The sequence below is a fragment of the Talpa europaea genome (genome assembly GCF_964194135.1).
Source record: "Talpa europaea genome assembly, chromosome: 4".
Classification (NCBI taxonomy): domain Eukaryota; kingdom Metazoa; phylum Chordata; class Mammalia; order Eulipotyphla; family Talpidae; genus Talpa; species Talpa europaea.
In genome coordinates, this window is record NC_140070.1 from 93,607,469 (window position 1) to 93,751,647 (window position 144,179).

Here is a 144,179-nt window from a genome sequence, read left to right on the forward strand (position 1 = left end):
ATCAATGAAAGAGGAGAAATCACAACGGACACAGCAGAAATCAAAAGAATAATCAGTAACTACTATGAACAGTTATATGGAAACAAGTTTAACAATCTAGAGGAGATGGACAAATTCCTACAACTCTACAATCACCCAAAGCTAGATAAAGAAGAAATAGAACACCTAAACAGACCAATTACAATTAGCGAAATTGAAATGGTAATAAAAAACCTCCCCAAAAACAAAAGCCCAGGACCTGATGGATTTACAAATGAATTCTACCAAACATTCAGAGACGAATTAGTGCCTATCCTTCACAAACTCTTCCAAAAAATTGAGAAGGAAGGGACAATACCAAACACGTTTTATGAAGCCAACATTACACTAATACCAAAACCGAACAAGGACAACACAAAAAAGGAAAACTACAGGCCAATCTCCTTAATGAACACTGATGCAAAAATCCTCAATAAAATTTTAGCCATCAGAATCCAACAATGTATCCATAAGATAATTCACCACGACCAAGTTGGATTCATTCCAGGGGCACAAGGATGGTTTAACATCCGAAAATCAATCAACGTTATCCAACACATCAACAAAAAGAAATATAAAAACCATATGATAATATCAATAGATGCTGAGAAAGCTTTCGACAAAGTGCAACACCCATTCATGATAAAAGCCCTTGAAATTCTTGGGATACAAGGAACATACCTCAACATCATAAAGGCCATCTATGACAAGCCAACAGCCAGTATCATTCTCAATGGTGAAAAGCTGAAAGCAATTCCATTAAGATCTGGAACAAGACAAGGATGTCCACTCTCACCATTGCTTTTCAATATAATACTGGAAGTCCTAGCCAGGGCAATAAGACAAGAGAAAGACATCCAAGGAATCCAAATAGGAAAAGAAGAAGTCAAACTATCACTATTTGCAGACGATATGATATTATACATAGAGAACCCCAAAAACTCCACAGAAAAGCTAATTCAACTCATCAATCAGTTCAGTAAAGTGGCAGGATACAAAATCAACACGCAAAAGTCAGTAGCCTTCCTATACACAAACAATAAATCTGAAGAAGAAGAAATCAAAAAGACCATCCCTTTTGTTATTGAAACAAAAAAAATCAAATATTTGGGAATAAATCTAACAAAAGAGGTAAAGGGCCTATACAAAGAAAACTATAAAACACTGTTAAAAGAAATAGAAGAAGACACAAAGAAATGGAGAGACATCCCCTGCTCATGGATTGGAAGAATAAACATTATTAAAATGGCCATCCTTCCAAAAGCAATATATAGATTCAATGCTATTCCAATAAAAATTTCAATGTCATTCTTCAAAGAAATAGAACAATTATTGATGAAATTCATATGGAATCACAAAAAACCCCGAATAGCCAAAGCTCTCCTGAAAAAAAAAGAAGGGAATGGAGGCATCACACTCCCAGACTTCAAACTATACTACAAAGCCATAATCATCAAAACTGCATGGTATTGGAACAAGAACAGACATACAGACCAATGGAATCGAATAGAAAATCCAGAAATAAACCCACAGATTTATGGTCAACTAATCTTTGACAAAGGAGCAAAGAATATGCATTGGAGCAAAGAAAGTTTGTTCAATAAATGGTGCTGGGAAAACTGGGCCGCTACATGCAAAAGAATGAAGCTTGACCACCACCTCACACCATACACAAAAATCAACTCAAAATGGATTAAAGAACTAGACATAAGACCTGAAACCATAAAATATATAGAAGGAAATATAGGTGAAACACTACGTGATTTGCACATCAAAGACATCTTTACAGACACATCACCCAAAGCAGTGATAGTGAAGGCAAAGATAAACAGCTGGGACTACATCAAATTAAAGAGCTTTTGCACAGCAAAAGAGACAATAACAAAAACAAAGAGAAACCCCACCAACTGGGAGAACATTTTTGCACCCAACACTAATAATAAAGGACTGATCACAAAAATCTGCAAAGAGCTGATGAGACTCAACAACAACAAAGAAAATAATCCAGTCAAAAAATGGGCAGAAGAGCTTAAAAGAAACTTCTCTGAAGAGGAAATACAAATGGCCAACAGGCATATGAAAAAATGTTCAACATCACTTGTCATCAGGGAAATGCAAATCAAAACTACCATGAGATACCATCTTACACCAGTGAGAATGGCACATATTAAAAAAGCTAGCAACAACAAATGTTGGCGAGGGTGTGGAGAAAAAGGAACTCTTCTGCACTGTTGGTGGGAGTGCAAACTGGTCCAACCACTATGGAGAGCTGTGTGGAGATTTCTGGACCTACTAAACATAGAGCTTCCATATGATCCAGCAATTCCACTCCTAGGTATTTACCCAAAGGACACAGAAACATCAATTCCAAAGAACACCTGCACCCCTATGTTTATAGCAGCACTGTTTACAATAGCTAAGCTTTGGAAACAACCCAAATGCCCAAAAATAGATGACTGGATCAAGAAGATATGGTACATATATACCATGGAATATTACTCAGCATTCAAAAAAGATAAACACATGCCATTTGCAGCAACATGGATGGCGCTGGAAGGGATCATGCTCAGCGAAATAAGCCAAAAAGAAAAAGAAAAATACCAGATGGTCTCACTCATAGCAGGAATCTAGAAAACTTAAATAAGGGACCAGGAAAATGAATAACTATAAGAAAGTGAAAATCAAAATCAACAAAAAACTATGAACCAGAGACACTTTTAGGGGGGCGGGGGTGGGAGGGGAGGGATTGGGGTCAGAATGGGGGGGCTGCAATTGTATGGGGAATATAACAATAAAATTTATAAAAAAAAAAATTTTAATCAAATTGTCATCTGACCTGTGTTTTGAGAGTTAACTCCTGATTTAATAATGAGTAGATTGATGGCATCTGATCATTTACAAAAATTCAAAGGATTTATGTAGTCAGAACAGTGGTTGCATAGGAGGATAAATCTTGGATAAATCTATGAAGTCAAAGTCAGTGGCTTTTACAAATTATAGAATTTATGGACAGAATCCCTAAAATAATGAAATTTTCATAACATCTCTATAAATTTTCATATATCTCCATAGTTTTTAGAGCATTCCCATTTTACAGATAAATTTTCTTTTTCTCAAACTATCAGATAGTAAATCAATATCTGAGATTTTTGGCAGGAAAGATGCATACCTGATTTATTTACTGAACAGGTATGTTAGAAATGCAAAACCAGGAATCTATCTTACAACTGTGGCTCTTAACCACTGTGTTTATGGTTCATTTAACCAATTAACCAATACTGGATTATCTCTATGCATTTTAGAAAAAGCATATTTCATAAACACAAAGTAAGCAATTTAAATTAACAAACATTTTGACTGAAATGTACTTCCTTTGGCAGTGATTTAAGCTGCATCTATACTTTTTGCAATTTACTCAAGGAGATCAAACTCCTTTACTCTGGGATAGCTATACTTATTGCAATATATTGCTTCTCACTTGAAAGCTGAACAAGTTAGAGTCACAGAAAAAAAAAATCCTTAGATTTTATGTCTAGCAGAAGAGATAGGGGAAATGAAAAAGAAAGGATAAAAACTCAAGGAGGTACTGGATTCTAAGGAAAATTACTGCTGGTTAGCTTTCCTTTTGCTGCTTCTTCTTTTTTTTTTTTTTTTTTTTTGTGAGAGACTCCAGTACTCATCGTTTTCTGTTGCCACTCATGAGAAATTTGATGTTTAGGTAAGAGGCTGGCCCAAGGCTAATTAGAAATCTACCTAGAAATTTTCTTTTAAAATTGGCAAACTGAAGAAGTTTTTCTTTCTCCTCCTATAAATCAATTTCCTCTCTCTGTCTCTCTCTCTCTCTCTCTCTCTCTCTCTCTCTGTCGCTCTCCCCCCTCACCTTCTCTCCCCCTTCCTTTCTCACATGCACACACACACATTCAACATACATGAAGAATAATAAACAAAATCTCAATCTCCATCTTTTTTTTTTTTTAAAGACTTATTTATTTATACAAGCACTGGGTACAGCCAGAAGCGCGGGAGGATGAGAGAATTCACCAGAGCCAGAGCAGGGAGCAGAGCAGGCAGAAGGACCGAAGTACACTGCTGAGGGGAGCAGCGGGCGGCAGGAGAGGTCTGCGCGCCATGTGGGACCCTCCTCCGGTGGCCGGGGAGCAGCCGGGGATCGAACCGGCGCTGCAGAGGCTGCAGGCAGCTTTGCAACCGAGCACTCAACCGCTGCGCCACCGGGGAGGCCCTCAATCTCCATCTTTAATACAACTTTAGGTCCTGTAACTAGGAAGAATAATATTATAAGCATCTATCATAATATATATGAAATAGGAAAGCAGAAAGGATGGTCCTTGATAGAGATATAATGGAGACAACAAAAAGATATTATTTGCCATAGCACAATGGGAAAATCTTGGTAATTAGAGGTCATAAGGAACAGTTACATGATCCCCAGTTATAAGAGAAATTACATGAGAAGACACGGGAATACCAGGAAAAGAGATAACAGTAGGGACTGTATCATCTTAAACAAGAAATTGGAAGAAGCTCTATATATTGATAGAATATTCTTTTTTCTTTACTCCCTCCAGTTATTCAAAGAGCCAGAAAGCAAACTTAAAATCACACAAGCAGGAGAGGAAAACATTTTTATTTCTGTACAACTACCTAAAATGTTCTAGAGTATGACATAATACAATTTGAAGCCCTCCAAATATAAAACATATTTCACTGCCAGATTGATCACTCTACAGTGAGCTCTGGCTTTGATAAGCTATGCCTATTAAAAAAGATTTTCAAAGAAATATTTTAATGTCTTATTCCTAAGTATAAATATATAGCCAATAATCAGGTATTTACAGAAAACTGTTAAGAGCAGGCTAGAGAGAAAATTATAAGCTCCCAAATGGAAACTTAACTAGAGACAATGTAGAAAGAAAACCTGTACATAGGAATCACAAGTCATGTTCTCAGTGACATAAGATAATGTATTTCAACCTTGAAATGAAAGCATGTTCTTAGAATAAAGGAACAATCATGGAACAATGAAAGCTTTTGGAAATTAAAAATGTGAGAGCTAAAATATAAAAGGTTGAAAGTTACAATTAGATAAATTTCATAGGAAACAGGCAGATGAACAAAGAAGAAAATGGCAGATCAACATGGTGGGTCCGGTATCTGAATAGTGGGTATTCCAGAAAGAAGGAAACAGTAAGAAGAAAAATTCAAAGGTATTACTAGAAAATGTATCAGAAATATATGTAATATATTTCCATTTGATATATACTGGAGAGTACAATGAATAACAAATTTTGTTAGCTTTGTGGTTAAATTTCAGGGTACACAGGATTAAAAAGGCCCTAAAAGCATCAGTGAGAAAAAGAAACATATAAGAGGAATAGGAATCATAATGCAATCAGACTTCTAAAATAGCAGAGATATTTTACATTCTAGACAGTAAAGCAATATCTTGAAAGTTTTCTAAATAGAATTTGAAATCTCCTTAACCCACCAATACATGAAGAGTACAATAACGGCATTTTAGGAAAGAAAAGAACTTATCTTTTGTATACCTTCTCAGAAAGGTGCTTGAGACACAGCCTTACAAAAGCAAAAGTATAGACCAAGAAAAAGTAAGAAATACAATCTATGGTATGGTGTAGTGAACACAAGACAAAAGAGAGAATACATATTATGACAACTGTTTTGAAAGTAGTGTATGTGTATATAGGTGTCAGTCTAAACCCCTAAATTATATACGGTGTTATAAACTGTTACCTCAATAAACATTTTTTAAAAATTATGACTAAAAATATAGAAAGTAAAGGTCCTTATTGATTCACGAGAAAATTCCCCAGGAAGCAAATTGAATATATACAATAGAGTTAGTTCAGGTGGAAAATCATGTGGCAGTGGAATGACATAGATAAACAAATGAAAATATAAGCTATTATCAATATAGGGATAATGGAAAGGTACAAGGTAAAGAAATGTAATCACAGACAGTACTGGGTTATAAGTTACATACCTTGAGTTTTAGCAACTTTATTGAGACAATGGAAGAGGAGAGGTGTGTAAGAGAGCTAAATGTGTGTCTTATAAACTGCACGTATTTATGACTTAAGATCATTCCACAAACTTCAATTATGAAATGAACTTCAGTGTAGAGAGATAATATCCAATTATAGTGAATGATAAGGAAGAATGAGGAGAAAATTGCAGTGGCATATTTTCTGTCACACTTGAGAACCTCACTTATACTCAGTAGTAGAGGAAGGAAAATGAATTGTGGATGCCACAGAGACCAACAGGGTGAACCATGGAGGATAAATACTATTGAAAAATCTATAGTTAAAGGAATTTAGGGGCATCTTTCCCTAGAATATTCATTCTGATTACTACTATTAGTATTAGGCAAGATTGAGACGGAAATAGGATATAAAAGAGCTCCTGGAGTGGGAGCTGGGAATCTAAATGTGAATTCAACACTGATCAATGAAGTAGCTTTAGCTGATAATATTGCTTCCCTATGTCTATATATTCCCCTCTATAAATAATTGAGAGCACTATATAGAAGGTGTTTGGAATGAATATATAACTGTACTCAAAATTTTTCCTCAGTAATATCTTTCTTTGTAAAATAATTATCACATTATTTTGAAGAATGTTTGAAGAAATAATTTTGTGGGTCTTACACATTGCTTTCATTTAAACCAATTCTTCTCTATATTGAATGCTTTCATTTCAAACTAGGTTTCCAAGAGATTTAGTAATCAAAACTCAGTCCATTCTATTTCATTATTTTAAAGAATTCCATTTTGGAATAAAGGATGATAAATATAAAGTATTTCAAGATTCAGCAAATCTCTTCATGTAATCCTGAATAAAACAAGAGTCACCTTTAGACAATATATTATTGATGGCATACCAAATATTAGCAATAATAAAACCTTTAAAAATCTATGATTTTGTAAAGAGTGACTCATATAATAAAGAGAGTGGAGTTGAAATAAATAAAATAAAATGTCTCATCTTGCCACATTCCCAAACTTTCTTCTTCTCATCTTCTCCCTAAAGCTTTAATGATTCTTCTTTTGTTCTTAATAATATTAGGCAAACTTCAAATCTTTAAAATTTTAGTTGAGGTAATCCAACACTTTTTTCCCAACTTAACTGTGTTAATAAATTTTAATAAATATCTATGTACATATATGTATGGGTGAAGATCAACATCGTTTATGTATCTAGAAAATAGGATTCGTCCTGCATTATAGAAGGAAATGTGGATAAGTCATATCTGCTTGTTAATAATATTAACTTATTGTTTGATCATTTAATATGTAGTAGCCACTTTACCAAGAACTTTACCTTCATTTTCTCCTTTGATCTTTATAGCAAATCAATGGGATATTATGAACCTATATAATGGAGCATAGAGCGGGAAGAATCTTACTTTGATTGCACTCCATATTAAATGTTATAGCTATTGAAGCCAATCTGACTTAAAAATGACTTCTTAAGCACACATATATATATATATATATGTATATAGCTTAGTTCATTGTGAAGCTACAATAAATCAAGTTAATATCAAGTCTTTAAACAGGCAAATTTATTTGTATATAAAAGAAAAATGGAAAAGGATGTAGCATATATTAAGCATTGATCTTATAAGAGTTAGATTACTTGAAAAAACATTTGGATTAATTTCAAGAAGAGAATAATTTGTTATGAAAAATTAAAATATATCAGTATTACAGTGACTTCCTTTGAATATAACAAAAGTCATCTACTTTTGGGCATTTGGGTTGTTTCCAAAGCTTAGCTATTGTAAATAGGGGTGCAGGTGCTCTTTGGAATTGATGTTTCTGTGTCCTTTGGGTAAATACCTAGGAGTGGAATTGCTAGATATGGAAGCTCTATGTTTAGTAGGTCAAGAAATCACCACACAGCTCTCCATAGTGGTGGGACCAGTTTGCACTCCCATCAACAGTGCAGGAGAGTTCCTTTTTCTCCACAACCTCACCAACATTTGTTGTTGCTAGTTTTTTTTAATATGTGCCATTCTCACTGGTGTAAGATGGTATCTCATTGTAGTTTTGATTTGCATTTCTCTGATTACAAGTGATGCTGAACATTTTTTCATATGCCTGTTGGCCATGTGCATTTCCTCTTCAGAGAAGTTTCTTTCTAGCTCTTCTGCCCATTTTTTGACTGGATTATTTTCTGTTTTTGTTGAGTTTCATCAGCTCTATGTAGATTTTTGTGATCAGTCCTTTATCATTAGTGTTGTGTGCAAAAATGTTCTCCCAGTTGGTGGGGTTTCTCTTCGTTTTTGTTATTGTCTCTTTTGCTGTGCAGAAGCTCTTTAGTTTGATGTAGTCCCAGCTGTTTATCTTTGCCTTCACTATCACTGCTTTGGGTGATGTGTCTGTAAAGATGTCTTTGATATGCATATCATGTAGTGTTTCACCTATATTTCCTTCTATGTATTTTATGATTTCAGGTTTTATGTCCAGTTCTTTAATCCATTTTGAGTTGGTTTTTGTGCATGGTGTTAGGTAGTAGTCAAGCTTCATTCTTTTGCATGTAGTGACCCAGTTTTCCCAGCACCATTTATTGAACAAACTTTCTTTGCTCCAATGCATATTCTTTGCTCCTTTGTCAAAGATTAGTTGACCATAAATCTGTGGGTTTATTTCTGGATTTTCTATTTGATTCCATTGGTCTGTGTGTCTGTTCTTGTTCCAGTACCATGCAGTTTTGATGATTATGGCTTTGTAGTATAGTTTGAAGTCTGGGAGTGTGATGCCTCCATTCCCTTCTTTTTTTTTCAGGAGAGCTTTGGCTATTTGGGGTTTTTGGTGATTCCATATGAATTTCATGAATAATTGTTCTATTTCTTTGAAGAATGACATTGAAATTTTTATTGGAATAGCATTGAATCTGTATATTGCTTTGGTAGGAGGGCCATTTTAATAATGTTTATTCTTCCAATCCATGAGCAGCGGATGTCTTTCCATTTCTTTGTGTCTTCTATTTCCTTTAACAGTGTTTTATAGTTTTCTTTGTATGGGTCCTTTACCTCTTTTGTTAGATTTATTCCCAAGTATTTTTGTTTTGATAATAAAAGGGATTTTTTTTTAATTTCTTCTTCTTCAGATTTATTGTATGTGTATAGGAAGGCTACTGACTTTTGCGTGTTGATTTTGTATCCTGCCACTTTACTGAACTGATTGATGAGTTGAATTACTTTTTCTGTGGAGTTTTTGGGAAGATGTGGTACATATACACCATGGAATATTACCCAGCATTCAAAAAAGATAAACACATGCCGTTTGCAGCAACATGGATGGAGCTGGAAGGGATCATACTCAGTGAAATAAGCCAGAAAGAAAAAGAAAAATACCGGATGGTCTCACTCATAGCAGGAATCTAGAAAACTTAAATAAGGGACCAGGAAAAGGAATAACTATAAGAAAGAAAATATCAAAATCAACAAACAACTATGAACCAGAGACACTCTATGGGGTGTGAGGGGTGGGGAAAGGAGGGCTTGGGGTCATAATAAGGGGGTTGTAATTGTATGGGGAATATAAAAATAAAATTTAAACAAAATTAAAAAAATAAAATCACTTGATGTGTTTTCTCTAGGCAAAAAAAAAATGAATATAACAAAAGTACCATACTGACAATAAAACTAGAAAAAATAAGTAAAAAGGTGGATTAAATTGTTCTATAACTTTACTCTCTTCCTTTTTTGTGCCTCTCATATTTTTAATTCTGCATGTGCTTTCAATTAATCTGGATGATATCAACTTGTTGGATACAAGTTATGATCATTTATATGTACCCATACATTTACACTTTTTGTTGCTCTTCATTCTTTTGTTTTTCTGTCATTTTTGTGAAAAAATTGTTATCAAATAATTTTCTTCTCTAGAAAGAATTCCTTTAGCATATTTAGTATATGTCTTATGAAATTTGTTTTTGGTTTTCATTTTAGTTTTTTATTTGTAAATAATTTCAGTCTTGAAAAATTGCAAAAATCAGTATAGTAAAAAATAGCCATTTATCCTTTGCCCAGATTCACCTATTGTTCTTCTTTCTTTCTTTCTTTATGTGTTATCTTATACTGTCTTTTTCCCTTACACATACACAGCACTTTTCCCTGAACAATTTGAGATTAAATTACATTTATTATGGCTGCTTAAGTACTTCAATCGGTATTTTCTAGCGGTTATACTATTTTATTAAGCAAGAGTACACTTATCAACTCTAGTGTTTTTTTTTTTTTTTGAAGATCTATTTATTTATGCATACAAGAACTGGGCTATAGGGGCCAAAGGTGTGTGTGTGGGGGGGGGGCGGTTTGAGAGGACTCACCAGAGACAGAGTGGGGAACAGAACAGGCAGACTGACTGATGGTCTGAGGGGAGCAGCGGGAGAGTCAGTAGAGGTCTACTGCACCATGTGGTAGTCCTGGCCGGGGATCGAACTCATGCTGCAGTGGCCGCGGATTGCTTCATAGGTTGCATCTTAACTCCTTGTGCCACCAGGGAGGCCTAACTCTAATGTATTAACTGATGCTATGTTACCATAAGCTACTGTATCATCTGTCTTCCAGTTGAACAATAGTATCATTCATAGGATTTTTTTCACCTCTAGGACAAGACTTGGTCTAGTGTCATGTATACTTTGATGTCATGTCTTTTAGCCTCTTTTAATTTGGCATATTTCCATATTTGTCTTTTATGATATATATATATATATATAGAGAGAGAGAGAGAGAGAGATGGATATAATGAGAACTATTCTCAAATTTTTAATCTACTCATCCCTTTGGTTAACTTTTGCTTTTTCTTTAGGCCAGATGTATGGGTCTTAGAATTGCAGGTGATGATGAGCAGAACAAATCCATTGTATTTCACTTACCATCTTGCTAATATAATAACTCTTATAATCACCACAACAATCCTAAGAAATAGGTATTTTATCTCCAGATATCCCAGGGAGTAAATGCTAGACATAGGGATCCAACAATTTGTAACTAGTAAAAAGTTACCTCAGCTACTGCTGAAGTAAGTCTTCTTGGAAAGCTGTTCACTCAGAAAACAGGAGCAATATGAGTGCTTTGATTACACTTATATGGTATCCAATCAATTGTCAAACCATGTGTTACAAGCAGATCAGGGTTGATTCCTTCTCAACTAGAATAGTTAACACTGTTTTCCAGTATACTAAAGTATCACCTCTCCATATTTGTATGAGAAGAAATTCCTAAGTGTTTCTTATTATATATATATATATATATGTCTCATGTTCTAGTACTTTTGTAATATTATAAATTGGGCTTTTGTGCTAACTTTATTGAGATATAATTTATGTTTTCAATCTTCTCTTTTGTTGCTGATTATTTGAATTTTTCCTCATTTTCTTTTATTTTTCCCTAAGAGAAAAAAGAAGCAAACAATATTATTTGATAAAAAGAAAGAAAAAGCAATCTGCCTAAATCCTTCCAGGTTTATTTGGAAACCATGATACAGATTCATCAAATACTAAAATCTATAATTTCAGCTTTATAGCAGAAATTTTTCAGCGACAACACATTTATGTGTTTTGTCAGAAGTATAGGACTTTGTAAAGAAGTCTGAAGTACTTTGTTTCAATAACTTAAATTGTTAAATAAATGTATCAGAAATACATTAGGTACTCAAAATATATAGGCCAAATAGATTAATGAATGAGTAGCAGTACATTATAATATTTGTCATTTGTTTAGAATAAATGATATTCTAAAACATGCTATAAATGGGAAAAGAGGCAAAAGCCCCAAAAGAAAAAAGTAGGAAAGGATAATTTTCCAAGACTATGCAGTTAGTCCATTTTAGGTCTAAATTAAGAGAAGAGCTTCCTGCAGTTTCAAAAATTCACTTTCAGTTTATAGCAACAAGGATTTACTTATTAATCTGCACATTCTGAATAGGACTGTTAGCTAACATTTCTCACCCTGTGCATTGTTCTCCAGTTTGCTGTTGTGCCTGTTTTTCTCTGAGAGTATCATTCCTGTTAGCAGCTTTAAGAATCCAGAGCTCACTAAGTACCAGATTCCAATGCCCTACACTTAAACCATACCCACCAACAGCCAAACTAAAATACAACTTCACCAAGAAACTTTTCTTGATCTTACCAACTATAGCTGGTTTCCCCATCTGGATCCCCCAGCACTTGGTTCATCTGTTGATATGTTGAATGAATCCAATGCTATTTCCTCCACCCCCCCTTTCTTTTTCAACATTAGAAAGAACCACTATTTCATATATATTTAATATATATATAACTTTTCTATATCAGAGTTGCTAATAAAAAATTATTAGTAAAGGAGATTTTAATGTTATTTTTGATTATAGAGCTGTGCATATAAACAAAGAATTGCAAAAGACTGGAATGTGTATTTGTTTCTCAATGGAAAGTGAATGGCAAAGTGAATTAATTTGTCAGTTTGGTGCACCAGCCTCAAGAGTTCACAAGAGGGAACAAGATAAAAATCATGTCTAGGAAGGGATACACAAAGGATATGTGCAAAAGTTAAAGAAATAATAGAGAAATTTGGGAAATTGTGGTAATGGTACTGAAGGTAAAGATGTTGGAGAATAGATCAGTCAGTGATGAGAATAACTACGTTTATGGAACAGAAAACATGTGATAAGAAGACTACATTTTACCGTAGTAGATTCAAAGAAGATGACATTCAAAAAAATATCAAAGTTGAATCAACCATGGTAAAAGAATTTTATATTCTAGAATCAATTATTGATATTCTTAAAAGCAAGGGCTACTAAAAAAAGCAAGTATTAGAAAGGAAAGGCAAAACATAATAACCAATACAAATTTTAAAGGGGGAAATATGACTGTTTCTTAGGAAAGTCTCACAAATTTTAATTTCTTTAGTTTTAGTTCTTTGCTCTGTCAAAGGTATTTTTATGGGTCAGGACAAGGTGGATAAGAAGCATGGACTTTGAAGAGTCTAGAAGATGGGTTTTTTGGACCCCAATTTGATATTATCCTACATATTACAGGGCTTTATCACTCTGTGAGCAGAGGTGTTCTGAATTTGAAGTCCTAAAAAGTGCAGCATTTATGATAGACAATGAATGTTGATTCATCTTTTGCCTAGAAATTCAGAACACATCTGTGCTATTTTTAATATAAATTAGATTAATCAGGGATTCATTTATTCCAAGTAAACTGTTTTGCAGTACTGTGAAGTAGCAACTGCTTAGGGAACTGAAGTTCTTTAGTTCAAATCCCAGTAGGGCAAGATCTGTTTCCTCTCAGAAAGTGAAAAATGTTTCTAGAAAAGAGAATTCTTAGTCTCTGATGTTAATATTTGTGGACTGATATTTGAATATTTTCACTTTTTCCCCCAAATGAAGAATACTTTCAGTAAATGGTTCTGAAAATAATCATCATAGAGAATATCTCATAAGCATAGTTAAAAACAAAATTAAAAATAAACCAAACATAAAGAGATGTCTTACTGACATTATTTAAAAATAAACACTATATTGAATTTGTTTAGGGATTTCTCTCACTCGTTTCACTTCCTAACTCTACTCTCACACATTTGTTAGCATGTGAGCTGTTTCATGTTTCTTAGATACCAGAGTGGAAAGAATGTTTTTAGGCAGGTCACCACCTTGACCCTTTCATGCATCCTTCCCCTCTACTCTAGTATGCTATAAACACATTTCTGCTTCACTTTCCCTTCTGGAAACCTAGGAGACATGCTGAAATGCTCAGTGAGGACCTAGATCTTGAATCTTTGCATATAGATCACACCCAGCCATGTGAATGGCTCTATTCCAGCCATTGGTTTCCTCTGAGAGTACTTAAGTCCCCTCCATTTGCCGTTTTTTGGGGCCATCACTGGTACCAGGAGACGCAATATCAGAGATCACTTGCTTTGGTCAGACTTCCTGCTGATTTTGTGTTAGGGATGTGGGTAGAGTTGTCTCTGATTCATTAAGTGAGGATGTTAAGGGATGTGTGGCTGCCCTCCCCAGGCATGTTCTACTGCTGACAGATAATCAGGAGGGCCAAGCCCAGAAGTTTGTTTTCGAAGTTCAGGAAGATGTTATTGGAAGAAAGTCTCTTATTCCATCAATACAGTTGGAAATCACAGCACTTTTAAAAGAATTTTCACAGCTCTGAGGGTGCAGCACACATTGTCAGAGGAAGCTGAGAGAAATAACAAAATTGAGGCCCAGCGTCTGCTCTCAGTTAGTTTCCCACAGCCAAGGCATCAGTAGGGCTACTTTAAACTTACACAAATAAATTATTCCCAGGAAAATTTTGCAGTATTTAGAACATCCTTTCATGTGCTTCTTATTGTCTTTCAGAGAAATCAGCTATTTCTAATCAAAAACATAAACCACCTGTCAAAACCTGCTTTTCTGTAAAAGGTGGAAAAAGACTGGCACGCAGATGCAGCAACAAATATTTTACCAACACATCCATATGTGAACTAGTTTGGAATTATTCTTGTTCGGTGTTAAAAATGTTTCATGTTGGAAAAGAACATGCAATGAAACTGACTGAGAGTCTTACAGTTTTGTTGAAAGGGACACAATGTGAGGAGATATGGATTAGAAAGTAACACGGCATTGTGGTTGAGTACTATTTGTGAGAAAAATAAGAACCCCTGGCATTTCTTTTATCTTTTCTTCAGCCATAGCTCAGTCATGATGGCTGCTGGGTACTTGGCTTTGTTTTTTGTGCAATAGAAAAAAGCACAACGTATAAACAAACTGACAAAATACACACAGGGAAATAACTAAAATAGCAATGGAACTTGGAAAATTGCTTTTCATTACTGCTTAGCATAGAGGCCAGTGGTGGTATTTTTTGCAGCCAAAGATTTCAACTGCATATCCCCGTGTCTTCAGCCATGTTGTTCCCTCTTCTGAAAAATGTTCTGTGTCTCTCTGTACCATCATCCATTTTTCAGATTTCCTTAAAGAGAGAACTTGAGGTACAGACTGAAGGCAGCCTTCAGTTGTCACCTTTCTGGGATCTAGCACAGTTTTTACACTAAGGCCAGACTGTTCCTGGACTGTTCCCGAAGACCAATGACAGCTTCCCTGCAATAAACAATTTTTGTTCTGAGGCTTCTCTGTCAGCCTGATTAAGACTTTGAGACTTCATTTCAGTTTGAGGTTTTACCTACTCACTCCTCTCTCTTTCATGAGTATCAGATCTGCATCATTTTCTGAAGGGTCTCTCTACCCATTGTTGCTACTTTTCTTCTCTTCTTCATAGGCATTTTGCCAAATAAATCTATCCCACATTAATTTCCTCTTGGTGCTGCTTCAGGGCACTTGAACCAGCATACAATCCAAAACTGATCACATTCACTTACAGAAAATCAAGGCCAAACTTAAATGCTACAATCTTCATGAAGACTTTTCAGTTCTTCCAACAGTTATCATATCTTATTCCTTGAACATTCTCCTACAAGAAAATTGTTAATATTTTTGATAAGTTTTATAAAACATAAATTCTTTTGTTTCAAATTTTCCTTGCTTTATTTTGTGTTATCTAAACTGTACACTCTTATGCTACTTTTAGAAATTTTTATTCTTCCACTTTGCTCTATTACCTGTCACATAGGAGACATTCATCAGTTCTCTGCTTAATTTAGTTAATGTTGGCAGATTCAGAATTTTTTGTTGCAATTTGTCCACTCATCATTTTATTTTTATTTTTTATTTTTATTTATATTTATACAAGAACTGGGGTACGGGTCAGAGGCGCAAGAGGGTGAGAGAATTTGCCAGAGACAGAGCTAGGAGCTGAACAGGCAGACGGACCAAAGATACTTCTGAGGGGAACAGCGGGCAAGGCAGGAGAGGTCTGTCACGCCATGTGAGTTTCTTTCCAGCCAGCTGGGAATTGAACCTGCGCTGCAGAGGCTGCAGACAGCTTCACAATGCAGCACTCAACCTGCTGCGCCATCGGGGAGACCCCCACCTTTTTTTTAAAAAAAGCATATTCCATATGCTTGGTCCTTTGTTAGGCAATAAAAAACACAAAGATGAAAAAGTATGGTTCTTTTCTTCAAACAGCTGAGCGTATAGTACAAAAGACCAATATGCAAAAGTATGCGATAATGAAACTTTGGAATGACTGCATGTCTTAATTTGTGTCTGCAAAAGATTAAGTAGTGATATAAACAGGGAATGGCCAAATTATATGTGAAAAGTCAAGGAAGTTTTCATAGATATGATAATGGTTTACATGAGTCAGGCAAACTGTGGAAAATCACATTGTAGAAAATAAGATATAACTTTGTGAATGCTATGAATCATTCCCTCTCCTAATATATCTTTGAGCATGATAGGACTTACTTATTCCACTGCCAAGACGAGACTTCAATAAGACCATCTGATATCCTGTTTGAGATAACCACTAAATAACAGTGTAAACAAAAATCAAACCGCATTGCCTAAGGTAGTGCCTCCTTCTAGAAGTAACCCACAGCTTATGTTTAATCAATAGGATGTTTAAAAGCCTAGACTTCTGACTCTTAACTTGGAGAAATGCTAATGATACATTTCAACTAAAGACTCCCTGTGGGGTTGATTCACAACTTTTCTGGGACTGAATCACAAAGTTTTATTTTTTAAATGGTAGTAGGCATCTGAAGTTCTTGAGCTTTTTTATTTCATTTTTAATTGAATGGATAATTTATTTTTATTTTTAATAATTATTTTAATTGTACTATAATTATTGAGGTAATGTTGATTTACAGCACTGTCTATGACTGAGAAGTGTAGATTCAGGCCTTTTCAGATGTATCTTACCACTCTACACCCACCATCAAAACACTCATATCCACTGCATAGCCCATTGAGTTGTCTCCCCAAGTTGCTTCCTATCTTTACCCTGTACTTCTAGCAGCCCCAACTGTAGAGTTATACAGATTTCTAGGGTTTATTTCCATTTAGGTTTGACTGTTCCATTGTTTTGTTCCTCTATATTCACATATAAATTAAAATGAAGCAAATCTTCTTTCCTTAACTTTAGTAACATCCTGATAGATTTCCAAATTTACTCCATCAGTTTTCAATATCAGTGATTCATTCAAAAAAAAAAAAAAGGTTTCTGTAATTCAATGGACTTAAAATTAACTAGAGTTTCCCAGCTAGACACATTCCCAGTAATCTGTTAAGCCCAAAAGCTCAAAAATTATAACCTCAAAGTAATTTTGTACTTGCAAAAATACTATAGTTTGTTCACCTTTACTTTGTGTTTATTTTATCACCAATTTTAGCAAAACTACACTACTAAAAATATCACACATCAAACATGTGTGCCATTGCTGGTATGGCAGTGCCAGTCCAACCTGGGCCAATGCTGATATAAAATTCCTGAGTAGAAGAGGCTCATGGGTCACTGGGCAACATAACATGACTTAGCATTTCCTATCCTCTTCTGCTGACATTCTTACTTGAAGTTACAACTACTAAAACAGGAAGGTTAGTGCTTTTTAAAATAAGGTAAAAATTGAGCAAGTGTGTATTCTAGAAGGATGGCATGAAGCTCATTATGGCTGAGATGGGAGAAATTGGAGGATTAGTCAGCCACTTTATGGGTCTCCAAAAAGTTACAAAGATGTCCTTAAATAACCTTATATTAATTTTTGGTTACCTTTTTATTCTCATTTTTCTTTTTCCTGGTCTCAACTACATATTTAGAGATCTTTAAATCAACAACAGTCCTGATTTTGTTCATTACCTATAGTTGGGATTTGACTCTTGAAAATCAAACTGATTGCAAGCTCTGCCCTAGAGATGCATTATGGCATCATCTTTAACATAATGTTAGAGACATGTGGGAAAGATAGATATGCATTTTGGGGGTGATATGTACACAAAAATGCAAATGAAGATGATCCAAGCAAAGCTAAACAGGATGATTCTAATTTAGAGCTCAAATTAGTTTTACAGATAGCTAGACACTTGTCTTTCATTTTCAATCACTCCTCTGTTTGTAGAGCACTTTGATGGGCTGTCTTGATAGCAAAATTATAGGCAATTAAATTTAGAGGACTAATCTTTCCAATGATTTCAACTTTAGAAAAAAAATAGGAGATATCTTAAATACAACTTACAAAGTGAAACAGTATTGTTTCAGAAATTAAAGACTTGGTCTTTTAGAAAATCAAAGGGCCTCCCTAGCCGTTGGCATCAATCACATTTTTCATGAGAAACAGAACTTTTCAGCTCTTGAGACTTCATGACAGAGAAAATTATTTAACCTATCTGGTATAAGACTTGCTCTAAGATGTGAGGATGGAGAGGTATTTGGCAGCAGCTGTTAACCCACCTGCAGAGAAAACTTCTGTCTCATTTCATCTGTTGAATTGTTCACATGATCCAGACTAATGTTTACTTGTTCACAATTAAAGATACCGCCTAGTCTTTAGAAATTGTTCCAAAGAGACTGTCAGAGAAGCTACAGGGTCTGAATGTTAAGGTGCTCTCCTTGATTAAATGCTAGCTCACCATATACATGATGCCTCTCCAAGAATGTTCAGTTGGCTAAAAGGACAAAACTGCAGTTAAGAAAAAGTTGGCTGTCTTCCCATACCTGCCTCTGCAGTGGCAGTTTGAAATGCTATATTTATTTTCATTTTAGCTTATATGCATATTTATGGGAAACTATCACTGCAACATTGAGATGTACATCTAAATCTGTGCTTTCATGGATTTTATCTGTCTTCAGGAATGTGGATCATAGTATCTGTTTATGCTAAAATGTGCTAGATAGAGGCTCTTTTATCCTAAGAATCAATTGCATCTCTTTAGGATCTATGGCTGCCCCTAATGTATCTTGATTTCTCATACCAGAAAATAATGCAGTTGAAATGACAGAAAAGAAAGCATATTAGCAAAATCACGTTTGAAAACTGAAATGTAGTAATAGCACAAGGCAATATCTGGATGGCCATAGTAATCAGTGACATGGCTTACAATTGATTTAATGAAAGGGAGAGGAAATAAGATTTTTAATCACTGCAGTGCTCATTTAAATAAGCTTCTTGAAGGAGTATTTGTGCTGAAGTTATCTCAGAAATTCTAAGGTAAAGCTAACTGACAGATACACTGGGTAGAGTCATCAATTATTTTACTCTGAGAGACATAAGAAAACCTTAATATTAGGTTCTTAGTTATTTCAGTTGAAGTTGAATTTTTAAGGATTTTGAAATACATTTTTGACATTTAGTACCTATTAGAGTTCTCTTCAAAAGAATATAATTCTCTTGTGTCAGGATGGTAAAGATTACATTGTTTGCTTGAGAGACAGCTGTTCATCCTCTTAGGTAAATATAGAGTAAGAAAAAGCTTCAGAATCTTACACATTCAGTTAGGTTTGTAACTATTTAGGTCAGCCTGGATAAGGAATGCTCTCATGATTGCATGTTTAAAGTCTGCATAAAAGGGAACATTACTGATGAAATAAAAACATGCAGTATTAAAATTATGACTTAAGAATAAACAAGGTAACAGAAATACTTTCAGTAATAGCCCCGAATTTAAGTGTTCAGTAAACATTCACATTCAAACAGCAGTGAGAGATTTAGTTAATAAAAATCACAGTGAAATAAAATAAGAGTAAAATGAAAGCTGAAACATAGTGTAATAACAGCATTAATTCTTCACGACTTTAAGCTACAAAATGGACACCATCACTACAATGTAGCAGGTGTTGGAAGAATGGGTTATTTTGCCAGCCAGACGATGCTAGAATCTCTTCTTTTTTAATTATTAAGGTGTATGATCTTAACTTACTAATTCTTTTGTTTTACCTAATGTAATTTGAGAATGTGTCAGTCTTGACAAGTGACTAGTATATTGAAAATATTAAGACTAGCAGGATAAATGCATGTGGGTAAGCTATTTACTATTAGTTGTATAAACTTGGACAAGCCAGTTTATAGTTTTGCACCTTCATTTCTTCATCTGCATTAAGTAACAATCAGATTTAATGTACTGTCAGATTTCTTTTCATCTCGAAAAGTTATCATCATCTAGTAAGTTCACATTACTTTTTCAGGGAGCTCATAAAGGTGCCTTGCTGATGAAGTAATAATTTACAAAATAATGTCTTACATATGGAAATATTATATTTTTCACAAAATGAAAATTATGTGGCATGAGTCCTACATAACAGGATCACCCCAATTAACCATGGTAGTAAATTATTAGCTCTGCAGCAATGGAGAGGTTCTGTCAATTTCCTAAGCCAATGTTTTGGATAGGGTGGAACAGAAGAAAAGGAGTGGGAACTTTGGGAAAGAGGAATTACTTGTACTAGTTTTGTAAAAAAAAAATTGGAGCCACAGCATTCAGCCAAACCTTGAATCTTCCACTTACTAACCTTGTACTCTTGAAGTTATATAACTTATCTATGCTTCAATTTCTTCGACTATTCAATAGAGAAATAACAGGCCCTATTTTTAGTGGATTGACATTAAGAAAACTAATTACAAATACATTTAAGATAGCACCTGTCATTCATATTAACGCCTATATTATTATTTTTTATTATTTACAATCTATTTTATCTTACTTTTCTCTTTCTAGTTATAACTCAAATGAGGTGATTTTTACTATCTTTGTAATAAATACAAAGAAACAGAAAATCAGAAAATTTCAGTCACTTACAAGTGACACAAATTGTAACTTGCAGAGTAAAGGTTTAAACCCAGTCTTTTTTTGTCTTAACCTTTTTCTTACATCAAGTGAAAAATACTGCCTCCTATGAGTGCTATTGTTCCTGGTGGTTACTTAAACCTTTGAACATTCATTCACAAATTTAGAATTTGAATTTCTTTAAGAGTGCTCAAAGATTACTCTCTGTACTTTATTTACAAACAAGAGAATTATGACCCAGAAACATGAAGACAAACATCGTGGTTATGATGATGGCTAGGTGACCAGGTCAAAACTTAGAAATAGAACCCTGGTCTCCTCATTTCCTGGTCATTGCTTTTTGCTATTACTATTATTTCATGTTCTTCTTCATATTCATAGACTACTATTCTGGACTTCTCTCTTTTCATCAAAAGTCAACATAGGTTTTGTTATGATTCATTGACTTGATAGTTCTGTTTTACAAGTGAGGCTTTAAATTATTGTATATTCTTTTTTTTTTTTAAATAAAGACCTTTTATTTATTTTTTCTAAGCCGTAACAGGGTCACGTGGCGACACTGGGGAACCCTGAGGCCCGCGTGCACCCACACTGGCCGGACCCCACAGAGGCCAGGCCTGCCTGGTCACAGGGCCACCTTCCTGTAGGTGATGTGAAGATGCTGAGTCATGGGCTGGGTAGTGGTTGCCATGGAGACGGTCTGTTCAAGTTTGCCTTCAGAATTCAGCCTGAATTTTCGGGTAATCTGCTCCACATGGGGCTCCTTGGCAAAGGAGATCCTGGCCACGGAGTAGGACACCACGCTCAGCTCCTGCCCGTTCACCTCGCCTTCCTCCACCTCCACGAGGCCTGTGTTCTGGGCGCTGACAAAGGCCACCCTGTTGGTATCGGGCTCGGGCCGAATGAAGCTGCACTCGCGGTGCAGGGGCGTGCGGGTGTCAGGGTGGAAAGCGTTGAACGAGAAGTTCAGCATGGGCTGGCCCACGTGGGAGATGTGCGCCTCCTCCAAGTAGCGGAAGGGCTGCAGCGTGGGGAAGGTGCCAGCGCCCGGCAGGTCCGACAGCCAGGTGCCCAGCATCCAGGACAGCGGCTCCACCACTCGGCTCATCTTGGGGGGCTCTCGGCTGGGGGGCAGCAGGCTGCTCAGGAAGGGCTCGCTCACCCGCCACAGCGCGTCCAGCTTCTCCTGCAGCCGGCGCACCTGGCTGTCGGAGCGGCTGACCCGCTGGCGCAGGCTCTTGAGCTCGCCGTTCTTCTTCTCCACCTGCTCCCGCAGGCAGCACACCTGGCTCTTGTTCTGCCGGGAGGAGAAGCAGTAGGAGTGCAGGGAGTCGATGAGCCTGCAGGCCCCCGACGCCGACAGGATGACCTCGTTGATGGACATGGGGCTGGCGTCGCTGTGCTCGCTCTGCACGGCTTCTGAGGCCAGCTTCAGGGTGACATCGGTGGGGGGGCCCGAGGGGCTCTGGGAGGGCTTCTGCGGCGTCGCCGTGAGGGACGGACTAGGGGGATTCTGAGCCAAGCCCTTGTCCTGCCCTGGGCGGGTCCCACTGCAGCCGGGCTCCACGTCTCTCTTCAGCCTTTTTCGGTCGACAGGCTCCCGGGGGACAGAAGGCCTCTCTCGGGTGTGCTTGGAGGAGAAACTGTAGGAATGGAGCGAGCCAATGAATTTGCAGGCCCCTGATCCTGGGGGGCTAAAGTCATCCATGGAGATGCCACTTCTGTCGACCAGTCCCCCGGCAGGGGCGGGGGCGGTCTCCTCACCAGCAGCCGCGCCTGTGTCGACCTGGCCGCCCGGCTCGGGGCCGGCTCCTTCTCCCGAGGCTCCTTCCACAGGCGGCTGCGCCAGCTCCCGGCCTGCAGGCTCTGGGGAGGCCCTGGGGGCCGTCTCCCCCTTTGGGGGGGCTCGCTTCCCCTTGCGGGGCTCTGGCTTGGCCATCAGGCTCTCACTTGAGGTCGACGCCGACGGCCCCGCAGCTCCCTTCACATCTGCTTCGCTCACCCGGCCCCTTGGGACCCCCGAGGCCTTCCTGTTGTCCCTTCTCCTGGGGCGCCCATGGCCTCCTGCCCCCCTCTTCTTCTCAGCCAGGTGGAAGATGGAGGGCACGGCCATGGGCTTGAGCAGGCGGTGCTGGTCCTCCAGCCTTTTGGAGAAGCTGTCTTTGGTGAAGTGCTCGCTGCAGAGAAAGGAGTACTTGGTGGGGGTCCAGTTGTTTCCTCTGAACCCCTTTTAGCCACTGGATCAGACGCTTCGAGTCCTTGAGGGGGAACCTGTGGAAGGAGAGGGCGCGTTTCTCCCCCTTGCCCTGCCGGTTGGAGCAGAGCGGACCGCCCCGAGGGGCTAAATTATTGTATATTCTTATGCTTGAACCTTTATGTCAAATTTTGATCTTTGTATTCATTTATTTTTAAGACTTAATTTTTAAAGAAGTTTTAGACTCATAGCAAAACTAAGTGGAAAGTAAGAATTCCCATGTACTCCCTGCCCCCATATTTATCTTCTGTGATCATCAACATCTGCTACATAGTGGTGTATTTGCTGCAATCTGTGAACCTACATTATCATATCATTATCACCCAGAGGTCATAGTTGACACTGAGGTTCATTGTTGGTTTTGTATATTCTATGGTTTTGACAAATAACTCTAATGGATTTTGACAGAATAATTTTAGTGCTCCAAAAAATTCTCTATTTTCGGCCTATTTATCCCTCCCTTCTTCAAGTCCTAGTTTGTCTTCATTTTAACCATTAATTTTACCCTTTGCTTTGCTCTAAGGAAAAACAACTCTGATTTGGCTTCTAAGACATATTTTAAGTCATCTCAGTACTTGCAGGTGTTTCTCATTTTGCCAAAGATCAGTTGCATGGCTTGTTCAGAATTGACATGGTACGTGGTATGGTATGACACTAGTTTGGATACACTGAGACTATTTTTGTGAGATTTATTCATTCATATATTTCTAATCAATCGATCAACAATTATTTTTTGCACAAATATTCACTGTAGTATATTGATAGGTAGCTACAGTTTCCAGATTGAATGTGGCCACAGAATAGGAACAAATCTTCATGAAGAAGGCAGAATAGTAAAATTCTAAAGATGACCATGTCTTCTGGAGCCTGTGAACATATTACCTTATATGGCAAAAGAAACTTTGCAGCTGTCATTAAGGTCATATACCTGGGATGGGGCGAGGATGTGGGTTTATCAAAGTGGGTCCAATTTAATACAATAATTTACGTCAAAGCAAAGAACTTTTCTAGCTGTGGTCAGGGAGAGAGATGACTAAGAATGATCAGAGGGAGACACTGTTGCTGACTTTGATGGTGGAGGAGGGGACATGGGTCAGGGCATGTAGTCAGCCTCCAGAGGCTAGAAAAGGAATGGATATGAATTCTCCTCAAAGCCACAGCTCCCAAAATGGCATGTCTGCTATCCATATAAAAAGGAGAAATTTGGGGCCTCCCCAGTGGTGCAAGGGGTTGGGTGCCGCACTGTGAGGCGATTTGTAGCCTCTGCAGCGTGGGATGCATCCCCAACCGGCCAGGAAAAAGCCCACATGGCTAGCGGACCTCTCCCGTCTCGCCCACTGCTCCCCTCAGCAGTGTATTTCATCAGTCTGCCTGTTCTGTTCCCCACTCTGTCTCTGGTGGATCCTCTCACCTCCCACATCTCTGGACTGTACCGCAGCTCTTTTATGCATAGATGGGTAAATCTTTAAAAAAAATAGGGTAAATTTGGACACAGAGAGAATGCCATGTGACTATTATGCTGCGATAGACAAAGGAACCACCAGAAGTTAGAAGAGAGACCTGGAACAGATTCTCCCCTAGCAGAAACGTGGCCTTACTCACATCTTGATCACAAACTTCTAGCATCCAGAAACATGAGACAAATTTCTGTTGTTTATGCCACTTAATTTATGGTGTTTTGTTACAACAACCCTAGAAAACTAACACAGGAGGCCCTATATGTTCCCTCTAATACAATGGTGCCCTCTAATACAATGGTGACCATAGTGACTCTCAATATTCCACATCTAGAAGTGAAAGAATGTCATGTTCTAGGTCCCTTTCCATTAGTGACTACCATGGTTTCTGCTCCTTAGCAACACATATACAACTTTTCTCAAGTCATTTGACTGTGAATCTGTCAGACCTTCTTTTTAGAGCCCACAACTTCCCTGAAAGATGGTAGCACATAAGATGTTCAAATATTCTTAATATCCCAAAATGTTTGATTCACTTAGATGCAGTAATTAAGTAGCTAGTTAGAACCATTAAGTGATACTATGTGGGAAGCAAATTTTAATCAGTAACTTATCTGAGGTAATTTCATCAAGCAAAGAATAATCCAGCACATGACTATTCATAAACTAGAGAAAAAGAATTCAATCTTGTGCATCCCATATCAAGCTTCCTTAATCTTATCTTGTACCCTAACAGATATATTCTGAACCATAAGCAAAAAGGGCAGTAGTAGCATGAAAAACTACTTAAGTTTATGAAGAAAAGAGAAAAAAATCAAATCTGGAAAAATTGATATGATACATTTAAGAGACAGTACTGCAAAATGCAGTTGAGTGCTAGATTTATGGATAAGAAATGTTTCAATGAAAAACATTAAGCATATTCCTAGCTCTCTATGAATAGTTCCAAAAAATCAAGAAACAATCATATTAGTTTTAAATGTCACATTTCTTGTAACATTAGTTTAAATGTTATGTTTAAATTCCTATCTACTTTAATCAGTATTTTCAAGTCAAAACATTTGTAACTTCTAAACCTAGAATCATATTTATTCTTCAACCTTTTCCCTTAGTTATACCCCAGCACCATCAAATCCACCAGAAATTCATGTTTCATTTGTTATGTCCATTTTCTTTCATCTCCATTGCTTCTACTTTCCTCCAATCTACCATTTAAATTCATTTGGATATTATGTTACCTTCCTAACTGTTTTCTCTGGTCCCACTGCTCCCATCTATAATCTATTTTCCTCACAGTAACCAGATAATTAAAATAAAATTAAATGCTATCATTTTCTGGAAAATATACATTGAACAAACCTATCTTATGTTTTCTCTATGGGAAGATAAAATCAAGAGTCTACAGGAACAACAAGATGCTTAAATGAGTTACTAGAATGGAATTGGGATGGTATACAGCAGTAGGTACTGTAGCAAAATGAAAAATGATTTCCTATCTCAATGACATGACTTTTGTAGAAAAAAAATGGGGTCATTGCTCCCAGATGATCATTTTTTAAGATAAACTTTAAATCCACAATTTTATGTAAAATCTCCCAATTTTTGAATATTAACATGTATTTCTTTTTAAAAAAGATTTTTTATTTATGCATATAAAAACTAGGATGTAAGCCAGTGGTGGGCTGAGAGTGAGAGGATTCAACAGAGACAGAGCAGGGGGGCAGAACAGGAGGATTGACTGAAATACACTGCTGAGGGGAGCAGCAGGCAAGATAGAAGAGGCCTGCTGCGCCATGTGGGTTATCTTTCTGGCAGGGAATGGAACTCGTTCTACAGTGGCTGGGGATAACTTGATAGCTGAGTTCTTGACCCCTGTGCCACCAAGAAGGCCTTAAGATGTATTTCAGTTTATTTTTCAAAATATTATTTAAGCCAAATAAAACACAAATGTGGACCAGCTCTGACCCTTAAGCCTAGACTTAACATCTCTGTTCCGATATATGATCAGGATGGTGCAGTATTTATGTATATTGAGTTGGGGTAGGGGGAGGCTACCCAATCTCCCTAACCCTCTCCGGGTGCAGAAAGCAAAGCGTTGTTTGTATTCTCTATATAAAACAATAATGAAAGCACCTACATGCCTTTCTGCTCTTTATTATTATAATGCACTAGCAAGTATAAACAATGTCCTCTCCTCCAGGAACAGATCAATCCCACATCATTCCATTTTGGTGTGGCAGCCACCCAGTACCTTGACCTACATGACTCTGTCCCTCAATTGTCATTCCTTTTATTTATTTTTTCTTGCCTAATTGCTATGGATAGGACTTTCTATTCTACTTTGAATAGAAGTAGCAAGAGTTTATGTCCTTTTCTTGATATCTTGTTTCTGATATTAGAAGAAAGACTTTTAACATTTTATTATTGAATAACATGTTAACTGTAGACATATATAGTCCTATATTATGTTGAGATAGGTACTTTCAATACCAGTTTTTTAATATTTTTATTTTGAAAAGGTATATTTTGTGTGATTTTTTTCTGTATCTTGTGATATGATCATGTGATTTTTATTTTTCTTTTATAATGGCATGTCACATATATTTTTGTAATGCTGTAACATCTTTGCATCTCAGGTATAAAGCCTGCTTGACTATGAAGTATGATCCTTTTAATGTGCTGCTGAATTCAGTTTGCTGATCTTATGTGAGAATTTGTACATCTGTATTCATAGAGATATTGGCATGCAGTTTTCTTTACATGAAACATCTCTATCTGACTTTGGTGGGTAATAATAGTTTTATAAAATGAGTTTAGTAGTCTTTACTTTCTTGGAGTAATTTGAGAAAGCCTGGCATTAAATCTTTGTTAAAAGTTTGGCAGAATTCACTAAGAAACCATCTGGTTCTGACCTTTTGTTTGTTGGGAGGTTTTGATTACTGATTCAGCATCCTTACTTATTATCAATCTGTTCAAATTTACTATTTTGTCATGATTCAGTCTTGGTAGGTTGTATGTTCTAGGAATTTGTTCATTTCTCTTACATTATCCAATTTTTTAAATTTAATTGTGTACAGTAGTCTCTCTAATCCTTTTTATTTCTATGATGTAAGTTTCAATGTCTCCTCATTCATTTCCGTGTCTTATCTCTCTAATTAATTAATTAATCTATTTAACATCTTGTCAATTTTGTTAGTCTTTTCACAAAAATATCTCTTAATCATCTTTTCTATTTTATTCCTGATGTATATTTCATGTATTTCTGCTATGATAATTGTTACTTTCTTCCTTTGTCACAGAAACTTTTTAATTACTCTAACATTCTGACTAGAATGTTCTTTTTTCTCTTCAAATTATTGACATATTCAGAGTATTCAGATTTAAATTATTTTCTTCAGTAACCCTTTCTGAATTACATAGTAACCCCCATCACTCTCCTTTATATTATCCTGTTTTATCTTGTCACATTTGACATTGTTTGAAATTATTTTGTTTACTTGTTTGTTTTATTTTACAATGTCTCCCTCACTGTCTCTTCCACCTGGAACTCAACACTGGAATGTAAATTCAGTGAGAGGATTGAGAATAGTAATCTTGTATTTAAATGCTCACTGATTTATTCCAGTGTCTAAGGTATTGCCTAGTATCCAGTTGGCCAATAAATGTCTTGAATGAATGCAAATGTTAACATTCCCAAAGACCAAGGGAAACTATATATATGAAAACACATGTTGCAAAAGAAGCACCTTTGGTACAATTTACCATATGGTTTGATGAATCTCTTTTGCAATAACTACATTTAACTCTGATGAATGGCTCCCATTTTGTTTTTGCTTAATCTGTGAAAGAAAATTAAATAATAGACATTAAATCACGCCATCAAGTAGTGAAAACAGATGTATACATTTTGATCTAAGTTCGAGCATTCTTTTCTAAGTTGAACAATTCTGCAGCGTGATACTTTCTATACACTAACTTTCCTCTCTGGGTTGATTTGACATTGTGGAAATGATTTATGGTAACAAAGAATAAAATACATAATTTTTACATATAATATTATTACTTGATAGCAAAATAAATCCTAATGGAGAGGAGAGGAGGTTTCTCATAATACTCACCAAAGATCCAAAACTAAGGCACTGATTAATAGATTGTCTCTAGCCAGAGTTTTGGAATATCTTAAATCATATAATTATGTAACTGAACTCTTCTGCTAGTTCACTATGTCCACAAAATGGAAACTGTGTTTATTATAACAACAGAAGCTAGGAGGATATCTGTTTCCTATAAGGTGTGTGGAGGGTGAAATATCTTTGACAGCTTCTCCTTACAACTTTTTCTGCTCCAGGACATAAAAAAAAAAAAAAGTGCTGTGAACCATCCTATATTGCTTTCCTCTGAACAAAGAACTGATATTGTCTCTCACCTACCAGAGAAGCAATAAAAGAAGAAGAGTTACCAGCCTTGCCATCTGATACCTTCTTTATCTGGAGTTCTGCCTCTAGAGATGCCAAATAAGTCTATTACTTACTGTTTGGTTATTGAATGAGCTACTGACATCTCATTTACTTAAGTGTGTTAGTCAGAATTGATCCAGAGGGAAAAAAACTGAAATAAGAAATCTAAATCATATTTTTCTTAGGATGAATATTATATATTAGATATGCATTTGTATTGAGGGATGGTGCTGGGTCAGTAAAAAAGGATAGAAACAGGATTTAATCTGTTAGCAACTCAGGAAATACTCAATGCCACTTAGTGCTCACTATTTCTTCACCCATAGGAAAAATGAAAATTATGTCATTCACACCAGTCCTAATGAGGACTGAGGTTAAAAAAAAAATATGTATATTCTGAGACCTTTGAAATACAACACATGAGCTGACAGCTTTCTCTGGAGAAAATCCCTTCTTGTGAGTTGAAAACTCAATAAGGGATGCATCCTGACTTTTTAAAATGGTGAGTTATAAAAATCAAAGCTTTCTACCAACCTTTCCAACCAAGTTGGATGGCATTCCAGTGTATCCCCCCTGTGGAAGAGTGTGGAGGCCAGTTGTACTTAGTGTCCTCCTGATGCCCCAATACTCCCTCTGACCTGGAGACATCCATTCTTGCATTTGCTGGAATGGCATTTTCTGGGTCGTCTCATGTGCTCCTTCACATTTGCTGAAATGTCATCTCTTTATAGAGGCTTCTCCAGGGCTCTTTGCTTCCCTAGCCACCTCGTCAGAAACAGCTGGGCAATGTTGGCTTTATCCAAATGTGTCAAATTGAATATTGAATCAACAAGTTCTGTAAATGTTTATTATTGAATTCCTGCAGATCTCACAGGATTTGATTCTGTATCCAGGGTAGGGATACCTCACTCTCTTTGTTTAGATTGAGCATGTAGGATATTGTGTCGCTGCATAATGCAAACCAGAAAACTGCTGTGCATGCCAAATCAAGTCATGGGCCCCTGATAGCAACAGTTGGTTCCCCCCCTTGATTAAATGTACTGTGTAATCTGTGATTGCTCCATCTTTCTTCATCCCAGGAGACAGGAGAATGTCCAGCAGTATCATGAAAGTCCTGCCTACCAAAAACACAGTACCTTTCTGCTTCATGACTGGTTTGACCTTGGCATTGCTTGCTTGTTCTGCTCTGAGAATATCTTCAATGTGGCAGAACACCCTTGTTCTTATCAAAACTATAAAGGGGGTAGATAGAAAATGTATGTAAAATCAGACACTTAATTGTACATTTTTCCTCTAACAAATGTTATGTCAGAAGCAAATGTAGTTTTCATTATAAAGTTTCTTTTTTTTTTCTTTTCTTTTTTTTTTTTTTTGTGGGATCCTCGCCGGCAGCCAGGGAATGAACCGGCGCTTCAGAGGCTGCAGGCAGCCTCACAGCCCAGCGCTCAACCGCTGCGCCACCAGCGGAGGCCCTCATTATAAAGTTTCTTAAGAAAGCCGGGTGTTGATCATATTCCTAAGATTTTTTAATCATTTGCTGCAATTTCCACTGAATAGTGCTTAAAAAATGGAGATGAGTCAGTGGATAGGGATAACCTTTGTCTCTTAAAAGATGTTGATGTGAGATTTTTTTCAAGAATCACCAAAACAGAAGGTCATCTGGCTTTATACAAAAAGCATTTTCATTTTCATTATTTTCATCTGCTTTATCAGGGAAGCAAAAAGCCTTGGAAAAGTAACTTGTAGTATGCCTTTGGTGAGATAAAAACCTCTCTTTTCTTTTTACTCTTTTTCTCTGTCATAGTGACAAATATTTTGACTATTTTTCAAATTATGGAAAATAAGCAGAAAGGGAAAACAGAGACATTGTGTGTGACACACTCAAAAACTCCTGGGCATTTCAAATTTTAGCTCTGCTGGAAAGAGTGCATATTTTTCTAATTTCACACTTGAACAGTGAATCATTAATACAGAATGAAAATGGACATTTTGCTTCTGAGGATCCCTCTTCCCTCTTAAAGTAGCCAATCAGATAGCTTAATTTTTCAGCGCTTAAACAAAGAAAGATTATTTGGAAATTATTTCCTCTACATCTCATTTATTCTTAAGCACTCTAATTAATCCACACGAAATATGCAGCTATTTACCTACCTGCCTAATAAAACTGCTTTTCATTTCCCTATTTGACCTTACTCCTGATGTTATTTACTTCCTATTATTCTTGGCTTTTTTTTTTTTTTCTTATGGACTTAACCACTAAGCTATTTCTGGTCTTCTGTATTTCTAATTAGCTGAAATATCAAGGTAAGAAGTTTGATTTTGTTTCCTTTACTTGGTGAGAGCAGATCTATGCAGCCAGATTATGGTGTGATGTATGTTCCTAGCTAACCCTTTAGTGAGTGCTTATTTTGTTTCTTATTATTATCACATTTATCCTTATAAATAAATACTTGGATAGGGCCTCCCTGGTGGCGCAAGGGTTTAAGAGGCAACCTCTGAAGCTATCTGCAGCCACTGCAGCACAAGTTCAATTCCTGGCCAGGGAGCTACTCACATGGCACAGCAGACCCTCCTGCCTCACCCACTGCTCCCCTCAGCAGTGTATTCAGTCAGTCTGCCTGTTCTATGCCCCACTCTGTCTCTGGTGAATCCTCTCACCTCCTCCCACACTTCTGGCCTGTACCGCAGTTCTTGTATGCATAAATAAATAAATCTTTAAAAAAACACTTGGATAATAAAACTCTTATTTTTCAAGAAGGAAAAATTATGTCTGCATAACATCCCTAAGATTAAAGATCTAAAATTATTTTATAAGGATTAAAACCCAGTGGTAGCCATACATTCTGTCTTTGAAGTCTATTAGATTCTGCTTAATAATGATCGATGTATCCAAAGGCAATCATTCAACTAAGCCTTGAAGAACATTCATCCTGAGGTTCTAGAACATGCATCCCCACCCTCTGTGGTGCCTGTACTTAGGCTTCCTCTTCCTCATTACTTTAGTCCTTAAATATCTTTCATTCTTAAGACCTACAAGAAGGATCTTCTTATTCATTTTTTCTCTGCTCCCTTGTCTTAGAACTCATCTCTCTCACCTCAAACTACTATATAATTTTACTTTGTGATACTACTCTGGAGGTCTAAGACTCCTTTCTTCTATGGCTCTTAACCTTCAATGTATTATAGTTGTTGCAATACTTATTAGGCCTTTTCTACAATGTACAAAGTCTCTGAGAACAGGGTTTTACTTTATAACTTGAACACAGGAGTGATAAATTAATCTTCCCTTTATGTGAGAATAACGGGTGATAAAAAGAGATCAGCAAATGAGTACAGAATCAGTCCATGACTCATTCTTCTGAACTGATCAGCTATCTATACCCCTTTTCTAATATAATATCTGCTATGTATTTTGGAGAAAAAGAATTCTATCACCATTTTCATTAAGATTCAAGGCTATGTGGACATAGAAATTCGCCTACTTCTACATGAATACTTGTGATCTCCATGTAACTTCTATTTAACATGCTGGCACTCTCTGTAGCCTTTTTAGCGAATAATTCATTTCCCCTTCTTACTTTCAATTTTCAAATCCTTTTATTTTCACTCAGAGGAAGTGAGTGTAATTTCACACACTAAAGCTACACATCTAACACAAATACATCTACATCAAGTGTCTCTGCCAGTTGAAATGTCAAAAAAGCCTTGGGGTGCCTTTGAACTTCAGGGTCAGGTAATTGCAAGGATGCCTCACTTGCTGCGGGTGGTAGTTCTGAAATCCACTGTGCATTCTGGTGGCATGTATGGCTGGAGCTGAGGTCTCTTGCCTCCTGAACTTTCTCAGATAGTCAACCTTTTAAGGTTTTCTGAAAAATGAATTCAAAGGTTACCTTTAAATGTACATGGTCAACTATATCTCCACCTTAATCACCATTATAAAGTTCAGTGGACAAATTGATAAGACACCACCTCAGGTGATAAAATAAAGCCAGAATTTGTTCACTCTGCAGCCACCTTACAACCTGTTTTTAGACACAATTCGTTGCAAACAGCTAATGCAAAGGATTTTCCCTCTAATAAGAGGAAAAGGAAAGAAATGCCTCCTAGGCTTAAAAGTGAAACCATAAATCCACTTGTACACTATTTAAATCAGCTAATTCACTTCAGCAACTATATATTGAAAGTAGATGAAACCATCTATTTAAAACATATTGTGTAAATCATGCTCAGCGAAATAAGCCAAAAAGAAAAAGAAAAATACCGGATGGTCTCACTCATAGCAGGAATCTAGAAAACTTAAATAAGGGACCAGGAAAATGAATAACTATAAGAAAGTGAAAATCAAAATCAACAAAAAACTATGAACCAGAGACACTTTTAGGGGGGCGGGGGCGGGAGGGGAGGGATTGGGGTCAGAATGGGGGGCTGCAATTGTATGGGGAATATAACAATAAAATTTATAAAAAAAAAAACACCTTAAAAAAAAATAAATAAAACATATTGTGAAAGGCATGGCTTTAACATTGAGGCTCTGGAAACAGTCCGTCCATTGATGTGTCCACACTCTCATTTTAGACACCACACTCATTTCCACTGTCCTGTCTATTGTACTGTTCCCCCATAAGATCCTTGACTATTTCCATTACCCCAACCTATTAAAAGTGTAGGATTTATTAATCCTTTCAACATATATTTATTTCATTGAGTAGATCAACATAAGGAATACAGAATTGGACAAAACAATCATGGCTTCCCAATCAAGGCACTTGTGTTCTAGAGGGAAGAGATACATAATGAACAGATAGTTCTATGTAAAAATTAAGATCTGATGTGAGAAAAGCAACTGAAATGAGGGAAATTGGGCAAGATATCAAGGAAGTTGTCAGGAAAGTAATATTTGGGTTAGCCTAATCATTGGAAAGGAGCTAGTCATGTGGAGATCTGGGGTAAGAAACTTTTTAGATGGAAAAATAATGAGCACAAAGACCTTGATTCAGGAGTCAAGCAGATTTTTCTGAAGGATAGAAAGATGGGCTGGTCAGTGGAACTTAAAAATGATGAGGATATTATGCAAAATGTATAATGACAGGAAATGAATTCTGAGAATTAAGCAGAATCAGATCATGTAGGAACTTCTAAACTGAGATAAGAATTATGGATTGCAAGTGTCCTGCAATATCACTAGATGCTTATAAGTAAAAGAAGTGTATGAAATGACACATTTTAAAAACATTTTTTATTTAAACAAGGGGCATTATGGTAGAAATGGACAAAAGACCTAACTAATTATGGTAGAAATAGACAAAATACCTAACTCACATGCTGACAAACGCTCTCTTAATTCCTTATATATTCCCTTCTCTGATCAATATTTTGTCTGTTTAAGATAACTTCATAAATTAGTAACTCTAGGAGCAGTCCTGTTTATTTTTTTTACTAGTAATTGCACTGAGTGTTTTACAGACTTATTTAATCTACACACAAAACTGCAAGGTAATATTTCTATCTCCACTTTTCAAAAGAAACAGACTGAGAGGTTAAGTAGCTTAGCTTGTGGGTAAGAATTATTAGAGCAGGGATTTGAATCCAACTCTGAATGTCTTAAATATTATGGGCTCTTAACTGCCAGTATATATGATCTTCTATTTTTTTTTCTGTTTCATAATTCTTTTACCATTATTGCTCTTCTGGTTATAGCATATGCAAGGCTGTAAGGCATGCATATTTATTGAATATGCCAAGGTGAAGACTGCCAAGAGATGGAGAAGATCTGGTAATTGAACTATCATAGGCTTTGTGAAGTTCTAATTATTTACTCGGTATAGCTCACTCTGTGGTCTGTGACCATTCCTATAGACCTATTGTTTTCTAAGCAATTTTAATAGTTGTCATCTATACATCTTTGATTCCAAAATAAGATGTACATTTGTAAACATGGATTCTAAATGTGGATTGTTTTTAGTAACTTCTGTCAGTGATTCTTCTTGCATGATCTCTATACCCTTTGTCTCGAGTGATGCCTCCATGTATATTCTTCGGTTTGAGTCTTCCATCTAACATTTATAACACTCTGATCACAATATGTAACTAAAATATTTAATAATGGTGAAACACTGTACCATGAAAACAACATTTGTTTATCCTTAGTTTTTATTTGATAACTCATTCTTTGACTACTTTTTGTTATTTGGGAAAAAAGATAGGAAAAATACTTTGAATATTTTATGGCGTTTGTTAGACATTTATCTGTTTAGCAAATATTTACTGAATGCTACGTAGGTGCTAGATCCTATTGTAGGTGCTAAGGTTGCAGCAGTGACCTACATAGTTTATGTCTTCACAGAGCTTTCATTCCAATAGGGGAAGAGAGAATGGAAAAAAGTAATAGAACTTCAGATGGGGTGCTGCTTGCCATGAAGAAAATCAAGCAGATAATAGAATGGATGGGACTAGGAAGGGCAGAGACCTGATCATATAAAAGGAATTTTGCCCCAGAAAATTTCCTTCCCCAAGGCATCCATGCACCATCACCACAGTCTCCTGTGCTCCTCCCTCCTTCCCTCTCACCTCTCTCCCTTCTTCTCCCCTGCAGTATGTCTCTGGTTTATAAAAAAATTTAAAAAATGATAAATGTCAAAATAAAAAAATAAAGTAATAAAAAAATAAAATATAAATAAAATAAATTTTCACTAAAAAAGAGGAAATTTGCAAGTCCAGATGAAATGACTAATATTATAGAAAGAAATTTCTTTCTGACTTGGCACTTATTGATCCATTAAGCTGATTGTGTTGCTCCATTCTCGCTCAGATTAATTATTTAGGAGGGATTCTTGACTGACATATGATTGTGAATGTTTATATTAATTTATTCTTCTTTTTAAAAGGCACATGAATTTTACACTCCTGAGATGAAGGGTTGAATAAAGTAAGTTTTCATCTTTTTTTCTGTGGGGCATTTTGTCTTGCTCTAGGTTATGTAGAGTTTTGGAAAGTATTTGCATGGATAATATAGAAGGAAGGTTGAGATCTGCCCTTGGAACCCATGTTTCTCAGTTCTGAAAAATCTCAGTTTCCTTTCCCTGAGACACAATGTGTAATTTCATGAAGGTTACTGTAATTCTCATCTACCTCCTGGAAAAAATTCTTGACATCAGCTTGAAGGTGGCCTTATAAGAGACTTACTCTAGAAACATTCATTTCTTTTCAGTGTGCTTAATTCCTTACTCTGACACTGGCTAGTTAGGTGACCTTGGGCAAATTGCTTTTCTTGCAATACTTCTGATTTTCTCTCACAAATTTCCTTTTATTCATCACTCAAAACAGGTCTTGAAATCTCATCTCCTGCAGGAAGCAGTTGTAATAAATTAGAGAAGAAATGATTAATTCCAATATGTCATTTCCATTGAGCTTGTCTTATATTCTATGCACCTGCTAAATGCTCTTACTCCCGGTATACAGATAATAGAAAGACACTTCTGCTTTAGTTTCATTATTTGTTTTAAAATAAATTGCTTATTTCATCATACCATTTGCATATTTATCTCTTTTCTGGATTGTATTCTAAAGTGACAAAGTTATACTTACATGTTTCAGTCTTATTGAGAACAGTCTACCCTTTACATTCTAATTCTCAGTAATAGAAGAGATTATTTTCAGGATTACAACTTTTTCTAGACCCATCTGAAAATATCAAATGGTACCTTGAGTGCCAGAATTATGACCTAAGAGAATTTATTGGAATACAGGAACTCAATATGGCTATATATATATATATATATAATATATATATATATAATATATATATATAATATATATTCCTAATCTTAAGTTCAGTGTCTAGTACATTGTGATTGGTCAATATTCTGTTTGAATGATTAGTGTCAAAATGAAACTCAGTACTGCCTAAAAGAACCAGGACATTAATCTGAGGATCTAAGGTTTCAATAGAGTCATCATGGTTTTGATAGACTAGTCTCTGGAAGTGTTAGAGAATGGATTGTCTGGGAATTCTGAGAATCCAGTTTACCTCCATCTCTGACACTAACTAACTGGATGGTCTTTAGGCAAAATCCCTGTCCTCTTTGCCACTCAGATATCTGTATGTGTGTGTGTATGGAATTGAATGAAATTTCATCTCAATAGTAACTCATTACACACACACACACACAATATTGATAACACCTCAAAATAAATCATGGCTTTTCCTAGAAACTATAACTACAGGTGGGAAATGCTTCCATCAGAGGTAATGTCTGGGTAATTGCAATCCTTCGGGATAAGATGATGGTATAACTTACACTTGTAAGCTTATCAAGGAAGGTAGGAAGTATTTTCAAAATATTGGAATGTTCAGTCAGCAGGGACAAAAACATAAGGACTTCAACAAACTATAGACTGAGGTAATAGTCATTTGACGCCTAGTAGGTAACTACACATGTAGAAAGGCTGGGAAATACTATTTCTTCTAGTTCTACAGCTGCAGCTATGAATATAAGCTACCTCATGCTCAAGAGCATTGTAAGAATTAATGAGGCAAAGTGCTTTTGTGAAGGGTTGAAACTTCCTGGGCTTGGTCTATACTAGTGAAATGTGCTGACACTAAATAAACCAAAGGTCCCCTACGCAGGGTGCCATGAGTATTAACATGCATTAACATTAGGAGTGATTAAATTAACTGTGACCTAACCATAACAATGGCTAAATCATCTTTACCAGGCAGAGCAGAAAATTGCAAACAGCTTTTGGGTATGGGGCAGTGAATAAGATCATAGCACCTCAGAGTTGGAGAGGCAGAGGCGGCACTAAATGAAGACTGTCTGATTTACAAGATACCTGGCTCCCCTCCAGACTACACTTCCCCTGCAATTAAACATCCAGAGGGGACTCCTGTCCCCCACACTAAGCCACTGTTGGGATTTATTTACCCCTTTTAAAGACACATGTAGGAAAAGAGAGCACTATCACCACACATGGACATATGGGCAATATACCAACTGATTAATAAGCTCTGCTTTTCCTTAACATTGCAAATTTCCAGCTTAGAGGTCTCGCTGCTGCTATCATAAGAGTGCACAGAGATGACAACAGACTGATGGTGTTGTCTTAAGCATCCTTTGTGGGAATTACAGCAAGACTTTACAGGATAGCTCCAAAAATCGTTATACTGGGCATTCATTAGAGGAAAGAAAATTTCTGTGAGAACTGAGACAGCACTTGTATTCCTAAGAGCTCCTTCTTGCTTAATGGCCTATACTAATTATTACCAGGGAAAAATTACCTTCTTTTTTTTTTTTTTTGCTGGAATAATAAGGGACTCCTGAACTATTCTAAGGGTGTTGAAAGCTCACTATGTGGTCCTTTGTTCTCTCTGGCCTCTGTGTTGCTCCCCCGGACTGCTGTGATTTTAATCTTACCCTCATCTTCTCCTCTAGTCCTTCCCCCTCTTGTCCCTCTTCTGTTAAACAGAAGCTTTGTGCAAGCAAGTTGCTATGACCATTGCTGCTGCTTCAGTGGAAAGTGTTATGAATAATGCTGCATTTTCCTGGAAGGCTTCTAAGAAAAACAAGAAAACTGCTTGGTTCAACAACCACTGTTTCTAAGAGTTTTCTGCATGATTAGGAATATAAGAACATTGCTTAGAATCTGGGTACTCCTCTACTTCCTTTAGAAAATAGAACAAAACAAAATAAAACATGTTTTTTGCTGCTTCCTGAAAAATCACTGCTTAATAAGAAATAAGCACAAATTGTGAGACTGTTTCTCAAAGCCTGGCTGTGTTTGGGATTCAAATCCAAGGATATTATCTTCATTCATGGATTTCTATTTTTTGTGTGTTTTAGTGGGAATTTGGCCTATGGGACATAATAACATGCTTGCAAATTACAGTCCTCTGTTCTTACACTGAGAGAAAATGCTAAAAGTAGAGAGGTTACTCAATTGAGTTATTAATATTGAACTGGTTAATTCTGAGAATTACCTTCTACATTATGAGAAATTGTAAGTACTGTTGTCTATAATGCTACTTTTATAATGCTTTTTTTGCTTTTTTTTTTTTTAATAAATGTAAGTGGAAACTTCCTGAGGATTCTGTCTAGTAAAGAAATGATCTTTGAGGAAAATGACATATAAAACCCTTCTATTTAAAAACATGTTATAAATAAGATTTCCTTGTGTTGAAAAGAAAATTGGAATCTTTAACAAATAATCATTCACACATTTCCTCTTTATCTAGTTTCTACCAACCTAGTCTGGCTTTATGGGTAATGGGACCAGCACAATCTGATAAAAAAAAAAAAAAGATTAAATAAAACAATTTAGGTGATACAAACTTTACTTAACACTTCTTGAAGAAGGCAGTCTTCATCTCCCAGGATCCAGAAAATTGCAACATGGGGTGAAAGGCAAGTCATTTTTATGGAGTAAAGAATAGAGAACAAAGAAGAGAAAAATAGAAAGTAACTAAGGAGCAGACAGTGAGTATAGGGTTCAGAACTGGCTTGGTGTTTAGGGATTGGTGGATCAGATCGCCTGCATTTCTGGTCAAGTGAAGCATTTACAAGGACAAAGTTACCTAAGTTTTGTTTTGCAAATGTTGTAACAGTGTGATAGCCATAGACAGAAAAGGTTCCAGACCCTTCTTTCTGCCCCCTAACAAGGTGATGCTGAGTGCAGGAGTAGCTCTACCTTGGGTCCAGGAAATTATTTCAACAAGTCATATAGGATCCTAAACAGTCAGTTTCCTTTTGTAGTTTAATGCTTTGAATCACTGTCTTAAAATTCTCAATAAGTTTGTCCTTGAACTTGCATTGTGTAAATGAAGTTCAATGGGGTGAAAAGCATATGCCAGACCTTAGAGCCTTGGCAAATGGGTGATCACCTCATATCACCTCTCCAGCTCCCTGCTGCCCTGGTCTAATTTGACCTCCTCTTCTTCACTGCCTCCCACTGACCACTGTTGCTTAATGCCGAGATGGGGAATTGAGTACAGGTTGTAAACTCCTCGGGTCTGGCAAGGGAGCAGTCATCCCTACCTTGGGCTAGCTGCACCTGGACACAGTCATTTGGGCAATTTGAGATAGAACCAAAAGTGACCCTGTACTGAGGTTGCAATTCATTTCCGGATACCTTTCCACTGAGGCTTGGAATGGCAGGCTGTGAAAGGGGAAATTAACTTGCCCACCTCCAGCAAGGTCCCCCAAGTCTCTTTTCACATTAGACAGAGTGATAGTTAGTCCTGTCCCCACCTTTGCAATTTTGAACACTGGGATCCTCATTACTTTCATAATAGTAGATCTAAAGGTCTTATTCATCAGTTAAAGAAAATTTTACTGAAAGAACATAAGAAAATGCTTCTAAAGGAATTTCAACTGACCCTCACTTTTTAAAGGCTCTTCTAGAAATGAGAGAGAGAAAGCACATAACTGGCAGGAGACTCTCAGATATAGTTTCTTGGTTGTAAGGAACAAAGAATTGGCCAACACTGTATCAGGGAAAAGTGAGTTTGTTAAAAAATTTCGACATTGAAACCCATAGCCATCAGAATGCCTTGGGTGCCTGCCTCTCATCCTGTCTCTGCTGGAAGCGCACCCATTCTCTCCAGGAGTTGGCTGCTGCTTTCTACATAACAACTTCCGTATAACTTCAACTTGCACAAAGTTCAGAATGGACTGTCATGGGTTTCTTTTCTGTCTTGGGGCCATATAAAGTTGGTTCCCATTGCTAACTTCATTATCTTGATAATTCTTTCCTGCTAGGATAGTCACTGCTGACTGGCCCTGACTGCAAATTGGTTACTCTTCAGCACATTTTTAACTCAGTTACCTCAGATGTAGTCAGGGTGTTGGGTAAATGAATGGACTGTCTTTATCCATCAAGGAGTATGGCGAGGACCAAGCTCTTCAATGGACACCTCTGGAGTGGCTCACTCTTCCAGTCCCTGAATCGACCTTGTCCCTTTTATTCCCTACCCACTAATGATTCCATCATTTCAATTAATTACTTTTGAGACATATAAGAATATTCATATTCTTCTTTCAATCTTGTATGACTCCTATTACCTCTACCTCCTAGATTTATCATAGTTGTGATTGATTTCAGAATAAAATCCAGTCTCTTTAGTATGGCATCAAAGACCTTTCTGACTTGACCCCTACATACTTTGCAGTCTCATTCCTTGTCTCCTTACTATTCCCTCATTCCTCCAAATTGCCACTTAACCACTTGTAATTCCTCAAATATCAGTAAATCATCCTCTTTCTCACCTTTCAATTTCACACATTCTTTTCTCTTTCATAACACAAGCACACTATAATTGCCTTTCTCATTGCATTTTCACAAGATATTGCCTTCGTTGATTTATACAGTCTCTCAGTAAAATAGACACCAATGCGTTTCAGCTGTCTGTAATCCCTACATCTCACAGAGATAGACGGTATATTTTAAATGTAATAGAGAAATGTTGCCGTGAGTCCCATATTTTAAAAATGTCAATAACCTCACAGTTTTCAATATAAAGTATTACATATTAAGCACAGTATTAAGCACCTGTCCTATATCATCTTTTCACTGTTCTTCATGTGTTCCCACAAGGAGGAAACACTTGTTGTTAGTTATAGCCCATGCTTTTGTAACTGATGTTGCTAATGCCCAGAATACATTTCCCTGACTTTTTTGCACAAAATACTCCTACTCATGCTTAAAAATTTAACTGAAGCATCAACAATCTTGGAAGTCACTGTGCTCTCCTTTCTTTCCCTTTCTTGCAATTTTTTATATCTTCTCCTTTAGCATTTCTTAAACTTTTTCTCCATTGTAATATTTTTCACATTATTTTATACCTATTGAGATAATCATCTTTCTTGTTAGAAAAAAATGTCAGCTCCTATTTTTATCCTCAGTACATAGCAAGGCACATGGGTGCTCAATAAATAATGAAAATGGGGAAACATGATATATCTACAACTAAATCCTCAGTCTTGGTCTTGCTTTTCCAAATCATTTTCATTGGGTTATGCTACTAAGAAAAATAATTCTCTCCAAGATAGAATACGCAGTTATTTCAATGATTTCATCATTGTTTAATGCATTCTTAGTTATGTATTAGATAGGAAATGAAAATAAGATGCTGTAAGAATACCTACACTGTAAAAGACTAAGTGAAATGAAGTTTATTGCCATTTCACTTAACGTTCTAGAAATGATTGGCCTATGTTACTATTTGTTTGTTTCCTATATCAACCAATTCACCAATTCTCTGACAGCAACCAGGTATCCTATAATTTAATTAAATTCTGATAATAGCTAACTGAAGTCTCTGACAGGCTCCACAGATTAAGGGTTCAGTCCCATAGGACTGGCCTTACTCACGTGCTGCTCCCAAGTATCAGGACCCCAGGTGATCCATGCTGTATGATTTGGCTGTGAAGTTGCGGCTTTCTACAACCTCTCGCCTGGATTTGATAAAGTGCATGAGTGACTCAAACTCTCAGGAAAATGCTTTTCTTGTATCTACAATTTATTATAAAGGGTACAAATGAGCAGCTGATGAAGAGGTACACACAGTAAGGACTATACTTTCCTGAGAGCAGGGTCTTCTGTCTTGTGGAGTTGGGGTGTGATTCTTCTGACACATGGATATGTTTTCAAACTTGCAAGCTCCCTGAGCCCCATCATTTAAGAGATTTTATGGAGGTTTCACTACCTCCGTGTGATTGATTATGCTGTTGGTGATTGTTTATTAACTCTGTTGCCAGCCTCTCTTCTCTCCTTGGAGGTTGGGAAATGAAGTGGAATGTACTAAACTTCTTTTCAAGGTTTGTCTTATGACCAGTCCCCAGACTGAAGCTACCTAGGGCTCTGACAGGAGACTCCTCATTAGAACAAAAGATACTCCTATTATTCTTATCACTCAGGAAATTCGTCTCTGTGACAGAAACCAGACATAAAGACCAAATATATGTCTTATTGTATCATAGTTGCAAAATTGTTCTAATCTATGAAGTTATTAAGGAATCCAACTTGTTCTAGCTTATTTATCCTTGCTTTTAGGTGCATAGTTGAAGCTGGAGGGTCATGGTCAAGATTGTTAAGAAAAGACAAGAGAATAAGTAGGGAAAAGACTTTCTTGTCTTGTGAAATGCAGTTACATATATCATTTTAGCTCACAGTCTACTGGAAAAGACTTCGAGTCTCAAAGGAAACTAGAAAAGGTAGTCTCAAGCTGGGTGGCTTGTGCCTATATAAAGTTTTTATGAAAGAAGAAGGAAACAAATTGTTGAATACAATCACAGCATGACTCAAGTTGCTATTTTGAAATTATTTTTATAGTCAAAACATGTTAATTGTATTTTTTCCAGGAGCAATATAGTGCAGTATCTATGAGAATTGGTTCTAGAGTCAGGTTAAACTCAGTTCTAACCATTGCTAGATATGTGACATTTGACAAATTACTTAACTTTTCTGCTTCTGTTTCCTAACTGGAAAATGGGTATAATAATAATACTCATCTTCTACATTGAGAAGTAAATAAATTAATATAGGAGAAAAGATTAAGATGTACCTGGCACAGAGTAAGCACAATATAAGTGTTCACTATTATTATGTTTGCCCTATAGGTATATTCATACTTATTTTTCTTCTCATAGATATATTTATTGGATAAATGAATGAACAACCTAATAGCTGATAAACATGACCTATATATTTAACAATTCAAGAAATTCACATTGTTCAGATCCTATGTTCAGTTCTTATAAAATCCTCTCTCTATCCTCACTTTTAGATTCTCAGTTATTACTTCTTCCTACTATCAATCGTCCTCTAGAAGTCTTCCACTTCTAGTTCATTGGATGGAGTAACTTTAGGTCTTTCTACCAGGTAATTGAACTTATTAAGTCTGTATATGGAATAGAATTAAATAGGCTCTGAGACACAATCTAAGGGACATGTTTATGACATAATGCAACTTATTTTTTAGTGCAATGCCCTTAAGAATCTATTTTTGTTATCCTAGGATCATTTTTGTTTATTTCCTATGTTTACTTCCTGCATTTATAGATAGAAAATAAGTATCTCTAGAGAAGTTAGTTATGAAATTTGATATGAATATAGGTAATTATCTAAGTCTCAATAAAAGCTTAAATCTTGAAATGTGAAGAGAATTTTTTTAAAAAGCAATTAAATATCACCACCATGTTGAGTGAAATGAAAATTAGTTTTACTCAGAGAAAAAAGAGAACTCTCACTAGAGATTATTTGTAAGAATATGCATGATAAAGTCATTCTCTGGTCTTAGATTGCCAAAAACTAGAGGATCTCCAGGTAAATATGGGACAGCATTGAGAGACAACTCTTGGAAGTTACTCTCTCTCATGCTGTCTAAATAAGAATATCTTTCCCTCTATGACTTTTTAAATCCCCTGTTCTATATTCTTGCCAGCACTAATCCATTGCTCATTCCTAGTCTATTTTAATGCAACTGGAGAGAAAAGCAGTGATACTGAAGATGCTACTGGGGAAGAAAAAAGATTTTGGAAGCAACTTAATTTAAAGTGCAGTAGGCTTCGTGTATGCATGTGTGTGTGTGTGTGTGTGTGTGTGTCTGTCTATCTGTCTGTGTGTAGTTTGATGTTGCAACTATAGTTGTTACCTTCTTTGCATCTCCCCAGACATCCCAGGAGGCAAAAATCTTGGCCATTGATCCTGAATAATTATATGACAGTTGGGTAATGAAAGTATCATTTGTCTTATCTGCTGCTTTCTCTCACTTGCTGGGGTAATTATAAACATATGCTGTGGATATGATTGGATAAGGTAAAACCTGATATTTGTGCAGTTTTTTTGATGGAAGTCAGTATACCTGAGTATAAAATTGCAAAATATTTTAGGATGGAGAACAGTGGAACAGCCTGCATCATGGGTTTCACCAACCCCTCCTTCCCCCAAACAGAACCACCTCTAATCACTGCACAGCAGTAACTCCTTAGATGGTGACTGGATTCTAAACATGCATCCCACACAGAAATGGGATGCTGGTTTAAGGGTAACAGATACCTAACTTTATACGTGTGGCTGAATAATCTTAGCAAAGGGTCATCAAGTAGACTCTTAAAAGTGAATAATTAATGTAATGATTATCGACAATCTTCAGAAATTTCAGCACTCATAGTCTTCTTTTATATCTGCAGGAGAGTACAAACTCTTTTTGTACTTTAAGTCCACTAGAAAGATTTTCTTCCAAGTCTTGATGCAATGCACATTTCCCTTCTTTCTATCACTACTCCTGCTGTGAAATAGAGAAATGACACAGAGGTGTTATCTGTGAAGTCAAAACTAAAGTCAAGAGACAAAATGAGGCTCATAGTGCACAAAACAAAAGGGCTAGCCCACCCTGCTTCTGCGGTATTGCCATTGCAGACAGGGCTCTACAAATGCTGTGAGTGACTCGCCCTCCCCATCACATCCACACACTGTGCTGCTTTGTCCATTAATGTTAATGAACCAGTCAAAAGCATAAAAGAAGGTAACCAATAGCTTGATAAAAAAGAGGATTTGAGTCTAAGAAATTCAATATCTCCCCTTTTTATGGAATCTTAGGCAAAGACCTTTGGTAGTAGAACTAGTTTCTTTCTCCATATAAAAACAAATACTAATCAAATCTGGATAAAAACAGTGAAGTCATCAAACTTTTATATGCTGGACCCCTACTCTATTTAAAAAACTTCCAAATAGAGTAAATCATTATTGTATGTATTACTGAAATGTTTAAATAATAGAAAAACTCACTCTCTCTGACACCCTCTACATAACAATATAGTATCTATTTCTATAGCTACATCCTGTTACCAGTCAGGGGGTCTAAAATACTGTCACTGAGTCAGAACCTCTCTCACCATTTCTAGGTTTGGCCAGCAGTGTGCACAGATGCAAACAAAAGGAATGTTGGTATAGCAAAAAGAATAAAAAAAAGAAACCCAAAATACAAGTGAGTGTAAGCAAAAGCTTAGAACTAGCGGGGTGGAAGGAGAAGAAGAAGGTCCAGTTACCAATGGATGGAGCAAGGTGGAGGGCAGCAGAGACCTGTGGCAGAGGGGATTGTGGGCCCCAGCTGCCTTCAATAGCAGCTCCAACAAAAGAAGAGCCAGCTCACATGCATCATTCCCTCTTAAGACTCACAAAATGCCCACTTGACTTGCTTCCTGCCCAGCAGCCCACTTACCCACAACATCAAGGTCAGTTCAGACCAGATGGAAGTGCATGCTTTAGTCCCCTCCTGTTTGGGTGAGGTGTGGTCATAGGGGGTGGAGTTGGGCCCTTCATCTGCACTGGCTGCTGCAGTTCATCTACATCTGTATCATCTTTATTGGCTGTGTAATCAATCTAGCCACCACCAGTGTGAACAGTGGAAACGGAAGACACCTTCAGTCACTTAGAATGCCATACACTATGGTGTGAGAGGCATTGATTTTTCTTTATTTTTGTCTAAATCTGTTTGAGTTGCCATAACAAAATACCATAAAAAACAAGAATGTATTTTCTCACAATTCTGGGCTCTGGAAGCCTGGCATCAGGGTCCCTGGATGGTTGCATTTTGGTGACTACTGTCTTCCTGGCTTGCACGTAGTTTCCTGCTTACCATGTCCTTACATCATATAGGGAAAGCTGTCTCTTGCATCTCTTCTTTTTACAGCGCTAATACTTTCTGGGCCCCGCCCATATGACCATATTTAACATTAATTACTTCCTTAGTCCAAATACAGTCATTAAGGATTAGGACCTCAACATGGGTTTTTGGGGAACAAATTTCAGTCCACAGCATTTCCCTTTATAGCAATTCTTCTGCTGTGTTTTGTGTATGCATATGTACTGATAGAATATTTTGCTTTTTGCAGTAAGCAGAAACAAAATCCAAATATAACCTTCCTTATCCAAAACAGCAATGTGCAGTCAAGTCTGTTTTTCTATATTTCAACTCCCTGACACTAAATTTTCTTTACTCTTCTTCCATTTTTTAGGGTTCCTAGAGATTATACTAGATTCACCAAGCTGGTTGAAGTAAACCTCCCAATTTAAAGTCATCTGATTAAGAACCTTCATTTCATTTGCAACCTTTATTCCCTTCTCCCAAGTGCTACAACATTTTCACAATTTCCAGGAATTGAAATACAGACATCCTTGGGGACCTTCTTTCCCCTGCATACCACAGTAGTCATATAATTATATTAGAACATGTGATTTCTTGTACCTGTAATCTAGCAAGATAAAAAAAGATAAGAAAATCAAATCATTAAGTTTGGAACCCACATTTGACCCAACTGCTACTGTTCTCATGGGCATTTTAATTTCTAGTCTCCTAAAAATGGGCCTTTTAAAATTGGCTAATAATCAAATCAGATTATGTATGTAAATTAAAGTACACTTAATAAAAAGCACACAATTCAATTATCCTCCAGTTCTCTTTAGCATTCAATCATCTGACATCTAACAAATTTTCAGAGTTTAATACAGAGAAACATAAACTTACCATTGGTGAAAACACTGAATTTGAAATTATGATCCAGTGTATTCCAATTGCAAATTGAAAAATTTTAGGTCATTAGCATAAACAAAGAAATGCCCACATTTCATAATGAATTTAGAAATATAAAATTGCTTCTATGACTATAAATGTCAGTTTTGCAAATAATTCATATTCTAATTGCATTTTGTACAGAAAGAAAAAATTTTTAAATATGTAATGTTTTCTTGATATTGAAAAAAATGTTCAAATATAAATTTCTTTTTTTATAATATATATATATTTTTTTAAAAAGATTTATTTATTTATTTATTTATACAAGCACTGGTTACAATCAGAAGCGAAGGAGGGTGAGAGAATTCACCAGAGCCAGAGCGGAGAGCAGAACAGGCAGACAGATGAAATACACTGCTGAGGGGAGCAGCGGGCGGCAGGAGAGGTCTGCGCACCATGTGGGAACCTTGCCCGGTGGCCGGGGATCGAACCGGTGCTGCAGAGGCTGCGGGCAGCTTCACAACACAGCATTTAGACACTGCGCCACCGGGGAGACCCCAAATATAAATTTCTTGAAACAATAGTATACACTTTTTCAAACAATGTACAAACACACCTCTTCAATTACAATAGACATTTATTAAGTGCTTATTGTAGGCAATGTTCAAAAGGCTATAAAATTTCATAGGATACAGACCTATAAAATTTACATATCTGGTAGAGGAGAAAATAAGATTTTATATAAAATATTACCTTAACCTTACCTTATGTTTCATTTTAATGCAATTAATGAAAATAGATTTTTCCAACTTTTAATTTTTAAAATTAACACTGCAAATGTGAACTAGTACAATTTGATTAATTATAGTAGGGTATTTTTTAAGAGACTGTGAAAGATAGGGAAAACACTTTATTTTGTCTCAATTATTTAGTTTAATGAACACAGCTGTTTTGTCCCTATAGTTTCTGTATATACACTCTTCGTACATTGATCTAAACTCAGAATAAAAAATTAAAGAACCAGAAGTATCAGTACATGCTTGCTATACACACACAAAGCATATACATGTACAATTTGTTATTTGATGGGACATGTCTTAAAAGGACCAAGAAAATAAAGCCATGCTGTGAAAATATTTTATATTTTGTCCTGACATAAAAAATTATTAGATATACATTAAATAAATGAGCAAACAGTTCTCAATCTACATATATGTGTGTTTATAGATATAAATAAATAAACGTATTTATGTGTGTGTATAGATATTGCGTTATATATATGATGGTCTACAAGATTGCAAAAATAGACATCCTCAGGTAACATTCAATATTGGAATTTATTGGAAAGACACATGGAAGTTTAGGTATGGAAACAATTTCATCTTTTCACTATTTGGACACACTGGGTCCTAGTGATTCTAGCCCTGGTTATAGCAAAGCTTCTACAGAGTACTAGGATATTATCTCAGAACCATTTACAATATGTCTTGATTTTTCTAAACTAAAGTCTTTCTTTTTTAAAATATTTATCCTCTCTGTAGGAGCCTCTCTGAGGAAGAACTAATCCCCTTATCTCTTTTCAGTGGAGACAGATGTGCTTTTGTTTTCCTCAGTAAAGCTGACTTTCCCTTTCTTCTGCCAAACTCCCTAGTCCTAGCAAAACTATTGAAGATGGCATCTAAAGCCGCCTGGGCCAGTTACTCAGTCATGCTGGGTCTCTCCCATGTATGCAGGAGGCACATGTTATTAGTACACTTCTCTGTGGCTTTGTGTCTTATAAGTAAATAAACATTAATCATGAAAATTTTCAGTACTAAAAACTAGTGCAGTGATCCCCATAGCCTCATCACAACTGCAGTGGCATCAACTCATTGCCACTCATTTCTGTTTTTGTCCCACTAACTCTTGCCTGAATGTATTATTTTGAAGCAAATATTAGATATCATGTCATTTCATATGTACATTATTTGTCGGTGTGTTACATTTTTAAGTTGGCAAATTAGATGTGATTTTTTTATAGTGCCTGGTTAAATGGTTTGCCCAATATTTATATTGGGTTATCTTACATTATTGTTTTATAGGAATGCATTATATACTGTATGTGTGAGTCTTTTGCTTTTATGAGTTTATATGTATATTTAAGCAGGTGTTCCCTAACTCTATCATGTCTTTTGAGTTTCTTTGTGGCATATTTTGATAAACAGAATTTGGCATTGTTTTTGTCCATCTTACCCATTTTATATAGTTATTTTTTATGTTCAGTAAAATTTTGCCTGCACCGAAGCCATAAAGTTCATATGTTGAAATCCTAAAGCCTTATATTATGGCATGTGAAGGCAGATTCTTCAGGAGGTGCTTAGGTCTTATGAGTGTAGCTCTTATGAATGATATGTATCTCTCTAGAAGAGATTCCACTGAGCTGGCTATACCCTCCCAGCATGTGATACAGGATGAAGTCAGTAGTCTGCAACCTGAAGAGGGCCTTTGCCAGAATCTGACCATGTGGCACTTTGATCTTGGACTCTCAGCTCCAGAACTATGAGAAAGAAATTTCTGTTGTATAAGCTATTATTCTAAGCTAGCCCAACTGGAATAAGAAATATGTCATCATCTAGATACGTTTTTGTACTGAGGTAATATTCGTGTACAATATTGTAGATAATTTAAGGGAATTAAGTCCGGACCTCCTCAGATATATATCACCACACCACACCCACCACCAACGTGTTACCTACAAAGGGACTGAAAACATCACAGGATCAGAACCTCTCTCACTAGTTGTGGGTCTGGCCAACCACCATTACAGATGCAAACAAAAGGGCTTTGAGTATAGAAAAACGAAAAAAAAAAAAATATTGTGAACTACAATGACCAGGTTAAAGAAGTTCCAGTTATCCACTAAATTAAAAATTCTTTTAATCTTAATTTTGTCATTCATGGATTATGACACAGTGAAGATTTTATCTTTTTATTAATGTGGTGAGTTGATTTGATTTTCCAGTGTTAAACCCATTTGCCATTAATGAAATAAACCCAAATTGGTCAGTCAGTGGGGGCAGACATACACGTTTACACCTAATTACCAATTTACAAACCACTGTAAACTGTAAAATATATGCAAAAAAGATGTTAAGTCTTTTCTTTAAAAAAAAAAGATTTTATTTATGCATGCAAGAGCTGGGGTGCAGGCCAGAGGTTGCGGGGGTGAGAGGATTCACCTGAGACAGAGTGGGGAGCAGAACAGGCAGATGTACTGAAATACACTGCTGAGGGGAGCAGTGGGCAAGACAGAAGAGGTCTGTTGCAGCACATGTGTCACCTCCGTGACCAGCGATCGACTTTGTGCTGCAGTGGCTGTGTATGGCTTCATAGTACTGTGTCTTAACCCCTTGTGCCACCAGGCAGGCCCCTGTTAAGTCTTTTCTTAAAGTACACTTATTGTAGCTATAAGAACATCAAGATATTCTTACAACCAGTCAAGTACAATTTAATGTAATGATATGATTGCTAATGTGTACTATAGGTAGTGCACCTATTCAAAAGCAGTAGTATTGATGTTTCAAAAAACTAAGTGTGCATTGTTTCAGAATTTCCATTTCTCATGGAACTGATCACCTCTCAAGTCTTTTGTAACTGACCTTCCTTTGTATAATTCATTTAGCTTGTACTCTGAGGAAGGAATTTTGACTTATTGATAAGATCTTGGAATAAGCCTCTTTTTCTATGGAAGGTATCCAAAATTTATGGATCAGTAATCTAATACTGACTGACAACTCCTATGGAATGAACTGAATTACATTTAACTGTGTTCATCTTTTAACATGGAGCACCTGGTAACAAGTTCTATTCACACCTCATCACAGTCTTCTAAATCACCTTCACAGATGTTGTTCCCACTTTTCATGTAGCATGCATATTTCCACGCCAGTGCTGATAAGTTAGATGACATGATCCACAAGATGGACACTTTCACAAAGAATTGCAGGAATATTCTTTCAATCATCATAGAAGATGTACTGAGAAAAAGGTAGAGATGTGCAAAAAAAATGTACAAGTTAAAATTTTTAACTTTTGAGGTCATGGGAATATTTTCAGAACAGTAGAAAGAGTCACAGTGATATACTTAATTTCTAGTCTCAGTTCTTTTAGCTTTGTGACTTTGTACTAACTGAATTTGATTTCCCTGTTTATATCTATGAAAGATTGGTACAAGTGACCATTAACACCTTTCAACTATTGACTTTGGTTAATCTAAACCTTGATGCCAATGGATAGAACTAGATTTTCAGTGACTAGATGGAATTATTTTTACTTGAAATATATGGGAAAGTCTCCCTTTCACAAAGCAACCACCTATTCTATGCTCTAGATATGAAAAGTTTATGGCATCTCTTTGTGATCATAAAAGTTGTTTAAACATCAGTAGAAATAATTTTTTTAAGGTTTACCAATCTAAAGATCCAGGCTTCTTAAGAACAAATGTTCTGTAAGATTAGAAAGAAAGGAACACAAATGGAAAAGGAAAGTACTTTAAAAGGAGAAGAAAGAAAACTTTTCTCACTTTGATATCAACCTTTAGTCTGCATTTTCAATAAATCATAGTCAACCTCCAGGTGAATTTTCAATATGCATTCCCCTTTGATTCCCACGGGGCATGTTAAACAAGAACCCAAGGGAGAAAAGTCCATGCAATGAGAAAATTACCTGTGAGACAAGATATATCAGCAACATTAACCTTTTTGGATATGTGATCTTCAGAGATAATTTAGTATTATAGAGTTCATAAGAAATTCAGAATAAGACCAGATATTGAAAGAAAGTATGTATGTTAGGGTAAAGGTATATATGTGTTAAGATATGTAAATATATAATGAAGAGACATAAAATAATGGAAGGGATCTTAATAACCTATTGTGATGTTTTGTGATATTTTTGTCTATCCTGGCATTCCTACATGTATATAAACAATTTTTTTAAAAATACTGCATATAATATAATAAAATCCAAAAGAGGTATAATAACTTCAAGAAAATAATAGATATGTTCCTCTAATAATACTAGAAAACTTACTGACAAGGAGGCAAAGGTTATGGTTATGCAGCATTAAAACTTCAGATTTCCAGAGCTTAGGAAAGATTTTTAGAGCAGTAGAGAATATTTTCAAAAACTCACCCCGGAAAGGGAAGGTACCATTTAACCACTTGAAATCATCACCAATCTCACAACAGATGCAAGTTGAAAGTGGGAACAATAAGTAAATAAATAGAAACCCTAGCCAACTCTAACTGCAGGGGGATCATTTTTACAGGCAGAAAGCAATTATCCAGTTGGATGTTAGCCAAGGCACCCAAGAGAATGAACATCCTTATGCTGTTGTCTCAAACTTCTGTGGGATTTTTAATGAACACAAATGGTCATGACCTTGAGTTTTATGCTCTGTCCACAAAAGAACTCCTTAACAACAATGATGGGATGTTTCTGCCCTAGACCATCCTGCAGAGCACTGGTTCAGAATCAATGATTAAGAAATCTGTGAACACTATGAGGATAATGAGAACCCATGCAAAAATTATTCAGTTCCCTTAAATGACTAAATTTTCAGGAGAGTAAACAGTGCTGTTTCACTGCTACTAGAAAACTACAAAAATGCCTAATGAATTTCTATAGAGAAATTTTGTATTTTAATGACAAGGTGGAGAATATCTATAAGGGTTTAATAGTGCTTCTGCTGCCACTTGGAACAGTGCTCCTGTCTTCCTAACACTAGTTTTACTTTTGTTCATTAGTCATGGCTACCCTGACTTAGACTAATTTTGCACACATGTATTTGATTTGTGGTGAACGGATGAAAGATTATCCAGATTGCAAACCAAAATTGAACAGAGATCCATGTAATGTAACTGACACAGCCCCCCATCCACTTCTGTTTGCCAAGGCAGCAGTCGTGGAAATTGCCAGATAAAATGATTACCCTTGGTTAAATACCAAGCATTGTTGATGGTAGACCTTTTGAGAACTTCTTAAAATGAACCACCTCTGACATTGTCACCACAGCCCACACATTACTAAAAAGAGAAATCCTCTAAAAGGATACTGCTATTTTGGGATCTTAAGCTAGAAATGGGAAGGCATATATCATTTTTTATCACTTACTATGTGCCAGACCACAAACCGAGATTTTACATATAATATTTCCTTAAGTCTTCTCAATAATGGAATGGGTACTATTAATGTCATTTGAAAGAAGAGGTACAGGGATATTATTTCTGTGTAGGAACCCACTCCAACTCCTCAAGAGTCCTTGAAATTAAAATGTAAAATACACTCACATACACAAATATACATGTGTGCAAGCATACACATAAATGCACAGACTAAGAAGTTCATGGCATTCACAAAGCTCTGGGAACAGAAGCACTTGGTATAAATATTCAATATTATTGTATTGTATCTATTTCAAAATTATGACAATTAAATTGTAGCATATAGGCCTCAATCTTGAAGATGATATATTGTGCCAGTGATTAATTTTGGTATTTTCTCTTGAATGTATTTGCTCATATTTTATGTGTTGCTTTTTATTAAAGGAGGGCACCTCTTTCAAGCTTTATTGCTCAGGGTGACTTGCTTCTATCAGAGTTAAACTTATTAGAGAATACTAGAATGTCACTGGAGAACAGAGAGGAGAGAGGGAGGGGGGGAGAGAAGGACAGGGAGAGAGGGAAAGGGCAGAGGGAGAGAGAGAGAGAGAGAGAGAGAGAGAGAGAGAGAAATTGTCTTGATTATTGGAGGGATTTTTTTGGTTCCATACAAATTTTAGAATGTATTTGTTCTATTTCTATTAAAAATATCATTAGAAATTTAGTCTGTATGTTGCTATACGTAGAATAACCATTTGACAATATTAAGTATGTTCACCCATGAGTTCATAATGTCTTCCCATTTTTCAGTGTCCTTTTCAATTTTTTCAACAACCTACAGTCTTTAAATTTCTCGGTTAAATTTATTCTTAGATATTTTATTATTTTTAGATCATCACAGATGGTATTGTTTTCTTTATTTCTTTTTCTGCTACTTCATTGTTTGCATGTGGAAATGCAACTGAGTCTATATATTACCTTTGTAGCCTCTAACTTTACTGTGTTCTCTTATTATTTTAACCAATGTTTTGATGGAGTCTTTAGGGTTTTCTGTACATAATACCATGTTATCTGCATGTAATGATAGTTTTACTTCATCCTTTCCAAGGTAGGAAAGCAATAAATGGATGTTTTTCATATATTTTTCTTGCCTTATTGCTCTATCCAGAACTTTCAATATTATGTTAAGTAATAGTGGTAGTGGTAAGAGTGAACATTCTTGTCTTATTCCTGATCTTAGAGGAAAAGCCTTCTGTTTTCCCATTGAGTATGATGTTAGCTATGGGTTTGTCATATATGACATTTATTATGTTTTTTAATGTTCCTTCCCTATCCACTTTGAAATTTTTTTTATCATAAACAGATGCTGAATCTTATTAAATGTTTTTTCATATCTATTGTGATGATCATATGATTTTCATCTTTCATTTTTTAATTTACTGTATTGCATTGATGTATTTGCATATATGAAACAATCTGAGCATTCCTGTATAAATCCCAGTTGATTGTAGTATATTATGATTTTACTGTGTTGTTGAATTCAATTCAATATTTCGATGAGGATTTTTGCATCAATGTTCATTACAGAAATTGACTTGTAATTTTCCTCTCCTCCCCTCCCCTTCCCTCCCCTCCCCTTTCTTATGTGGTCCTTACTGCTTTTGCTATCAGCATTACTTTGGACCTATGATAGGAGTTAGAAAGTAATCCCTTCTTCTTAATTTTTGAAAGAGTTTGAAAAGGATGGGTACTGAGTCTTGTCTGAATATTTGATAGGATTCACCAGTGAAGTCATCTGGCGCTGACTTTTTTTTAGAATATTATTATGAGTGTTTCAATTTCTTTACTTGTGATTGATCTGCTTGCAGTTATCGTCAAGCTTTAGTCTTGGGAGGTTGAACAATTAAAGGAATTTGTCCATTTCTCCTAAATTATCCAATTTGTTGGCATACACATATTCATAGTAGTGTCTTATGAACCTTTGTATTTCTGTGATATCACTGGAATGTTTCTTCTTATATTTCTGATTTTATTTGATTCTTTTATTTTGTTGTCCTAATGAGTTGAGCTAAAAGTTTGCCAGTTTTATTGCTACTTATTAAAAAAAATTAGAGAAAGAGATTGAGAGAGAGAGATTGGGTTCAATGATATATGCAGCTTTGGTTAAAAATTATAAGCCTTAACTGTAAAGACAATTTTTGCCTTCTAGTGTAAGATTGATCATTTTATTAAATTATGTTTCAAGTTGGTTGATGCAAAGATACAACATATGATCAATGAGGTCCATCAAGAGGAGCTATTCATTCATTCACTCCATTAATTATTCAGCCATTTTTTTAATATCTGTGAAGTACAAATTAAGATGCTAGATGTTGGACATGCAGGTATGAACATGACAGGAAATCAGATACTAAATTCCAAAATGAATTAACACATTTACAATTTTTCTAAGACTTATATCTAAGAAAAAAAAACAGGATGTTATATTCCTGTAATTATTATAGGAGGCATCTTTTATTCTTTCATGATGACCCTGTAAGTGATCTGTGTGGGTGTTATTCTGGACTCCAATCAGTAGCAAGCATCTTTCACCATGTAGTTACAAGACATTTGGCATGACAGAGGAAATGGCAGGAAAAAAAAATATCAGCATATTTCTTCTTCTTCTTCAATTCTAGGGATATTCTGTAAAATTGGGTTATTCCCAATATTCTGTTTCTTGGGTTATTCCCCTTTGGATGATTCAGAAGTACCCTTAGGTTTGGAATCCCTATCAGAATCTCCCAATTTATCATGTCACCTGGCAGGATAACTTGAACCATTGATCTCTCTAACTTGAAGCATTTATTAAAAATAAATAGAAACTGTGAAACAACAAGTGATGTTTATCCAACTTCTGGAGAATAACCTTGGAGCTCTGGTGACACATTTCACTCTCCTTGGAGTAATTGAAAGTAGAATGGCCTCTGTGGTCCATCACCCCACAGAGTCACATCTTATACTGTTTCTAGAACTACTGTGTTTAAAATAATGAGCAAAAATAATTTTTTTTGCTAAATATAGTCTTAGTATGTTACTTAAGGATGTATTCATTCATGCAGGTTGCTTAAAATCTTTAAATTTATATGGAGTTATTTATCAAGAAAGTCTTGAGAGAATACCTAGGGAATATTATTCTTTTTTTACTGTAGGAAAAAATACAACCCTGAAAATTAGACAGCTTAAATGGTTGGCTTGTTGTCAAATCGTATTATTTATAAGGGCAGGGTGATGTTTTGTTTTCAAGATAAATCAGCTAAGTTGTTTTCAACATCTCACACTGAATTTTCAATCCTCTTGCTATTTAAAAAATATTCTTTAAAAAAATAAAAAATATTCTTTAATGAGAATAAAATGCAAAGTTATAAAATAAAAATGGGTATGGAGAATCAAATATTACTTTGGAAATATTTAATTCTGTTTTTTTTTCTCCCTGCTTCATAGGGTTGCAATCATGATTTTTCCCTAGAGGAGTGAATTGTTCAGTTTTCAGCATCTGCTAATTTTCTGAGTGTAGCCTTTTTTGGTTCATTTTAGAGCATTTAGGGAGAAAAACATTTCTGGCAATGGCCACTAGACTAACACTAGCATAGTGGTTAGAAAAGAGATGAAATATTCTTGTTAGCATTACAGCAGCTGCACATCATACCACCCAACCCTAAACTCTAAGTCTACAATTCATCCTTCTGGAAAACATGCAGGCACATGATTATGAAGTGACAGATCCAATTAAATCTCTAGCAGCAGATGGCTGGTGGGAAGAGGCTGGAAAGTGAAAACATGGTTGTGGCCAATGTTGCTGGATTGGACATTGTGGGTTAACAAAGAGTAGCTATTCCTATTTCAACTCTTTTGTTTCTGTGTCACCAGAGATGAATATTCATTTCTTCCCAAATAGCTGTTACAGATTTGTATGTTCTACTTTAAAAGGTCAAATATCCTTAAAATTGACCCAAATGGATACCTCTGCTTTAAAGTTGGAGTTGTGTTTTTTTTAAAGATTTATTTATTTATGTAAGAACCAGGGTACAGGCCAGTTTCAGGGGAGGGTGAGAGGATTCACCAGAGACAGAGTGGGGAACAGAACAGGCAGACTGACGAAATACACTGCTGAGAGAAGCAGCGGGCAAGACTGGAGAGGTCTGCCGTGACATGTGGGACCCTCGCTGGGCGGCCGGGATCTAACCAGTGCTGCAGAGGCTGCAGAAAGCTTCACAGCGCTGTGCTCAACTGCCTGCACCACCAGGGGAGGCCTTAAACTTGGAGTTTTAATACATCCTACTTGTTGTCTGACCCTTTGACAATGCCTGCACCTCCTTTACTTATGTTTGTAAAATATGAATTGGTCATGCATTTAACTTGCTATGCTTCTTGTCCGTAGCACCAGTGTATGGATTAAATATAAACCAAAGCATTTCTCTCTAATGGGTTCAAAAACTCCCATAAAATTATGTTTTTAGAAAATGCTGCCAAATTCTTTAAACCAACTGTTGGCTTATTTTACTGGTAACCCTTCTTCTTCTGATAATAATTTCCTTAGGATAGTATTTTGATAGTTGAATAAGTATCTAAAAGAGTTCCTGGTACATGGTATTTAATGAATGGTAGCTGTACCATAGAAAAGTGGAAAGACCCTGGATCTTACTTTCAGGTAGACATGGGTTGACAGTATATCTCCATGACTTCTTAGTTATAAAGTCTGAGCTATATCATCTAACCTTTTGACCAGCAAAAGGTTTTAATTCATGCTATGAGCATGAATTAAAACCTAACTTGAAATGATAATTTAAGGGTTGGAAATAATATCCCCCACAAAAATGGAGTGTTCTATAAATCATATCATCATCACCATTATCATTCTTAGCTCTCCAATTTAGTAGTCTGAAATTTTTGCGTTGGTGATTTTAAAAGCATTGTCTTTGTTTTCCCATCAAATAGGATAGTAAATTCAGAGCTTCAACTGGAACCCAAAACGGTTCAAACTAGTAGAAAACAACAAGGCACAGGTATTGCATGGAGAACCCCTGGAGACTAAAAATCTCACATGGAATATAAACTCCAGGTCAACTGGTCATGCTCTTAACCTCTGTTTCCTACTGTTAAAAAAAATAGTTATTTCTTTATTCACCAAATATTTAAGGCTACTGTTACATGAAAGTTTTGTTCCATGGCATGAGAATATATAACAGAAATCATCCCTTATTTTATCCTCATGGTGTGTGGAGGGGGATGCTCTACACTAGGTTAATAAGGATTAAATGTCCAATGAATAAACCTCCAGAAATTCATGTAAATAAAATTAACACTTTGGTATAGAATGATTAAAAAATATCCCAGATACAGGAGAACTTAAACTAGGTCCTGGAGGAAGAGTAGGTTTTTATATAGGTGGAAAGTAAAGAGAAAATATGAATTTCAATGTGGACCTCTTATTTGATTCCCTATATGGGCAAGATCTGTGTTAAAATATCAGCTGGTAACTAATTCTCAACTATACAACACTTAAGTATGTAATCAAGACTAAGATTCTTAGCATACGCCTCCATCGTTCTGAGAATATATGAGATATCTCCCAAACAAGGAAGAAATAGCAGCTTCAAACATACAGAAGTACCTCTAAAGCCAAAGCCAAGGGAAAATTGTTTTTTCCCAGTAGGTCTTTTTATTTAATCAAGAGAGGAAAATCTTTGCAATGAAGCGACTGACAGCTGTACTTCCTGTTCTTTATTCTTTATATATAAATTCATCTCTCATGCTTATCTCCTTTAAGATCCCAAGGAAGTTTCTTTTTAGCTATTCTGCCCATTTTTTGACTGGATTATTTTCTTTTTTTTTTAATTTTTTTTTTAAAGATTTATTTATTTATTTATACAAGCACTGGGTACAGTCAGAAGCGTGGGAGGGTGAGAGAATTCACCAGAGCCAGAGAAGGGAGCAGAGCAGGCAGAAGGACCGAAGCACACTGCTGAGGGGAGCAGCGGGCGGCAGGAGAGGTGTGCGCGCCATGTGGGACCCTCCTCTGGTGGCCGGGGAGCAGCCAGGGATCGAACCGGTGCTGCAGAGGCTGCGGACAGCTTCGCAACCCAGCGCTCAACCGCTGCGCCACCGGGGAGGCCCTGGATTATTTTCTTTGTTGTTGTTGAGTCTCATCAGCTCTTTGCAGATTTTTGTGATCAGTCCTTTATCATTAGTGTTGGGTGCAAAAATGATCTCCCAGTTGGTGGGGTTTCTCTTTGTTTTTGTTATTGTCTCTTTTGCTGTGCAGAAGCTCTTTAATTTGATGTAGTCCCAGCTGTTTATCTTTGCCTTCACTATCACTGCTTTGGGTGATGTGTCTGTAAAGATGTCTTTGACGTGCAAATCACGTAGTGTTTCGCCTATATTTCCTTCTATGTATTTTATGGTTTCAGGTCTTATGTCTAGTTCTTTAATCCATTTTGAGTTGATTTTTGTATATGGTGTGAGGTAGTAGTCAAGCTTCATTCTTTTGCATGTAGCGACCCAGTTTTCCCAGCACCATTTATTGAACAAACTTCCTTTGCTCCAATGCATAGTCTTTGCTCCTTTGTCAAAGATTAGTTGACCATAAATCTGTGGGTTTATTTCTGGATTTTCTATTCGATTCCATTGGTCTGTATGTCTGTTCTTGTTCCAATACTATGCAGTTTTGATGATTATGGCTTTGTAGTATAGTTTGAAGTCTGGGAGTGTGATGCCTCCATTCCCTTCTTTTTTTTTCAGGAGAGCTTTGGCTATTCGGGGTTTTTGTGATTCCATATGAATGTCATCAATAATTTTTCTATTTCTTTGAAGAATGACATTGAAATTTTGATTGGAATAGCATTGAATCTGTATATTGCTTTTGGTAGGATGGCCATTTTAATGTTTATTCTTCCAATCCATGAGCAGGGGATGTCTTTCCATTTCTTTGTGTCTTCTTCTATTTCTTTTAACAGTGTTTTATAGTTTTCTTTGTATAGGTCCTTTACCTCTTTTGTTAGATTTATTCCCAAATATTTGATTTTTTTTGTTTCAATAAAAAAGGGATTTTTTTTTTTATTTCTTCTTCTTCAGATTTATTGTTTGTGTATAGGAAGGCTACTGACTTTTGCGTGTTGATTTTGTATCCTGCCACTTTACTGAACTGATTGATGAGTTGAATTAGTTTTTCTGTGGAGTTTTTGGGGTTCTCTATGTATATTATCGTATCATCTGCAAATAGTGATAGTTTGACTTCTTCTTTTCCTATTTGGATTCCTTGGATGTCTTTCTCTTGTCTTATTGCTCTGGCTAGGACTTCCAGTATTATATTGAAAAGCAGTGGTGAGAGTGGACATCCTTGTCTTGTTCCAGATTAAGAGGAAATGCAAATGGCCAACAGGCATATGAAAAAATGTTCAACATCACTTGTCATCAGGGAAATGCAAATCAAAACTACCATGAGATACCATCTTACACCAGTGAGAATGGCACATATTAAAAAAACTAGCAACAACAAATGTTGACGAGGGTGTGGAGAAAAAGGAACTCTCCTGCACTGTTGGTGGGAGTGAAAACTAGTCCAGCCACTGTGGAGAGCTGTGTGGAGATTTCTGGACCAACTAAACATAGAGCTTCCATATGATCCAGCAATTCCACTCCTAGGTATTTACCCAAAGGACACAGAAACATGAATTCCAAAGAACACCTGCACCCCTATGTTTATAGCAGCACTGTTTACAATAGCTAAGCTTTGGAAACAACCCAAATGCCCAAAAATAGATGACTGGATCAAGAAGATGTGGGACATATATACCATGGAATATTACTCAGCATTCAAAAAAGATAAACACATGCAATTTGCAGCAACATGGATGGCGCTGGAAGGGATCATGCTCAGCGAAATAAGCCAAAAAGAAAAAGAAAAATACCGGATGGTCTCACTCATAGCAGGAATCTAGAAAACTTAAATAAGGGACCAGGAAAATGAATAACTATAAGAAAGTGAAAATCAAAATCAACAAAAAACTATGAACCAGAGACTTTTAGGGGGGCGGGGGCGGGAGGGGAGTAATTGGGGTCAGAACGGGGGGGCTGCAATTGTATGGGGAATATAAAAATAAAATTTATTATTTAAAAAAAAAAATCCCAAGGAAGAGCTCATTCTGGGTACTACGCCTTCTGCTCCTTTCTAGCTGACTATACTTTCTCTTCTAAGAAAGACTTAGAGTATCTTTAGGACCCTCAAAATGTGATTAGCTAGATTTGCTTCTCTTTCTTTTTTTTTTTTTAAAGATTTATTTATTTATTTATACAAGCACTGGGTACAGTCAGAAGCACAGGAGCGTGAGAGAATTCACCAGAGCCAGAATGGGGAGCAGAACAGCCAGAAGGACCGAAGTACACTGCTGAGGGGAGCAACAGGCGGCAGGAGAGGTCTGTGGGCCATGTGGGACCCTCCTCTGGTGGCCCAGGAGCAGCCGGGGATGGAACTGGCGCTGCAGAGGCTGCGGGCAGCTTCGCAGCCCAGCGCTCAACCACTACACCACTGGAGAGGCCCTAGACTTGCTTCTCAAAGAACTTTCAGGTACATGATGTTACCTAAGAGAAGTCTGAGCGATATAACACATAAGTGGATTTAAATAAACCTTTTATGAGGCATGTGATGACATCATGGACACGAGTGCCTTGCTGTTGTAGACTTAGATCCAGAACCTGTTTAGGAAGAGTGATGATTAAATTATCTATAACATTAGGAGGTCTATCAGTGGGGACAGTCCAGAGTTTACCGAAGTGAAACGTGAAGAAACAAAATCTGCATTTTTGTGCAAATTACATTGGTAATTAGGTATGCAAACTCTTTCCACATAACAAATTACTAATCATCACAATATTTGTGCCTATCATGAAATATGAGTCTGATTATCTTTTTTTGCAAGTCACATAATAGTAGAAAATTCAGTATCTCTATGCTCTGTCTTCATGGTGTGCTGCTTACATAGCTAGTCCATCTGTTCACAACATTAAATGTTTGGAAGGTATATTTGCAAAACAAGAAAAGTTATTCCCTTGACCCTCAAATCTGAAGTTGTAGCACAGTACAGCATATGGTACAGAAAGAATCTGATCAAAAAAGTCAAGGAAGGGTGAGGTCATCACAACATGCAAGTGTAACTGCAAGAGAAGCAGAAAAATAGAAATGGCAAATGTCAGACTTTTCTAGAGAAGGGAGAACTAAAAATTGTTAGGGAGAAATATTTAAGAAATTAAACCCAGAAAAAGAGAGATGTTCATGAATTTGTGGAAGTCAAGTGAATTGCCAAGCAATTTCATTTCCATAGCCCCAAAGTTAGAGAGAAATTCAATTTTAATATTTTATGTTTTCTAAATTGTGGTCTCTCATGAACTGGCCACTTATGAGAACCTGTGACCACACCTGTCATCTGGAATCGAAATTGAGCATTCCTGTTTGACCACCTGTGGACAATGGCCCGCATCATGAGGCAGACCTAGGGATGCCTAGGTTGCTGTTAATGTGATTGCGTAATTTGCTCCATGTAGTCTAGGAATAACTCTCTTTGTGATAACATCAGCATACATTGCAGCTGACACACATTACCCTTTGCCCAGAACTATCTCTGGTCACCATGCACCTTTTTTCTGTTTCTTATAAACCTTTGTTCCTTCTGCCCCTGTGGACCTTGTTCCTCCTGCCATTGTCACAGGATCAACTTTTCCTAGACTGTAAGCTTTTAATAAATAGCCCAAGAACTTCTGCTAGGAAGCAGAGTCTTGCCTTGCAAACCTGCTCCATGGCTCATGAGTCCCTCAGGGTGGTCTCAGCGCGGTCTCAACATAACAGTAAATTAGCATCTAAAACAATGACCAATTTTTTGTGCCTGAATTTGTGCCATGAAGATAAAAGGATGAGGCAGCCCTGCAAATCCTGTGTTTCTGCAGTATGAAGAGGGCTGGGAAAGGCATGGGTATCATAGAGTTGAAACCCAACATCCTAGACCCCACCCCTATTTTTTTCATTTTCATTAAAGTAAGCTGCCTGTGCAATGGTTTTCACTAGAAACTGGAACATTTGTGTGATATCCTGCTCTCCCCTCAAATATGTGTAATATTCATTTGCTTGGGACTCTGATCTCTGGAGTACAATGTTTATTTTAACTGGCAGAAATGAGGTAACAATAAAATAATGGGATATAGAACAGGTATTTTTACAAAGGGGAGCAGAATGTAATCATAGTTACTGGGAATCAAGAAACATCATATTTTTTTCAGTACTTTATGGAGATTTGAAGGGTTTTCAATTTAAATGTATGTATTACATCATTGTTTGTTTTTGTACAATATTTGCTGAGATTTGAAGTTTTGATCTATTATAATTCATTCCAGAAATCTTGGACCAAGCATAGCTTAGAAACAGTGACAGGGGTAGGGAAGAGCAGCTCCAGAAGCCTGAAGCTGCCCCTTCTCCCCAGTAGTGAAGACTCCTCAGAGACAGACACCCTTTCAACCAAATGGTGTTGGTAATTCAAGACCACTTTCCTGAGACTGGACAATGGATATGTAGTGATGAGATAATCTGGCTTATGGAGCTAAGAGTAGCCTTTCTTGCTCCTGAAAACAAATGGGCACCATGGTTTAAATGTAAGTACAGAAACTAACCTTAAAAACTCAAACAAGGGCCTCCCCGGTGGCGCAGTGGTTGAGCGCTGGGTTGCGAAGCTGCCTGCGGCCTCTGCAGTGCCGGTTCGATCCCCAGCTGCTCCCCGGCCACCAGAGGAGGGTCCCACATGGCGCACAGACCTCTCCTGTCGCCCGCTGCTCCCCTCAGCAGTGTATTTTGGTCCTTCTGCCTGTTCTGCTCCCCGCTCTGGCTCTGGTGAATTCTCTCACCCTCCCGCGCTTCTGACTGTACCCAGTGCTTGTGTAAATAAATAAATAAATCTTAAAAGAAAAAAAAAAGATGTTTAAAAAAAAAAAACTCAAACAAGTAGGAAGTAATCAAGTATACAAAACAAGAGAAACTCAATTATTGTGAATTCTCTTCTGCTTGCACATACAATGAGCACTTGTTGTTTTTATTGAATTTTGTCAAACACTTTGAACTCATTGACATTTTTATAAAACATAAAACATCTAAAGGTGCGTTATAGAGTGAAACTAAATTCTGAAAAGTTGAACACTTTTTATGATTTTGAGTTACGTAGGGTGGGTTTGTTTTTTTGCAGCATTCCATCTAGCATTGAGCAAGTTAGTACTTCATGTTTACATGCTAGAAATCTTTCTATGTACTTGCTCTAAATTCAGACCTATCATACATGAATGCACAAGAATGGATGAAATCTATTTGAACTCAGTGAGCTGAATTGCAGAAATGTGAACTAAGTATATGCTGTCATCACACAGAATTGGCTCAAGAAAACCAGGTCCTTAGGAAAGAGCCCTGTGATTGCAGTGGATCTTCTGGTGAATAAATAATCTACTTCTGATTAAATATGCCTCTACAATACACCTAACAGTAAAGAGGAGAAACAATGGATGATCTTACAAATAAAACAGTTACAACCAGAAAAGAAATCCTAGAAATTCAATGTCAATTCTCTATCCTGTCATATCAGAAGTATTGCAATAGTCTGCTAATAACAGTTGTGTGAATTGAACTATTGCTGAGTGCTAAGATGTTTAAATGGATTATCTAGTTAATTCCTCAAAACATCCCTGTGATGTTAGTATTATTAGAATTCTTACTTTTATACATAAGTTAATTTTTATTCATATCCAATATGGTGAGTCCCTTAGTGATAAAAAAAGGAATTTGAATGCAGATAAGTCTTAATTCCTGAGCCCGCACTCTTAATATACTAAGTGAGATGTCTATAAAAGCTCTTGGCTTTGGATGAGTATAATAATAAATGTCTTCATTTTATTGTACATATCACTTGCACTTACTCACACAAGGGTTCTGACCGATGAACAAAACTAACTATTGTTTTGTCAATATCCACCAAGTAGATTTCTAGGTCCTCTTGACTCTGTGTTCTTGCTCATGTTTATGTTTTCCTACTTCTGACCATCCATCTGGGTCGCTATAACAAAATGCCACAGACTAGATAGCTTATAAAGAACAGAATTTATTCCTCACAGCACAGAGGCTGCCAAGTTCAAGATACCAGCATGGTCAGATGAAGATCATCTATTCATCATGTGACTTCTGTTTGTGTCCTCCTGTGATAGAAGGGGCTTAGAATATCTTTGGAGCCTCACATATAAGTCACTAACCTCATTTATGAAAGTTCTACTCTCAAAATGTAAGTACTTCCCAAAGGCCCACCTGCTAATGCCATATTACCTCTGGGGTTTTTGTATTACAGCAAATGAATTTTTGAGGGAAATACATAGTCAGACCATATCACTGCTCAAAGGCTCAACCAATGCTTATAACAAATCTGGCCATTTAGAAGAATATTAAATATGATGTTCTACTCATCCTTTATTCCAACTGGAATACACCCCACATGTTTGTACTAATATAAACCTAGGTTTATCTTTTTTGGTCTGGAAGATTCATACTGCAAGCTGACATTTTAAAATTCTAAAACCAAACACCTCTACTTTATCTTTTCTAATACAAACAAATAAAAGCTATTCAATGTAAGGTGTTAAAGGTAATACTGATTTTTTTTTTTTTTGGTGTGGGGGGGGTACAATACCAAGCATTTTGAAAGCCAGAAAAAAATGTCAGAGAAATCCTTTGTGCTCAAGCCCCCTTCCCCATGTTTAGTTAGCTAAAACCATCTGGACTTTTGGTTAATCTCCCACTATGGTTACCTGAAATACTCTTCAAATGCTCTGTTCTTATACCTAAAATAGTTACTATTTCTGTTAAGCAATAATTCATTTTCACTATATAGATAAGAAAATTTGACAACTGTCTTCAGGAGCCAAGAAAAATTAATGGATCAGATCCAAACAATTCTCTTTTCCCCAAGGGCACAACATTTGTCAATAAATAGTAAAATTAAGACTGGCATTAGTTTCATGACAGTGATGAAGAGTATGGTGCTTTTCAGAAACTACATCAGTATTCCTGACTTAAAAAGGGAGGCAAGAAAGGCTCAGATTGCCAAGAGCCTTCTACATCAAATACTGTGCTGGGCACCATTTACAGCATGGCAAACACCACAGTTACCATGACAGAAATGATTCCTGCCCCCATGACAATGGCACCCAGTGCTTTCCAATGGGGGAGCCATTTGAGTAATTTCACAAAAGTTACAATATCAGTTTTGCTCCAGTTTTTTAAGAATCAGCTCTTCTAGCCCAATTCAGTGTTTCTTGTATGGAAAAAGTAAAGATGTATAATCTTCTAGCAAAATTCATGGATATTAGAAAACAGAATCCCAGTCATCAACCCTGTTCTTGGGACACACACACAAGAGGTGGCTGGGTGCATGGCAAGTGGGATGCATTTGCAAGTTGCAGTCAGGCTCCTATTTAAAACTATTTTAAGATCCAAAATAAAATTAAAAAATTTCAAGGTCATATTATTTCAATAATTCTCAAAATATGGTCCCTAGACCAGGGTCATCAGCATTACCTGGATTCTTAAAAAAAATGCAATTTTTTTCATCCTACTCCCAACTTACTGAATCACAGACTTTTAGGGTGAGATCCACCTAAAGCCTTGAGGTGTTTATCGCTGCTTATCTGGGATCACACAGAACCACTGTGTTAATTTGAGCAAGGATTAACCATTTCTCTATCTTATTCACTAAACTTGTTCTTAAATGATTGAAAAACTTTCAGAGAGCCACATTCAGAAGAGGAAATATCTATATCATTGATGTTTATCCAAGGAAATATGCTGTAGGATATAAATAAAATTGTGAAAGAGGAGGGAAAAAAAACAAACATTGCAAGCTTCTATCACAAGGTTATTTAGAAGGAAATAACATTTATTTGAATAAATATATACTCAATCAGTCCTACAACATGCTGATTTAGAAATCTAGCCTTATAATTCAAATAGAAGTGACCCTGTGATTTCTCTTTTCTGAGTTATCTTCTGCTGTCTCTCTATCGTTTGTATAGAAAAATAGGCCAACAAACTGGAGAACATTAAGCAACAAGAATGTTTTATTTTCTGTTATATTGTTGATCTTAAGAACATATTTATCCCAATTACCTTATCATTTTACCTCCTTAATAAAATCGCTGACCATGGAACCTATGAAGCACTCATTCCCCAAGTGCATCACCAAAGGGCAGTGAGCATTTTGTGTCGCCTTACACATGGGGCATCATGGGGGATTTGGCTGCAGCTGAAGGGGAGGTGTGCTGGCCTCTCACCTTAATCTGTCATTTCCATCAAATATCTGGTAAAGAATCCCATAAGTATTTGGGATTATCAAATGATTATTTCAAAGGAATGATTGGTTTATTCGGAGATCCATTTTTAGTTACCCTGCTTCTGCTCTCAGACACACAAATTCAGGATAATGGAAGGGAAAGCAGTTGTGGTTTTACTAAATGAGTGATTTCAGGGAAATATTATATAATCTAAGGGGTTTTTGTCTTAACACAGTGGTTAGAGTTCTAAATAGCTTAAAACTTCTCTTTCTATTGATTTATATTCAACAAACAAAAAAATACCTAATCCATAAAGTGAGAAAGAACAAGCATGTGGGCAGGTAATTCTTCTCTTACCTGCTGTGTTAGCAGTTTTTCATAGTCAAGTTTATGGACATAGGGATTCTTTCCTGACATCTGTGTTTTTGTTCTGCAGGCAACACAAAGACAATGTACTAATCAGCATGAATTGTACACACATTTCTTGTCACTTGTTACCAGATGGATTATTGCCACCCTTAAAGAAATATAAAACATTTTCTTTTACTGAACAAAAGTCTGGACACACTTAATGAACTCCTTTTGAAATGTAGTAGTGATGTATTTTTACAGCTTGTCTTTTACACTTTATTTCAATTATTTCTTTTTAAATACCCTGCTATCTGGTGTCCAGGTGCTGCAGAAGAAATTTACTGTGAACTTTCACTTAATCTGTGTTAATTTCTAGTGGATGCCAGAGAGAATATGTTAGCTCTTTGGGAAGAATGGGACTAAAAGGCACAAAGCAGAGACCTAGTTGTAATAAGAGAATCATCCCTCTGTCCTACTTGTTCAATGAATTGGTCTTTTTCATTAGGAAATCAAAGGACTAGACTTCTCTGACATCAGATTTGCTTTCATTGCTGGCAAAATCCAGGACGCCTGTTCAATTTTCTCTTACCCGAAGAACTAAAATTAATTAATTAACTAATTATTTAATTGCCAGAAACTAAGATGGCAGCTTCAAAGCAGTTCAGGAAAAGTTTGCTGTCAGGCAGTCCTGAGCCAGATTTCTAGGATAATATATGATTTCTCCCTATGCTAGGATGATGAAAAAAGGCACAGTCATCCCACAGGGAAATGTTACATTATCTGCTGGAATAACCTGGATTTTGTGCCAGGCTTCTCCCCATTTAGATATTGATAAAGTATATAATTAAATCACATCTTTGACTACAATAACAAGAACTTGGAGAAATCTGATTGTTGTTAGATGTAGTTAGCAAGAAAACCAACGAAATTAATCTTATTCTCAATTTCAGTCAGGTTGTTTTGGTTCTCTACTTCTCTGTGTTTAGAAAGTCTGAGCTCCTAAACTAGGAGGAATGAACTTTGATAAAGGATTTCTATCATAAATAGGAGAGAAAGTGGGTCATCTTGGGCCAGGGATTCTATGATTTCTTATAGAAAGCGATGACAATATCTAACTCCCTCAGATGGGTAATGAGCATCTCAGATTCATACCTCCCCTACTTTACCTTCTTGGCCTCTCTCCACCGTCATTCTGACTCCTTTGGTCTTCCTTGTACCAGTTGAAGACAAGCTCATCCTTCCAGCTGCTCAGCACAAAGAGCTTGGAGGTATCTCTGATGCCCCTTTTCTTTCTACCCCTTGTGTATAATCTCTCAGAATATATACTTGGTTCACTTTCAAAAAAAATCGCAAATAACAAAAAACCAAAACAAATGTGAATCCATAGTTATCACACCGGTCATAGCTACTATCATCCTTCCAGGAAACCCAGAAACTCTGTGTATTCTAACGTACATGCACAGTCTATTTGCAAGATAAAAATCAAAGTTCTTGCTCAAATTATGCCTTCTCAATGAGACCTACTGTGGTCTCATTACAATCCTCTCAATCCTCTTTGATCTATTTTTCAATAGCATTTACATATTATAAATTCAATAGTATTAACATATTATATAATTTACTTACTCATTATGTTTTTGTTGTTTTCTTCTTTACTAGGATTTTGCTTCACTGTGACAAAGATTTGTGGTTATTGTGTTTACTAATATACCCCATGTGCCTGTCATATATTAGGTGGTTTTTTTTTTTGTTTTGTTTTTTCTGTGGGACCCTCACCAGTGGCTAGGAATCGAACTGGCACTGAAGAGGCTGCAGGCAGCCTCGCAACCCAGCTCTCAACCGCTGCGCCACCAGGGGAGGCCCCATATATTAGGTTTTTAATAAATAACCATTGAATAAATGCATAAATTATGTTCCCATGTCAGCATGGAGGAGCATATTTATGTGCTATTATAGATATTAAGCGTTCAAGAACAGCATACAAACAGACATATGGAAATATTACATATGTAGATTTTCATGATAATTCTTTTTCAGTTGGTTCTCCAAACCCAGTTTAGGAAACTGCATATGGAGAGATGAAACCTCAGTAGGCTCACGTGGAATGAGCTACAAATGAAAAGAAAACTGAAGAAAGAGACTTCATTAAACCCTTGAGTTTCTAGAGCTGCATAAACTCAATTCTTCCCCTCACAAGAAGTTTATTAAGTGTAGGTTTCCTCTCTTTTCTGCAACACTTGCTCCCAAACTTTTATTGTGGTGTATATTCTAATCCATAATTATAATAATATACTTATTAAATGAAATGAAGTAAGTTAGCATAATTATCTAAAATAGATGAAAACTATATTTTCAGTCATTTGGTTCCAGATTGCATTTCTTTATTCAATTTTATGTTGCTGATCAAATCCTTTGCTGCTGTGAGCTAAAGCTCATGATTTATCCACCTCCTAACTCTATAGAACTTGCCATCAGTCTCTAAAAGAGCTATTAAAAAAAGTCTCTCATTTAAAAATAACTGAATTGTGTCATGTCAGGTGATTATGTTTTTTAGTATCCACCCTGGAAACGGCCTCTCTAAAACTATGTTATTTTTTTTTTGTGGAATGTCCCAAAAGGGATGCAGTTAGGCAAAAAGAGCAGAGAAACTTTGGAAGACCTTTGCAACACACATAAAAGTAGCAAGGTTCAAATCCAAGACCAGACATTAGTGTAAATCAAGGAACCTACTTCAAAAGGAAGACACTTTCTTGTGGAAAAAGGCAGGTGCAGGCACCATGTCTTTAGCAAGTGCCCCCTTGTGGCAGTAGCAAGAATGGCCATGAGGACTGTGGTCGTGGTAGACAAGAAATTGCTCAGGGTTCAATGGCAATACATACACCAAACTGATATGAATTATTCCTTGCAGATAACCTTAGTACAGGAAAACTTAATTTGCATAATCAGAAAATTTTAACCACAACTTTTAAACAATAACGTGTGTCTAACTCAGGCTAATTGAACAACTTTTTAGAAGAACAGGATCTGGAAGTAGCCCTCTCCCATCCCTACTAGTCATATAAAGTCAAGATCGCGGTTACATGTATTCACAAAATGCCGTGAGTATTAAATATAAGTCGCCTTACAGTGTTGGATGTGTCCATGTTTAAGCAATATTCACTTTTAATATTATCTCTAAAACCCTCTGGACCATAGGCTCTTTTTTTTTTTTTTTTTTTTTTTTTTTAAAGGTTGGGTTTTGTTTCTTTTTTTTTTTTTTTTTTTTTTTTTTTTTAGAGGCATGCTTTATTTATTTGTTTGCTGGTTTGTTTTGTTTTTGTTTTATACATGCACTGGGTACAGTCAGAAGCGCGGGAGGGTGAGAGAATTCACCAGAGCCAGAGCGGGGAGCAGAGCAGGCAGAAGGACCGAAGGACACTGCTGAGGGGAGCAGCGGGCGGCAGGAGAGGTCTGCGCGCCATGTGGGACCCTCCTCCGGTGGCCGGGGAGCAGCCGGGGATCGAACCGGCGCCGCAGAGGCCGTGCGCAGTTTCGCAACCCAGCGCTCAACCGCTGCGCCACCGGGGAGGCCCTGGACCATAGGCTCTTGATCAAAAGAACCTATTGAAATTTGTGACAAATAGATACAAAAAAGTATACATATTTTTGCTTTTGGGGTACAATCCATTAAAATTTTCTGGAAATGAAAACTTGTCTTTAATAAGCAAAGGTGCTGGGACCCAAAAGTCAAGGTAAAGACTAACAACAGTTAGTGTTAGAGGGGGGTATATTGCTCTTTTATCGCATTTCAATTTATTAGGCATGAAAGAAGTTATAACTAAATATCCAGGCTCATTTAACAATTTCATTTGTTTTAAGATTGTACTGATTATACTGATTTAAATGCAAGTTAAGTATGGAGCATTATTTTATGAACTAATAAAAATCCATCTGGGCTCTGGGTATGATAACAAAATAAAAGATACCTATTGGTGTTGGAATGGGTATCTATGCACCAGAAGATTAACATCCTTTAAGACCTGTTATATCAACATATTAAATCATTTACATATCTGTTACCTTTTTAATAATTGTTTAAAGCTTTAAATAGTTAACAACTGATAATATGTGTGATAGAATTAATCCATATGTGTATTTCTTACTTTATAGGAAATGATCTTGCTGTGCTCAATTTACCAAACTCTTGTTGAGGAATATTATGATATAATAGGAACAGATATCCCTCACCTTCAAGAGGATGGGGCAAACAGGCAAAGAAATTACTATGATTTCACATGGCATCTGCAATTGAAAAAATTATCTGTAGGAGTCATAGTCTGTAAAACAGTTGTGTCTGTGAAATAGATAAGGGGCATTTGGGCAGAAAGAAGATATTTCATGGGAAGAGGAATACAATTTTGGGAAAAGAGCTTACTAGGAAAAGAGACAATTGCAAAGTAACAGTGGCAGGAGCAGTCCAGTACATTCAGAGTTCTCAATTGTTCTGTTTGACTGGCTTATAACTTGGTGTTTTTGTTATTCTCATACTTTTTGATTTTTACCTAACTGAAATCATTCTTTGGATTCCTAGTTCTGGCATTTCCCCCAGAATATCACTTCATCAACTCCTATTACTTAAGACACAAAGGGTGCACTACTCAGAAGAGAGAATAAAACCAATTCTGCTCTTCACCCAAAAACAAAAAATAATCAAACATCGCTATTGTACAATATCCCCTGAGTTTTTTTTTTTTCTATAGCTCTAAATTTGAGCAGCCATTTGTTCTGTTCCTTTCTGATAAATGCTATATTTTTCTTTATAAATAAGCTTCTTTGCCATAGCTCCCATTCTAAATTACATTGAATTTTACATTGAATTCTTCCCATTCAGTACTGAAAGAATCAGATGTTGTGGGCAAGGAATAGGGTATTCTGGATGAGGAAAACAGGCTGTCATGTAGTTCTTTTCTTTATGAAATTAATCTTCCAGCCTTCAGGGTAACTTCACTACTATAGAAATAGAAGGCAAAAGAAAGGGAGAAAGAAAGGTGAGTTATATAGTTTTACAAAAACAAGTTTGTACCACATGAAGAACAATTTTACAAAAAAACTCAAAAACCTGTGGAAAATAAGAAGCCCCAGTGACAAGGGAGAAAGGATAACTGCCTCACTTATCGTCAGAATATAGTTTGTTACTGGTGCACTAAGTACTAATGTAAATGTAGACTACTTTTGTATCCCTAAGACTTTACATCTTTGAAAATTTAAGAAGTTAATGCCTAGAGCCAAAAGGTCATTAGCCAGGAAGGATGTCAGAAATTGCAGTGAGAGTAAAAATAAACATTGTTAAAAATGCCCTTTAGGAAACAGATTTAAAAAAAAAAATAGGTTCAGTAGGTAAATGAATAAACTATGGTATATCTAGACAATGAAATATTATTTAGTCCTGAAAAGAAATGAGCTAATGAACTATCAAGTCATGAAAAGGTCTGTAGGAGCCTTAAATGTGTATTACTAAGTAAAATATATACTATATATAATTCCAACTATGTGACTTTCTGGTAAAGGCAAAATTATGCAGAAGGTAAAAAAAAAATCATTGGTTCCAGAAGCATGGGGTTGAAGGATTGATGAATAGGCAGAGCCAAGAGAATTTTTAGGGCAGAGAAAATATATACCATATATAATAATGGATGCGTATCATTTTCCATTTGTCCAAACCTATAGAATATATAGTATAAACAGTGAACACAGATAAACTATGGACTTTGGGTAATTATGATAATTCTTGGTAAAAAATGGGGGAGATTATACAGGTGTGAAGGTGGAATATGTGAGGAATCTTTGTATTTCTCAATTTTGTTGAAAATATAAATCCCTAAAAATTAAAATATTAAAAAAATAAGTTGAAGAAATATAATTGAATAGTTTGTAAGAACATCTGAAGTACCCCTGAGATATACAAAAATAATGAGTAAAAAAACTAGAGTGAGATTTATTATGCATGTAGGGAACAATTGATTAGATTCAAATGCTTATTATTAATGTAATATCATTTGTATTCATAAGCAGGCAAAGCTTAAAAAAATTCAAGTCATGTGTTTTCATAGCAATAAGAAAGGTGGAAACAATAAATAAAATAGATCCCTAACTATTATCTGGAATATCCTCAAAGATTTAATTACATTTTTCTCATGAAAAAATAAAAGATAACTCCTAAGTTGAGTATTACTGTCCCATGATTCTAGTATGAAAAATGAAATAAGACAATGACACTTTAAATACTTTGCTCCTGTCATATAAATAGTAAACAGCACAGCCAAGTTGGAACCTAGTCACTGTTATTTTATTTTATTTTTTTCATAACCTATGGCATCTCAGCTTTTACTTAGTTTGCTCTTTAAAGTGAAGTCAAAAGAAATGAGACCATCAGACCCCAAACACTAGGGAGGAGAACATTCTCAATTCTTCTCAAGGTCCTTAAATTAAATTTGCAAGATTTTGCAAATACAGATACGGATGTCCAGTTAAATTTACATTTTGGATAAGGAACATATATATTTTAGTATATATATGTACCAAATATTTTAAACCTAAAAATATACTAGTTGTTTATCTGAAATGCAAATTTAACTGGGTATCCTATATTTTTCCTGACCAACCATACTCAGAATGCTTAATTGTTGTATTCCTAGTATTCATTTATTTTAAACATTAAAAATGAAGAAAAAAACAGGGGAATAATTGGTATTTACTGAGACTAGTGTTTGTCAACTCATACCTAGCTACCATTATCATTTTATCCCACACAGAACCCAGCTCCTTAACAAAGTTGGGCAAAAGATTAAGTCATCCTATCTAGCAAACACAAGGGAACTTTATGCTATTGTAATGTAAAATTACTGAGTTTGACAAATTGTTAAGAAATGGATTCATACCGACTTCCTGGTACCTAAGAATGTCCAATGTACTCAGAATTCTAATTTAGATAGGACATGGTTGGTCTTTCTATCTTTGATTTTTGAATTTTGTGAGTCTGAATACACTTGAAAAAGTGTTGTCATTTCAAACCATTAGAACATCTACCATGAAAGTGACTTCTCTGAGTGTGTGATTGAGTAAATAAGCAGCGTTCCTGTTTTGGTTCTCCCCTAGTATTTGCTTTTTGATCATATGCAATTTCTGTAGTCTCCCTAGACACAGTGGAGTTTAAATGTTGAGAGTCTGGGTTTTAAAGCCAGATTGTTTGCTATTAAATCCTGACTGTGCAATGGCATTGTATGTGTGATCAAACAAATAATTTTGGTTCCACATCACTAGGGTTGTTTGGAGGATGGAAAGAGTACTAGGCATATAGTAATTCTCCATACATGGTATTTTTTTCCTAAGCAAAAATCATATTGTTACATCCAATATCGTATAAAGGTAAATGCCAGTAATTGCTTTGTGACACATAGCAGCATATGAAACAATTCTGGATCCCAGTTTCCTTAATGGTAAAATGAGAGTGTTTGAGAAATGATTCCTAGAAATATGTTAAAAATTAGTTATGATACCGAAATACAATTAGTGTTGATGATTGTAAAAAGACATCTTTGGAAGCTGCTTCAGATGGTAAAAAAACAAAAAATTAAAACAGTTCAGCAGTTACATTTACTGAGTAAGTTTCTGTTAAAATCCTGTGTGTAATCATTTTCCAGTAAATCCCATCTTTGAGGGTGCATGTACAAGTCCCCACACATGTGAGACAACAAACAATGACTCTAAATGGGCTAGTGCCTTGCTCAATATTCAGCAAGTTGTTGACTGTGGTAATCCCCCTCAAAATTGCCTCCAATGAACCTCACTTCCTGGTATTTATGTCTTTACATAAGCCTCTTCTGTTGTGTGGGTCTGACTTAGTAATTTTATTCTAATGAATATGATAATGGAAGTGATGGTGTGTGACTCCGGGATGTAGGTCACAAAAGGAATGTTCTCTGTCTCTCTCCTTCTCTCACTGTTGGAAGTCAGCTTCTACATCCTGTGTAGCCAAATAGACAGGCTCAACTGGCAATAAAGTAAAGCCTTCTGCCAATATACATATGAGTGAGTTTAGAGGTAAAACCTCTTCTGTTCTAGTAAAGGCTTTAGAGGTACAGTAGTCCAGGTAATAGCCTGACTATAAGCCTGACAGAAGTCATGTGTCAGAACCATCTAGCTAAGCTGTTTGCAGATTTCTGGCTCTCAGAAACTTGTGAAATAATGGTTTTTAAAACTATTTTAACTGCTCATTTTTGGGTCAATTTATTCTGATTCTTTATGTAAATAATACAAAGCAGATTCCAATTTATCTGAGTATTGTATGGAATAACCATTCTTTATTGCTATGTTTTCACAATAGGCCTGAGCAATAATAAAAAAGTTAAAATTATCAATATAAGCTCAATTATTAGTTCACAGTTAAAGCTGTTACTTCAAGTGATTTTTTTAATTTAAATTTAGCTATAAAGAATTGAAACCACCTAACGCATTCTTCAGCTCCCAAAATCTTTGGTAGCAATTAGCCTTTATGACTTATTTTCTCAGATTTAACCTAATTAGGGAGGACCTCAAATCTACCTCTCCTGTTTATGGTGGATAAACATTTCTTATTAATCCTGCAGGTGATGAAAACTCTTGCAAACACAGTGTACACAGGTGGATTGAATTCCTTATATTGTGACAACAAATCCAGAACCAAGGACTTAAAATAGATTGTATTTTCAGACACAAAAGTATTTACATAGCAATCTTTTCAGGTAGATCAGTATTTTAATCTGGGCTTTATACTGAGAGGAAACATACTTAACAGTCACTCCCAGGTCATTAAAATATATCAGGCTTAGGTGAGCATAAAAATGGAGGTGGGGATGAATCCATCCTGAGTCCAGTGGCATTATGTCGTGAGTGGTAAACAAATCTCTAAAACATTGATTTTCATGAGGTCTAAGGGACTTCAAGCCATAACCAAAGCTAGCCACAACTCCCTGGAAGAAGCCAAGGCATTGAATACAAATGTATGTGGGAAATGAGTGAAATAACTTATGGTAGAGAAAGCTCCTAGAGGAAGGACAAGCAAAGCCAAAGGAATTAGATGCAGTCAAGCTGCCTCGATTGCCAGGATGTTCTTAGAGTATGAAGCCTTTGTTCAAATTGTTTCCCAGGCATTTCCAACTTGTAATCACTTTTAGATTCTATGGATAATAGAGGTGACCTTAAAAAACCAAAACAACACCAAAATCAACAATGAATCTAGTGTTTTACCATGAACTGTGAAATATTAAGAACACTGTTTTGGGGCTCCACCTTAGAATCCTAAGAAGAGAGAGCTATTTTTTTCCTCAAAATCTAACCAACAAACCATGATGCTATAAAGTCCAGTGTTTGGGTGGAGTGTGTGCTGCAGAGGTGCAGTGTCACCTATTGCAGAGCACAGAGCATGGCAGGACCACAAATGCACCTGCTGGGGATACCATTTGGAGCATTGTGGTGTCTACAGTACACTGTCACCCCCAGAAGAATTGTACTTTTTTTGTGATCAAATGTAAAGCAACCTCTAGAGACCCCCAAGAAAAGTTTGGTGGTGAAACTTCTATAAAGTGGAGACAAGGGCCAGTGAATTATGAATGATTAAAATTGTTTAGACTCTAGAAGTGTTTACAAGCCGATAAAGTTTGAGAAGAATCAGGTTTTATGTACAAATGGCATTTTCAACAAAGCTGAGAGAGTAAAGAAAGAAGAAAACAGCTACTTTCTGGGAATGGGATGGATGGATATAACTAGCATGTGCAAGAGCTGCAACTCCAAAGACACAATCTTAGTGACTTTGTATTCATTTTTTTTTCTTTTTTACTGTCTCTTTTGCTGTACAGAAGCTCTTTAATTTGATGTAGTCCCAGCTGTTTATCTTTGCCTTCACTATCACTGCTTTGGGTGATGAGTCTTTAAAGATGTTACTGAGGTATATGTCATGTAGTGTTTCGCCTATATTTCTTTCTATATATTTTATGGTTTCACGTCTTATGTCTAGTTCTTTAATCCATTTTGAGTTGGTTTTTGTGCATGGTGTGAGGTAGTAGTCAAGCTTCATTCGTTTGCATGTAGCAACCCAGTTTTCTCAACACCATTTATTGAAAAAACTTTCTTTGCTCCATTGCATATTCTTTGCTCCTTTGTCAAAGATTAGTTGACTGTAAATATGTGGGTTTATTTCTGGATTTTCTATTCAGTTCCAGTGGTCCATGTGTCTCTTCTTGGTCTAATACCATGCAGTTTTGATTATTATGGTTTTGTAGTATAGTTTGAAATCTGGGCATGTGATGCCTCTACTCCCTTCTTTTTTTTTCAGGAGAGCTTTGGCTATTTGGGGTTTTTGGTGGATCCATATGAATTTCATCAACATTTGTTCTATTTCTTTGAAGAATGCCATTGAAATTTTTATTGAAATAGCATTGAATCTGTAAATTGCTTTTGGTAGGATGGCCATTTTGATAATGTTAATTCTTGCAATCCATGAGTAGGGGATGACTTTCCATTTCTTTGTGTCTTCTATTTCTTTTAACAATGTTTTATAGTCTTCTTGTATAGGTCCTTTACCTCTTTTGTTACATTTAATAGGGAAGGAAGAAGTCAAACTATCACTATTTGCAGATGATATGATAATATACATAGAGAACCCCAAAAACTCCACAGAAAAACTAATTAAACTAATCAGTTTAGAAAAGTAGCAGGATACAAAATCAACACACAAAAATCAGTAGCTTTCCTATACACAAACAATAAATCTGAAGAAGAAGAAATCAAGAAAACCATCCCTTTTATTATTGAGACTTTGTATTCTTTTTTTTTTTTTTTTTGGAAGATTTATTTATTTATTTATACAAGCACTGGGTACAGTCAGAAGCACGGGAGGGTGAGAGAATTCACCAGAACCAGATTGGGGAGCAGAACAGGCAGACCGACGAAACACACTGCTGAGGGGAGCAGCGGGCGGCAGGAGAGGTCTGCGTGCCATGTGGGACCGTCGCCCGGCAGCTGGGGATCAAACTGGCGCTGCAGAGGCTGCGGGCAGCTTCACAACCCAGCGCTCAACTGCTGCGCCACCGGGGAGGCCCTGTATTCATTTTTTAGAGATACAGAGATGCTCCGTGGCTTCCATTTTCTGTTGCTGCTGTAAAATGAACTGCTACAAACTTAGTTGCTTAAAGCAACACAAATTTATTACATTGCAATTCTGGAAAACAGATGTCAAGTTATCAGTTTCACTGGGTTAAAATGAAGGAAGTCCATATTCCTGTACAGAATTCTTTTTTAGCTTCGAGATCTTGACTGCCTTATTTAGATCAAGACTCCTTCCTCCACCTTCAGTCAGCAGAATAGCATTTTCTCCCCTCTTTGACCTTTGTTTTCATGTTGTATCTTCTGTCTTTAATCCTCTTCCTCTTGCTTCCTTGTAATGACCTTGACATTACACTGGTCAATTCAGATAATCCAGAATAATCTCCTCAAGAGCACTATATTAATCACATTTGAATTTTTTTTTCTGTGTAAGATAAAATTCACATGTTCTGAAAATTAGACATGTTCATTCTTTGGGGTCCCTTTTTTTTTTTTTTTGTGGGACCCTTTCCAGTGGCCAGGGATCGAACTGGCACTGCAGAGGCTGCGGGCAGCCTCACAACCCAGCGTTCAACCGCTGTGCCACCAGGGGAGGCCCTTTGGGGTCCATTTTTCAGCCTCCCCTTTGCACAAAAATGAGCAATGCATTTATAACTTACAACAAATTCTGACCTTTCCCTTTTCTTTCTCTTTCTCAGGGTCTATTTTTTCTGGTACACTTATCTTATTTCTCTTTGCTTTAGATAATTAGACTATTTATAGCAATTTGACTAATTTCAAAGTTTCCATTTTGAATTTATCTTACATACAAAGAGATACTTAAGCTAACATCTTGTGAGAGTATCTTGTGCCCTAGATCTTTAGGTTGTAATTTGATATCCTGGAATTTTCTGGATCTTTAAAAGTAGGTTGTTCAATTGTAATAATAGATATGGTTCTTAAAATACCTTAGGTTATTTGAAATGCAGTCCTCTCTGGCTCTCTCTCTGGGGCTCGTGCTCGCACGCTGTCTCTTGCTCTCTCTCTTGCTCTCTCTCTTTCGCCTGTCCTAGGAGAGGATAATTGTACATAAATAATTAGAGAACCACAGCTCCTTTAAATGGAAAGTTATTGCTTTGCCCCAATAAGAAGGACAAAAAATGTTCCCTTTATATTCTTAAAAATTTCTGCCTTAAAAGTCAATTTTAATTATCCCTGATCTGTGCATCAAGAATCTTGGGAATTAGCCCCAACTTTTTCATTAATTAGCTATTAGTGATCTTTGATAAGTAAACCTTTTCATCAGTAAATAACAAAATGTATTTTTACTGCATAAATAAATGCCATAAAGTCATCTATATCAACTCAGTGAGTATACAACTTTATGACTCCTACTGAGTCATTTCAAATTTTCATGATCTCTTTTCAGAAGCAGCTTTGCTATAGCACTGCTTTCTGATATAATGTCATCATCATTAATTATAATTACATATAATCTGCCAGCAGGTGATTATTTTTCCTTCTTAATTCCTGACTTTTTATACTTAGAATTTTTTTCTTATTTTTCACAGCAATTAACAAATTCAAATTAACCTCCCCATTTGTGGTTTGTTTAAAATTTATGATAGTCTTCACATTGCAAATATTTCTATAAGCTCTGCTTTCCAGGTGACATGTTTATGACACATATAGATAATATTAAAATTATGTTTTATTCACTGCTCAGATTTACTTCTTGCACTTTAACTTCTGTTCAAATCAACCACTCAGTAAAGTGTCTCTATGTTTCGCACCCCACTAGAGCTATGTAAAAGAAATCCCCTTTTTAGTAATCTGGTGGTGCTTCATGAGCTGTTTTCAAAGGACTACGTTCTGCTAACACTAAAGTAACTACATAACATTACTGTGGATGAGAATCTGGCCAATTACACATTTTCACAGGCATACTATTAAGTTTCAAGTAATTGCTCAATTCTTGCATAACACAAGCTATTAACATAGCTTATCATGTAGCGTGCCAGTATTGAATTTCCATCTGAGGGGTTATTTAATAATGGCATTGAAATAAAAAATGAAATCTCCAGACCCTGAGCAATATCTCTGCTTTTACATGCTCTGCAGTCTGTAATAGGCTATTAGATAAAAGATAGTAATGTATTCTGGAAGAGCAGGCCCATTGACAATGAAATAAAGGGCATAATTTTATCCTTCACAAAGAATGATGTCTGTATCTTTCTTAAAAGAATTATAGTCTTTAAAAGCTTCTATACTTATGTCCTTTGTAGCTGGCATATCATTCTCACTCTATGCAACAACTTAAGAAGGAAACCCAGAAATATTTTAGAACATATAGAAGATATATAGGCCTATAGATACATTAAAAACACCAACAATTATAAGGTAATATTGTTAATATCTATATATCTAACAAAAAAACAAAGAATTTGGATACAGCTTTGTAAGATATATACTTTGCAAGATTCTAGTATATATAATTTTTAAAAATTTATTTCCACTAACACTCGAAATACAAATGTTTTACATTCTTAATCATGCACATTTAGTAGTTATTAAAATATTTTATTTTTGGACAATTTTTGTTTACTGTATATTAAATACTCAAAAATTCATTAATAATTCTCACAGGAATTGATACTCTGACTTCCCTCATTACCTATCACTCAAAGGAAGTGCAGATAAATTTTCAACGCGCCTGAGAGCTAAAACCATAAACACCCACACCAAACACACTTTGTGGCTGATTTTACCTTATAGCAACTCTGTGAAAGAGGGAATTTGCAAAAGACACTTTTCTCTTGTTTAAAAATCCTAACATAATCTTAAGTAATTTCAATGATACTCTAGTGATTTGTAAGGAGTCATGAGTTTACTGTTTATACTGATCACTTAAAATTCGTATCTGACAAAAGAAAAGTCATTTAATGCATTCAGCAAATTTACAGAGATTTAACTATTTAGCCAAAAAAATAGTTAAAGAAACTTTTCATACCCCTTAAAGGTACAGAGATAATTCTGATTTTAATAGTCCCCTTTGAATGGCAAGAACCACTTGGAACCTTAAGTATTCAATTTCACTACAATTTAATGAGTCTTTTGCTTCATTCTAATATAAGGCAAACTGCCTTTGACAGTTTGAAACAGTTCAACAAATATTGACCATCAACATTTTTAACTGGATCTGAAGAAGAAATATATATTAATGGGAAAAAGACTTACCCTGCTTATTTGCTTTTTTTCTTTTTGCATAGAACTGGGGTGTAGGCCAGAGGTCTGAGGGGTGAGAGGATTCACCAGAGATAGAGTGGGGAACAGATCAGGCAGACTGACTGAAATACATTGAGTCTGCTGAGCCATATGTGGGTTAGGTGCCTGGACAGGGATGGAACTCAGGACTTAACTGTGATAGCGCTGAGATTTAACCCTTAGGCCACCATGGAGGCCCACACTGCTGGTTTGAAGGCAGATCTTTGGAGCCATCAGAACATGGTCCACTAGTTTGTGAATTCAACCTCATTACAAAAACAAAAAAAGGTACACTTGCAGCAACTGTTTTTTTAAAGAAAGGTCTCTTTAGATAATGTGTCACACAGACTTCCAAGTAAGAAAATGGATTGACCGAGAAGAGAGGATCTGTTTGAATTTAAAAGGAAAATTAAACACAGGATCATGGTTTGCCCATCTATCACAACAAAAACATTAATTTAGCAAAGATTAGAGACAAGGACCTTGTTTCTATGCAAAACCTGAAGTGAATTACTTTGTAAATTCAGTCAGCTCCATTAACAGCAACAACTATAAAAAGTTTGAAGACATATTTGACAAACTTGAAGTTTGATCTGTTTTGTACACAAACTATATTCAATTGGGCAGTATTACATGTATACTATATGTAAGGACAGAGCAAAAACAATTCATTTTGTGATGTCAGAACCTTTACTTCCTCTCTCTGGAACACCCCCCACACTGACCCTAGACCTTAATTTCCTTCTGTGTTGAATGTGAAGCTAAGCTCCATGAAATGATGTTCTCTTATTGCTATGATTATAGTACTTTGTTTAATAGACAAAATCTAATATGATAGACAGAATCTAATAGAAAAGACAGAAAAAACTAATAATGCAAAACTATATATAATAACATGTTAAATTGTGTATTGAAAACTAAGAGTACTTATAAGACTTCAAGCCACTTTTCCACTTTGAGAGTTCATTGAGGGCATTGAGACCCATTCCTTCAGTTTCTGGCACCTAACCCAGTACATGATATACTGTATCTGCTTAATTAAGTTATCTTAATTTTAATCTATCTTATTCAGTAAGCAAATAGATAAGATTAATATATCCATAATTATATGTATTTTAACAAATTAAATTTCAAAAATCTAAATCCAATAAAAACAAGATAACATTTTAATTACTGTCTTCCTGACTTGGTGCTAAGTAGTTTTGTGCAAATTTAAGTTTCTCTAAAGTTAGGTACTATTGTTAGTATCTGTATTAGTCAGCATTCTTCAAAGAAAGAGAAGACATGCATATAAGAGGTGGTTTACTGTTGGAATTGAGTCATGTGTCAGTAGACTGAGAAAGCGTGTACTCTGCCATCTACAAGTTGGAGAACCAGGAAAACCAGTGGTATGATTCAGTGTAAGTCAAAAAACCTGAGAACCAGGGGAATTGAAGGTGTAACTCCTAGTCCATGGCCAAAGGCATGGAAACTAGGAACTCTGATGTTGGAGTGCAGGGAAAGAGGCCTATCCCATTCAAGAAGAGAGAGCAAGAATTTACCCTTTCTTCTCACTTTTTTGGTTTCATTCAGTTCTTAAAGGGTTAGATTATGCCTCCCCATGTTGGTGGAGTTCAATCTCTTGACTCCCCTACTGATCCAAATGCTTATCACTCACATTCTCATAGATACACCCACAGATAATATGTTACCAGTTATCTGGACATTCCTTAGCCTAGACTAGTTGGCACATAAAGTTGACCATCATTATATTGATGTTTAATAGCTAAATAAACCATGGTTAAGAAAATATTTGAAGCCACACCTGAGTTTGAAAACAATGATCTTTGTTTCTTTTGTTCTGGTGTCCATTGCAATGACTCTCACTTGATTTATGCATACCTCCTAATATTGAATTGAACTCATCCACTCTGAATAAATTTCTCAACCATTGCAAATATTTTCCTTCAATGCATTTCTTATAGAAAGCCTATCACCACATGGGACAGTTTACCACATTGCATCAAAATCCTTATTTACACATAATCCTACTCTTGAACCTGAGCCTGACAAGAGAGTATAATTAAATAAGAAAGATAAACAGTTTTCACGCATTTTCATGTTTTAGCATTAGCATTGCTAAAGCATCTGAGAAAGGAGATTGTTTTCAGTGTCACATCAATTAATTCCAATCTGTCTTTAGTGAATGAATTACCTGCTTACTAAAAGGATGATATCTTCTTAGCTGCACTTATAGAAGAATTTGCTTATAATGAAAGGAATAGGAAGACATTTTAATTCCATAAACTGATGGGAAAACCATGAATATTTTGGGCTTGACTATACTTTTAAAGAAGAGAAGTTACCTTAAAATAGGTCGTGTTCTATAAAGAATGATATCCAAATACCAGCTCCATTCCTAAAGAATTCATCTTTAATAGGCAAATCTTTGGCAAGTTGGTAAACAGAAAATAAGTCCTTTTGGAATTATAAAGGCTTTAGCCTACAGATATTTATCTTGACTTGATTTCCTTTGTGTTCCTTATCCTTCAAATTTTCTCTTTGTGTTCAACACTGATAACATCTCTACCAATCATGATTTGTGAGAGACAGTTGGAAAGATTTGATTTTCTACATCCTTATCATGAGTCTGTGTGCCTGAGGTAGACTGACCTGTCAATTCTATAGCTAACATATATCCTCATAAAAGAAAAAAAAAAAAGAATTGACTACATTTCTCCAGTGACCACCTTAACTAAAATTGTGCTAGATTGTTACTCTAAAAGTATACCTTCTAGAATTACTGAGCTCAGAATTGAGTCTAGTTTTTAACCATGATTTCAGTGGAGCACAAAGTTTCCAGTTTATATAGTCAGATATTCCAAAGGGCCCTTTATTAAGTGGTTAACCAGAAGTAAAGCAACTTAAAATATACTATCCAACAAATATCTCACTCTATATTAATCTCTAGTTTATCTGGCCTTTTTATATTCATACCAGATGAAATGACTGAATTGACTTAAATAAAAAGTTATGATTAAAATATGTTTGAATGCCCTGACAGGATCTTGTTGGTAGGGCAACAGGAGTACAGAGGAGAATAAACTTTCTCAAAAATATGTCCCATGTGTAAAGTATCTTTAAAATACTCATATTTCTAAAAGTATTCACTGATAATTTCTATTATTTATATATCTGGACTGAGGAAATAATCATTAGGTCAACTGATTATGTACAAATTTAAGTCTTCAGTATGGATCATGCTGTAAGACAATTTCATAAGCATATTTGTCTCAATTTTAATTAGATACCTCATAGGTTTATCAAATTCATTATGTTTAAAATTTACAATTTTCTCTTAAATCACTTATTATCTTACTATTTACAACATCATTTTCTCACATTCTTAAGATGAAAAGCTGGAAAATTTTTTCCCACTCTCATCCTCATTCCACACGTATTAGCTAAGTGCTGTCATTTCTTCCTCTAAAATGTAGATTGGTTCTATTTATTTATTACACTACCCCAATGTACACCATCATTTCTCACCTGTGTTTCTGGAAAAATATTCACATCGGTCACATGACTTCACTGTTGTCCTTTCAAAATTAATTTCCATTTACAAGACAGAGTAATCTTTTGCAAGTTGAAGAGTGCCTTACTACTTAGTCTTTCTTTGGAATTTCTTTGCATTTATCAGAATATAACAAATCTTAAAATAAAAAGGTGGAAAGGAAGGCTCAGAAATTCCTATGGAAACTGGTATCTTCTAGCCTTCTAACCTCATCTAAGTCCAGTGCATGTCAACACCTCCACAGCATGTCAGCCACAGTGTTCTTTGGTTAGTGAAAATGTCTTTCCTGCCCCAGGGTATTTATAGTTGCTGTTCTGTCCACCTGGGGTTCCTCCCCATTCCATCATTTTTTTTTTTCTTTTGGAATATACTCATTTGTACATTTATTTGTTAAAATTTTCTGTTCCACTATTTGTTCATATTTTTCAATGCCATGTAGCATAATTTTCTTGTGAGACACCTGGCAAACACCACTTTACCAAAGTGATCACATTCAATATTATAGGTAACTCTATAAACCAGCATCACATACCTCCGGATAGATTATACTGAGAAACACTATATACCACTTGGTAATAGTCCTGCTACAAATGCATAAACTGAATATAATCATGAGGAAACAAAATAAAACCCAAACAGTTGTTTGTAACCTGCATGATAACTGATTTCTACTCTTTGAGACATCAAAGACAGTAATGGACTTAAGAGTTGTTCAGATTTGAAGGATTAATATAGGGAGAAAATAAAGTATGTGAGCCTGGATGAAATCCTAGAGCAAATTTTTTTTCCAAAATTTCTTCTAGAATGTTTGCTAGGAATGACTTTGGGACATTTGGCAAAATTGAAAAATAAATTTGAATGTGATCCATATATTAACACTAGTACTGTACCAATGTTAGTTTCTTAATTTTTATAATTCAGCTTTGGTTATGTATTCAGTGTCTGTGCTCTGGAAACACACACATGCACATACACATACACAGACAATAAGGCAAGTATGGTTGAAAAGAAATAATTGGGAAATATTGGTGAAAAACTAGAGTGCTTTGTAGTATTTTTATAATTTTTCTATAGGTCTGAAATTATTTCAAAATACAAAGTTATAGAAAATGTCACAATGCCAAATAATAACAAATTACAGAAGAAAGTTTAATTATACACTACTTTTAGTGTAAAAAGCAAGTTTTAAATTTGTATATAACATATCAGCATATATTTACTTAAAATGCTAGAAAGAAAGAAAGAAAAATATTAACATTTAGTTTTAAAAGATGAGATTGTGTGTGATTATAACTTTTCCTCTTTATATATCCCCATATTATCCAAATGCAACAAAAGATATGCATTATTTTTATCATTGGAAAAAATGTTAAACATGTTTTATAAGTAATTACATATTCTAAGGCCAAATATCCATCTCTTGAAAGTTAACATGCATTGTATTCTTTTTATCTTTTCCTCTGATAATTAACATGTACTTGAGTTCCACTGAAGATTACTTTAACTCTTAAAATAACTTGCTTCTGTGACTGTAGTCATAGATAGTACAGCTTTCAATTCCCTATAATTGCAAATATCTGAAAGTAAGAATGGCTAGTGATTAAGAATAGGGGGCTACTTGTTGAATGGCCTTGGGTTTTAATCTCTACTAGATGTTTCATATAGACATGTCATCTTGATTTTTTCAATTTCTTTATTTTTCAAATAATGGAAAAGCTAGGAAGTATTTTAAGTGTTTTTACGGGGCTGAATTGTGTTCCTCCCTGATTGGTATGTTGAAATCCCAATCCCAGTACCCTAGAATGTGATCATACTTGAGAATATGATTTTGATAGCAGCAATTAAGTTTTAAGTTATATCATTAGGATAGATCCTAATCCAATCTGACTAATGTCCTTATGAGAGGAGGACATTTGAACAAAGACAGGTACAGAGGGAGTACAGTCTACTGAAACCCAGGGAGAAGAGAGCCATGAGCAAACTATGGAGAGAAGCCTGAAACAGTCTAGCCTCATAGTGCTCAGAAGGAAGCAGTCTTGCCAATGCTTTAGTCTCAAATGTTTAACCTCCAAAACTATGAAAAATACATGTCTGTTTTTTGAGTCAGTCTGTGGTACTTTGTTAAATTAAATCAAGGTTTTAAGGAACATTAAGGAGATCATATGAGTAATATCTTAATAAGTGTCTGGTACAAAATAAAAAATGCATGGTATTTGTCATTATTATTTTTGAAATATAACAGTTATGATTGATTTCAGACTTTTTTGATTAATACTAAAATAAGTGTACTTGCAATTTTTTGCAATTGTTAAAACAAATGAGAGACTGAGCTGAAAAATCTTTTTAAAATGCAGTTATATAACAAAAGTGATTTTAAATCTAATACAATATAATTCTTCTCCCTTTATTTTACTGAGAACAGAGAGATTACACATACTTTTTTTCCAGGTAAAAAACAAGTCAGAAGCAAAAGAGTTCTTATTTTAAACCATGGGGTGTTACTTGTAGCTATAGCTCCACTTGCTTCATCTCAATATCAATAAAGTAAAATTTTGTGAACCCATACCTCTGAAGCATATATGGTTATAAATTAATTAAAAAATACAATAAAAATAAAATAAGTCATGGAGATATAATGTACAGCATGATAGCTATAGTGAAATATACTATATTATATATTTGAAAGTTGCTAAGAGAGTAAAACTTAAAAGTTCTTATTGCAAGAAAATAAAATTTGTTAACAGTATGATTGAAAAGAAAGAAAAACAGAAGAAAAGAGTAATAATAATTCGATTGTTCCAGATCCTCCTTCCTCAGAATGAGCTTCTTTTCTAAGGTTGGGACCATCTGACTTTAATTTATAAGATCAAGTCCACCTCAACATCATGTATTTATCTTTTTTTTTATTGATCCAAGACATTTAAAAATGTTTTAATAGCAGTAGCAGATAATATCTGATATTATTGGCAATAATATCACAGGTCATATAAAACTGACGTATCCTGAACTTAGAATTCTTAAAGCAAGTTTACAATGTGTATCAGTTATCTAATATAAAGATTTATGCATGATTATGTTCATAGTGTAACTATAATACTAATTAAAGTGAACTCATATTTCCAAAATAGGGACTTGTTATTTGTTTCCATTAGATGAAACTCAATGATCCCATTAAAATTCATCAACATCATGTATTTATCTTGATCATAAACTGGAGAAATCTAAGATTTTTGATACTGTCACTCAATTTTCACTAATGTGGTTGGTCATAAGGCACAGACCTAATAATTGCCTTGTTCCTCAGGTTAATTCTTAACATTAGACCCATGTTGTAAAATGGGTTTGTGCTTTGAACCCCCTGGTTCAGAAATCTCTCTTGATTATTAGTATAAAACCCATACCCACGTTTGAAACTCTGCTTTGCCTTTGTCTCCAGGAATGGCAGTCCTAGATCAAACAGATTTGTAACAAAGCTCTGGCTTTTCCTGCCCTCTGAGTTGGCTGTGTGTTCTGCTTGTTCCCTCTGATACTAGTTAGTGTCTTGAGTGACCTCTTACTCATGTACATTTTACACTAGGAGGTCTGCCGCCTAGGCTTCCTTTTTATCACCTTCACCCAACTCATTGTTCCAAAACTAGCTCTTTTCAAGGGCCAATCTCTGTATCACATCATCTTCTCTGTTGCTAATTGGGTATATTCCTGTTTTGTTAGTGATTCGAGTATCAGATCTATTGTGTCCTCAGCCTGTAAAAGAGTCTTTGAAAATAAAGGCAAGATATACAAATGCACCAGCACCAGTGCTAGAAGAGTAGTCCCTCCCTAACTTGGATTCAGTACTATGTAAATTGCACAGAAACTATGACGTGTTGTTTGTTCACCAACAAGAAGGAAGAAATATTTTGAGTGGCTGTATAGGACAGACAACAGACAAGGTTACACCATGGTAACAAACACCTCTAACTCTCTGTGGTTTAAAACAAACACAAACAAAAGGGCTTTTTTTTTTTTTTTTTTGGTATATAACATATACTTATTTGAGTTAGTTAGGAGGGTGATGCTAATTACACTCAATCTGGATTTCAGTTTCTCAGAGTTCACTAACTTGAATATTCCAAACTGTTCCAGAGAAGGGAAAGAAAAAAATTTCCTCAAACCTCATATAGGTTATGAAGTATTCAGCAATGAAGTGACACATACACTTCTGTCTGTAACTTATTAACTAGTTACTTGACTCCACCTAACTCCAGCATGACTCCCAAAATGCAAGCTACCAAAAGCTTTCAATGAGATCTGGAAATTTTTGTCAAACAACACTACTGGTCAAATTGTCAATACCAAACTTTGCCTGTGTTAAAACCAAGAAGTTTGGATAAAACAGACAAAAAGGAAAAAAAATAAATAACCTGTAGTCAGAATATGAAATATAGCATTGAACTGTTGAAATGATGAAAGAGACAGGAAGCAAGAATTATAGGGAAGTGAATCATCTTTAGTGACAGAAAAGAAGTGACACCAAAGACCAACAGTAGCCACAAGAATAGGGGAAGCATATAGATCTCAAGGAAATGACAGGCAAGGTCTTATCTGCTGCAAGAATATCCAATGTTGGTATTTGCTTCTACTTTTCTAATTAACTTTCCAAATGTCTGAAGTCATAGAAAAATCTCTCCATTAAGAAATTATATTCATTTCACTTTGTTAATAAGAGAGGTCAATACTTTCATGTCAAATCAAGAAATTCAAAGTATGGATGTAACAGGCTTACGAGGTAATATTGATTTAATGAGTAGGATGGGAAAGATCTTGGGAAAATAGACTCTTCTTTCACATCAGTAGAATAAGGAGAGAGCATATAAGTCATAATATGTGATTTTTGTCTCACAGTTGAGAGAAGGTTTAGAATTCAAGAGTTTCTGCTTCCAATTATCAATGCTAATAGATCACTGATTTCAAAGTCACCTTCCCTGCCAGGGAAATCCTGAAGTGCCAAAATTTGCACAGCATGCCTATACTGTGTCTGAGAGTCTGTCTTTGAAAAATATTCCATTTAGGGGCTTCATTAAATTCCAGCTGAGTGGTTTTAATTTCTGAGATGATCCATTCTTCAATAACTTGATGGACTTCAAGAACATTGCATGGAGAAGTTTTAGTTTCAGATTAAGATAAACTAGAAAAGTAGATGGTTTGTTATGGGCTTTCTTCTAAAGATCTCGAACTAAATAAAAAATGGGTAATCAAATCTTAATAATGCCATTTAATCAGAAGAAAATAGCAACCACCTCATGATGACTCTGACTGCTATTTGGACCTTCAACACTTGAACCTACACTCATTCATACCTCTCCTCTTCCAAGAATGTGTTGTAATAAGAAATACAGCAAATAATATTCTTTTAAGTTAAAATGATGGATGAGGGCCAAGGAACCCTGTAAGCAACATTATGGAAACTCCAAAAGTTAAATTTGGAGTGGAGAAAAGCAAGGTGCCGGGAAGAGAGGTGCGTATACATCCCTATTGGGTAAAAAGGATGAAAGCTAAAATTTATTGCTAAAAATATTTGAAAGAATATAAACAGGTAATATGCTTATCCTTTGGTAGTGGATATGCACTATAAGATGGGAATTGGAGGATGGCATAAGGATAAGAAGGAGAATAAATTTTTCCAGTAAACACACATGTGCACATATGTACACAAGCATACATGTATTTACACAAGTACATGTATACATAAATGTATAGCTTTAGGTTAATAAGTAGCTCATCTATTTTAATAATTTAAAAAGTAGTGTTTAACAATAGAAAGTTTACTGTTTAATTAAATTTGAAGTAATATAATGGTGAAGACCAAGTAATGAAAACAAGTCAAGTATTAGGTGTTAGTATATTTGGATGTAAAAAACTTTTAAACATAGTAATTTAAAGCTCATTAATGTAAAAAAATGCAGCATTTGCCCAAAATTTCCATCAAATCATAAGTACGTAATTCTGTTGATTTATGAAATTTAACAAATCAAATAAAAAAGGTGGTTGTTGGTATAGATTAAAGTTATCCTTTCATTTTTGCAACTGTAATTTTGAGAACTTTTCAAGAATCAGAAAACCATGTGTTAGAACTTTATAATTTCTCTATAATTTGATGAGTTCACCAAGCAGAATAGTTTGAGAATTGGCCTCTGGATGCTGACTTATATTCATGCAGCTCCTTAAGAAAAATTATGGTTTACCTGAGCCATAGTTTAACTGAGTGAACCAGCATTGTAAATTCTCTTTGTGGTTAGCACTTCATACAGTGTTTAAGAGAGAGAGGACAATAAAACATCCACACCCTGCAATGCTGACTTGTTTTTCACTGTTTGAACCTTTTTTTCTATATATCATCCCAGATACTTCGCACATCCAGCACATGTGCGCTGCCTTTCTTCTTTAAGCTGTGTGCTTCCCCACAATACCTCTTCTCCATTTCTTCAATTTAAGTTTTTCCTTCAAGCTCACTTCAAATTTTATTTAGTCTCCTTTTTTCCACTAGAAGTTCAACAATCTGTGCTTTCTGTAGAGCTTTCATCAAGGTCATTGATGGACCCAGAAAATAATTATTTCATCTATGTTCTAACATTTGCATTGTTGTGTCCATAATGACATCCCATGTGCCAAGACACCCTATAATCTCAAAGGGTGTGCCAGTAAAAAAGGGTTAGTCAGTAAAATGCTATCTTAATCCAAGAGACTGAGCTTGAATATTGAGACGATAGGTGTCATCAATATGGACAACTAACATTCAAAACCAGCAGGCTGTAAAGTAGAGAGGCTGCAGAACATATCCATCTTATGAGGGGCAATTGTGCTTTATACTCAGTCAGCCTAATGTCTAGAATATAATATGTGCTCTTTATTCAATTAATATTTGTTGGACAAAAGAATAAACAGGGTGGATTTCTATACAGAAGCTCCACAAAAATACAAGTTTACTGAGGGCATTCTGTCAAAAATAAATTTAAGATGACTTTTTCATTTTCTGTTAAGCCAGTAATTTCCCCTTCTGGCAAACTTACCGCCATGTGGACACCAAATTATAATAAGTGTGGACTAATTGTGCAGATAAATTTAGAACATTGTGATTAACAAATCAGTTAAATGGGCTTTACGTGTGTATTGGCCATTTGTTTTAAATGTTTTATGTAAAATTTCTAGTTGCAAACTAGTTTTATCAATTATCTTCTTAACTAGATTGTAACCTGTCAAGTTGATGACTTCATTGTTTCTCTTCTTGGATGGCCAATTCCACACATGTATAACTTCCAAGGAATGAAAATATAAGAAAGAAAAAACAGAGAACAGAAAGTCACCATAAAGTGACTGTGATTTTTCAGGATTGAATAGACTTCTTTGAAAATTGTGATCAATCACAGTAACATCAATATATGATTTTGCGGCAAAATCTTTCTCTTGAACATGAGTAACATCAACATACCTTTACATTTTTAATTACTTGCTGTTCCTACTGGCGCATGATAAATTCACAGTTGTTCTCGGAGTAAAATCCATTAGACTGCTTCACAGGTTTGAAACCTCATTCTTAATTCCTTTAGTAAATTCCTTTAATTTTACTTGCCCTCACCCCCCAAGGAAACCTTTTTCTTGCCAATTCTAGAGTTGCTTTACATTCCTTGCTTTGAATTTGTAGGTAAGTCCATAGAATGAACGATACAGAAATATTTTCCTCATTTCATTGATTTTCCTAAAGTTGACTGTTGGAGACTAGTCTAGTGACACTCTCATAACTAGTTCCATGCTAATATCCACTTCGGGGCCATTAATAAAGGAATTTGATCTGCTTAGATCAACTAAACATATACAATACTTCTCATTGATTACAGTATATTTTCATTTTGGTTTCATCTATTTGCTTTTGTGGAATAAAAATGGCTTCACTGTATTCCAAATCTAAGAAAATAATTCATTTTTTGTCATCTAAAAATGCCAATGTTTGTACATTACAGTGCTTTCAAAATTAAATCAGATATTTCACATCTTATGTGAATATTTGTGATTTTACCTTATAAACAATTGATTTTTAAAGCTGTGACTGTGTAGGCCACAACAAAATACAGCAATCTACAAAATGATTTTTAGAATAACTATTATAACATTATTGAAGTAAAATTATTTTTTTCCAAATTAAGAAATTTGTAATATCATTTTAAATGCCTTGACATTTGATTATCAATAAAATTATTATATTAAATTAATTACATGTCTTCCAAATTTAAATTGTTATATATGCATGCCAAATGTACATTTTTACATATGTGTAAATTCCATGAAGAAAATAATACATATATGTATCCAAGAACTATTTGCCTAGTACTGGTCTGCAAATTAGCTGAAAATAGCATAATGAAAACTTTAAAACACCTGTAGCCAGGGTTTGAATAGCTGTTCCATGACTGCGCAAAACAAATAGTGTTTCTGTCAGTATCTGAAAGATCAGATGGGACAAAAGAGGAATGTTCAAAGTAGTATAATGTTGTTACAATTTGTCACAACAAAAAAGGCAGTTTCAGATTTTTACATTGAGACTGATTCTGGATCTCTATCATCTCTTTTGACATGCTAACGATAAAATATTTTTCTTCTTTTCAAATTATTCTTAGTTTTCCCAAAAAAGGGCTCAAATGAAAAAAAGATAAAGTTGCAGTTAAAAACAAGAACACAGTCCTTCCCTTCCAATCATGAAAGAGCGGCACTATGAGAGCAGGTGTTCAGTGACCTGGATTCAGCTAAATTTGGTTCTTCCAATGACTCACTGTTGAGAAAGGTCGGCCTATTCAATTTTAAAAATAGTACTTTATGAATAAGCTTGTCCAGGGTGAAATTGGCCAGATATCACACACTAATGACATGGCTTTTATTTCAATATTTTTTCTTCGACTTGCTCATATATTGAAAATATAGTAAACACATCTAAATTTTAATTATCTATTCTCCTTTATCTACAACTTCCCCAACAACTTTTATGCTTCACTCATTTGGCAACAAGGCTATGTGACTAACTCCTGCATGATGGTAGCAGATTGATTGTTGGTTCATCAGTTTGGTTTTATCAGTTGTGATTTGCAGCAGTTAAGTCAACAAAGTCACTCTTCCCTTGCTCATGAGTTGGAGCCATGGCTTGGCTAGCTAGTTTGTATTAATTGCTAAAATAGATAAGTTTTAGCACTCCTTCCGTGGCCTTCTAGCTGTATTAGTAGCTGGATTTAGAAATTTTTTTTTTCTAGCACAGAGTGCATAATTTTATTGAGCCCACTACACATCACTGCCTCAATAGCAGACAGACTGCAGTTGACTTCTTGTGTCTCTCCCTTTCGAGGCAATTGATATTCCTCCTCTTCTGAGATGCTTCTCTTTTCTAATTTAGTGATTAGCATTTTAGTTCCCACCTCTTGGAACCTCTGCTTCTCAATTTATTAATCTATTTTCTGTAACATTCTGTCTCTTTACTGTGTGTGTTCTAAATGTTCTTTAAGTTATAGCTAAAGCTTCAAGTCTAGAACCTCACTCTTCTTCCAGAGAACATTCTGGAAAGAAATATGTCCTTGTTTCCTCAATAGTAACCTCGGCCTATAACCAAGATGAAAATGCATACATTGTGCAAAAATGAAAAACGATGTAAAATATGTATAAAATAAAAAAAACATATACAGTTTACACCACTGCTATCTCAATAAAAACAAATTCTATAATATAAGAAACCACAGCCTCCTTCGGCTGCAATGTCTGGGTTTTTTTCTCATGGATCTCTTTAGCATATCTGTGTTTTGCTAATAGGAAAGTTGTGTCTATATGGTTATCTAAATCTATAAAATTTTGCTCCTCTTTCCAGTCCAATATCTAGAATCACTAAACAAAAAAAATGATTTGTCAATTTATAAAATATTCAATAGCGACTTCTACACAGCCTAATGTCTTTCAATTCTCTTATGCTTCATATATACAATCATGTTCTTTTCATAATTGTTTGCAGCAATTAGTTCATGAAAAGCTCTTATTAAACATACCCTTTCAGTTGCTATTCTTCTTTGAGCATTATATTATGCCAGACATTTTGATAAGTGCTTTATAAAAATAATCACATTTAATTTTCTCAATAGTCCTGCAACGGAGATATTATTATTAGTCATAGTAGTAGAAAATATTGTGAAAACTGAGACTAAAGTGATTAAATATTTTGTCTAAAATTATGCAATTATAAAATTATGCAATCATTAAAGGGGTATGACCAGCCTCTAACTCAAGAATGTGTAATTGAAAATTCTGCACCATTATCCAAAAATGCATGTGGGCCTAAACTTTGGTAAACATTTTCCTGAAAGTGTAAAACCTAACTGGGATTGAGAGAATGAATATCAGCTAAAATTGAAAAAGGAAAAGGCATCTCTGTCATCAGTCATATTGGGTATGAGATTGGACACAGACAAAGCTAGCCCCCAAATTAGCAGAAAACATTATTTCCCTAAGGCCATGCAGTAGAATGTCATGAGAAACCACTCTGCATAACTTCTGTTTGTTTCCCAGGGATGCTACCAGGTCTTTGCTTTGCTCATCCATTACTGAAAACATTTAATTGCTAAAATGCTGCCATCTCATAGCAACCCCCAAACCCTAGTTAATCCTTGTTTCTTTTCATTCCACCTAGAAGTAGCAACTTAACGCAGAATGAATGCCCTCTTTCCTTACATATGCTTCAGAATTGTTCAGCAGTAACCAAACCTTACAAAAGAGGATTCCTTGCTGTCTTTTGCCATGTGGCATTCCACTGTTCATTTAGCATACCCTCCCTTGCTGTATCAATTCAATAAATCTGGTACTGCTGGTCTTCAAATTTGTGCTTTGTGGTCTTTGGCTCATTAAATCTTTAACAATGCATGGTAAACTAATACACTTAGTAATTCCCAGAGGAAGAAAAATAAATAATCTTTAAATATAACAAAGAATGTGTAATGGCTTTTATTTTTTTTTAGATTTTTTTTATTTTTACATCATTTTTCATTTTTAAACAATATTTGCTTCCCCCCACGCCCTCAGGTGTAGACCCCATAGAGTTTCCTTCACCAATGCACCCGAGCACCATCACCTCAGTCCCTTGTGCTCCTCCCTACCTTCATCTCTCTGATCCTTCTCCCGCCTCCTCCCCTGCAGTATGTTTCTGATTTATAATTGTCTGTTTTTGCTTTGTTGTGTTTTGTACCATTGTTATTTTTTTTACCCTGATATCTTATTAGGTTCCCCTATATTCCTACTATAAGTGAAACCATCCGATATTTTTCTTTTTCCTTCTGCCTTATTTCACTGAGCATAATTCCTTCTAGTTCCATCCACATTGCTGCAAATGACATGAGTTTATCTTTTTTGATTGCTGAACAATATTCCATTGTGCATATATGCCACATTTTCTTGATCCAGTCATCTATTTTTGGGCATTTGTGTTGTTTCCAGGTTTTACCTATTGTAAATAGTGCTGCAATAATCATAGTATGTAACATCATCAGTTTGGTAAGGATACTTCAAACTTTTAAAGATTCTGTAGTATCTAAATTTGATAACAAAGGAGGGGAGGCCAGGATACCCTCACACTGGCATGTTTCTGTGTGGTTCTATGTAATTTCAAATTTTCTGGAAGCAAATTTGGAATTAAAATGTTCATTTGGAACATAATTTTTAATAGGATATTGGTAAAGGTAATTGAATGATATAAAAATTTACTGTGATATTCATGGCATCGCTTCTAGGGGGAAAATTATGTAAATGCCTCCAAAGAGTTAAATAAGTGATGGTACATGTATAAAACAGAATTCTATGACCAATTGTCTTAAGTTTGTATTTAGTGACATATGTTGCTAAATTAAAAAGATAATTTTTTGAGTAAAACATAAAAGTCATCAAAATTTAATTAGGAATTTAGATTTATATATGTATATGTGGCTTTATACATAAAACATTAATTAGAATGCTCTGAAATCCTCTTTTGGGTGGCAGAAAAATAAACAGATTTATAGGTGTCCTCTTTTACTTCATGCACACATATTTCTTTTTAAAGAAAAATATAAAGTCTAATCAATCTGAAATCCAAAGCATTCAGTCATTATATCAGGCAAAAAAAAAAAAATGTTGCTAGCCAATATTTTCACTATTTCTTATCAGCCTAACTGGTATTAGCTATAGTGAGCAGCACCCATATCATGAACCTATTATTTCCACTCCACAAATTTGGGATACTCAACTTAGACTACATGTTGTTTTTCCAGAAAAAAAGGAGGAAAAAGTGAAATGAGTTAAGATACAAAGGTCAATGGAGTTCTGATCCTTTAACCTGGAGATAATCCATAGATTAGAACAAGTGTATTTCTCTCTAAACATCTGATTTAACATCTCAGCTCTCGAAAGAAACTGGTTAAACATGATGCTAAACATACTGTACTGGAAAGCACCCTCCAGTTTACTTCCTCTACCTATACCCCCACTTCAACAAGGAAGACCAGGTTACTTAGACACAAACTTCTGGTGGCGACTGAGATACAGGGTAGCTAAAGTCCTCTGTTTCTACCTGTCCTCATTTGCTCATGACAACAAAGAATAACTGAAGTGACTTTGGTTAAATGCATATCAGTTTTGTTTTATACAGCACAGAATCATAACACACATTTATAATATCAGCCTGTCTGTCTTGCTACCTTCTTTTTATCTTTCTTGAATAGTATAGTCCCCAAAACCATTTGATGGAATACAGCAGGGTCAGTGAAAAGGTGGTAGATGTATCTGGTGTGTGTATGGGTTGGGGGTGGAGGTAGACAGCAGTGGCTTTGTGTAAGATATTGGATTCCAAAGATTAAAGGGAATTTCCCTTGGCCAGCGGTGGCAGTTGTGACAGGATATTGGTTACATTGTAGTAGATTGAGCAAATAAGTGAATAAATTGAACCTAATAGGAAAAGGTAAAAATGGATATGAGTCCTGTGCTGTTGGGTTGAAATTAGAGATATTAGTGTGAATTTGTAGTTTTTTATAAATGTGTAATATTTATAATATACAGAGAGAGAGCTATGCATACATATCAGTAATGCATTTGTGTGTGGGCACATATAAATACATGTGTATGCCCTGGTTTGCCCATTGTGAGGGTATGTAAACAGTGATAGGCAATAGCATTGAGGGCCTCCCTGGTCGTGCAAGGAGTTAAGCACCGCACTGTGAAGCTATCTGCAGCCTCTGAAGTACAAGTTCAATCCCCAGCTGACCAGGGAGCAACCCACATGGTGAGGCCGACCTCTCCTGTCTTGCCCGCTGCTCCCCTCAGCAGTGTATTTCAGTCAGTCTGCCTGTTCTGTTCCCCACTCTGTCTCTGGCGAATCCTCTCACACATACACCCCCACCCACACCTCTGGCCTACATCCCAGTTCCTGTATGCATAAATAAATAAATCTTTAAATAAAAAAAAATAGCATTGAGTGCTCCCAGAATCCAGGTCATAGTTGCTAATTGAATTTTCCACTGAAAGGATTCCTTGGAGAAACAGTGGATTTTAGGGATGAGGCAGAGGAAATTCAAGATAAACTTAGGACACCTTATTTGTCCAAAAATAAGTGACAAATATATTGGGTTGTCAGAAAAATCATGATGTATTTTTTCTATGTTTTTCAAGCAAAATATGCCATGACTTTTCCAGCAACCCAATAGGATGGTAATACCAATGATAACTTAAAGGACTCCCACTAACCACATCAAAATACTTAATGATTGTCATGGATTATAACACATTAAATATAAAGAAATCCTTAAATGAATGTTAATATAAATAAATAAATGGATATATGAATAGGAAGAGAAATATTTCCTTTATAGAAAAAATTAAACTAGCTAGTATGGAAGAATGATGATTCTAGAAATTTACCAACTGCACTATTGTCATCATCATAACCGGGTAATAAATAGAAATGTAAAAAAATAGCTGGTTAATGTTTGGATATTTACTTTGTTCCAATATTCTTATATATTCATATATATTCACATACATACACACAAAAAAAATAGTGAGGAAACATTAAAAAACAACTAATTTAATCAAGTAGTTAATAATCACCAATAATGGAACAAATTAAAATTGTTTACTACCTGAGATGATGCAATAAGAACAGCATTGCTTCTGTGTATTCATATATGAAATGCATACCCTGAATTTTCCCATGGGGTAACATGGGACAAATTTAATAATATTTTGTGTAATATTTGGCTTCTAATCTTCAAAAAATTAATATAATAAAAGTCAAGGTAATATGAGAAATTGTTCCAAATTAAAGGGGACTAAATAGGAGCGACAGCTAAATAGGAACAACAGCTAAATGACAGTCATGCAAAAGCATGACTCTGGATTGAATCATTTTGTTTTTATAACGGGGCAACTTGATCAGGGTCTACAGTGAGAGCAGCCTATCAAAAAATGCCCTTATTTGTAAGAAATACAAAATTTGAGATTACAGAGCCTAATATTGGTCACAGATCCTAAAATGTTGCAGAAAAAAATAAATTCTATGTTACACTTGCAAAGTTCTTTAAATTTAAAATCATTTCAAAAAAAAAATGCATAGCTTTTTTCCCTTTCTCAACCCTACAACTAGCACAGGCAGGCAACTCTCCCCAATTACTGTGAACTTTCTTAAGTTACTCCTCACAAAGAAAGATGGCCGGTGTGGATGGCCTGGAGGTGACCCTGGCAACTGAAAATACAGAAATTCTGACAGTCATTTAACTGAACCTTTGCAATGACTGAGAGCTCAGCCATGGCATTTGACAGAACTTAGGACTTTTAATATATACGATCTTGCATCTTGGGAATTCAAGTCTTGGTAGTGACTGGAGAGTATAATTATAACATAATAGAGATATATTTTTATTATTCTCTACCAAACTGTGAGCTCAATGAGCCAATATCATACAATGTATATGAGTGAGTAGAGCCATGTGCCTTAATAATTACTTCTATGCTAGTCCATGATAGCCATCCAATAAAGTTTATTTAAATGAGTTTAGTTACATTAATTTATCTTGTGCATAATTTGTCATGGAAAATAATTTTTTAAATATATATTTTGGAGACACGCCACTCTGCTAAAAATACTTTATTTTCTCATAAAAACGCATAAGTGTATTATTTAATATGTAGAACACAGAAAAAATTGTAATCACACCAATATTTTCCCACAATCCCATCAGCATCTTTTCCCAGAAAAATCTACCAATAACTTTTTGAAATACTTCCTTCCTTGTATGTAGATTTTATGTAATTGAGATCAATGTGGGTGTAGGTATATATCCTTAATATTTGTTGTCGATTTTCCAATGCAATATAAGTCATAATTCTATTTAGTACCAAAAAAATCTCCTTATAAAATTCATTATTGTTTACATACATGCATACAGATTTAGTTGACATGTATACATGTATAGATAATGACATATCCATTTAGTTGTTCTATCTACCAACTCCTTTTCTAGGAGAATTGCCTATAACAGCCTGTGGACTCAAATTCCCTATAAAATATGTATTCAGACCTTTCTCTTGATACAGCTATGCTTTAAAATTATCAACATTAATGCTTTCCTTTTTCTTACTGTTCCTTTATAACTGAATGAAGTGAGTTAACACCTACAAACTTTTCTTTCCCCAGAAATTTGAATTAACATGCCCCTTTTTTTCATTTGACAATAGTGGTTTTATATTTCATAGATTTCATGGTGGCATTACAAAGTTAAGCCAGAATTATTTATATCTTTAAAATGTAATTTCCTGTCTGGATATTCATTTTTTGATCCTGAAAATATCATAATATAAATACGTACAGGAAAATATTTTCTAAGATTTCCCCCTCTCCACAATTAATATTGATAGAGGTTAAAATAATAAAGCAGGGATTCATGACATGAATATAATTCTGTGGCTTTTCTTACAACTCAAACTGACTACCCAGGAAGCCAGTACCATACTGTACAAAATTATCTGTTGTAGTTTAGGTCAAGATTTATTCACATGTACATGATGAATATTTACTGAGCAAGTCAGGTATTCTAGGTTATAGTCCTCTGACCTTCAGAAACTCACTGCTGATTGGACATGTCAGATATGTTAGGAAATGGCTATAATACAGCAGACAGTCATGCAAAGAGTTATTCAAAGAGTATAAAGGGAGCAGGTGTACATTCCTCCCCTTGTGACTAGTAATCTCCAAAGACTCACACAGCAGAAGGAAAACATTTAGTGATTTAAGAACCTGTCAGTTAATTTCTGTGACCATTGACCAACCTTTAGGCAAAGGTTTCTTCTCTATTCTGACCCACCAGTTCTCCTTTCAGCTACCCCAATGAGAATGTTAAAGGAGAGTGAAGTTTGAAGAGGGGTAGAATAGAGAGAACAAAAGAATGCACATATTCTGTAAACCATCCTCTCTTTCAAAGGTGACCAGTATTCGGACATTTCATCTGGATATAGCAAGCTATATACATTAACTTTTGCTTTGTCATCTGAAAAATGCATTTCAGTTCAGGTCCATTTGCTGCTAAAAATTCTTTTAGAAAGCAAAAATGTAAACCAGTATTTCTTGGGTAATGTTCTGTTTACAGTGAAAATGTAATATGCTTACATTTTTCATCCCCCCACCCTGTCACTCCTTTTTTTTTCAAACTAAAAGCAAGGAAAGTTTTATCCTACAGGGACAAGAATAAACAGATATAACAAAAATGAATCGAAAAATGTATATTAAAGTCCTTTGAGAGAAGAATATAGAGAATATTAGCTGTTTTTCCATTTTATATCAGTTTAAGCTTATCTTACCAGAGGTAAAGAGCTGTTCTGAACAATATATTCAAGAAGAGATAATGAAGCAAGGATTTGAGAGATACAACTTTGAATTATATTATAAAAGGTCTATTAAGAATTTTGACATACTAACTATATTTTACATTTCTAATGCTCCTACTATTTACATGGAATTTTTTTCACATAATATAACTTCATATAGAAGAAATACAGATGAATAATATGGAAGAAATAAACATGCAAACATGAAAAATGATGTAAGAATTATATAAAATAAAATATCAATTAAAAAACAGGGGAGAGAAGAGCACAAGTGACTGTGGTGAAGGTGCATGGGTGAATGGGTGGTGGGAATTTTACGGGGAATACACAATGATGTAAAAGATATAAAAATAAATAAATATGATAAAAAGTAACAAGAAATAATCTTAATTGCTGAATGTGTAATAATGAAAATAAATCAGGATAATCTGATAAAAAGTGATTTAGGTTTTCTTAAAGTTACTCCACGAGTGTGACATTACATTTGAGGCTACAAATGAGAGAGAAATATTCATGTGAATAAAAATATATTTTTCATACAGAGACACTAATGCAGAAGACCTGAAATAAGTCATTGGAAGTCATACAGAATAGCATAACCTGACATACATTTTTAATAAGGTCACTGTCTACTGTGTAGAAAACATATTATCAAAGAATAGCAATTGAAGATATGAGATCAGAAGGAGTTGTTGTGTTAGTCAAGGTGAAAAGTAAGGTGATGTAAGCTATAGAGTGTGATAGGAGAGATGGAGATAAGCAGTTCTATTCAGGGTGTATTTGGAGAATTACCATAAAATAGAATTGGACAGAAATACTAATGTATTGTCTATGGATGTGGCCAAAGGAATGGAAGAATCAAATATAACTGAATTTTGGGACTTGAATTACTAGTTAGAATCTGATGCAATTTACTGTGATGAGGAATTCTGGGGAGATGGGAGAGAGGATTATTTAAGGGTTGTAAAGAATTCTGTTTTAAATATGTTAAATTTGAAATGTCCATATAATATTCTCAGTTAGAGATGATAACTAGGAGGTTGTACATGCATTTTTTAACCTAGGAGAAAGGTTAACCTTAAGCATAAAATTTTGAATATTTCCAGCCTAAAAATGGAATTTCAAAGCAGAACTTAAAGAATATCACTTTGGGAGACAATGTGTAGCTAGAAGAGTAAAAGACCCTGAAATTCCCATAAGGTAGATCCTGAGAAGTATAAAATTAGGAAATAAATCTAAAAAAGACTAGCCCATGGAATAGGAGAAACACGGGAGATGTGTGTGCTGGGAGTGCTTTAGAGGGAGGGAGTGTAGTTAATACACACTGGAAAATGTAGCTGGTATAAACAAGATGAAACCATTAACACGGAGATCATTGATAACCTACATAAGAGCAGTTTCAGAGGTAAGGTGGAGAGGGTAGCAGAGTTAGAGAAAAGAGAAAACAGGAATGACTGAAAGGTGAAGTAGTGAAACTAATGAAGGATCAATAGATAGTAAAAAAGAACAGAGACAACTATTCCTAAATCTTGATCCTATACTTCTAAAACACAAAGGACATTGTATGCTAATGCTACCTCAGTTCCTCAATTAAAAAAATAATAAATTAAATTTAATTCCATATAAAGTATATTACCTAATTTATAAACATCAAATTTATCACTGAAGTTAAAAAATAAACAAGTGCCTATTTAGAATGTAACATGACAGATGCAATGGAGAAAAAAGAGGCAGGCATAGGAGGGAATGACAATAGCAAGTTATTAGGAGTAGTTATTTTATACCAGGTGGTTAGAGAAGAGTTCAATAATGTATGTAAGCTGTCAGAAGCCTTCAAATTAAATGACCCTTAATAAAGTTTAGAAAAAACAATTTTGACTGTAATAATTAACAGAAAAATAGTTGGTAATAGTGAAGTGAATGTGGGGTCATAGGAAGATGTCTTTAATGTTAGAATTATTTTATACATTCTTAAGAATCATCCACAAAACAGAGTTGGGGGCATTAAGATGAAGATGGGGTAGGCAGGAACTATGAGAGACAAGTCTTTTTAAAAATGAGCAGAGAAGACCTCCCCAGTGGCTCAGCGGGTTGAACACAATGCTGTGAAGCTGTCCACAACCTTTGCAGCATGGGTTCAATCCCCAGCCGGCCAGGGAGATACCCAGATTGCGCGGGAGACCTCTCCTGTCTCACCCGCTGCTCCCCTCAGCAGTATCTTCGGTCTGTCTGCCTGTTCTGCTCCCAGCTTTGTCTCTGGTGAATCCTCTCACCCTCCTACACTTCCGGCCTGTACCCCAGTTCTTGTATAAATAAATAAATCTTTTTAAAAAATGAGCAGAGAATGGGGAGCAGGAAAAAAATTAGAACTGTTTTTCAGTATAACCTATGCTTCTTAGTTGGTAAGTACAGAAACATAAAATACAAAGATAAATATAGATGCAAGTAAATTATGAGAGTAGGAAGCAAGATGACAGAGTTCCAGTCTAAATAATCAGACAATAGGTGTGATAGGTGTGACTACTCTCTCTCTTTCTGTGTGTGTGTGTGTATTTGTGTGTGTGTGTGTTTAGGGGTAATGGTTGGACGTTTGATGAGAAAAAATATAAAGGAGTAACAAATTAATTATGTAGAATTAAAAAAGCAAATGTAGATGGTTAAACTCATTAAATATCAGATTCAATTTTGTAAAATTGATTTAAATACAGTTTTTATGATGATAAAATAGATCACATATGCAAAGTTCTTGGACAGTGTGTCTTAAATTTCATTTTTTTCCAAACCTATAATTTTACTCCAAACTGATAATTTTATTGCTCGTATATTTTGTAGCCCCAGTCTTTTGATTAGTTATTAGGAAAACTAGGAGTATTAGAGAAAATGAACAAAAGTGGGAAGAAAAGGGTAAATGAATATTCCTCTAAATTGTTTTTTGAAATCATCGAAGTATAACTGATTTACAATAAGCTTTTTTTTTTATAGGGGCATGTTTTTATTTATTTGTTTGTTTGTTTTGTGTGTTTTTTTATACATGCACTGGGTACAGTCAGAAGCGCGGGAGGGTGAGAGAATTCACCAGAGCCAGAGCGGGGAGCAGAGCAGGCAGAAGGACCGAAGTACACTGCTGAGGGGAGCAGCGGGCGGCAGGAGAGGTCTGCGCGCCATGTGGGACCCTCCTCTGATGGCCGGGGAGCAGCTGGGGATCGAACCGGCGCCACAGAGGCCGTGGGCAGCTTCGCAACCCAGCGCTCAACCACTGCGCCACCAGGGAGGCCCTGATTTACAATAACTTTATATAAAGTATATAACTTTAACTTATACAGTCATCACCACATTAAGTCAAGGTAATACATGTAACTATCTCTACCAGAGGATTTTCTGTGCCCCTTTTCAAACCATCCTCCTGTCCCTCCCTGGCCCCCAACCCAAAGGGAAACATAGATTCTATTAATAGAAATTAGTTTGCGTTAACTAGAATTGTACATAATTGGACCATTTCCTGCCCCATTAAACATGTAATTTGGTACATATGTTTGTTATTGATTCCATGACCTCTCCTTAAATCCTAATAACTGGTCCATGAAACTGTCATTCTTCCTTTTTCCAGAACATCATGTCTCTGCTGTCAACATCCCGACTTACCACCAAATTTCAGTAACTGTGAAACATCAAAAAATTTAATGTACTTACAAGCTAACATGCAATGTTTTCATGGTTGCTGGTAGAAAACTTGAGATTCATGGGTCAAAACACAATCTGTTTCTCTACCAGCAGTAGTTAGGATATCGGCATTTTTGTGGCAGTCCCTGAACCTCAGTTGCCATAAGGTGATGTGAAGAGACTTGACAGCTCACATTCAGTGGGTTGGGTTACCAAGAGGAACTTAGGGAATTCAAATCTTTGGGGATTAGGCTTGACTTCACTTTGCTCTGGAGAGAGAGAAAGCTGTTCACTAAATGAATGTTTTCGAGAAATACTGTCCAAAGTAAAGGGCAGTTAATACCTTCTTACCCATAAGATATGAAGGAATGTGAGTGATCCACTGAGAATTGTTTCCAACAGTAAAGTATTCATTTGCTCTGGTTTTATCACTGGTTTTAAGGAATTTGATTGTATGTGTCTTGTAGCAATTTTCTTCATATATTTTGTGCTTGATGTTAAGCTCCTTGATTTGTGAATTCAGAGTTTTCATTAAGTTTGGGAAAAAATGGTCATTATTTATTTAACTCCTTTCTTTTCATTTGGAGACTCTAGACATATATTTGGTTCTTTGAAGCTGTCTCAAAGCTTACTGCTACTTTTTGTATGTATTCACCCTTTTTAGTATGTTTGATTGCTTTGTCTCTTTTGGGGAGTTTTTATCACTACATTTTTCTTTTTGTTTCCCGTGGGACACAAATTAATCCATGGTGATCATAAGCGAAATCAGCAGCTCCATCTTTGAATGTGGATGAGCGGCTTCTCTTCACATTAACTCTTGAGTTCTACTAGCATTAAATTGTAATTTGTTGTAATGAAGAGTCAAATCTCTCTCAGTCTACTTTGCCATATGTGCCAATATATAATCATATGTGTGTGTGTGTGTGTGTATATATAGTGTGTGTGTGTATGTATGTATGTATAAATACATGAGATTAGATTTGAACTCATCCTAGCAAATGAAGAGTCAATTTAGAGTACCTTCTGTTCCCTTCGTCTGGAAAACTGAGACTGGAATAATGGAAGAGCTATGGTTACTAACTACTAAATTTATGACAGTATGAAATAAAACCTGGATCTTGTTACTACAGGTCTAGTGTACTTAATTTAGAAGTACACTAACTCATTTTAGAAGTGAGTAGCTGGAAACTCTAGTTCTATTCATGGTCAAGGCAAATTTCTTTGCCTTGGTTTCTTATGTACAGTTGTCATTTTGTCAACTACTCAACACTTAAATGAATTGACAAACATGTTTGCAGAGCACTAAGAACAAATCACTATTAATAAGTCAAAGTTTGGATGTTATTACCTGTCATTCAGTGCTATTGTGTGATTTAATTGTGCTTTGCAAAACAATTTGTCACTGACAGTTGAAAAATCAATTGAGAAAGTTCATTTTACAGTGATTACAGGGGAATTCCAGAAATATAGCCATATGCTTTAAACATAAATTCCAATTTTAGCCATTTAAGAACATACAATTACTGTCTCACTGGCATATTCTGGCAGCATTTGAGCACTCATTTAGGTATTTAAATAATTGAGCATTAAATAACAATAAAAGCAAAATGTCAGTTTCATGATGATGTTGCTGCCAACAAGGTCTTAACCCAGGATTTGGGCTACATTAAAGTGTGCCTTTCTCCCTTTTCTCAGCATTTGTCAGTAAAATGTTTTAATAAATAATTTAAGTCCTGTAGTCTATAATCCTAAATTACTCTCACACTGATTCCCCCATTCCTAGGGAAAGCTAACATTATTAACCTCTGTTGGCATCTATTAAAGTGTTCCAGCTTTATTCGTAGATCATAACATTTTTACAATACCATGCTTGGCTTTCTCTGTATTTCTCTTTGACACTGCAGACATTTGTTGAGATAGTGGCAAAATATGTTAGGGAAAGAGAGAGAATGAAATTGTCTATTAAAGTAGGTGATATATTGTAAGTCAATGAACCATTCTTTCATTTTAAGAACAAGTTCGAGATCACTATAAATTTATGGCAACTCAGCAAGATGTTATATGGACTTATCTTGAAACCCCTATGTTCGAGCTGATATAAGATAGAGTCATTTGTAAAGTAAAGGCTGGGAAGGTGGGAAAAAATTATTAGCTTTTTTAAAAGAAGATATGTATTTTTTTCATGATATGATGCTTAAAGTTAACCTCATAATCCAGACATTTAAAAAGTATATAATGTCCACCCATAGTTGGGTAACTTTATTAGCTACAAAACCACTTGAGTAAGATAACTAAAATTTAGGTTCCTGATTTATCCATTTCCTTTTCTGTGATCTTTGAAAATGAATTAAAAAAATAAAGTTTCTGGACCTCCACAGTGGCGCAGCGGATTGAGTGCTGCGCTGTGAGGCTGTCTGCAGCCTCTGCAGTGCCGGTTTGATTCCCATCCGGCCAGGGAGATTCCCACATGGCAAGGCAGACCTCTCCTGTCTTGCCTGCTGCTCCCCTCAGCAATGTCTTTGGTCTGTCTGCCAGTTCTGCTCCCCACTTTCTCTGCTGAATTCTCTTGCCCTCCCACGCCTCTGACCTGAACACCAGTTCTTTGATAAATATATAAATCTGAAAAAAAAATAATGTTTCTACCCAATATAATAACTGGATATTGATAGATTATTTAACTCATCTCACAGGGATATGTTCTCTCCTCTTCATCTTTATTTCCCATTATATTTTCTTTTTTACTCTATTTGTACTTATTCCTCTCATACAGGTGGTATAAAGTAGTATCTCACTAGTAATTTTTGGAATATGTGAAAAAAAAGTAATAAGAAAGTCCATATCAATTAAATGAACTTTTATTTCCATATTTTAATTATAACAGTGATATAATAGTTTTTAAGGACTGGCCAAAATGTCCCTTGTAGCTGCCATATAAGCTAATAAGATATGAAAATGGCTTAATAGAAGTACAGTCTTAAAAAGTACAGTCTTAAAAAATGAGGGAGGTCTATGTTCTGTGCCAGTCATGCCTTGAGAATTATGTTCAGTTCTGAAAGTGACATGTGGAAAAATTGACAAGTCAGCCTGAAGTCACAAAATAGTCCCCACACCATGATGACAATAAAACTAGGCCACAGGAAGAAGGGCTGAGGTCAGTGGAGGGGGGTTTGTGGACAGAGTTTAATGGTTATCCTGAGGTAACTGAGGCACCATTATTATAATTTGATCTATGTATCTGACTTTTTAGTCAGAAGCAGAAAAAAAAATAACAGTATCAGGGAAGCAGAGTCTACTCCATATGAGGGAAAATTTTTTCAAATCACCAGAACTTTTGGAATGGAAAATCAATATTCTAACAAAGCACAGGTCTAGTGTTGAGCTGCGAATGCTACCAACTGGGTTCAAAATCTACTCAAGAATTTGACTAGTTCATTTCTTAGTTCCTTCTGACTCTGCAACTATATGCCTTTTAAGTTATCTTAAATATGGGTGGTACTATCTCAAGTAGAGACTCATTTGACCCAGTTGAAGTCCCAGATTAACCAAAATTATGCTTGGTAGAAGGTAACAATATTGATTTCAAATTTGGAGGTTATGGATCTGTCTTGCACTGTGCCCAGATAACCCATCTTGATTTGCATTCAGATGTCCAGGCTGTTTCTAATATTGACGAATTGAAACTATATTCAAGTGAAATTTGTCTAGGAAGTAGAAGTTGTTTTAATGTCTATATTGTTTTCAAAATGGAGCTAATGCTTAAATTAGAAAGTTACTATGAGTTAAATGTAATTCTTTAAAATTTAAATATATGAAGAATTTTTAAAAATCTGTAATCTCAATCATTCTCTGTTCTATTTTGAAGTGACCTAGAGCTCATGGATATCCAGCAAAAAAAAAAAATCCCATTTGTCAACTGTATTGATGACATCATACTAAGTATATTGGATAGGGAATGAAGGACAGGTATGTTGGAGGCCTTAGAAAGACACAGGTAGGATATGAACATTATATAGATTTAAGATACTACTATATTAGCATAATTTTAATGGGTCCAGGTAATTTGTGACACCCCAGGAAATACCTTCCCAAATAAAGGATAATTAATGCAGTTCACATCTACTACCATAGAGGATGAAATGTGCCTGTTACACTATACCTGGAAAACTGCTCTGGCTGTTACACAGATAACTTAAAAAGTTGCAAGATTTGGGTAGTACAGAGAGCAGAGAAGGCTCTGCAACAGGTCAAGGGTTCCAGATTTCAGTGTAAATGGTCCTAAAACGTGGATGGTTTAACTGACAGACCGAATGATCTTAGCTATATCTGTGACAGGAAAATACACTATGTTATGTTTATGTACATTACTAGGAAAATTATAAAGTAAACTCTTGGTTTTTTAGAGCAAGACTATGCTATCTGCAAAGGAAAAATGAGAACCCTCAATGAGCATTTCCTGATAAGTTACCTGTCCTACTACCAATGAATTATAAGATACCAAATGACACATAGGCAGAAATGCCTGACCAAAGTAGGATTCTGCCTATTCTATCACAATTTGAGGGATTACAGTAAAGAGAGGAGAAAAGCAGACAGTCCAGCAGATAATAAGAAAATTTATTGTAAGAATTTGGGGAAGTAGGACCGGTGGTATTAATGCTTAGATTCTGGATACATCTTGAAAATAGACTGGATACCATGTCCTGGTGGATTGAATATAGAGTGAGTATAAAGACAAGAGCCAAGATTAGAAGCTTTTAGATTTGATCAAAAGGAGAAAAATGGGCTGGTTATTCAGTGAAATATTAGAGACTATCTGATTTGTAAAGATGCAGGGTCAGAGTGATAGGGGTTGCAGGAGGCTATACAAAGGTCAGTTATGGAGATACTAAATTTGATATGCATATTAGACAACCAAGTAGAGATGTTCAATAGGCAAATGATATACAAGTCTGGATTTCCAAGGAGAGGTCCAAGTTGGAAAAAAATTTGGAAATTATTAGCAAATAGTCATGTGTCTATTTGAGATCATTCAGGGAGGATGTATAGACAAGAGCACAGTCAGTTACTGAATCCTGAATCACACATTTAGAGGTCAGAAAGATGAGGGACAGTCAGCTGCAGAGCCAAGATAATACACAAATAAGAGGAAACCTACACCCGAGAAAAGAAAGCAAACACTGTAAAAAAAAAAAAAAAAGATGTAAAATATATAAAAATAAATAAATTATTTGAAAAAAGAGGAAGACGAACTAGACAAATGCTTTATCTCAAAGCAAAGTAAGGAAAGTATTTTGGAGAGTAGAGAGTGATGAACACTGTATCATATTCAGCTACTAAGTAAATGACCTTCTTTGTTCTGTTTCTTTAAATCTGCTTTACTTTGGCATTTTCTGCTTCCGTTTTTCTTATTAGACTCTATTTCTCCCACTAAGTTGCCGTGTCTTTGCCTACTCCTCTTTGCTCAGAACATTAGCTCTTCAAATATAGTAGTTAGTGCTTGGCAACACACATCCAATGAGATAGAAAAGGCATCTCTCTAGTTTATAAACACAAAAAATTCCTGACACAGTTTGGACTCTGACCTTGTAGTTCCTCCAAAGAATTCACAGTTCTTTTTAGACATTACCTCATTAATTGAAAGATAAAATATAGGTACATAGACATTAAAATTTATTTGGAAGAACATACGCAGAATTAATGGTCTAAAATAGGCCAAGTAGGAGATGTTTAAGCTAAATAAATTTTTCTGTAGATAAAGTCTTATTTTTCTCACAAGGGAAAATCACATCAAAGGGATTTGAAATATAACTCCACAAAAAAAAAAAAAGACCCAAAAAAGGTTGTGCAAGTGTTAATTAGGCACAATAAATCATTGTTTTACTTATTGCTAATCTCGAAATAGGTATTAGAATTATATAACTTAAGATCAGGGGCCCTAGACTCTGATTCTTTAAGAAACTTGCCCAAGGTGACACAGATAAAATTGATGACATGAATTTTCTGACTATAAAACCCAATAAGAAGGGTAGTGATACCTAAATCTTGTTTTAATTTAAATCAAATTTCGTTGATTTACCATTTGTTTACATAGCCATATATATGTTTAAAAAAAAACATAGGATTCTAGAATAACAAACTAACAAAATGTTACTTCTGTTTTTTTTTCTTTTCTCACAGCATTGCTTTGGCTATGTGGGGTTTTTTGTAGGTCAGTACAAATTTTAGAATAGTTTATTCTAAAACAGAAAAGTGAACCAATAGAATAAAAGAGAGACCTCAGAAATAAGCCCATACAAATAAATCTATTTTAAAATCCTTGTAGGGTTATTAATCAGCTGAATGGCTTTGAGTAATGGTATGGGTTAAAATGTATTCCCTAAAAAGATATGGTGAAGTCCAAATCTCTTGTACCTCTGAGTGTGACTTTATTTGAAAATAGGCCTTTGCAAATATAATCAAGAGGAACTCATTAGGGTAATCCCTACTCTACTATGGCTGGTGTCCTTATAAAATGGGACACAGAGACAGACTTACAGAGCAAAGAGTGCCATGTGATGGCAGGCAGGGAGTGGATGGTGCATCTACAAGCTAAAGAATGATAAGGATTTTCAGCAGCACCAGAAGCGAAAAGAAAGGCATGAAATAGATGTTCCCTAAAGCTGTCAAAAACAGTATGGGTCTGCAGACACCCAGATTCCACACTTACAGCCTCATAACTTTAAGAGAGTAAATTTACTGTTTTCAGTCACCCAGTTTATGGGCATTTATCACAGCAGCCCTAGAAACCAACATAGGTTAATAACATTTAATTTCCAGGTTTTTTCTTTTCTTTAAATAGATATAATAATCCCCATGCAGGGCTTAATTTCTCTGTGGTCTATGGATTGTCACAATATAATTGAAAATAGTATCCCTGTAATAATATTGCAAGGATTAAATGAGAATAATATGTAAGACACTTGTTCCTGTATCTATCGTAGGGAAAGTTCATAAGTATTTTCTTTTTATTATTAGATTTGCTAATCCTTATAATGTGCTTAACATAGTACTTAAGGCACAGTAAGTACTTGTTAAATATTGCTTATTATTCTGATTAAATAACAAAGATATGTAAAATACTTACAAGGTGCTTCAAACATATCAAGCCATCAATAAATATGTGTGATTATAATTAATTAGTTTTGTAAATAAAGTAATTAATTTATCATTTAGCTATTATTTAATTTTCTGATGGAGTTGTAAATTAATCTTTAAAATGCTAAAATAAATTGCCTCAAATGGAGTAGTTTATGCCTTGATGAACTCTGAGATCTGTATGAGTTCTGAATTTAAAATGGGCAAACAAGAAAGTACTCCTAGAAGAGATATACTTTGAAAATAAATTAATTCAGATTACATTAAAGAGATAAATTTCCTAATTTAAACAACTAATAAGAATATGAAAAGGAACATTAAATTATTGAGACCTAACAAATAAGCATTAAAGTACTTATGGGAAAAGGGATCATAACATATATACCTGCTATTTACTTTAACTCAATAAAATATTCCTTCTCTCCTCTTTTCCTATCTGTATATATTTAAATAAAGATGAATAATGTGGATAAATATTAAAAATATGGGTAAAGTATTAATAGATAGGAAATATATGGAAAGTTATGTATAAAATGCTGTACTATCGTTGCAATTCTCCTGCAGGTCTAAAATTGCGTCAAAATTAAAGTTAGGAAAAAAGAATGTAAAAGCAGAGCAAAAGAAAATTTAATATAAAACAGATGTTCTATTAGCCACTGAGATCATGAAATTATTTTTGAAGAATGATTTAAATAGATGCTAACTTGCCTCTGAGAATTACAGATATTGCCTTTACAGGTAACTTTACTGAAGCACAATTAGCTCAGAAAGTGATGAGCATTTCTTCACATTTTTCTTCGGCTCCACAGGATAGAATTTGTATAAAAGCAAATGAAATAGGGGCCTCCCCGGTGGCGCAGCAGGTTGAGTGCAGCGCTGTGAAGCTGTCCACAGCCTCTACAGCGCTGGTTCGATTCCCTTCTGGCCAGGGAGATTCCCACATGGAGAGGCAGACCTCTCCTGTCTTCCCTGGTGCTTCCCTCAGCAGTGTACTTTCGTCCTTCTGCTTGTTCTGCTCCCTGCTCTGACTCTGGTGAATTCTCTCACCCTCCTGCTCCTCTGGCCTGTACCCCAGTGCTTGTATAAATGAATAAATCTTAAAAAACAAATGAAATAACCATTTCATAAAAAACTTTTCTGAAGCTATTTCACTTAAGCAATATCACCTGACTTTTGTCTCATAGTTCTGTGAGAAGTGAGCATGGAGATATAAACAGGTGAATACTATCATTTTAAGAGATTCCAACATGGAAGAATATTGATAGAAATGATTTTTGTTTCAATAAATAGGGTTGCCTCATAAATTATTTTATGACTCTGTTACAGGGAGAAATTTCCCCACGTTTTAAAGACACCTTGTGACTCACCATATGCTATTTTTTGTTTAATGATTTTCTACCCTTAAGGAGTTTTTTGTTGTATATAGCAAGTTTCCAATTGGAATGTTGCCAAATTGACTCTAATTTATGCTTTGATATTACAAATGAATCTCTTGGTAAGTATCATAAATCATCCTGTGAAAATATCAATGTAGCCCAAAGCCAGCCAAAACAATTTCAAGTCTAAAAGATCACTATGTCACACTGAAGAAGAAAATTAATCAGTAGATCAAAACAAGCATCAATTATCATAGGACAACTGAACAACATTTTTTCATATGTGTATCAAACTTCATTCATTCACAGAACAACTTTTCTATCATTAATGTACATATTCTCCCTTATAGTAACAGGAACATTGTGATCAATAAATGTGTCTTTTTAAACATTCTTACCCACACAAAGACCTCTTATAAACTAAAGTCAAACATTCCCTACAAGAGAATGTATTAATTGGTGGGGACAATAGATATTAAGGTAAGTTCCTTTTTTTATCTAAGTGAAATACTTTCATTTAAATAAATCAATACTCTTATTTGTTGATAAGAGGTATAAGAAGAGGAGTTGTAAATTAATTTGAAAAATTGTGAACTTCATTAATTATTCCAGAGTGTTTTATCACTCTGAAACTTAGTGGTTTACATTAAAAAAAATGACATTTATTTGCTCAGATACTTGAGATGCCCATCAGCTCACATTTTTCATCTCTGCTCTTCATGGTGTCATCGGGACTCATCCATGCTGTTGTGGTCAGCTGGCAGGTCAGTGGGTTGACCCTGGATGGTTTCACTGACATTACTGGCAATTGGCTCGGGCTGTCGGCCAGGATATGACATCTCTCTCCATGTGGCATTTTCAGCATGCTGCCTCAGGTTTTCTTGTATAGCATCTGCCTTCTAACAGGACAAAAACAGAAGCTGGAAATCTTGAGTCCTAGGGTTGCAAGTCAAGCCATATTAAACAAACACTGTCACTCAAAGCAAGTCACACAACCAGTTTCTATTAAAGGAAGAAAAATAAAGATCACCTCTTCGTTGGAATAGTTGCAGGGTCATAGCTGAAAAAATATATGGTAGAAATAAGAGAAATTTTTGTGGTGATCTTTGCAAGTGGTCTATGTCAGTATATAAACACTGGAATTTCTTCTTTGAAATGACTCTAATAGTGATTTTGCAAAACTTTCTACAATTTCTTCTCCTTCACACTATCATTGTATCTAAAAGATTAATTTTATTATTTTTAAGCTTTTTTTATTTATTTATGCATACAAAATTAGGGTATAGGCCAGAGGTGCAGGGAGTAAGAGGATTCACCAGAGACAGAGTGGAGAGCAGAACAGGTGGATCTAGAGAGCTACACAGCTGAGGGGAGCAGCGGGTAAGACAGGAGAGGTCTGCTGTGCCATGTGGGTAGCTCTCTGGCTGGGGATTGAATGCATGCGATGGCTGGTGATACCTTGATAGCACTGAGACTTTAACCCCTGCCCCACCAGGGAGGCCCAACAGATTAATTTTAAATGCTTTTAGGTCACAAGTTTTATGTGCCTTTCCTTAAGGTATACTGAGACTAGTTCCAAATAAACCTATATTTATCTTCCTGTGAAGAGTAAATGCTGTTATGTCTAGACCTGTTTGTGTACCACATCACATTCTAGTGAATCATTTTGTGAAAATCTTACTACTGAGTCATCACAATAATTTTTAAAAATTCTTATTTTTCCTTCATTAGTCTCTACCAACATTGATCTAAAATTGACATTATCTGGATATTTTCATTGTAACTGATTATCATGATCTATTTTACAAACTTAGTCACAATACAAATACTTAGGCAGACATGAGGAAATCAGGGTGGAGGGCTCCACAAGATCAAATGGGGGTGATAAATCATCGTTCTCTTCTTTCTTTTTTTTTTTAATGATGGCTAATCAGCCTATACCATAAGTGGGAATTTTGAACAATCCAAATAATACATAGTCAAGAAAACTTCAACTTTAGATCTAAAACCTTGATCAAATGAAGATTTCATAACTGATATATTAGGAGAGAATGTCTGGAGCTAGAATAGCAATCTCTTCCAACCTCAGGCACAGAGATTTTCTTTAAGTCCTCTTTTTGAAGAATTGGATTTCAGCAATACTGTGTCACTTAGAACCACAGGTATAAAGCACATCTTGCTGGAGGAAACTACAAAGCTGATGACACAAATAGGTGGTTTCAGGAAAACATGTGGCTTTCAGGATTATTACTTTTCTCCTCATTTCTATTCTTTACCCTTTGTCAAAAAATTTTAGGTTTGTCCATCTACTGAGGTAGATATATTGTTTAGGGTACTGCTTAAATTGATTTAACAGTGCTTAGCACCAAGATAAAATCACCAGTGAACATCTGACATAAAGGGTATAAGCTGTGTTCCCTACCTCCACTCCTCCATTCCCAATTCTGCTTGATCAGAGTTGACTCCACATAACTAAGTCCTACCCTGGGACTGGAGCAAGATGGAGTGGGGAATGCATAGCTTTATCTTAGGCACACAGTTCAGAGGATGCACACATGACTTGATGTATATTTGGCAGAATTAAGTCATATTCTCACATCTAATTCCAAGGAAAGATGGAGAATATAGTCTTAGTTGGGTAGCTAAAACCAAGCTGTCAATCATCTTTGAAGATTCTATCACTAAAGAAAACATTTAGGTGGACACAATTAACCACCTCAGTCACATTATTTAAACTCAGATGGAAAGAGAGAACACATCCTGTGTGTTTGCCTTGAATATCAAAACCTTAAAAATGTACCCATCAACACATGTATACTACTCAGAATAGCTCAAGAAAATAACTATGGATGTGTACAATGATCTTGTTATAATTAGAATACTGTGGGTTAAAAACCTACAAACCTGACAGTAAGTGATGGATCAATATAGATTATTGAAAAGCAATGTTAAAATGTAGATTTGTCCATTGGAGTGATTACATAATTTGGAGTGTTGGATCAGCTGTTTTCATGAAGACATAAATAACATGGATGGTATGCAAAGAATTTTTATAAGGAATTAGTGAGTGAAAAGAAAGTTGAGTATAGCATAATTGTGGCTTCATTTTATATAAGCCTATCATTTATATTTATATAATGTATATAATCTTACTATCAAAATCCAATCTTGATATTAATTTAAATTTTTCTGTTGGTCACATTCTTTGTTCTTAGGAATATGGGATACTTTTATAGAAAGTAAATTACTTTCAAACCCTCATTCATTGAATTATAGGAAGTAAATATATAAAAATGCAAATCATGAAGTCCTAATACCCTATCAGTCTCACTTTTTATAAAGTAATCCTTTATGTTGGCTGTACTTTGAACTCAGCACAGCATTAATAACTAAGAAATAACTACACATTTCATTTTCCTCTGAATCTTTCTTTATTGGATTGTGCTGCAACAGAAGGAACATGTTTTTGGCCACTGCAATATCCTTAAATGCAGCAGATTTCAGAATGGAAACCATTAAGTTAGAAATGCAGGGTACAAATAAATGGCTTGCTATTGCTTATTCCTTTCTCAGGGTACCTTACCTTTTTTAATATACCCCTCTCTGCCCCACCCCATAAGGATTTGGTGCATTTTTGAGAAGGCAACACAGAGTTTAACTGTGTATTGACTTGAAATAGGAAAATGATTCAGTTTGGCCCCTAGATCTAATTTAAATGGGAAATATTTTTGAGCAAGGGTTGCATAAAAAAGCAAGCTGAGAAAGTTGCCAGGAATAGATAAGAAAATCTGCTAATTTTAAAAAAAAAAATTTGCCCAGAATTACAGTAGTGAGTTTTCTGGCGAGGTTCTTTCAATATACAAAAAAACAGAACCCCATACCCATTTATTTAACAATCAGATTTCATTAAAGGACTAGAAATATAATCTCCTAATAGATGTGTTTCTTTAACAACTGATTAATTATGATGAATGCATCATGCTACAAAATGAATTACTTTTGTTTTCCTTGCAGTCATCAAGGCTTAACTGGTAGATAGCTTGTCAACATTTCCCTTTCAATTCTACTGTTTTAAGGGATGATTTGACTAAAAATCAGCTATAGATATCTACTTCCCAGACTCATTTTTACTTTTATGCTGTTAAGAAAAATTGTTCTGTACCAGTTTAACCTTAAGGAAAAGAGGACAATGTGGCTGCTTCTCTGTACCTACCAGTAACTTTTTTTTTCTTCCTCAAATATTTTGGGAACTACAATTAGTAGTTGAAATTTCCTATAACTTTGTAGTGATTGAAACATTTTGCATGACACCCAGTGGCCAGTTAAGACCCTTAGACTAGATTTTTCTCTCTTCCTGCTGAGAGTGTAATAGTAGGGTCAGGCTCTCTCATTAATTGAATGATTCTCTACCTTGGAATAAATCGTGGCTGTACATTTTAAGGTAAATTTTAACTAAAAGAAATATTGCTTTGCTTTTATGTCCTATAAGATAACTTTTCTGACTTTTGCCTGTGATAACTCAGTATCCTCATTGTACATACTTAGGATTCACAGTATGAAAAAGACGCCAAATAATAAATGTGAAAGAGTAACAGTTGGAAACTATTTTAACTTCTATAGAAATACTATGGACTAGTGAGTGGAATAGACATACTGAGAAATAATGATAACAGTAAGCAAGTTTATTTAGTCTGGGGCTATATCTTGACAATAAACTATGTATAGAGATGAATCTTGGTGATTACAGAACTGTTTCATTTTTTTAGGACTGCAAAACTGTAAGAAATGATACCCACTCTATTGAAATTTAACAAATGTTTGCACAGGAAATTTTTAAATGACTTGGAAATGTAGGTAGTGATGCTTTTCTTTTTATATACATGTTGCTAAAATTAGCTCATTTTAATCTACAATTTTTGTCTCAATTCTCTCTTTATTTGACAATTCTATACATTTATATGTTGTATAAATTTTCCCATGAAAATATCAGGCTATCCTATATAGGTAAGGTAATTCAATTCAAAAAATATAATTGAAAATTCTATTACCATCTCAATAAACAGATAAAGAAAAATAATTTTAAAATAACAAATTTTTTTTTTAAGATTTTATTTATTTATACAAGAACTGAGGTACAGGTCAGAGGCACGGGAGGGTGAGAGAATTCACCAGAGACAGAGCCGGGAGTAGAACAGGCAGACAGATAGAAGACACTGCCAAGGGGAGCAGCAGGCAAGGCAGGAGAGGTCTACCATGCCATGTGGGTTTCTCCCTGGCCGGCTGGGAATCGAACCCATGCTGAGAGGCAGTAGATAGCTTCATAGCACAGCGCTCAATCTGCTGCGCTGCCGGGGAGGCCCAATAATATAAATTCTTAATGTTTAGAAAATGAAGCAAGGTCAGAATAGAAGAGAATGGATAATTGATATTACAAACTGGCAGGGTTGTACAACAATATAAATCTACTTCATGCCACTGAAATGTACACTTAAAATTGGTCAAATGATAAATTTTATATTATGTATATTTCAGTAATTAAAAATTGCTATATAAAAATTTTGAAGGGTGTGGGCAAGACACAAATAATGTCATCAGTAGCATCTACTGATATTACTTACTGAGTTATTTTGTATAATTCAACAAAGATTCAATTATTACGCTACCATGTTTAAGCTCCATACAACTACTATAGACATGGTACCAAAAATTTCTTATTCTCAATTTTTACAACTCTACCTTTTATGCAATGATAGATTATCATTTGTATTTATAGAGGAAGTACATGAAATTCATCTAATGCCACATAGCTAGAAATTGATGGATTATGCAATTCAAACCCAGGTCCATCTAATTCTGAAATTGATATTCAACGCTGCTTTTTTTTTTTTTTTTCCCTAGTGTCTCCAATGGGTACATTATTTAAAGCCTACTGAATTAAACACAAAAGGAAATTTTTTTTTTAAATTGTAGCAAAATTTCCCCCACCTCCCTGCAATAAAAAAATAAAATGTCTACATCCTAGTTCCCCAATTCTTGGAATCAGTGGAAAAAAAATCTTTGCAGTTATAATTTAATTAAGAGCTTTGAGATGGGATTATCCTGGATTAGATGCAAGATACAAAACTCTGGGCCTCCCCGGTGGCGCAGCGGTTGAGCGCTGGGTTGTGAAGCTGCCCACAGCCTCTGCAGTGCCCGTTCGATCCCCGGCTGCTCCCCGGCCACCGGAGGAGGGTCCCACATGGCGCGCAGACCTCTCCTGTCGCCCGCTGCTCCCCTCAGCAGTGTACTTCGGTCCTTCTGCCTGCTCTGCTCCCCACTCTGGTGAATTCTCTCACCCTCCAGCGTTTCTGACTGTACCCAGTGCTTGTATAAATAAATAAATAAATAAATCTTAAAAAAAGGATACAAAACTCTGATGAGAAGAATCTTTAAAAGAGATACAGAGGGAAGACTTAATAAAGAGAGGAGGAGGCAGAAAATGGAATGTTGCTGACACAAGCCAAGGATTGCTGAGAGCCACCAGGAGCTGGAAGACTAAAGAACAGACTCTCCTCAAGAGCTGTTGGAAGAAGTATGGCCCTGCCACACTTTAACCTTGGACTTCTGGCTTGCTGACTAGCAGAATAATCTTTCTTGAAAAACCCTACTGGAAATGTCAAATTTAATGGTGAAAATTTAGATGCAAATCACTAAGTCAAGGAACGGAGAAATACCTACTGTCACGATTTCTATTCAATTTTGGAATTAGAAATCCTAACTAATCCCAGAAAACAACAAAAATCAGGAAAGAATAACCCAAACTGTACTTGTTGAAATTAATAGGGAAAACATGTCACAGTAATCACAATTCCTCATTCTTTCCTATTGGGCTGGGATATGTGCTGCCATTTCTCAAACTCATTGGTAGCAATAGAATATCAAAAATCCTGAGGGCTTTGTCTTATTCATTTTTCCTTCTTTCCTTCTGTCCTCTTACTGCATGTTTCCACATCAGTCACATCACTCCAACTCTCATTTCTCTGATAAGAGAGGATTTTAGAGTTCTTTGATGCACAGATTTGACATTCCTCAATTATTATATTTGATGGACATAAGAATTGTTGCTTTAATTTACCATGTCACTGCAGTAAATATGTTATAAGTACATTAAATCAACACTTCACACTTTGAAAAGTAGTTTATTTTTAAAATGTGATATGTTCATGAGTTCAGGTACTAAAGGAATATTTATGTTCCCATTTGAAGCAAATTATAACACAATGTATCTCAGCAATGAAGGAATCACAAATCAAGTCTAAGCCTACAACTTGGCAGAAATCGCCAAGAGAATTAAAAATTGAAATTGGAATAATATTTGGAAACTGACTACTGAGCTCTCGAAGGCCATGCATGCCCTAACTCATTTCCTCAAATTTTTTTTCTCTAGTGTCTCCTATGATCATACTAACTAAATACCAAAATTTAATCACAAAAAATTATTTATTTTTATTTTATTTTTTTAATATTTTTTTAAAGATTTATTTATTTATACAAGCACTGGGGTACAGGCCAGAGGTGCGGGAGGGTGAGAGGATTCACCAGAGACAGAGCAGGGAGCAGAACAGGCAGACAGACCGAAGACACTGCTGAGGAGAGCAGCAGACAAGATAGGAGAGGTCTGCTGTGCCATGTGGGACTCTCTCTGGCTGACCGGGAATCAAACCCCCGCTGCAGAGGCTGTGGACAAGCTTCACAGCGTTGCGCTCAACCCACTGTGCCACCGGGGAGGCCCTATTTATTTATTTTAAAACATCCTTGTTTCTTTTTTCACAATACAGGATTTCTCCCCATCAGGTGTGGTCACCATACAAATACAAAAGTTTTAAATAGCAACGGCAAAATTTCTACCTCCCCTCAGAAAGAGATGAGTCTACATCCTAATTCTTGGAGGGTATTAAATTTATCTTATTTTTAAAAAGATCTTTGCAGACATATATATTTACATGGTACTTTAGATGCTTTCGATATGTCATGTACGACCACATTGTTTTGGAATTTAGTAATTAATAGAAACTAGGTCTATCGGTATCATTAGTTTTATGATCTTGGACTATTCTTTTTACTTATCTGATCCTTGGTTTCTTACCTCTAAAATATGATTGCATTGGGTTAGGTGATTCCTCAAATGAATTGATTTAAAGATAGCAAATAAGACCCTGGGTAGGTTATGAAAACAGGCCTCTAATATCAGCGTGTTTACCTAGGTATAAGGACTGTCTTTTTCTGCATATCCTATCTGGACTTCCCAGTCTGTCATTAAAGTTAGAGGCCTACCCCACTTAGAAATATCCCATTCAGGGAATTACTCTAATTACAAAAGAAACATTGATATGTTTTTGCTGATTTATTCTAAATTGAAGTCAACCTATTTCAGATTATCTCTTTACCAGGTGAATCTTGTGTGAGATTCAAAACTATGGGTTTTTCAGTTTCCCTATTTAGTTACAGAATTGCTTACAATTCCTATTAACTAATTAAGCAAACTTGAGCCAAAACCTGCATATTTATTCTTTTGAAATCATAATTATGTTGCTTAGCAAGATTCAAAGTATAAAACCTCTTAAAATTGTTGCTGTTTTAGTTTGGAAGTTAATGACAACCAATGAAAAATTATCTATCAGGTATAAGTCGTCACCTTTGTAATCAGTTTATATCCTCCTGAAATCAAAAGCTCTGATTTTTGGGAAGGTAAACTTTACTTTCATACTGAATTGGATTCTTTGTGAGCATTTGCTTTTTCCTCAAACAAAGGCCTGACATACTACTTTGATAACCGAGTGTTGGTATAATTGAATTGTGTGGACTGAGTTGAATTTTCTCTATTAAGCATGTCTCACTGACATAAATGAAAAGATGAGAGGTGGGTCTGGTTACATGCTTAAGCACCAAATAGACACATGTGGCGTTGTGGTGTTATATAATACCTGTTTTTGGAGAAGCCCCTAGTGCAAATAAACCTGAGTTACTATGTGTTTCATAAAACTTCACTAGGTATATCTGGAAAATAGACCATTCTGGAGATCAAAAATCTGTACCATTCTTACCACTAATAGTGAAAAAAAAATTAAATATAGGAAAATGGTAAAACAAACTTCCACTCAACCTTTCTTGAGTATTTTCAGTAGGAAATACCATCTCCAATTCTCCAAGCAGCAACTTAAAAAAGGCAGAAAGATTTGTACCTGATCTAATAAGAGTTTTGCCCTCTGATAAAATAGATTATATGTCTGTATTTACTTATTTCTTTACAAGATTGACATTTTGGAGTCTTCTTATTGCTGGTCAGTTCCTTATTTGTTTACTCTTAAAAAAAATGTTGAAAATATCTTATATACATCTTCTGAGTCAGAAAGAAAATTCTTCATGGTTACTTTTTGACATCACCTCTAGCGCTTTCCTCCCCCACTTGCTCTAAGATCTTCCTGCTAATATTAAAAAAAATGATGCCTATTAACTATTATTAAAAAAATGATGCCTATTAACTATTAATAAATTATTCCTAAAGCATGATTAGCATATTGACTACAGGAGGCCCACAGGCTCCAAGCCCCTGGCAAGTCTTCACTCGGGGCTTCCCTGGCTTCATGTCCTTCTTTCTCCTGCCTCTATCCTGCCTCTCCTTCTCCTGCCGAATATATCAATACTGAGCCATGCATGGCCCACAAAAGTAAACAACACAGCTTACAAAAATGTAACAACTGCAGATGCCCTCTCAGGCAGGGCAATCCTAATGGTAGGAGGGCAGAAAAACCTGAAAATCTTTTATCCTACATTGACCCTGACCAGTCAGCATATTACCAAGAGGATCAGTGCCAGCTCTTTGAGTCTTGGGTTTCCTGAGATGGAAAGTGGAAATACTAAATCTACCCAGCAAGGTTACGATAAACATTAAAAAAACCTATAGATGATGTGCAATAAAGCAACCTAATATTGATATATAAGTTAAAATAAATAGAAACAAATACTTGTATATTATTAACTTTAGTAAATATTAACTTTAGTAAATATAGGGAAGTGATTCAAAGAACTTACTGTGCTTCCCTAGGCATTTCATGTAAATGACTCCAGTAAGCTCATCCTTTTGAGAACACTTATCTCTCTCATACTTTTTTTTCTCATATATGTGCCAATTTTCCTTTTACATTTAGTGGGCAGTAGGACCACCATTATCTGTGTTTTTGATAACTAGTCCTTTTAGTTACCATAGTTTCCAAGTAAGTGAAAGGGAGATTCTCAACAAATACAGAAAATTAACACTCTTAAATCATGTGCCAGGTACATACTAAGTATTTATTGTTTATATAGCACCTTTCACTATAAGAATTACCCTAAATATTCTTTAATCATGATTGGCTAGATGAAACACTGGCCCAGGGGAAGCATATTGTTTCAATGTTATAGTTGAAGACATGATGTTGAAAATAGTTTCCCTGGTTAAGGTCCGCTTACAGAGATTTATTCTCTAAATCTTGTGCCTCAGTAGAGATGACTCCCACCATCCTGAGTGCCTAGTCTGGCAAGTGCAGTAGAGTATTCGGTGAGTGATTGCAAATTAAGAATAAGTGAAGACTGATGATTAGATTCTAAAGAAAAGTTTTTAGCCTTACACTTGCACTAGGACAGAAGTTACTTGTATACAGCAAGCAGCAATCAACTTTTTTCCTAGGAATTCAAATGTTAATAGTACCCAGACCCTCTCTGTATGGACTTAGTCCGGGACAGGGAATGCACACAGTGGGTGTGGACTGAAAGTTCTGTTTTGTGTACTTTTAGAAAGAAACAGAGAACAGCAAGGTGCAAAGATAAAATGTTTTTATTCGCTTTTCCTGAGGGCTTAAAGAAAGGTCACATTCATTTGGAAGCAGCAGCAGCCTCTAGAGACAATAGCTCATGTTAGTATTAGGAAAAAATATAAGAAACATAAATTAAGGAAAAGAAAAAGTTTTGCCCATGGCAATCCTTTCAAACTCCAGTGACTAATGTTGGAGTACTACTGTTGGGCTTGTAGATATGCCACATTTCAAAGAGCTAGAAAAGAGGGCTAGAATTGGAGAGTGAGTCACAGAGGTAGACTCTTAATCATTTACATACTGAGTCTGAGGATTTTCAGCTGTAGCATATCATATTAGCTGCTTTAATCATCATGGAGCCCAAAGGTTTTTCTGCTGAATAACTTAAAAAAAAAAATCATTGAAACCCTCTGCAAAGAAAGGGATGAACACAAGGGTGCAATTGTGAGCCCATGGTGACAGAGTGAGCCCAGATGATTTCAATTGGTGAGAATTAAAAAGCATGATCATTTTAGCTGGGTAAACTCTGATGTTCTCAGTGCTCGGCGATTCATCTAAATCAAAAGAAAAAGGGAAAAGAGACCTCTTTCCCAAAGAATCATTGCTGTCCTACAGGTCAAATATAAATTCCTATCATAGTTCTTATTAAGGGATTTCCCAGGATGCATCATTAACTTAATTACATTTTTTTTAAAAAATCACATCAAGGATGCCTGATAGTGGAGATTTCCTGGACTTCCAAAGCAGTTTGTCTGTAGCCTTTACCACTTACCATGGAAGGGACCTCTCAGTGCTGATAGTCCTTACATGCAGGGAACCCCTGCTTGGCAGGACCCAAGAGACAGTGCTCCATTCCCTCTCCCACAGCCTCACCTCCTAGCCTTGGGTTGTTTTATCAGCCCCCCAAGTCGCAGCTTACAATGGGACTCTCTGCTGTGATGTTACAGTCTCTGATAACATTGGTTTGCAACACTGTATATGATTTAGGAGAGTAAGTTCATAGCTCTTCAGATGTATGTTAGCGCAATTTTTTAAAATTAGTTTGTCAATTGCTTCAAAGACAGCAAAAAAAGATATTTTATGTCATGAAAAGTAGAATTGCTTAGATGGAAGAAGAATATATGGGTTGGATAAGTAATTTGGTTGCTGCATACACTGTAGACACACACATGCATGTTCATAACAAAATAAGTAAGAAATACTCGTAATATCACAGCTCTCATTTCTGTGACTGATTCATGTCATGGGATATATTTATCACTACCTTCTTCCACCATCCATTCATCTTCAGCAAGTGTGTCAGCTGATTCTTTAGGGTAAAGCAAATGTATCTACCTGAATGGGGTTCTTGTTTCCAACAAACTGTAGTCACAGGATGAGGTAGTATTGAAAGATACCCTAAGAATTTTTTGTATTCCACACATCCTGTTCTTTAGCATCCTTTGGTAATAGCAGCCCAGTTTTCCTTTGGTACACAGTATCAATCATCCCCAGCAAGTCCAATAATTCCCTTCCTTGCCTATTGATTCAAAGACACGAGGTCTCAAAGTAGCCCAGATGGCAGTCTTAAATTCTATGCTGTCTCTTTGTGGAAGCATTTCTACTTTTGGAATTAGCAACTCTACATCAGTAGAGTATAAAGTAATGGAGAAAAGAATAAAAAAAATTTTGCTCTTGGATTTGTAGGGGGACTATTTAAGTGGTACCATTCTCATTCCACTACTTGATTTGAATCCTGTTACTCCTACTTGGGGAGAAGAGCAACAAATATTAAACACTAATTTAGAGCATATGCAGCTTCTAGAAAGGCATTGTTCCACACCTGCAAGGAATTGCTGCCTAGGTGCTACTGAACTGAATCTTTAAAAACCTGCACCATCGTTTTACCAAGCCAGCTGCTTCAGGATATTGGGAAAAATAGAAAACCAATGATTTCCATGAGCATTGGTCCATTGCCACACTTCACATGCTGTGATGTGAGTTCCTTGATCAGAGGCAATGCTGTGTGGGATACCATGATAGTGGATAAAGCATTACATAAGAGCATGGAAGATATCTTGGGAGAAACATTACATGAAAGGAAAGGACATCTGTATCCAGAGTATCTATTTCAGTAAAACAAAATGTTGCTCCTCACATCATAGAAAAGACCCAGTGTAATCCACCTGCCCTCACGTGAATGGCTGATCGCTCCAGGAAATAGTGCCACGTCAAAGACATCAAAGACATATAATGACTTGGTGGCCTATGGTTAAGCATTCAGTCTCCAATAATGTGCCATCACAAACCTAAGTAAGAATATTTATCCATGAAGGTTGGCATAACTTTCCTCCAAAATCTAAGGGCATAGATTGCATTTCACTGTCAAATGTCAGATACCTGCCAAAGGTTCCAAACAGTATCTCTATATGACAGGGACACTTCAAGATCCATTGACTATTGAGTCTCTGCTTCAAATAGTAGAACAACTTGCATAACCTCCTGGACCTGTGTTAACTTCTTCTCTTCTTCTAGGCCCCACTCAAAATAACCAATTCTTAGGGTCACTTGATAAATAGACTAGAGTAGTGTATACAAATAAATATGTTGCCTCTGTACCATACAGGAACCATACTATACCCCTCTGGGTTCTTCCAGACTGTCAAATAATGAAACAAGTGCCAGACAAGCTGATAAGAAAAAAAGGCCAAAATAGTGATTAATAAATATACCCCCTTTATAGGGGGAGACCCAGCATGACTGAGTAACTTACCCATGTGGCTCTAAATGCCATTGTAAATAGCTTGGCAAAGACATGGTGGGGGGAAAGAAGGAAATTTTAGTTAGGCTGGTTACTGGAGAAGATACAGGAAATAATAGCTGTGCAGATTTAGTTCTGCCTTCTCCATTGAAAGAGAAAAAGAGGGACTCCCCAGTGACACAGTGGTTGAGCGCTGGGTTGCGAAGCTGCCCACAGCCTCTGCAGCGCCGGTTTGATCCCCGGCCACCAGGCGAGGGTCCCACATGGCGCGCAGACCTCTCCTGCCGCCCGCTGCTCCCCTCAGCAGTGTACTTCGTCACTCTGCCTGTACTACTCTCTGCTCTGGCTCTGGTGAATTCTCTCACCCTCCCGCGCCTCTGACTGTACCCAGTGCTTGTATAAATAAATAAATAAATCTAAAAAAAAAAATAAAGCAAAGTAACCTAAAAAGACATTAAAAAAAGAAAAAAAGAAAGCGAGAAAGAAATTAGGTCTTCCTAGGGAGGGCCTTACAGGAAGAAGTTAACATACAAATATTAAAAGTAACTTCCTCACAGCCTTTAGATTTCCTCTCATGAAATAAACCTCTTTTCAAAAAAACGTATTTTGGAGTGACAATTTTTGCTCTCCTATACCTTCAAAATCCAAAGTCCACTGGCACTATGCCTTGTTTATTTGTTGTACAGGAGATGAAATGTAACAATTTATCCTTCATGTTAGAAGACATTTTTCAACATACCCAATACAACTATATATACTTGCTATTTCATTGAGATGGAAGACCCTGGAGTTTTTATTAGATTTATTTCTTCTCTCTGACACACACATAACTTATCAATATGTTAGAGTAGTTGCTACTTCTTGCTCACCACGTCCAGTTGGCATGATAATGTAATGGATGATTTTGGTGTCTTGTATTCACAAGATGGGAAAGATGGTTAACAGTATCTATTTTTGGCAGTGAAGCAAGTTTCTTCTTCAAGGGGACTCAGCCTTCCTTTCATTAAAGAGGTTCTGAGTCTGTAAACTATGTCAAGTTTAGGAGTAGATTGAGGAGACCTGACTTCATTTTTTTTTGATTTAGGTTAGACCTCTGTTCACTTGTCCTAGAATCCTTCAGTTTATACATATCACATAAGAATTCAATAGACTATCCTTCCGTTTCCCTTCTGGACACTACGAGGGCAACTAATCAGTGTCATAGGTCTCTGCAAGTTGACTAATCTGATTATTTCTTTGACTCTGCTGTCCACTTTAGTAACCATGCCCACCTTATCTGTGGTGATTAAGTGTTGCTACTTGGCCCCTACCACCTTGAAATCTAATTATCCTCATTCCATTTAAGTATACCAATTAAATGACAGCAGTTCTCAATTTAATTTCTGACCTACAGAGAACACTTTAAGGATTCCATGGCTTCTCCCATAAATTTATTTATCATAGTTATGGTAAAACATTTGTCCTCTTACCACCAAAACCTTCTGCTCCTGTCAAGGGTGAGAGAATGTATCTCACATGATAAATCCTCTAAAACATTACAGTCTCCGTAATCTTTCGTTTACAGCTCTCTACAGTATGCCAAAGCAGTTCTGACACTTAAGTTTCATTTAGTGTAGGTTAACTTTTAGGCCATGACTTATGCCAACAAACAATAAACAAACTGTTGTAGCCCTTTCTAACCCTTAAACTACAATATTAAATCTAGACTGCCCACTAAGTAAGACAATATCAATAAATTTGAATTGATCCAACTTTATTTTCCTTCTACCATTATCTCATATACTTAACATCTCTTCCCAAGCATCCTGGAATTCTTTTTATGTAAATTAAGAGTTATTTGGAAGTGTAGTGCTCCTCTTAGTAGGTCATACATTATACTTATCTTTAGGAGCATACTGAAACATAAGTCTAGTTATTGGTCTAAAACAAAGAACGGTAGTAGGAAGTTTTTAGAAAAGAATTGATACAGGGCAGCAAGAAGCACCAAAACTGGTCAAGGACACTGCCCAAATAGGTTTACTGGTCACTATCTGAGTTCTTCACCCATGTGCACAATTGTAAGATTAACTAGGCTCAGAGAACAACAATGGGATTTATTTAACAAACCAAAGAAAAACAAAGAGTTACTGAGGCCAAAAATGGCCTTTACCTCAGCTGAAGCTGTGTCCAGTGTTTTTAAGTCCTAAACAAAAGCACCTGAGTATCTTCCCACCACTGAGGACTTGAAGCTCCTCTCCTGAAGAATAGGCCACATGTCCAAGAATAGGCCACTGCAGACACGTGGTAGCCAGAATAAGGAAGGTTCCAACTCATGAAGACTGCAGAAGACATAACAGGAGATGTTCCCTGAGTCTCTGAGATGGCCCAGCACAGCACCAGACAAGCAACACTCAAAACAGCAGCTGCAGTGGTCAAATGACCCAACAAAAGGCCCCACTCACACATCTTAGCAAAGTGCCTGGCTCCAGGTCTTCACATTTTCTGTCAGGCTATAATAGAAGCAAAAACAGAAGCAGTTTCAGTCACTAGGCTACTTGAAAAGCCTCTAAACTTTCCTCTCTGAGGTTGGCTACTGGAGGCCTCCACATTTAGAGGCCCACAACAGTCTTCTAAATCTGAAACACTGAATCCTTAAAAACTAAATTGAGAACACTGAATCCTCAAAAACTGAATCTGGAGCGCTGAATCCTCAAAAGCTGAATCTGGAACACTGAACCCTGAAGATTAAATAATCTGTGGCTCCTTCTGCAGCACCTTATATTTATTATCCATCGTTACACCCCAAAATGATACTTTTTTTTTAGCATTTTTCCTGAGGCTAGCTATTCTCACCAGCAACCCCCTCCAGGGGGCACCGCCTGTAACAACCTTTGGCTTCAGCCACCAGTTACAGAATCAACAGTATATTCACAAATCATCTACCTCAGGGAGGCCATTATAGTTTCCCCAGACAAAGTAGTGTGTTAATATCATAAGAAAGTGCAAGGGCTGCTTCTACTGTCAAATAAGATTCACTATAATTAATGTGTCCACTGTCCCCAGCTTTTATCAATATATGACTAGATATATTCTAATATCTAGGATCCTATTATTTTACAATCAATGCTCTCATTTTTAATATCAGCTACTCTATGGGCTTGGGAATTCAATTTGTGTTATAATTCAGCTACTCATTTAATGTGACTCTAGATTTGGATTACGGCAAATTAGGTACTGTATATCCAGAAGAAAAGGAATTCTTTTGGGCAGGCATAGAAATTTTCAGGTCCTTTATGTGTTGCTTGAACTGTGGATTTAAAACTGCGAGCTCATCTTTTACTTTTCCAATGCAGTTAGGAGGGCCAACCAACCTCATTATATTCCTTAGATTGACAAAAATACTCTAAAGTATCCAGTGATCACCCAGAACTTAATCTTTTGTAAGTATCCATGATGATACTTTTAAGATCTCTATTGCCATATCAGGGCACAGACTATGACTTTATCATGAGAGTCATTAGTGCTTTTAAATCTAATCACATTTCAAAACCACTAACAGAAACTCAGGACCACCTTAAGATTTTTGCCTCAGGATCTACTTTCACTATCAAAATCCTTCATCCTTATCAGTCAGGGCTCTAAAGAAAAGGAGCAGATTCTGTAGGACGTGGTGTGTCTCATTACCCCTCCCCCCACTTTTGCAGGGAAGAGGGAGCAACTAAGTGTAAGGACAAGAGTGCCAACCAGAATTTGAAATTTCCCCAAAGGTGAACAATCAAGTTTGTCTTTTAGAGAGAAGTTCTAATTAATTATTGGTAAATGAGTAAAAATTCTACAATATCAGTAATTCTCAGTCTTGTCAAGTGTTTTTTTAAGTGCCTATACCAGGAAGGGTATGATTACAGACCACAAGTAGTCAATATACCTAAACATATCTCTGGAAAAATTTGTAGGAGAAATAAAGCTTTTCATGACAATAGAAAAATCTATAAAAAATTGAATTGAAATGATAACACTTGCTTTTACTAATAGCTAGTATTTTTGCATTTTTATTATATTCTTGGCACTAGGATAAGGACCTGATATTATCTTATTTCATCCACAAAGTAGCTTCAAAAGCAAGGCTTTTAAAGGGCATTCAGAGCTTGCTGAATTAAAAGGGTGAGTTTATTCCTCCATCAAAGTATCACATCTTATTAGTTTAATGAGCATATTCATTTATATTATATCTTGCTAGCTATATTTTTAAAATGCCATGACCTATGTTGTAAAATACACAGTCTATACAGCCTTTTGGAGTGAGTTGTATTTTTATGTAATATAAATCATTTAAACTTTAACTGTTTTCTTTAACCAACTTATTTAATTTTACCCAACTCATCTAAATTGTATTATATTCTCTGTAACATTTATCTCCAGGCCTAGCTTCAGGCCCTGCAATCTGTGTAGTCAGAGTCCTATTTAAACAGGGCCTCATACTTGGTTTACACTCTACTGTTGTTACATTGAAATTCTTAATAAAATTTGAACAAGGACCCTGTATTTTCATTTTGCACTGAGAACCACAAGTTATGTATCTGGGATGACTTTCCTCTAATATTATCCCATTTACTCTACTACTAGTTTAGGTTTTGCCTTCCTCTAGAAATAGAATGTGTACAAGAATACTTTGTCTATCTTGTATAAGGAAACAAACAGTAGGACCTGCACTTACTCACATCTGCATACAACCAAACATTTGAGAATAATCAGTCTAACCTAGGGAATCAATATTCATCGAAAGTTATTCATATTTGAAAGGATTACCAAGGAGTACATAAACATTCTAAGACTGACCTTGACTTTCCAAATGTATTAAGTAGTGGTAAATGTCACAGTGTGTCTTGAGAGAAGAGTGTCAAATTTCCTCCTTTTACCTCAGTATTTGAATTATAATTTCTTGATGACCAAATCCCATCTGGAATTTCAAAAGCAAGTAGCTGCTATTCTGTTGACCTTTTCCTATCCTCTTTCATATTCATCTTGTTACTTTAATCCCTGATTTAACATGTAAGAACAGGGAGGAGAAATGAAATGGAGACTTTAAGCAACATAAATCATATTTGCTAAGTTATTAATCTTAAAATTAAATTCTGACTCTGATGATCTACCACCACCACCTACTTTTTTCTTCTTTATTAACTGTGTTTATATCTGTCATCGTTAAAAAAAAATACCCTTACATACTGAAAGATTTTATAATTAAAATAATTCTTTGTAATATAACTTTTCACTGAGATGTTCTTTATGACCATCTAGGTGTGACTCTTTAAGTTTATTCTACTGTAAATGCACTGAACTTCTTGAATGTGCAGAATACTGTTTTTCTTATTTATTTAAATATATTTCTGCCCCCTTTTCTTCATCTCCCTCTCTCCTTTTTTTATATTCCCACTAAACATGGTTTTCTTTAGTTCTGAACATAGTTTAAATAGTTAATTTAAAATCTTTGTCTAGTAAGTTCAACATCCAGGTTTCACCAGAGACAGTTTCTATTGATTGCTTTATTTGGGGGAAATTCTGAATTATTACAGCTTTAAATACTGCTTCTATTCCTTTCTTTCTTCACTTGTTGGCATTTTATTTATGTGTATTTTACAGATATTGTAGTTGTTCCGCAGTTCTTATATATTCCATCCTGGTTTTGTTGTATCTTTTTTTCTCTTTGCTTTTTAACTTTGAAAGATTTTATTGTTACTGGGCCTCCCCTGGTGGTGCAGGCGGTTGGGCGCTGCTCTGTGAAGCTGTCCGCAGCCTCTGCAGCTCTGGTTGGATCCTGACTGGCCAGCGAGAGTCCCACATGGCGCGGCAGACCTCTCCTGTCATGCCCGCTGCTCCCCTCAGCAGTGTATTTCGTCAGTCTGCCTGTTCTGTTCCCCATTCTGTCTCTGGTGAATCCTCTCACCCTCCCACAAATCTGGCCTGTACCTTGGTTCTTGTATAAGTAAATAAATAAATCTTTTAAAAGATAGTTTTTATTGTTTTCATCAAAGTTTTTTTTTGAGTCCAGCACCTTAACCACTGAGCTATCACATCCTCAAACTCAGAGTTCTTTTCTTTCACTGTTTTTACTCTACCAATGAGCCCACTGAAGGCATTCTTCATTTATTTTACAGTGCTTTTGCTCTTCAGCAATTTTTTTCTTTTATAGAATTCTTATCTCTGCGCTAATATTACCCATCAAATTCTGCATGTTGTCTACCTTTTATATTAAAGCCCTTAGTATATTGGTGATATATTTTGATTTTTCTGGTCTGATGATTTCAATATTCCTCCTATGTATGATTCTGGTTGTCATGCTTATTTAAACTCTTCAAAAAAAGGTGTGTTTCCCAGTTTTTATTGTGCCTTGTCATTTTTTGTTGAATGGGGAACATAGTGTACTGGGTAAAGGGAACTGTGATAAATGGGCTTTTTGTAATACAGTGGTAAGGTTTGAGAGGAGGGGAAGTGTTTTGTAGTTCTGTGATTGGGTGTCAGTTTTTTGATGAGCCAATAACCCTAAATTGTGAATTTGCTGGTATTCTCGATTTCCCTCCCCTTAGGTGGCACAGAATGGCTAGAGCTGTGTATTCCTCTTCTCCCCTGTAGAAATCTAGAGCTAGGTAGTTTGGTGTTTCCCTTCCCCCCAGGTAGGAATGGCTCTTATGAAATCCCCACAGGTTAGCCTCGGGAGAATTAGTTTCTCCTGAGAGCAGGTCTTTTAAGAACAATATGTTCTGGTATATTTAAAGGGGTCCCTTTTTCCCTCCCTCTGATAGGAGTACTAGGGGTTTTCTTTGTAATTCACTGTGAGGCGCTAGTAGAATTCCTGAAAGTAAAGTTTGCAAAAAAGTATTCCCACCTTAACTGGGTCTCTGTAGAGTTTTTAATTCTCAGAGTTGTCCTCACTGAGCCTCTAGCAATTCATCAATTATAGTTCAGGTTTTCCTATTTTAGCACTGGTTCCCATGGATATCTTTGCTCCTGGATTTCTGCTCTCATAAATTGTAATTCTGTGTCCACCTCTCTGTCCCTCCAGTTTTGGGAGCAGTATTTTGCCCTGTGGTATCATTTCTCTGATGGAACTAAAAATAGTTGTTGATTTTTCAGTTTGCTCAGGTTTTCACTTGTTAAGATGGAGTGAAAACTCTAATATCTGACATGTTGGACTGGAAAACAGAAGTCTTCTAAGTATTTATAAAACAAAATCTCAGCTTCTGAATTTCCTCTTCTGCTGTTACCTTACATCCATAGTCAATAAGCATTTACTTTTCTATACCATGTTCCCTTCCATAATTGCTCTCTTGCCGATGTACAAAAGAAGTGAGCCCCTCAGTTATTCGGTATTTCACCATGGCTGCTTGAGGATATAGAAGAAGTCTGTATACTACATGAGCATATAATTTAAATCATAAGTGTAAACCTTTGAATTACAGCCACAGAACTTTATGTTTTTTGAAGTTCTATACAGATTTATGTGTAAGGTTGAAAGTGTGTTATTAGAAACTGTATATTATGGTCTAATTTGGATATTATAAATCAAGACAAACTGTAGAGTCGGTATCATGAGCATTTTTAAATTAGCACCCCTAGCATTATTAGTAAAGAATTAAAGGAACAAGAATTTGGAAATAAAACTATATATACATAAAAATTGAGAAGTTGTACGTTATCTTTTGCTTTGTCGGCTAGATTGTTTACTATTCTTTGCTTTCTAAAACCTGAAGGAAGACCTAACTGATGTATAGGTGCTAGATCACTAAAATTATCTTTAATGCTAGATCACAATATAAATTTTAACATATGACATGAAAGAAGGTTTGAGAATTATGGGACATTGCATTTGGTAAAAAAATTACCTTAAAATTCTCATTATTTACATGAGAAAATTTGCATCTACATATATAGAAAAATTGGAATAGATTTGACATTAACATCTGTCTTGATGTAGCAATGATTAGTTACTAATTCACATCTAAGTAAATGAATAATAGGAAAAAGCATTTCTAGTAATATTTCACTGTATAGATTTGCTATTAATTAAAATATGCATCATATCATACTAGTTTGACAAATTCTGCATGAGTAATATTTGTAACATAGCTCAATCCAGATGAAAAAATTAACAGTAACTGATATCAGATATTTTAAAAATTAAGATTATTTGACACACAAAATTTTCCACAGAATAATATTATTGGGTGATCAAAAACAATGACTTAGAATTAACAGTCTGTTTGGACATGGATTGGAAATATGAGTTCAAAAAGAAAAAAAAACGACATTTTTTTGCATGTGATTAAGAAAAACCCATGTGTGTATAAACAAATGTAGGGTGATTTTAGATGACTGGATTAATTTAGAAAAAGAATAATCAAAAAGTTTTATTTTAAAAGCTTTAATTTTTTACAATATGAAGAATATTACATGTTTACAATATGTAGAATATTATAGCATTTAAAACAATATAAATTTATGATGAAAAGGTCAAGAAATTAGGTTATAAGTATACAAGAAGTTAGTAAATTTAAAAGTTCTTTTGAAACTGAGAAAGAAAGATTTTGGAAATAATTGGCATAAATTAAAAAGGATTATTTCCCTGAATTCCTTGAGATAAATTTACTGAAGTTATTATAAACTTTTTCCTGCCACTATTTGTCTATTTTTTCCAATTTCTTGTAGTCAGTAGCTGTTGGTCAATAATAATCACCAGCTTTCTTCATTCTTGTCATCAGCTCATTAACTGTGCTAGATGATCTGATTAACATGATTTGTAATTTAGACTGACCTCCAGAGATTATTGAATAACAAAGTGCCAGATGTCATGGACTTGCTTAATTTTATATTTACTTATAAAAGGATATGAACTAGTGCATATAGTTTAACATCTGTCTGATTTACAATAGAGAAAAAGTCTCAGAGATTTGAGTAATGTGAACAATTTTATACTTTTTAGAAAAGGGTCGAGCTGTGATTGGAGCAATGGAAGTTGTCTGATGCATAAATCCTGCTCTGTTTCCTGCTGTGGAAGTCATGTGTAGTGTTAGACATTGCATAACACATTTTAGATCACTTTTGATGTTGAGTTCGAGCAAAAGTTCTGACTAGACAGCATTAAAATGTATATTTCTTACTGTAATAAAATGGTGGCTTGAAAAAGACCAAACAGAAATTACAGCTGTCAGCACATTTATGCTGGAAAATAAACACAATCTAAGCAATGTTTTCTTACCCTTGCCATGATCAGAGAATATTTTGAGTACAGTGCAAAGGAAAAATGCTAAAAAAAAAATACATGCTCTGGATGGAAACTACCTGGTTTGAACAGTTGATTTATGGCACATATAAAATAAATGCTGAATCAGTTCTTACTATTTGACATCAGCAACTAATGCTGAAAAATATCTACTGAATTTCATGGATTCTTTTATTGGAAGATATAGACTCAGATTCCTAGATAAAGAGCTCACTTTGTTAACATTATTAGTCTTTCAATGGAAAACAGATCAGGATGCCATTGTATTGTTTTTTTTTTTTTTTTTTTTTTTTTTTTTTTTTACAATACAGTAGTTTATTAGCCACATTCCACATCATGCTGGAACATTAGTCTCATAAAATACATTTACAAGGATTGCCACTCCCTCATTTTTTTGGAAGAGAAGTATAGGTATTAGTTTGTCTTTGAATGTGTTTGGTAGAACTCACTAGTACAAGCGTCTAATCTTGAAAGTTTGTTCCCCGGGAGACTTGATTACTGTTTTAATTTCTTTGATTGTAATTGGTCTTCTAATTGGCTTTCTATTTCTTCACAATTTAGTGTTGGAAAGTTGTATGATTGTAAGAATTTATTCAGTTCTTTTGATTATGTTGGCATATAGATTTTCATAGTAGTCTAATGATCCTTTGCATTCTGTGCTGTCATTTTTTTTTTAATATTAAATTTTATTTTTATATTCCCCCATACAATTGCAAACACCCCATTCTGACCCCAATCCTTCCCCTCCCGCCCCCCACCCCCCAAAAAGTGTCTCTGGTTCATAGTTTTTTGTTGATTTTGATTTTCACTTTCTTATATTCATTTTCCTGGTCCCTTATTTAAGTTTTCTAGATTCCTGCTATGAGTGAGACCATCCGGTATTTTTCTTTTTCTTTTTGGCTTATTTCACTGAGCATGATCCCTTCCAGCGCCATCCACGTTGCTGCAAATTGCATGTGTTTATCTTTTTTGAATGCTGAGTAATATTCCATGGTGTATATGTACCACATCTTCTTGATCCAGTCATCTATTTTTGGGCATTTGGGTTGTTTCCAAAGCTTAGCTATTGTAAACAGTGCTGCTATAAACATAGGGGTGCAGGTGCTCTTTAGAATTGATGTTTCTCTGTCCTTTGGGTAAATACCTAGGAGTGGAATTGCTGGATCATATGGAAGCTCTATGTTTAGTAGGTACAGAAATCTCCACACAGCTCTCCATAGTGGTTGGACCAGTTTGCACTCCCACCAACAGTGCAGGAGAGTTCCTTTTTCTCCACACCCTCACCAACATTTGTTGTTGCTAGTTTTTTTAATATGTGCCATTCTCACATAAGATGTAAGATGGTATCTCATGGTAGTTTTGATTTGCATTTCCCTGATTACAAGTGATGTTGAACATTTTTTCATATGCCTATTGGCCATTTGCATTTCCTCTTCAGAGAAGTTTCTTTTTTAGCTCTTCTGTCCATTTTTTGACTGGATTATTTTCTTTGTTGTTGCTGAGTCTCATCAGCTCTTTGCAGATTTTTGTGATCAGTCCTTTATCATTAGTGTTGGGTGCAAAAATGTTCTCCCAGTTGGTGGGGTTTCTCTTTGTTTTTGTTATTGTCTCTTTTGCTGTGCAGAAGCTCTTTAATTTGATGTAGTCCCAGCTGTTTATCTTTGTCTTCACTATCACTGCTTTGGGTGATGTGTCTGTAAAGATGTCTTTGATGTGCAAATCCCGAAGTGTTTCACCTATATTTCCTTCTATGTATTTTATGGTTTCAGGTCTTATGTCTAGTTCTTTAATCCATTTTGAGTTGATTTTTGTGTATGGTGTGAGGTAGTGGTCAAGCTTCATTCTTTTGCATGTAGCGACCCAGTTTTCCCAGCACCATTTATTGAACAAACTTTCTTTGCTCCAATACATAGTCTTTGCTCCTTTGTCAAAGATTAGTTGACCATAAATCTGTGGGTTTATTTCTGGATTTTCTATTTGATTCCATTGGTCTGTATGTCTGTTCTTGTTCCAATACCATGCAGTTTTGATGATTATGGCTTTGTAGTATAGTTTGAAGTCTGGGAATGTGATGCCTCCATTCCCTTCTTTTTTTTTTCAGTAGAGCTTTGGCTATTCGGGGTTTTTGGTGATTCCATATGAATTTCATCAATAATTGTTCTATTTCTTTGAAGAATGACATTGAAATTTTGATTGGAATAGCATTGAATCTTTATATTGCTTTTGGTAGGATGGCCATTTTAATAATGTTTATTCTTCCAATCCATGAGCAGGGGATGTCTTTCCATTTGTGTCTTCTTCTATTTCTTTTACAGTGTTTTATAGTTTTCTTTGTATAGGTCCTTTACCTCTTTTGTTAGATTTATTCCCAAATATTTGATTTTTTTTGTTTCGATAATAAAAGGGATGGTTTTTTTGATTTCTTCTTCTTCAGATTTATTGTTTATGTATAGGAAGGCTACTGACTTTTGCGTGTTGATTTTGTATCCTGCCACTTTACTGAACTGATTGATGAGTTGAATTAGTTTTTCTGTGGAGATTTTGGGGTTCTCTATGTATATTATCATATCATCTGCAAATAGTGATAGTTTGACTTCTTCTTTTCCTATTTGGATTCCTTGGATGTCTTTCTCTTGTCTTATTGCTCTGGGTAGGACTTCCAGTATTATATTGAAAAGCAGTGGTGAGAGTGGACATCCTTGTCTTGTTCCAGATCTTAATGGAATTGCTTTCAGCTTTTCACCATTGAGAATGATACTGGCTGTTGGCTTGTCATAGATGGCCTTTATGATGTTGAGGTATGTTCCTTGTATCCCAAGAATTTCAAGGGCTTTTATCATGAATGGGTGTTGCACTTTGTCGAAAGCTTTCTCAGCATCTATTGATATTATCATATGGTTTTTATATTTCTTTTTGTTGATGTGTTGGATAACGTTGATTGATTTTCGGATGTTAAACCATCCTTGTGCCCCTGGAATGAATCCTACTTGGTCGTGGTGAATTACCTTATGGATACACTGTTGGATTCTGATAGCTAAAATTTTATTGAGGATTTTTGCATCAGTGTTCATTAGGGATATTGGCCTATAGTTTTCTTTTTTTGTGTTGTCCTTGTTCGGTTTTGGTATTAGTGTAATGTTGGCTTCATAGAACGTGTTAGGTATTATACCTTCCTTCTCAATTTTTTGGAAGAGTTTGTGAACGATAGGCACCATTTCGTCTCTGAATGTTTGGTAGAATTCATTTGTAAATCCATCAGGTCCTGGGCTTTTGTTTTTGGGGAGGTTTTTGATTACCATTTCAATTTCGCTAATTGTAATTGGTCTGTTTAGGTGCTGTATTTCTTCTTTATCTAGCCTTGGGTGATTGTAGAGTTGTAGGAATTTGTCCATCTCCTCTAGATTGTTGAACTTGTTTCCATAGTAGTTTCATAGTAGTTACTGATTATTCTTTTGATTTCTGCTGTGTCCGTTGTGATTTCTCCTCTTTCATTTATGATCCTGTGTATTTGTGCTTTCTCCCTTTTTTCCTTTGTGAGCCTGGCTAGGGGTTTGTCTATTTTATTTATTTTTTCAAAGAACCAGCTCTTGGTTTCATTGATCTTTTGGATTGTTTTTTTAGTTTCAATTTCATTTATTTCTGCTTTGGTTTTTATTATTTCTTTTCTTCTACTGGTTTTGGGGTTTTTTTGTTGTTCTTTTTCTAGATCTTTGAGCTTCGAGATTAGGTTGTTTCTTTGAGTTCTCTCTTGTTTTTTGATGTGAGCTTCTATTGCTATATATTTTCCTCTTATTACTGCTTTTGCTGCATCGCATACATTTAGGATATTGATGTCCTCCTTGTCATTCAATTCAAAGAATTTTTTTAATTTCTTCTTTGATCTCCTCGTTAGTCCAGTGGTCTTCCAGTAGTGTGGCTTTTAATCTCCATGAGGTAGGATAGTTCCTTGCCTTCTTTTTATGATTTATTTCTAGTTTGATGCCTTCATGGTCAGAAAAGATGGTTGGTATGATTTCAATCTTGGTGTATCTGTTGATGTTTGTCTTGTGCCCCAGTATGTGATCGATCCTGGAGAATGATCCGTGTGCGCTTGAGAAAAATGTGTACTCCGTTTTTTTTGGGTTTAGTGTTCTATAGATGTCTGTTAAGCCCAAATGCTCTAGGTCCTTATTTAGAGCTTTAGTTTCTTTACTTATTTTTTGTCTTGTTGATCTATCCTTTGTTGATAGTGGTGTGTTGAAGTCTCCCACTACGTATGTGTTTTCTCTGATGTCTGTTTTCAGAGAGGACAACAGTTGCCTGATATATTTTGGTGCTCTTTCATTTGGTGAGTATATGTTAATGAGTGTTATTTCTTCTTGAAGTATTGTCCCCTTAATCATAATGTAGTGACCATTGGGTCTCTTTTTATTTTTTTGAGTTTGAAGTCTGTTTTATCTGATATAAGTATAGCTGTTCCTGCTTTCTTTTTTGGCCCATTTGCTTGTAGGATTGTTTTCCATCCTTTGACTTTGAGCCTGTTTTTATCTTTTGTAGCTAAATGTTTTTCCCGGAGACAGCAAAAGGTTGGGTTTTGTTTCTTAATCCAGGCTGCAACTCTGTGTCTTTTTATTGAAGAGTTTAGTCCATTTACATTTAGAGTTAATATTGATATGTTAGCATCTGTATTTGCCATTATGTTTGTCTTTCCTTTAATTTTATTTATTCTTTAATAACTTTTTTTTTTTTTTGGTCTTGTTTTGTTGTTATTCGTCCCTCTGAGGTTCTGGCTTTAGGATTCCTTGTCGTATTTTTTGGAGTGGGGGTTTATTCGTAATGAAATTCCGGAGTTTCTCTTTGTCTGGGAAGGTCCATATTCTTTCTTCATGGAGGAAAGAGAGCTTTGCGGGATAGAGTATTCTTGGTTGGCATCTGTTTTCTTGGAGTCTGTTGACTATGTCCCTCCACTCTCTCCTTGCCCGTAGTGTTTCTTCAGAGAAGTCTGATGTCAGCCTGATTGGTTTTCCTTTGAATGTTATCTTTTTCTTCCCTTTTGTCAGCTTCATTATTTTTTCCTTGTCCTGGATTCTTGGGAGCTTTACTATTATGTGTCTTGCTGTGTTTTTCCTTTCGTCGTGGAAGTTTGGTGTTCTTCTTGCTTCTTGTATATCAATTTTCAGCGACTTCTTCGCATTTGGGAAGTTCTCTTCAATTATCTCCTGGAATATTTTCTCTGTTCCTACATCTCTCTCCTCTCCTTCTTAATTCCTATAACTCTTATATTTCCTTTCCTCATGGAGTCAGATAGTTCCCGAAGTCTTTCTTCATTCTTTTTCCTTCGTACTTCTCTTTCCTTTTCTGTTTTGGTTCTTTTTATTTCTGTGTCTTCAAGAGAACTTATTCGTTCTTCCATTTCATCTATTCTGCTTTCCTTGCTTTTCCCGGAGTTCTTTAGTTCCTCCATTAATTCTTTGATCTCCTGCATTTCTTTTACTTCCCTCTTTAGGGACTCAATTTCATTCTTCTGACCATTGTTTTCCCTCTTTAGGGACTCAATTTCCTTCTTCTGATCTATCACTTTTTTAATCATGGCAATTTTAAATTCTCTTTCTGGAAGGCTCAGAAGTTCTTCTAAGTTGCTGTCGTTGCAATCTGGGGAGTGGTTTTCTTTTTGTGGTGTGCTTCTTTCCTGAGGAGTTGTTAGGTTGCGTGTGGTTCTTCTACTCCCTACTGTCTGTTTTCTAATTTGTCGTATGCGTTGGGACACTGTGTTGCTCGGACTGACTGGCATCTTGGGTGAACTTCTCCGCTCCCCTCTGGCTCTTCCAGGAGCCATCTCTGTCTTCTGGGTAGCTTTCTGCTGGTTTTAGGCAGTTTTTACTGAAGAAATGTCCCTGTTCTAAAATGGCGAAGCGGGATGCAGTCCCTGCGCCTCCGGTTTCAGGCACACTCTTCTGCGCACCCGGTCTGCCCCGGACGTGGGTGCCTGATCCCTCTGTGGGCTCAGACTGCTGGTCGGAAGGGGCCTGGCGTGGAATAACTTCCCGGCTGGCCACTGGGTCCTCCAGAAGCCTTCTGCCCTTTTCAAGCAGTCTTAAGAAATTT

The 144,179-nt window shown here is 35.7% G+C and overlaps 1 protein-coding gene across 1 annotated transcript; it reads right to left on the bottom strand.

The window, feature by feature from the left end:
- Positions 1–20,867: 20,867 nt before the first annotated feature.
- LOC311170274 (peroxynitrite isomerase THAP4-like) lies at positions 20,868–69,472 on the bottom strand (the record flags this gene model as incomplete). The annotated part of the gene is given in 4 exon segments (XM_084232655.1): positions 20,868–22,947; positions 22,949–23,103; positions 30,037–30,132; positions 69,448–69,472. Coding segments are annotated over 4 exon segments (1,866 nt in total). The 3' UTR covers positions 20,868–21,357.
- Positions 69,473–144,179: the final 74,707 nt, after the last annotated feature.